The following is a 121,896-nucleotide window of genomic DNA, read 5'->3' on the forward strand; positions in this document are numbered from 1 at the left end:
CCAGATCCGAAGGTGAAAGGCAGCCTGTTCCTAGGGGGACCGTAAAACACGTCCAGGAGAAGATTAATGCGCGCAGCAGAAGGTTGGAGAAATTATTATGCTTTTCAATTCATTTTTTACTTAAAAACGCAATGGAATTCGGTGTGTTTTATTACGGAGGAAGAAATGAAAGATTAAGGGTTTAGGCGGTATTGTACCTCGCTGTAATCGCCTTTGGGCTCAGTTTGGAGTAATCTTGACCACGAGATGAATTCGCCTGTGGCTCGGATTTAACCGCATGTAGAGATATGTTATGAGAATAATGCAAGTGAGCAATATCAAGAACAGAGTTTAGGAGCGAATGAAATGCAAAACTGATTACGGGGGGAAAGAGAGCAGCAGCTTTTCCAGAGAGGATACGAAATTATTTTACGGCGCTCAAACTTTTGCCCTTAATTCCTCAGACAGTTTTTAACTCTGGAGAGGTCGCCTGAGGTTTGCTACTTCCACAGGCTAGTCTTCCCCCTCCAGGACAACCCAGTCATCCCTGGACCTGTCTGGAAAGAAGGTCCAGAGATTGGGAAAAGAAAGACAAACAAATGGTGAAACTCCCCAGGTACAAGGCAACCGAAAATGCCCTTTGCGAAACGTGAGGCGTCAGACCCGCCACTCTTCTCACCGCGAATCACATCCATCCACGCGTTTCAAGAATACTTCCCTTCTGCAGCAGGGATTTTGTGGAAGTGCTTGTAGTTTACCGGACTCGCCAGCTAATACCTTTACAAAAGCGTGATCCTAACTGAAATGCAATGTCCGGGCCAGGAGCGGGGGGGAAATCGTTCTGCTGCTTTCAGAGCCTAACTCGGTTTCCCGCAATTGTTGTGTTAACAAAATTTCCTTCTCTCAAATAGAAGCTGATCCTGAAAAGAGATCCGCAACCCTTGGATGGCTGCTGATTAATTTGGCTTGCTCACAAGTTTTCATGTATGCGAGGCACAGAGGGGGAAATACCATTAACAAATAATGAATAATCAAGATTTCCAAAGCGCCCTCTTTACCACTTGAGCATGAAGAAGGCCAGTATTATACTAATGGACGGGCTGTAATTGCTGCTTTGGGATATTTACACTGCTCAAATGACACTACATATTTCGTGTCAAAAAGTCAATCCCGAAAAGACCGGTTCAAAACAACGTGTGAACCTATGAAGTGTGTGGGATCTGAAGCAGCTAAACCCACCCCACACTAATTCCTTTCTTTCCTCTCAGTTAAGAGGAAATGTGTTTAGATTAAATAAACTGTAAATTGTTCTGGAGGAGCCTCTCCTAGAACAGACACAACGCAGACCCGGCCGGGAGAAGTACACGCTGGAAACGGAAGCGCTCTCCGAGTGGACTAAATCGCCCCTCGCCCCGCCCGGGCGCGGGACACGCTAATCTCATTTTATGTGTGCCCCTGTCGCGCTTGTTCAGACGCAGTGTTTGCAGTTTCTCTGGTGCCCCGCCGCTGGAGGAGTCCCCGGGCTTTCGGCGCGGAGGCAGGAAGCAGCCGGTAAGAAGAGGGCCCCGCCAAGGGGAACCTGATCGGCGCTTAAAAGGCAGCAATTAAAGTCTTAACCGCGATCCATCTGCCGCGGGTCCTGCTCCAGACGCCAGCCCCACCCGGGTAACCCCCACCGCCCGCCCTTTGTCTGCGCCCAAGAGGGAGGAAACGGGAGCAGCGCCCGGTGGGGTATCAGGGGACCCGGGGGGCGCTGCCTGGCACCCCCATGTCTGCGTCGCTCAAACCCGGCTCGCCCAGCCCCCCCGCTCCTTCCTGCCGTTGGCCCATCCCAGGATCCTCAGCCCGGACATCTCCCCACACTTCTGCCCGCACTCACAAGCCTCACCCCCTCCCAGGGTCAGCCCATCGCACCCTCTGGCCTTCTGTCCCCGCCAGGGGGGCCTGATCCCTCGCTGCAGGGGGGTTGTGTGCGCGGGATGGCGCCTGGCTGGGGCCGCGGGAAGGGATCCCGCACTCCGGGGTGCTGGATCAGTCCGGCCCCTGCCCGCCGCATGGTCCCAGGAGAGGCCACACTCCCCCTGGACGTGGGAAGTCAGAGATCCCTCCGGGGCCCGCCTGCGGGACTCGCCACCCACTTCACCTCCAGTCCCCGCCGCGGTTTCCAGAGGAGAGAGGCGCTGGGTACCTGGCTCCGCTGGGAGGAGGGCCGCCCTTCTCAGCCCAGAGAGGCGCGGATCAGCCCTTGTCCAGCTTCTTCTCCAGAGCGCAGGGCTGGGTCGGGGTGGAACGGGGGGCTGTTGCAGGGTCTCCAACAGGGCGTTGCCCGGGCTCTCAGGAGGGCGTGGGGCGACTTTTCCCTGCCACCCTGGCCCCATTTCGGCTCATCCATTGGAGCCCCCCGGAGCTCTCTCCCCAATCAGGTCCAGGGCCCTGATCCATCTCCGCGCAGCTTCCTCGCGCCCGCGGGCCTAGAGGAGGGCGCGCAGCGGTGGGGGAGCCGGCAATGTGGGCGGGCTGTTGGTGCCTCTCAGCTGCCCCCTTTTGCCAACCCAGAGACTAGAGGAAACAACAATCAGGGACACCTCGGCCGCTGGGCCCGGGCTGAGCTTCCCCTTCCCACGTGTGCAAAGCGCCCTGGCGAGCAGCCGGGCCTGGAACCCCTCCGGGGAGCGGGCAACAGGCATTTTCAGGCGGTACAAAAGCGGCGGCTACTCGGCCACAACCAGGCCCCCAAAGGGCCCCAGAAAAAGCCAGGAGCCCCAGAGCCGGGGGAGGGAAGGGGCCTGCCCAGGCGAGCCCCCCCCTACACAGCCATGCCTCTGGCCAGGCGCCCTTGCAGCCTGTTGCTTTGCTCGGACACAGCCGTGTGGGGAACCGCAGGCCCCGCTGCACAGAACAGCAGCCGACGGCCGGGCAGGCTGGAGTAACTCCGCTGCCACTTGCTTTGGCCGTAGGTTAGCTTGGCTACCAAAGGAACAGGTAGGGGAAGCGCGGTAGGGACCCTCTCCCCCAGGCACGCTGACGTGCTCCTGTGCTTTGGCTGTAAACGCGCGGAGCGAGCAGCCCCGCAGCCTCTGGGTAGACAGGGATGCCCTGTGCCGATCGAGTCCCCTCGGGCTGGCCCTGCTCAAGTACCCAGGCAGCGCAGGTCAGGTTTGCTTTGGACAGGCGCTGCCTCCACACTGCGCTTCAACTTGTGGCTCTCGGCGCGGCTTGGCCCCAGTGGCGTCTGGCTTTTGCTGCGTGCGATTGAACTGTGCAGCGAGGGGATCTGGGGCAAATTTCACCCCGCTTGTTGGCTGCCCTTTCCAAAAGACCAACCCCCGCCAGGCCCGAGTGTAAGCCCCCGGCTAGCGCCTGCGAGAAGGGCAGCAGCCCTCGGAGCAGCCAACATCCCCCGCCTCCGCCAGAGCCTGGGCTGGGCTGGGAAGTGGCCAGGAAACACACAGCTTCCCCCAGAGTCGCTTCTCCTGCAGCACTCGGCTCGCCCCTAGCTCGGACTCGGTTTCCTTATTTAGCACTTGGGCAAGGATTTTAGACGCTGTCACTTAGAGCCAAACGAGACAATTGATGTCGGATCGGCTTGGCCCCTAACGCCCGCGAAACAGATTGTGGACAATAAGAAAAGAGAGGCGGGGGGGGGGGGGGTGTTGCGTGAGGGGGAGGGAGGAGACACCTCCCTCTCTGGGAGGGGAGGCTGCGGCTCCAATGAAAAGTAGTCGCTTACTAGGGGAGTGGGTGTGTATGGTGGGGAGGGGGGGAAACTTTTCCTGTTGACTGTTGGAAGCGAATTGAGCAATTATCTAGTTTACCTTCTCCTCTTGGAAGTTAACGATTGGCGAGATCTCGGCGGCGTTATTGACACAACACTTTCTATTGATAGAAATAAGCAGCGATTGTCCTTAAGTCACTGGTGCGCCAAAGTAAGCTGTGATGGGCTGGCACGAGGCCACTGGGCTGGGAAGGCTGGTTCCGCCGGCGGAGGCTCTGATGATGGTGGCGGCCACGGGGCTGGTCTCCCTCCTTGCAGATCAGTGACCAGAAAAAGGGGGAGAGTGGAGAGAGAGAGAGAGAGAGGGGGGAAAAAGAGGCGTCTACCAAAGCGGCTCAGCCCGGCGAACAAATGCAAGCCAGCCATGGACAATAGTAGCCACCACCCTGCAACCAAAATCTTAGCAACTTCGCCAGCCAGAGAGAGCCTGTCTGCTCGAGGCAACATGATCAGCACTTCCAAACCCCTGGCTTTCTCCATTGAGCGCATCATGGCCAGGACTCCAGAGCCCAAGTCCATCCCGGTGCCGCCCTTCCTCCACGGATCCGTGCCCAAAGGGGACCCCAAACACTCTCTGCACCTCAACTCCTCCATCCCCTGCATGATCCCCTTTGTCCCGGTGGCGTACGACCCCCTGCCCAAAGCGGGGGTGGCAGGCTCGGAAGCCAGGAAGGCTCACTTGGACTCCTCCGCCTCCCCCTTCAGCTGCGGCGATCTGTTGAACTGTGCCCTGAGCCTGAAAGGCGATTTCCCCCGCGATGCCCTGCCCCTGCAGCAGTACAAACTGGTGAGACCGCGCGTGGTCAATCACTCGTCTTTCCACGCCATGGGAGCGCTCTGCTACTTGAACCGCGGCGACGGCCCTTGTCACCCGTCCTCCAGCGTCAACATCCACCCGGTGGCTTCGTATTTCCTCAGCTCTCCTTTGCACCCGCAGCCCAAGGCGTACCTGGCGGAGAGAAACAAGCTGGTGCTCCCGGCCGTGGAAAAGTACCCTTCCGGAGTGGCCTTCAAGGACTTGTCGCAGGCTCAGCTCCAGCACTACATGAAAGAAAGTGCCCAAATCCTCTCGGAAAAAATCGCCTTCAAGAGCTCGGAGTTCAGCCGGAGCTCTCCCAGCAGCAAGCCCAAAGTTTTCACGTGTGAAGTTTGTGGAAAGGCAAGTAACTTCACTTTCTTTGCTTGCGTCAAGTTTCTAACCCTTTTTCTGCTCCAGTTTTAGAACTACCCCCCGGGGCTTTATGATTCTAATAGCTTCTTTTTCTTCTGATTTCACTTTCAAGGTATTTAATGCACATTATAATTTAACTCGCCACATGCCAGTCCACACAGGAGCCAGACCCTTTGTTTGCAAAGTTTGTGGCAAGGGCTTCAGACAAGCAAGCACACTCTGCAGGCACAAGATCATACACACCCAGGTGAATCTCTCTCCCTATTGCGCTGTGTATTTCCATCTGCTTTCCATCCGACCGAAAACAGTTAAAACGGGGTCGTTTGGTCGGGAGGCTTTGGCGTTTGTTTTCTAAGCAGACTCTTTTGTCTCTGTGAAGCCACAGATATCCAAGCGCCCTGCCATGCACTCACTTCAATATTTGCTTTTGTTTCCTTCTAGGAAAAGCCTCACAAGTGTAACCAATGTGGCAAAGCGTTTAACCGAAGTTCCACTTTAAACACACACACACGAATCCACGCAGGCTACAAACCTTTTGTTTGTGAATTCTGTGGCAAAGGATTTCATCAAAAAGGTACAAGTCTCAAACTCCTTGTTAGTCTCCTAAGAACCCCACCCGTAGAAGTTTCAGAATCAAAACAATTTGCAGGAGGGCTTGCTTTATTTTTTCAGTAATTTATCTTACTCGTTTTAAACCCTCGGCTAGGTTTTAACCTGGAGATCCGATTTTTATATTGAATACTCGGTAGCTGATTATCCGATTTAAGTTTGCAGAGAAGAGTGAAAATTGAAAAAGAAAGAAAGAAAAGAAAATGGCAAGACGCAGTTTCTAATCTATATGCATTCCCCCACCCCAAATGCAATTTTTATTGGTCACTTTTTTTGCTGAGGTCTAAGAATCTTTGTTTAATATTAATCTTTGGTTCTAATAATTCCCCGACTATCGCGCAGCGTTAAAATGCATATTTCGTGTCTTTTATAACTCCGGTGTTACTCCGCGCATTGCCGTTTGGGTCGGACAGTACATGTCAATGCAGGAATATTGCGTGGATGGTTTGTGTTGTGCGTTAGTTTAAAACGATCAATTGACACTTTCATCCGTAGCTCGGGTTTGGGGGTGGGTGAAAGCTCTTTCCACCCGGTAGCGTCTGTGACCCTTGATTTATTTGTTCCCAGGCAATTACAAAAACCACAAACTGACCCATAGCGGCGAGAAGCAGTTCAAGTGCAATATCTGCAACAAGGCTTTCCACCAGGTTTACAACCTGACCTTCCACATGCACACTCACAACGACAAGAAGCCCTTCACCTGCCCCACCTGCGGCAAGGGGTTCTGCAGGAACTTTGATCTCAAGAAGCACGTCCGGAAGCTTCACGACAGCGCCCTGGGACTGCCGCGGGTCCCCGCCGAGCCGGGTTCAGACCAGGCGCTGCAGCCGCCGGGGCCGCTGCTGCAACAGCCGCACCACCCGTGAGGGAGCTGCAAGCCCGGAGCTCCGACCTTGCTAGCGGGGAAAGCAGCGCGGAGCCCTGCCGCTGCCACGACCCTCCTGCTCCTTTGCATGCACCTGTTAAGCGGTTTTGTGTACTACGCTCTATGGGGCCACTAACAGTGATGGGCTGGTCGCTTTCTTCTTTTGGTTGTTGTTGGGTTGTTTTGTTTTCTTTTAAGACTCGATTTTTTTAACATCTCAGGGGTGGAGATGGTTAAAAAAAGCCAAGCCCCCACGCCAATTTCTGCTGTATTTATTGGGATCTGTATTATCCGAGCCGGGAATGCTGCACCACTTAATTATTTCGATGTGTAGATATCTGTGTGTTGGTTCTGCCCTGTCTTCGATGCCTGCTGGTTGTCCCTTCCCGATATCTCCCTTCCTTCACCCGCTCCCTGAATATCGTATCTCTGTGGCCAGAGCTGATTCACTATGTACGGATTTGAATTTCAGTTTGATTCTTGCACGTGGAAAATGAATTCGTTGACCTGGTGGAAATAAATACTTGGAGCAGATGATTGACTCATCCAGGGCGCATTAGCTATTTAAATTCGTCAGCTACAAGACCAATGATCCTATTAAAGAGCTGTGATCCCACCATACCGATTCCTAATGTATTGATAACGAAAGGCTGGGGGCGGACGACAGATTGTGTGTGCGTGCGTGCGTGTATGTGTGTGTGTTCGTTTTCTCCTTCGAGGAGAGGGAAGATGGATGGAAATCAAAACTGGCTGATGCCAGGTCCTTGAAATGCTCTAATCAGCAGCTCTGCTGTAAGCTTAGGCTCTGGTGTTTTCTAACTGCAAACCTCTCCTGTTTTCTTGCCAAAACACTGAAACAACTGCTAAAGACTTTAATTAAGAGGGGGTAATTAGCTCGGATTTATCAAAGCCGGGTTGTTATACTATTAGCTGCTCAGTAGAAGCTGCCAATCCAGCCTTAAAAACGAAGCACGCTCTAGGCACGGGCTATGCCTAGAAAGAAAGCGGGGAGGGAGAGCGGATGAGCGCGGGAAGGAGATTTTATTTTATGAATTTATTTTAAATCCTTCTGTTCGCAAAACAAAAATTACCCTCCCCGCCCCAGCGGGTGCTGTCCCCAGCCATTAGTACAAGCGGAATCTTGAAGAGGCTTCTTTGCTACTGTTATTTATTCGCCTCCTCCCCCGTGGAGCCAGGAGCCGGCCGCGGTGCGCAGAGCCAGGCTGGCTACCCCGGGTAACCCGCTCCCCGAGAGGCGGAGTTCGGGGCTCTCCTTTGGAGCGCGTGGTTTGGCATGAAATAAACAAACGCGCCGAGAATCTCTCCCCTGGAGGACGAGGGCAGCAAAATGGATGCGGGCGAATCCGAGGAGAGGCGCCAGCTGCGAACCAGCCTCCTGTGTCCTTAGCCGCCTTTCCGCTCTCGTGTTAGAGGTGTTTGAGAGCCGGGCTCCGCTTTTGAACTCGGAGCCGCGCTGTAGTTCAGACAGGGCCCGTCCTCCCTCTCCCGCCAACGGGAGCGGGTCACCAAATGTGTCAGCAGAGAGGAGCGGAGCAGAACTAGTTCCGATGCCCGGCGGGAGAGGAGGTAGGGGCCTAGAGCGCACTGGCTGGGCCCGGGCGGACAGCACGGGCGCTTTGACCATGGCAGCCGGCGCCAGGCAGTGATTCCAGGGATCGTGCGAAATAAATAGATCGCGGGCAAATGATCAGTTCTTGGGACGTTCCCGTAGCTCCGCCACTAACTCCCTGCGTACCCCGCAGGCCCGGGGAGTTCCTACACGTCTCCGAAGTGTGTGGGGAGCAAAGATTTGGATTATTCCGGTTTCTTTTACGAGCTTAGTGGAGCCGATGATTCTTTGCGCGGTAATGCCCAAGGACACATCTCCGGGTCCTGGAGGGCACAGAGAGCCCGGTTCTTTTCCAGGCTGGGGAATACTCCCCTCTCTCCCCTGGCTTCCGGCTGTGTGTGCAGCAGAAGCGAATCGAGCTGGCTGTCGGGACAGGCCTAGGCTAGGAAGTCAGGTTAATGGTCTGGCACTTTGTAAACACTGGTGATGCGCTGCGTAATGTCGGTTTGAGGGGAATCTAGAGTGCAGCTGGATCTGTTTATAACGGACACCCTGGGAATACACTTTAAAGAGCCATGGAAAGGGCTTTAACAGGAAGTGCTCTCCCTTTCACAAACACAAGACTAGCCAGCGGAGCCTTCTTAAGAGATTTTATTTGTAAAATAAGCAGTCACCGAGGGCAAAACAACGCATCTGAAAGGGCCGGTTAAGGTTGCCTGCAGCATCACTTTCCTTCCTCTCCTCTCCTCTCCTCCCCTCCCCCAGATCCATAAGAACACTTGCTGCGGCCGGGCCTGAAATGGGAACACTAGCAAACACAGGGCAATGGCCCAGTTGGACGCCCCCACCCTTCTTTTTATCCAATATAGCCAGAGTCTGGTGGGCTGGCAGAATTGGAGAGAAAGGAGACTGTTTAATCGGACCAGGGTGCTTGTGGTTTTGCAGGCCTGGCCAAAAAGAGAGACTGAAATAAAAACTACAGGCGGGTTTAGTTTGCCCGAACAGTTGTTGAATTACAGCAAAGGTGAGGCCCCTGGGAAAGATGCAGGCACCAGTGTGTTTTCCCCCGGGCGCAATTCCTATGGAAGGCTCCTTTGCTCAGGTCTCCGACCCACGAATCTTAAGACTATGGGGGAGCGTACCCCCATTCAGAGGTGCGGGAACAATGCGGACAGAAGGAGCGCTGAGAGCCACTGAACCAAACTGCAGACCTTGGGTATGATGGAAACCACTTGCGGCATCCCCAGCAGCTCTAGTCCCAGAGCCTCCACCCCAAGTCCCCCTCTCACCAGGAGCCTACTACTGAGCCGCAGGAGAAGAGCCCGGCGCGCAGGCTGGTGTGTGAGTGGAGGGTTTGGCTTCGGCGCCCTCTGTCGGGCCTCGCAATCTTTGCAGGTGAGTTTCCCGGGCCGCGCATTCCTCCCTTGACACATCCGCCCTCAGATTGAACTCTCGCCTCTCGCGGGTGCGTCCCTGCGCCTCCCTTTCCCGGGCAGGCAAAGCGCCCGACGTGCCTGTCATGGAAGCCAACGGGAGCTGGGCGGCAGCGGGAGCGTGGAACGAAGGGAGAGGTCCCGGGCCGCCAGCGAGTAGCAGCATTCAAGTTTCACACCTGTTGCTCCCCTCTCCTTGGTGCACCTGGTGCCTCCTCCCGGTGCCTTCTTATCTAGCCCGCCCCTCTGCAGGCCTGGAAGAAGAAAGGAAGAAGCCCGAGGCGCAGAGAGGCGGCTAAGGCCACAGCCCCGCGTGTGTAGCCCGCGATCGCGGGCGGGCGCAGCTCTTCCTCCGTTTCGGAGCGGCTCAGGGCTAGGGAGAGCTGCTCTGTCTGAGCACAGCTGGCTGGGGAAATGTCGGCGAACTGGTGTGGCTGGGCGTCACCCCAAAGCATTGCCCGCTCTTCGGGTAGATTTCCAAACGGTCTCCTGGACACTAGGGACCAGGAAAAGGGGCAAAATCCACACGCCCTTAGTTCGAGTGACTTTTGGTGGGGGTGGGGAGATGGGTTCATCTCCTGGGCACACGGGGTATGGCTACACATCTACCCCTACACATCTACGTTATTTGGGGATACCAGAGGTATCCAGGAATAGCTCCCCCACGTTTTTACAAGCTCTTATTTTTTGAATGATTGGGCACACACTTTCAGCATCCGGGTAACCCTCATTCTGCGAGGGTTAAGGGATGTCTCGAAATAGCACTTTATTTTGAAATTTGGTGCTATCTATACTGCACCATATTTTGAAATAGCCGATTTTGAAATAAACTTGAAATAAGTATGCAATTTGCCTAGCGCAAGTTGTGTATCTCATTTCGAGTTTAGAGTGCAGTGTAGACATAGCCTCAGAGTCCTATTGGTCCTCAGTCTGACCTGCTGCACGCTTTGTGTGTGCTAAAAATGACCCGAATGGCAAAATGAGAAGCCCATCCAGTGTCAGCGTGGACATTAGGGGAGAGGATCTCCCATCTGTGGGGTCAATACAGCTACCCAGAAGAGGTAGCTAGGGCTGCAAGAAGTCCTCCCTGTACTGTCTACACACCCCCAAGCAATGTACCACCACCATTGCAAAACAAGCAAGCCCAGTCCAACTCCCTTTAGTGCACGTCCACTCAGCAGGGCTAAAGCCAAAACAAGCTATGCAACTTGAGCTATGTCAATTGCGTAGCTTAAGTTGAAATAGCTTATTTCGGCTTTTGGCGCTGTCTACACAGCAGGAAGTCAGAGAAAGAGCACTCTTCCTCCAACTTCCCTTACTCCTCATACAATGAGGGTTACAGGAGTCAGAGTAAGAAATCCTCCAGCTTGACATTATTTTGGCATTATGTCAAAATAACTGCTTGTTGTGTAGATGCAGACTATGTTATTTCAGTTATTCCAAAATAACACTGCTGTGTAGACATGCCTTTAGTTAAAAAGGAAACTATGGAGGAGCTGACTCTCAGCAAGCTGTTGGGAAGTAGCTAAATGACTGACATCCCAGGTACTTGGGCAGTAAGCACCTCTCAGAACATTGCCAGCATCCACCAGATTGCTCCTGGCTGCCAATCCTCTGGAGTTCAGCAGAAGGCCAAACTGCAGGTACCATGTGTGAGGGTAGGGACATCGTGTTCTTAGGCTCTGTGTACTAGGCCATCCAGCAAACCAGTAATGAAACCCTTGCTGGACAGAACAAGCTTGAAATGAAAGATTTAGCATGTTTGTTCCCCCCTGCCAATATCAGGACATGGTACCAGTGATCTTGGCAGTGAACTTTTCAAATGTCCATTGACTGAACTGTGCAGAAGTCATTAGAGACACCAGGTGGGTGAAGTCATATATTTTATGGGATCAACTTCTGTTGGGGAGAGCGACAAATCTTCACTTGAGGGAAAAGTTTGCTGAAGAAGAGCTCTGTAAGTTCCAAAGCTTATCTCTCTCCCCAACAGAAGCTGGTCCAGTACAAGATATTACCTCACCCGATCTGTGTTTCTACTATCCTGGGACCAACAGCTCAACAACTCTGAATACACCATAATTTTCCTTTCACTGTCACTGGACACTGGGGTGACACAGAACAATGTCACAATGATATGAGGTGAATGCAAATCTAGGGAGAATCTATTGCCAGTCTTATTTTGCCAATCCAGTACTCAGGGGCTGTGTCTAGACTGCATTCCTTTTCCATAAAAGGGATGCAAATTAGACACATCGCAATTGCAAATGAAGCGGGGATTTAAATCCCTCCCGCTTCATTTGCATAAACGTGGCTGCTGCTTTTTTCTGGCTCGGAGCTTTGCTGGAAAAAAGCGCCTGTCTAGACTGGGATCTTTCGGAAAATAAAGCCTTTTCTGAAAGATCCCTTGTTCCTCTTAAAATAAGGAATAAGGGATCTTTCTGAAAAGGCTTTATTTTCCGAAAGATCCCCGTCTAGACTGGTGCTTTTTTCCGGCAAAGCTCCACGCCGGAAAAAAGCGGCAGCCACGTTTATGCAAATGAAGCGGGGGGGATTTAAATCCCTGCTTCATTTGCAATTGCGATGTGTCTAATTTGCATCCCTTTTATGGAAAAGTCTAGACACAGCCAGGTTGTATATATACTGCATACTCAAAGTTGCACCAAAACTGATCATCAGAAAGATCTCAACACACAATGAGGCTCTCTGGAGATAAAATCAGTGCTGATATTGTTTCCAGAGGAGCAACCTCTGTTCAGATAGCTATCGGAAAGTACCATTAGCTCCATTTTGCAGATGGGGAATTGAGGCACAGAGCTATTAAATGATTTTGGACCATGATATATAAAAGCTTATCAAGCACATCTAGTGCCATGCTGCTGCAGGCAACCTAATCATATACTCCTATTAATAAATGTATCAAGCTCCATCTTAAAACTAGTTAGTGTGTCCCCACCCAGCTCCTTCTTTGGACTCTGGTGCTTAGAAAACTCCCCCTGCCCCTAGTTTTTGGCCTCATTTTGCCCTGAATCATGTAGGAATGGCCATACTGCATCAAATCAATGGGCCTCCTAATTCAGAGTGCTGTCTTCTTACAATGGCTGCTGCCTGTTGCTAGGGAGGGAATGAACAGTTAGTGCTCCACCCTCTGCCATCCAGTTTCAGCTTCTGGCATTTGGAGGTTTAGGGCTATCAAAAGCCTGGGATTATGACCCTGATCATTTAGGCCAGGAATGGGGAACCTAAGACCTGGGGGCCAGATGTGACTCCAACTTGCCTGGATATGGCCCCTAAGGCTCAGGGATCCCCCTGTATTGGGGAACCCACACTGGTTCTTCTGTCTCCCCCCATTCCACGGAGCTGGAGCATAAAAAACCTACTAGCCTGAGGTCCCCTCCCCAAGGCTTTTGTATGCAAGGAGAATGTGGGACGTGTCTTTCTCCTTCTCAGTTGGGGGCCACAAGAGGGGTGTTTTTGTTGGGTTGTGGTTTTTCTTCTCACTTGTCTGCTGCCCCTGATTGATTTTTCTGGGGGTCAGTGGTCCCTGATCCAAAAAAAGTTTCTCACCCCTGGTTTAAATCCAAACATCCCTTCTGTCCACACAGAACCAGCGTGCCTTGGGCCAGGAACGCTCTCTGGACAGGTCAAAGCCCAAGTTCTGCTGTTTTGTGGATCAAAACAGTTTTGCAGTGCGGATGTGACTCGAGTCAAGTCACTAGACTCAGATCGGGAGAGTCTGCCAACTCTATCCCCAAATCCAGCTCTTCCCAGCCTTTCCATTCCACTACTTCCCACCCACTTCCCAGGAGACAGAAGCAACCTCCTGGTTCAAATGCCTGCACAGCATTTAACCCTTTCTTTTCACATGGACTGGTCAACTAGAAACATGGTCAACCCACATGTGTATTAGCTATGGCCAGCATTAAGGAGAAATCCTGCATCAAGTGCCCTTCTAGCTGGCCAAAGGAACATGGCCTGATTCTAGCAAGCCACTAAGGTGAGGTGAAGAAGATGTTCAACTTTGGCAAGAGCACAAGAAATGATCATGTCCACAGAGCTATAACCAAGTAGCCAATGTCAGTGGAAATCAATTGACACGCAGAACAATATAGAGAGCGAATCAAGCAGCTGAAGACACAGTGCCGCAAAGTCAAGGATGCTAATACGACGTCTGAGAACTCCCCATCTTTTTGCCTCTAGTCTGAGGAATTGAACCAAGTCCTGGGAGCTGCAGGGAGCACTGAGCTAGTACAGGGCATCTGCTGAGTGGGGATGGAACCTATATGATTCTCCAAGTCCAAACACAAGCACCTCCAGTGAACAGCTGGGGGGCTCGTGAACCAGAAGTGACAGATGCTTATAACAACAGGGCTATGCTGTCAAAGCAGCTTCAGCGCATCCTGGGACCAGGCTTAAAGACACTGTTTAGGGAGAGCCTGGGGGAGTAGTTGGCAGCAGAACTGGCATCAGAGTAAGTGCCAAAGCTTGTAAGTTTTAGCTGCTGCATTCGTTATTAATGAACGGGAGGGATTTCTGGCTTATGGCCCTACCAAGTTGTTAATACAAGCTGGAGTTTTAGTGAGCTTCTTTTCAGGGCAAAATCCATATAATTCCCCTCACTTCCTTCTGTGCCTTCTTTCTTCCTGCCAGCCCCATGTGGGGTTCAAAATGGGCAGAGTGAAAAGAGGGAACTGGTTAACAAACAGTTGTTCTGATGTTTTTACCAGTTATTCACGGATTGTTTTAAGTATGGGTTAGGGTGCCACAATTCATAGCCTCATCTGGCCCCTTGCATATAATCCGGCACACCTCATGAGTGTGCCACATATGCACTGCTCTAGGGTCCCGGTGAACAGATTCCCCCCAAACCTGGCTGTTATCTGTCCAAACCCTATGTGGTTCTACTGTTGCCAGGTATATATCTGCTGACTAGCATGCAGAACCTGTGGATAGCAATCTTTCTGGGTCATATATTCATTTTTCCTATTGACTGGCAAAATATTGGGGTGTGGTTGCCATCTGTAACCCCTGCATAGTTTGGAAAACCCACCCATTCCTGCAAGTTTATGGAACTGAGTGTTCTCACTGGAGGTTTGGGGGCAAGCTCCCCACAAAGCTCCATGATGGTCTCTTTCTTCATTGGAAAGTTCTGAAGTCACTGCTAGTCATCCCAGTTTTCAAAATGATGTGTTGGGTCTCCTGCACCAGAAGCCACAGTCTGCCCATGACAATATTAGCATTAACCATATGTGCATAATGGGAGCTGAGTGAACTGTCTATGCCCCATCAAGGTTCACTGTCTTGGTCATAGCACAAAGCTCTGTCCAAAGTTGATCCTGCAGCTCATGTGTTATCCACTCCATCACATAACTAGCTGTACTGAAGTAAGGAGAAGGAGCACAGTCAGATTATCACTCACTTCCAGCATGTCTTCCACATGGTTTGGTGGTGAATAGGAATTGCCATCAACAGCAGGAAGGTGAAGGCAGGGGACAGTGCCAACAACATGCAGCAAAGTGATTCCTAGAGTGTCTCTCTGTGACAAAGAACCCTGGGATGCCACCTCCAAAATGGCTAATGTTGCCAAATGTGTGGCAGATATAGAGAATTGTACTGATGATTTAATATAGCCTCCTATTTTGAAGTTGCTTCTTGGCAGATGTCATTGGCTTTCTGGCTTTAGCAAATACTAGAATCAAAGAAGGAAGCCTTGATGCTAGTAGGGCAAACTTAATATCTGAAAAGATTAATAATGATACTAGATATGTGGGTTAAGGCTTCCTGTTCTGCAGCCCCATCCTTTGGCATTACAAAAGTTATGTCAAACCTAGGGAGTCTAAACTTCACCCACGCATCCCATTTGCTCTGTGCAAACTTGCTCTATGGGCAGAATCCTGTGACATGGATTTCACTAAGGGAAGATGTGCTATGTAAGGAAAAAACACTGTTTAGTCCAATGTTGCAATGGCAGTCACAGCACAATACTTTGTCTTTAACCTTAATAGGATCAGCTATGGAAGATCCTGTTACACACCCAACTGTGAGGGTGAGGCAGCTGATGATGGCAGCCAAAGCAGGCAGACAGTAAAAGCACGGTAATAGAACTTGTAACAGTTGAAGTAAAGCCAAAGGTTAAGAGAAGAGGTGTTTGATTGATTCCCACATGAATGTGCATAGCAGAACTATTTGGAATTGCAGAAAAAAAGGTAAAACAAGCACTAAAATCACGTTTGTGGATTTTTTTCTTGTCAGCCCTAGTGTAGAGCACCCTCCCTGCACAAATGGTACATCTGCTGTGATACCTGTCAGTTGTGGAATGAGTTTGTCCTACATGGCAGAAATACAGCATATTAACACATTTGTTCCAAAAATATTCAGTAACATGTATTCAGTAACACACCACTAAACAGGATCATCTTCAGAACAGAGAGTCCAGCCATTCAGAACTGAGTCTCCATGAAAGCGGTGGGCTGAATCCTCAGCAGTGCCAAACTTAAGTGCATTGCAGCTGAGATAGGGCGGGCAAACATGGGTCAAAGTTTTCTTTGAACCTACAGATAGCCACTGGTCAGATTGACTCTTGATGTAAAGTAGAGTGGCCATAGGGCAGCTCTAACTTAGGCTGGGAAAGGATTGTGTTAAAACTAAGCTATGTTAAGTAGCTTTTATTTACTCCCCTTTTTATATACTTCTCTTGCAGAGGATGATGCCGGGTAAGGCACTAAGCCCTGATCATACCCATTATTTCTAGTGAGCTCCCCAAATAGCCTTGTTTCTCCAGGAACATAAGTAGCAGTTTTCTCATGTCTTATACCCATTTCAGAGGCTTGCATGTACTGGCAACCAATTTTGCCAAATGCATGCCATGCACCAGAGGGGATAACTAGGATGCAAATCACTTTACAGAAGGGGCTACTAAGGCTCAGGAAGGCAAAGTCAGGATAATAATTTTTACTTAACACAAAGTGGTGCTGTTTTAGGCCCTGTATAAACTTAGGTCAGGTCTGCTCCTCAGCCTTGTAGTGGTATAATTACATTGCTCTGGGTGTGAAAAGTCCACATGCACAAGTGATGTTGTTATACTGACCTAAGCCATCCACATAGACAGTGTTATGTCACCGGAAAAGCTTCTCCTGTTGACAGTAGCTACTGCCTCTGGGGGAGGTGGCTTAACTATGCTACTGAGAAAAGCTCTCACTCATCAGTGTCCTAGCATCTTCACTAACATGCTGCAGCACTGTATGTGGAGACAAGCCCATAGAAGTTGGCATGATCTCTGGCCTAAAGATCTTATCAGAGGGAATTATTAGAGCCTAGACCGCCAGTATGGCAAGCTGAAGCTCCTGCAGATAATGTCGGAGCAGGAATCCTGTGTTTGGAAGCTTATGATGCTGCATTAAAACGAAAAAGTTCTGGGCCCTCTGGTTAGAAAAAATAACTGTGCAGGAAGGAGACAGTTGATTACAGGAGCTCTATATTGTGTGATTTGTTTAAAAAGGGAAGTGCATGATTCAACATTAATTTGCATGACTTCATCTGGCTGAGTTCTTGAAACTTCTTAAATGTTTTGGTGTAAGCAGGAAACTAGCATTTCTTTAGTGCATTTTTGAAATATTACTATTGAAAGTAGAAACTCATCATGACACAGGCAAGTGTTTTGACTTGTTGAGCACAAAATCAAAGCAAATAGTATTTCAAGACAGGTGATTATAGGAATTCTATATTTGCTTGTCAGTCTCAGGGTACAGCTACAGTATGGGTTTTTTTTTGAAGAAGGAATGCAAATTGCACTCATATTTGCATATCTTCTTCCATTTTTTTCTGGAAGAGGATTTTCCGATATTTGTCCCATCTACATAGGGCCAAATATCAGAAAAAACCCTCTTTCAGAAGCCCCTTTATTCCTTGTAAAACAAGGTGTACAGGGGCTTCTGAAAGAGGGTTTTTTTCCCAACATTTGGCTCCGTGTAGACGGGCCAAATATTGGATAATCCTCTTCTGGAAAGAAAAGCGGAAGAAGATATGCAAATGTGAGCGCATTTTGCATACCTTCTTCGTAAAAAGCCCTCAGTGTAGCCATACCCTCAAAGGGGTAGCTGTGTTAGTCTGTGACTTTAAAAATTAGTAGCCCTGTAAAACACCTTAGAGATTAACATATATATATATATATATATATATAAAATCATGAGCTTTTGTGGGCAAAACTCACTTCCTCAGATGAGCAGAGACTTTTGCTTGTATTTGTATTTACCTGGATATGTAGATTTGAATAAATAAAATCTCCACATTTGTTCATTCACCCACCTGTTGCAAATTGTTTTAGACTAGGCTTATAAACTCTCTGTGACAGAAATTGTCTCTTTCTAGATCTGTATAGCATCAAGAACAAAGGAGCCCTAATCTGGTTGGGACATTTAAATACTGGTGTAAACATAATAATATTCTAGTAACTCTATCATTACTTTAATTTATTTGAACAGAAATTTTAGCAAGTTTATAAAGACAGCTCTCTTTTTTTACTTAAGTGTAAGCCAACTCCCATTAAAGTCAGTAGAAAAATGTCTATTGACTTGAATAGAAATTGAACTGGACAGTTGAATGAGATGCTTTTGGGGATAGATAATTTATCCTACTTTACAAGACATCTGTGAAAGTGAAATCAGTTTATGGTCTTTTCTATATCAAATGTATATCCTCATCCCATGGTTCTCAGCAGTCTGAAAAAATGTACCCCATCAACTTGGATGATCTTCTGTCCCTTACCTTCTATATCACAAACTTTTACCTTTTCATTATTGTTATAATCTGAATTATACAAGTACTATTTGCTATCTCTTTGCAGTGGTGGAGAACCAATATCCAATAAAAAGAAATTTTATGTATTATTTAAATGTATAGTATTCTGTCACATTTTAAGAAGTTAGCTAATAATAAACAATTGGGGGGTTATTAAAAGGTTGATTTGTAGTGGGAATTTAGCTATTAAATCTTCCCACTGGGGCAAAATGTATATTTTTGAAATGGCATAGTATGCATATTTTGAAAGATTAATATCCTGGTGGAGAAGAGGTTATACCTACTGTACAACCATATGAAGAAGTGGCATTCTAATACATTCTAATTAAGCAAAATTTGAAAATGAGTAAATTGCAGGCAAAATAGTCACAATCAATCTCTAAAATTACAGGTGCTATTTTACATAGGAAAATACTTGGGTTCCTTTTGGAATTTGTTTCTGATTCTGTCTAATATAGCCAATGCTGATACTTTGCAGTTCAACAAGTATTTTGCAGGGTCAGGACATTATTATACTTATGAAAGAACTGAAAATTCTTTGATGCATAGCTATGCAATATAAATGCTCTGTAGATATATATATATATATAATGCAATCAGCCATGTTTGCACAGTGTGATACTTCAGTTAATTGCAACAGCTGTAGTACAGCACTAAGGCAGCAGCTTCTCATTCAGGTCTAAACAAATTAAAGCTAAATTTAAAATGACTCCATCTGAAGAAGCAGAGTGTTGCTTTTATGGGTCATTAGCTATTAGCACTAGTAGCAGTGTAAAAAGGTTGTTAATGAACTTATACTATATCACACAGCCTATTATTCAGTCTGAGAAACAGATTTAAAAAATGAGACTTCATATGTGGTCTGGGAGTTTGATGTTAACTCAAGTGCTTTCATTTTCTTAGATCCTGGAAGAGAAATATATCAGCGTTCCTGTCTGTTAATTTATACAATTCAAGGTTGAGATCAAAGTTCACTTTAGAACTCTGGATGTAACTATGATATGCTGTTTTTTTTCTTTTTTTCTTTTTTTGGTGTTTTCTCACATCAGGATGTGATCTTCTTGAAATCTCTAATCAGAAAACACTTAAGGGTTCAATTTATTCACCTAATAGCCCAGAATGTATTATTATATTGGTTATTTCAGTCTTGAAATCTTCTTCACACCAATGTAGGAAGTTGTTGTCAAGGAGAACAGATGGAATGGAACATTGTGGGTTTTTAAATCCTAATCTGACTACTAATTCCATTTTCTTGTATCTGATCATATTAAAAACAAAAGTGGGTCATAATAAGATACTCTTTAAATTATACTCTTTTAATTAAAAAGGACATACTTCTTGCAATGGATGATGGGAACTATGGCACTGGATTTGGCTGTAATGCTGGCTTACACATGGCAGATCACTCCCTTCATGGAAGAAGTAATCTGAGTTTGTTAGACTTTTACAATGGAATAATACTGATCATGGCTAAGACCTCAGCCTAACACAAAGAAACTTAAGTGCAGAAAACCAGACAAAGGGGAAAATCTTGATTATAAAAGTAATTCATAGATCCTGTTGTCTATGTGAAATCTGATATAGTGAGCAATTATTGTCTGTGTCAGGTACACAGGAGGCAAACAATTCAAATTCCGTGAGAAAACCCAAGGTTAGTAACTTGTTTGCCTTTCTTTCTTCCATTTGCATAAATAGCTGATTCACAAATGCAAAAGGGAAGTTAATATACTATTGATTATTTTTGTTTTGGTAGCCTCCTAAACTCCCAAATGGGCATTGTACAAACTGTTCTGAGTACTATACAAACACACAGAAGGCATATTCTCTGTCCTGAAAAGTCTGTAATGAAAGACTCTGATCCCTCCAGAAAATTCATAGAATCATAGAATATTAGGGTTGGAAGAGCCCTGAGGAGGTCATCTAGTCCAGCCCCCTGCTCAAAGCTGGATCAACCCCAACCAAATCTTTCTTGTCAGGGCTTTGTAAAGCCTGGCCTTCACCACCTCCATAGGTAACCCATTTCAGAGCTTCACCATCCTCCTGAAATAGTTTTTCCTAATATCCAACCTAGATCTTCCCCACTGCAATTTGAAACATTGCTCCATGTTATGTCATCTGGTACCACTGAGAACAGCCTCTTTGGACCCTCTTTCAGGTAGCTGAAGGTGGCTATTAAATCCCCCCACACTCTTCTCTTCTGCAGACTAATAAGACCAATTCCCTCAGCCTCTCTTTTAAGTCATGTGCTCCAACTACCCAATCATTTTTGTTGCCCTCTGCTGGACTCTTTCCAATTTATCCACATCCTGTCTGTAATAAGGGCCCCAAAACTGGATGCAGTACTTCAGATGTGACCTCACTAGTTCTGAATACAGGAGCATAATCACTTCCCTCAATCTGCTGGCAATGCTCTTCTAAGCCCAATATGCTAGTAGCCTTCTTGACAACAAGGTCACATTGTTGACTCATATCCAGTTTCTTATAATCCCAAGGTTCTTTTCTGTGGAATTGCCACTTAGCCAATCAGTCCCCAGTCTGTAGTAGTGCATGGGATTCCTCCACCCAAACTGAACTCTGCACTGGTCCTGGCTGAACCTCACCAGATTTCTTTTGGCCCAATCATCCAATTTTTCTAGGTCACTCTGGACCCTATTCCTATGCTCCACTGTATCTACCTCTCCCACCAGTTTAATGTTATCTGTAAACTTGCTGAGGTTGCAGTCCATCCCCCATTCAGATCATTAATGAAGATATTGAACTCAGCCGGACCCAGGACCAACCCCTATGGCACTCCAGCTTCCAACTAGACATTGAGCCATTGATCACTATGAGTGTGTTTAAACTACACCCCTCTGCCGACAGAGGGATGTAGATTAGGCACTTCAAAAGTGCAAATGAGCCCGGGATTTAAATATCCCGGGCTTCATTTGCATACTCACGTTTGGGCACTGTGCCAAGCATGCGTCCTTTCTAAAGTGAAAGTAAAGTCTAGCTGCGGCTCTACTGACAGTGGGAAGCTTTTTCGGCAGATCCTGTACTCCTTATTGGATGGTGAACGTGCCCCCATGATACAGTGCAATCCATTCCCAGATCTTCTAAGGACAGAGGGAGGTGAGTTCCATAGTGGGATAGCTATCCATGATGCAATGCTCTCTTTGTCAAAGCAAGAGCACTGACAGTGGATTCACGCTACCGACACAAGGAATGTTGTAATGGATGTACAGCATATGGTTACTGATGTAACTTAAGTTGATTTCACTCTGCCTTTGTGCACTTTAGCTTAATACACTTCTACAGAGTAGGAGTAGCTAATGAGCACTATCTATTCTGCCCTCGGTACTTTGAGTTTTTTCCCTGTGCAGGCAGGCACTTAGAGTTAATATACTTATGCTAATTTCTTTTCCTTTTTGTTCTGTATACTTTTTGCTCTGGCATCAAATGATTTGGACCTGGGACAGATTTTCAGGTTCAGAGTTCAAGATTCCATAAATACCCTCAATGGCAAAGAGAAAGTCTAAATGTGGGATTCAATGTGTGACAAAAAGCCAAAGATGAGGGACACAAACATTTATTCATGCAGAAATTCAGAGGTTCATTCCTTTAGGGTGACTCCTTCTATAACTTCAGTGTGATGATTGTTTATTTCTGATGTAAACACTTTTCAATAATAAAATGGGGTGGGAGAATGGACACCAAATGTGTGTGTAACAGAGGTGACTTTGGGACTAACTTGATTGCTTGTGAAATGTAGGCAATTTGAGACGCACGTCCATTTGACATGTCATAACAGCTTTGTGGACAGGCAGAGTTATTATTTAAGGGTGTGTCTAGACTACAGATTTTTGTCGACAAAAGTCCACTTTTGTCGACAAAACTATACCTGCGTCTACAATACCGTTGAGTTCTGTCGACATAACGTCGACAGAACTCAGCAGTTTTGTCGACGCTGGTAAACCTCATTTTACGAGGCATAACGCCTTTTGTCGACAGAGTTCTGTCGACAGAAGGTGTTATTGCATGTAGGATTGTGTCTAGACTACAGGGTTTTGTCGACAAAGCAGCTTGCTTTGTCGACAGAATTGAATGTAGTCTAGACTCTCTATGTCGACAGAAGTTTTGTCGACAGTATCTGTCGACAAAACTTCTGTCAACAAAACCCTGTAGTTTAGACATACCCTTTGGGTGAGGAGGAATGAAATCTATAAAAATAATGTATAATCCCCTATACCTCTTTTCTAGCTTAGTACTACACAGCATAAACAAGACATACCCAAAAGCTGGTTTTCTAAGTTTAGTGACACATGTAGTTTAATTTTTATTTTGAATAAAAAAGCCAGGGCTAAATTACACTGTGGATTAGCCTTACGTACAGGGGAAATCTGGATTCAAATGAGATTAGCTCACACATGACAAATGAGTTTCATTGTCACAGCCTTGCTCCTATGGGACATTTGTTTACAATATAAATCCCATTCAGCTCAGAACCATTGGTAATCTCTGGGCAGAACAACCATGCTGGTGTGTAGGCCAGCGCTGAGCTGTATTGGCAGAGCATGTATGAATGTGGAAACAGGCACCGTGCCAGGCTCAAGCCAGTGTTTTAAGTCCTTTGAGTGGATGTAAAAAGCAACAAGTTAAGGAGGAGCTGGGAGGAAGCTATAATACTCTGAGTTTCCTCGGTCTATGTGGGAAATAGGAGAATGTTTTCACCTCTTAAGTCTTTTTCTCTGGTCAGAGCACAACTGGAGGTTCCTGCTGATGAGTGGTGACAAGAATGGAAGTCTTTGTCTTTATGGGCAGTTTTGTGCATATGACACTAGACTAAGTCTGAGGAAAGGAATTCAATTTCTGGTTCTCCTATAGATTTTTACTATGATCTTGGGCATGTCATATGGGGCAAAACTTTAAAAAAGCGGTCAGCCCCTACCCACTCCCAATCCTCCCCATTCTCAGTGGGATCTTCTGAATGCTGGGCAGAGCCTAACTGGGAGCTGAGCTGTTCTGAAAATGCGGCTCCTTACCTGGAGGAGGAGAAATGGGCTGCTTGCCAGTAGGATGCCTTTAAGAAGGAATCAGCCAGGAATCTTTGAAGAAGCTTTTAAGGAGAAGTCTTATGCACAACGTTAGGCCTCAAAATAAAGGCCAAAACAGTAAAGATGCCAGATTGACTCTTCTCTGGAATGAGCTGTTAACTGGGCCAAAAATTGAACAGAAGTTACCTTTGGAAAGTTGTATTTGAATAAAAAAAGGTTGTTTTATTTAGTTTGAAACCAAGTTCCTTTTTCCTCTGTGGACCTGGGTGGCCAGGTGAGCCAGGAACATCCTTGCCAGGCAAGAGGCTTATTTTGCTTTTCAGCTCCAGATGTCAGAACAACATCATTTACTAAATCTATTTAAGCAATAGTTTCCTATACATATGTCTGCATTTTGGGCTGAAATGTGTAATTTCCAGCTCAAGGAACCATACCTGTGCTAGCTCAGTTGAATTAGCATGGATATGTTTCTTTGAGTTGGAACTTACACTTCCAGTTTGAATTTCAGACACTCCCTTAGTCCCCGATTAAGCAAATGAACATGCATGCATGTTTAAGCAGGGTTTGAATGAATTCTTCCCTGACAGCTATTTGGGAGGAGGAGAGACTTTGGGTGTAACTATGTAAATACAGTTCTGCAGAGTGATCAATTTTGGCTGGTGTTGGGTTACAAATCACCTTAGTACTGAATGCAGAGGTAGTGAAATATGGTCTTATGGGCAATGAGTGGGAAAGGCCCAAAGGGTCACATGATCCTCCTCAAATTCCATGGAGAGAGCACGGGACCAGCAGCCAGTAAAACAAAAGCTGGAAGGAAGAGGTGGGACCAGAGCCTCTCCTCTCCTGGCTATGCTGCATGGCTGCTACACTCTCCCAGTCTCTGGCCACTCTGCCGAAGAGAGGGCACTACCCAGTGCAGTGTAGTGCAACGGGATAGAGTCCCCCCACCAGGTAATGTGCTGAGATGTGGAAAGGAAAAGATAGGATGGGATGGCTTCTTGGGAGGAGATACTTCCCAGTGTGGTGCAGGACAGAGACATTCCCTGTCCCAGATAATGTGGGATGGGAAGGGAAGCGAGGCAGCTGCTCTCTCCCACACACCTCTGGCCGTGCTGCCTGGGATACTGCTTGCTGTCTGTACAGCACAGCAGGACAGAGACTCCCCTCCCACTCACCACCCCAGATAATGTAAGTTGGGGAAGGGACGGGCTGGGGAAAGTGAGGGGGCTCCAGGATGGGGATGGTAGAGTCACATGAGCGTGTCAAGGAGAAGTCACATTGCTCCCTTTGGTTGGTGTTCTCTTTGCTTATGCTTAACCTGTCCCAAATGAGGTGAAAGAACCTCATTAAGCCAGTGGCTCAAATGTCAGAGCCCTGTGAAAGTAAGATAGATGGGGAGGGGTATCCTCTCCAGGAGGCTGAAAACCTTCCCCAGGGTCCTTCCTGTAGTGGTTTAACCTTTTCACCTGCATTGTAAAAACAAAGAGCTAAATATATTTCATTAGGAGCCTCTTTGTTATGTTAAATGCTCAATCACAGCTGAATTCTGTTCTGGTAGGGGTTAAAATCACTGAGAGCTGAAATCACTTGAGATGAGGTAGTATTTCTGTCCATCCTGCAAAGAGTTGAAAATTATGAGATTATCATGAGATGGATGTGCAGAGGTCACAGCAGAGAGGTGCAACAAATGGCCGGAAAGGCAGTGGCAGAGACCCATGATGAGTGGCCAGCAGGGCAGCTGGTGGAGAGATGTAGTTAGAGCAATGAGCAGCCAGCAGGAGTGACTAGTGAGTAGCCAGTGAGGTGGCTGGCAGAAAGGGGTGCTGAGCAAGTGCCCGAGCAGCAGAATAAGTAATGTGTTTCTTTATTCTTCCCCCCTCCACCTAGGGAGGTAAACTCTGCAGACGCACCTCAGAATTCTGTGTCAGAAACTGTGAGTGGGGTGCAAAGAAGGGTCAAGCACATGCAACGGATTTTTGCCCAGTCTGCTTAGGGATGGGTCTTTTTCTCATGGAATATATTAATCAACCATGTCTGTGGTATTTTCCCAAATTAATACTGAGTTACTTTCCTCATTTTATTAAAAGATTATTTTCTACATTCAGACTTTGTGCTTGTGAGTGGGGAAGTATTGCATCTCAGAGGCACCCAGGGGAGGTGTGCAAATTTCCCAGGTTATTGTGTGGGAGCTTGAGGTGGTTCTGTGTTGCATGAATGGAAAGGAAACCCTAGATATTGAACTGGGGCCTGGCTGCAACTGGCTCTGCCTGGTAGCAGGATTACACATGCACATCCACATTATGGACTAAAGGAATTACATTCACAACATTTTACCAAACAGTGTTTTTTTCTTTCAGCTAAATGTTGAGATGTTTGTTTCCTTTAATTTGGAAATGTGGATTCATTTTCATGCCATGCTTCATCTTGAAAATTTAAGGTACAGAGCTAAGCCTCTAGGTATGAGATTTAGAATGGAAATATTTACAGATATTTGACCATACAAATGTTAGTGAGTGTTGCTGTTGAGACTGTGCTTGGCAGATGAGAAGACTTAAGTTTGAGACAAATACACCCCTAAATTGTATGACTACCACCAAAAAAAAAAGTGTGGTCATAAGAACAGAAAATAAAGATTGGGAGAGGCATTTGATAAATAAAGGCTCCTTTAAAGAAATTGGGAATTATGGCAGACATCTTATACACTTGTCTTCATGATAGAAAGGGGTGTAATAAGAAATACGGATAGTCACAGTTGGACAGATAGAAAAATTACAATTTCAGCATGTGACTCACTGTAGCAACTTAGAGGGAGGAGCACAGGTTGCAGGAGGGAAGAGTGTGGAGGAGGCCTCAGAGACTCACAGTGTTTGCACCTAGTTAGAACGCTAGCACAGTTGCAGTATCTTTGCAGATAATTCTCTTTAAAAAGAGCCAATTAAATTTTACAAACTTAGAATCATCTCATTTTGTTACCCAGCATGAGATATTTGAAACATTTTTCAAAAATGTGGTTCAGCTTTCTGAAGGATGAGAAATCTTCAAGCATTATGTTAACTGGCCTTATACAATGTAGAAGGCAAACTGATTTTCACTTCATCAGAGTTTTCATGCTTAGAATACACTGAATATAATTATTAGTGAAACATCCTGAGAAATAAAGATTTATAATAAATAATATGTTTGCTCTACAAACACTGAGTTTAATGGGATTGCTTCAGCAAGAGATAAGGCTACTGAGAGGACAATATACCATTGAATAGTAACTTAAATATTGATCGACAGAAAAGGGCTGATATTTAACCCTTAACTCAGAGGTGGACAATAATTTTTGATGGAGGGGGCACACCAAGATTTTGGTAAGTTGTGAAGGGCTGCATTTTAATATGGAGGGGATATAGGGTCTAGGATGGAGGGTGAGTGTAGAAAGGAGCTTAAGTTAGAGGACTGGGGTACAGGAGAAGGTGTGGTGTCTGATAGGGAGTTTGAGTGAAGGAGGGGGTTGTGATCTGGGGCAGGGGAATGGGGTGAAGAGTCCAAGAAGGGGGTATGGGTACAAGAGAGGATTCTAGCCTGGCGGTGGGATGTAGAAGGGAGTGCAGGGTCTGGGAGAGAGTTGTGACCTGGAGGAGGAGGAGGAGGGCTAGTGAAGAGGATTTGGGTGCTGACTTGGAGCAGGAGGGAGTGGTGGCCTAGGGCAGGGAGTTGGGGGAAGAGGAGGGGTGAGGGAGGTATCAGAGTCAAGCTCTAGCAGAGAGGTGCTTTCCTAGGCACTCCTGGTTGGCATTCCTGCAGGACCCAGTGACAGGCTCCCCACCTGCTGCGGTGCCAGACTGCTCCAAAGGGCTGGCTACTTCATGTGGTTCTTTGCTGGGGATGAGAGGAGGCTTTGCGGGCTGTTCCTGCCCCACCAGCAAAATCTCTCATCTCCAATTGGCCAGAAACCATGCAGAGCAGAGAGCCACAGGGAGCAGCCAGCTCCTTAATGCAATGTTGGCTGTTCTGTGTCTGAGGGTCCTGGCAGGCCTGTCTGCAGGCCCGATCTGGCAGCTTGGTGGGCTGGATTTGGTCCATGGACCCTAACTTGCCTGCCCTTGCCTTATCAGATTGACTGCTATTTTGTCCCCATGTACATGGACATAGTTTATTCTAAAGTCAGTGAGAGTTTCAGCCAGGGTAGTGGGGATAGAATTTATCCTAATATACTGAATCTCTGTTCAATCAACCAATGCAAAAAAAGGGGGTGTCCCATGTACGCAAATGAAACCATATATTTAGTGGGTCATGGCCAAACAGGATAGAGCAAAGCCACTGTGATGGATTAAATTTGATCCTTATAATGAACTCCAAACATTTAAATACAGTGTTTATTTATTCAGCAGTTTGTAATTGCTCAGCAGGAGCCACTGATCTTGATTAACTTTTTCTAACCAGTTCCTCCAAATTATGTTGCTGCTCAGCCATGGTTTTGAGTTGAGATTTAAAAAATAAAATTTGGTGCCATCAAGTGGAAATAGTCTGTACTGCTGAGCTGAAGTGTCAAAGTAACAGGACACAAGCTTTGAGCAAACATATTGGCACTTATAAATGTTGTACTGTGAATATTTTCTTCTCTTGTTGCACACCTCACTCCCCCTTCTGAAAGATACAGAAAAAATCCCAACTGTTCACAGGTTTTACACAAGACAAAATGTTTGGCACCTTTTTCATCTCTTTTTTCATTGGACAAGCACATTCATTGTAAGGAGGAAATCCCTATCCATTGTTTTGTGATTTTCATTATGACAATATTTTCCATAACACTAATCTAATGCTAGATTATGCTTCATTGCAGAACATTGTTCTGTGGTGTTAGTGATTTCTCCACATTTTCAAACACAGTGAGCAATTATTATGAGTTTGGATGATCTAGTTCCAATTTTGCAGAACTGAAAATTATTTTCTTTAGCTTGCCTTATGAAATGCCTGAATAGGCAAAGATACTGTGCGATTAATAGGGTGAACCACGAGGGTTTATTTTACACTCAAATTGCTGATGTATATTCTCCATCTTAACCCTATTTTAACTTAGTGTTTATCTGCAAACTGAGTCTCTGAGCTTTGGGCCCCATGCCTTCAGGGCCCTGCACTTCTTGGTGCCCTCTCTTCCCACTACTCACTCACCGCCCTGACTGGGAGCTGCCCAGGCATGCAGCACAGCAAACCGCAACATGCCGCCGTGGGCCCTGCAAACTCTTTGGCCAGGCTTGTCTCTTATGTCTACACTACAGGATAAAGTTGAGTTAAGATGTGCAACTTCAGCTACATTGCTTGCATAGCTGAAGTTGAAGTAGCTTAACTTGGCTTTTGGCGCTGCCTACACTCAGGAAATTGAAGGGAAAACACTCTTCCTTTAACTCCCTTTTCTCCTCATGAAAGCATGACTACCAGCATTGACTGGAATGCCCCTCTCACTTCAAATTAGCTGTATTAACTAGAGCACTAATTCAACCCTGGCAGATTGACAGCGGCTTCTTCGATCTTCCTCTGTAGTGTAGACATACCCTGAGAGAGTCTGAAAAGTCCTATTAGATCACTTTGCCTACCTCTCTGCCAGTGCAGATTTGTTCCCTATATTACATTGCCTCCTTTTTTTGTTCAATCTATTTTTAAATATCCCAACAGATGGCAATTTCCCCACTTCCCTTGAGAGACAATTTGAGTTGAGGTTGATGTATGAGAGTGAGCAGACAGGTCTCCACTACAAACTAGCAGGTAAGTCCACCACATTACACAGACAGTTCCTGTAACTCCTCTCTTAGGGTACGTCTACACTAGCTCGTTAGTTCGAGCTAGCTAGGGTAATTAGGGCAAGCGGAGTTGCAAATAAAGCCCAGGATTTAAATATCCCGGGCTTCATTTGCATATTCCCAGGCGCCGCCATTTTTAAATCCCCCTTAGTCCGAACTCCGTGCCCATGGGTACACGCAGCATGGAGTAGGTAGTTCGAATTAAAGATCCTAATTCGAACTACCGTTACTCCTTGTGGAATGAGGAGTAACGGTAGTTCGAATTAGGATCTTTAATTCGAACTACCTACTCCATGCTGCGTGTAGCCGCGGGCACAGAGTTCGGACTAAGGGGGATTTAAAAATGGCAGCGCCCGGGAACATGCAAATGAAGCCCGGGATATTTAAATCCTGGGCTTTATTTGCAACTCCGCTTGCCCTAATTACCCTAGCTAGCTCGAACTAACGAGCTAGTGTAGATGTACCCTTAGGCTTAAAGAGGATACCCGGACCAACCGGGGGCCATGAGGGAAACTGTCAGCCCAGCCTTCCATAGTATTTATCTCCACAGAATCCATGTGGCCCTACCAGAATTCTAATGCTATTTCAGCAGAACCTCCACTCTGTGTTGTGGGGTTCAGTTTGTGGTGTAAATTGAAGAAGCCCCAAGGACTGCTCTAATTCATGGTTGCTTTGAATAAAATGAGAATTTTTGTAGCTTCTTATTGGCCAGTATTAAGTTACATTACATTGATTCTAATCAATAAGCATCTCTACCATAAGCATCTCTTACTATTTTATTGGTCATTATATTAGGTTAAGTTGCAGAGTACACAATGGTTTTCTCCATCTTAGGACCCCTTCAAAGCTGGTCACTTCCCTGTGTTTTGTTGAGTGTTGTCAGAACTACAAATTTCACACCCTCCCATAATTAAGAAATTTGGTTAAGTGCCTGGATGACTTTATAAATTACTTAATAACATTTAGTTGTAAACCCCAGGAGATTTTTTTTCTAACATTCTTACTAGATGACACTTCCTTTTAAAAGAAAATTGATAAATATTTTGCTGATTTTAAAAAAATCTGAAAAAAGCCCTGTTCAACTCACTACTACGGTCTGAAGCTCAGGATTGGTATTTCTGGTTTTATTGCCTTCTGTTTTATTGTTTCTTCCCTTCAAGAAGCAAAATCAAGGTAATGGTTTAGTGCTAGTCTTTTGTTGCTATGGAACTGTTCATTATCTTATAACATGTGATGCACAACCCAGGGACACAAAGATTTGATTTCATAAACATAATATGATCTCTTTAATCCTTGGACTGCTACAGGATAATTCATATAGAATTGTAATTTGCAGAAAAATGTTTATTCACAAAATGTCTGTGCTAGATACTTTTAAACACATTTTTTCATTAAAAATATTCTTAAAAATCATATGCATGTGTATGCATTCTATATAAATACATATACCCCGCTTTTGCCTCAATTACAGGAATATTAATATTTTACCAAAATATATAAATCACAAAACATTTTAGGATTCATAGATTTTCTACTGATATGGTCACAGAATTGGAGCTGCTTTGTAATAATTTATGACTGCATATTTTGGCTTGGCTGCTGTGGTGTTTCTTTATTACAGAATTGGTTTAACTCCACAGGACTCTGGAATAACAGGCAGAAAAGAGAAGAATGGTTTGGGCTAAGCCCCTCAGAGGATACTAAATAGTTGTTCCAGAATAATGCCAGAATTATTAGCTTTGATTATTTTCCCTTTTCTCCAACCAACATACAAAACTGGTTGAACTGGGACAGCAAGAGCCTGTGAACACAGAAGGAAAGAAGAACTCTGGCAGCTTATTAAGGGAAAGGCAATGGTTGTTCTGAAGAAACAAACAAATACAGGACCCCAACAGAGGTGTTTAAAGATATTATGCTGTCTTAGGTTATTGTCAGGGATAGGTAAGAACTTCACGTAAGACTGGTGTATGTAGGCAGTTTGGCGTTTAAAAACTTATTTCTCCAAATATTTTGTTCCTACTCTTACAACAAGCAATACCTTTGTTTTAAGAAGGCAGTCTGTCTGATCACTGAATACAGACTCCTGAAGGGAAGAACCCCAGGTACCCAAATGTAGTCAGACCTGCAGCATAAGAACAAAGGTTACACAAGGCACCTGAGAGTGCATCTACACTGCAGAGGAAGATCGAAACTGCTGCTGTCAATCTAGTTAAGACAGCTACTTCGAAGTGAGGGGGGCACTCTGGTCAATGATGGTAATCCTGCTTTCAGGAGCAGTAAGGGAAGTCGAAAGAAGTGTTTTTCCTTCAACTTCCTGCAATGTAGCACCAAAAGCCAAGTTAAGCTACTTCAACTTCAGCTATGCAATTAACATAGATGAAGTTGTGCGTGTTAATTCAATTTTGTCCTGTAGCGTAGACATACCTATAGATCAGGGCCCCATCTAAGAATGGGAGCATTGGGAAATTCCATCCCAGTATAGGTCCAGTCATGAGGTCTGAGACCTGAGGGAGTGCTTTCAGAGCGACCAGAAAGGGCACAGAAATGTGGTTAGCTCTGTAAATATGCAGATACATTTTTAAGATCCTCTCTAAATTTTAAAGAAATAAAAGTAAATTTGAATAGTGATTAAAGTTCAGATTTCTCTGTGTATATCTCACCCACTCTTTACCTCCACAGATAGGCTACGTCTACACTGGCCCCTTTTCCGGAAGGGGCATGTAAATTTCACCAGTCGTCGTAGGGAAATCCGCGGGGGATTTAAATATCCCCCGCGGCATTTAAATAAAAATGTCCACCGCTTTTTTCCGGCTTTTAAAAAAGCCGGAAAAAGAGCGTCTACACTGGCCCCGATCCTCCGGAAAAAGTGCCAAAGTAGGAATAAGACCCTCCGGAAAAGGGCACTTTTTCCGGAGGATCGGGGCCAGTCTAGACGCTCTTTTCCGGCTTTTTTAAAAGCCGGAAAAAAGCGGCGGACATTTTTATTTAAATGCCGCGGGGGATATTTAAATCCCCCGCGGATTTCCCTACGACGACTGGTGAAATTTACATGCCCCTTCCGGAAAAGGGGCCAGTGTAGACATAGCCATAACGTGCATGCATGCTTACAAATGTTTACACACACACACACACACACACACACACACACACACACACACACACACACACACACACACACACACACACACAGAGTTTTCATCTTTTTAATGAAAAGGAGTGTTTGGAAGTATTTAACGTAGCCATTTGGTGAATAAAACTTTTACTTTGGTGTAAAAAAGTCCTTATGCATTTGTCACTTTACTGTAAATGGATCCAAATAACAATGTGATCAGAATTAGGGCTGTCAATTCATATGAGTTAATGCCTGCAATTAATGCAGGGCAGGATTAACGCGTTAAAAAATTAATGCGTTAATTGCAGGTGTTAATGCTGCACTGCCTTTTTGAAGTGCCGCTCCAATGCTTTAATGGGGGCAGTGCAATGAGGAGCCTGGGATCAGCTGGGGACTCCACAGCTGGGATCAGTTGTGTGGGGATCAGCTGTGCGGCAGCTGCCTCTTTGAAATGCCATGTCCTCATGTTTCAAAGGGGCAGTGGAGCCCAGGGTCAGCTGGGGACTCCACAGCTGATCCTGGGCTCTGTGCGGCATTTTCCCAGAACCTGGCATCAGCTGGGGAGTTCCCAGCTGACCCTGGGTTCCAGAGAAGTGCTACATGGAATGCCTTGTGCTGCCCCTTGGAAATGCCACTCTGGTGCTTCAAAGGGGCAGCGCTGCATTGAGCCCGAGGTCAGCTGGGGACTCCAGCTGACTCCGGGCTCTGCCTTGCTCTGCCCCTTGGAAATGCTACAGTGATGTTTCAAAGGGGAGGCGTGTATGATTAATCACGATTAAATTTTTTAATCTCTTGACAGGCCTAATCAGAATACACCTAAACTTTGGGAAACCTGGCTTCAGACCTTATTTTTGTGAGTCTGGCTGGTTTTTACAGTTTGCTTAAATGAATAACTAAGCTGCATTTTTAATCTTTATACACTTTATTTGGTCTTGCATTTTGCTGGACCATCTGGTTTGAAATAGCATAGTTAGTAAGTCTTTTGTGCATGCATAAAAAGATTACATATTATAGCTGATTGGCTCAGAGGTCAATATTAGCTTTACCTAAGCTCAGGCAGCCAATCAGAATGGAAATTAATCAGCATTATTCCAGACGTTGGTATTGTTCACATCTGAAGAAGAAAACAGAAGAAGCTTGCTTATTCACCAAAGGTTATTCAGTCGTATACCATAATATTCTTTTTGTATGTAGTAAGAGAAATTAGGAATGCAAAAGATTTATGAGGTCATCTGTTGCCTGTCCCTTTTTGGAAGGCAAGATTTCTTACTCCAGTTTAATCTAGGGTTCAGTCCACTTTAGAGCTGATCTTCAATGCAAAAATGAAACTGGAAGTAAATACAGATAAGGGTGCCATAGGGAGGAGGGGGAAGATTATGAGGTTCTGTAACCTCCAATGAATTTGAGCCCCTGGATTTCATACATGAGGTCTGCTTAAAACACATGCCCTAGCTTCAGAGGCAGCTCTTAAATGTCACAGAACTGGTGCTGCTGTTTCCATCTTTGCCTTTGGGCCAGGGAGTTTGTTTATAAGGGTATGTCTACACTACCCCGCTAGTTCGAACTAGCGGAGTAATGTAGGCATATCGCACTTGCAAATGAAGCCCGGGATTTGAATTTCCCGGGCTTCATTTGCATAAGTGGGGCGCCGCCATTTTTAAAACCCCGCTGGTTCGAACCCCGTGCAGCGCGGCTACACGGGGCACGAACTAGGTAGTTCGAACTAGGCTTCCTAGTTCGAACTACTGTTACTCCTCATTCCATGCGGGGTTTTAAAAATGGCGGCGCCCCGCTTATGCAAATGAAGCCCGGGAAATTCAAATCCCGGGCTTCAAGTGCGGTATGCCTACATTACCCTCCTAGTTCGAACTAGGAGGGTAGTGTAGACATACCCTAATAGAGGAAGATATGGGGATTAAGATACTTCAATGCCAAGCCTTTTGTTAACTGAACAATTGCTAGATGATCATGAAAACATTGCCAGGTACTCCACTTAATAGACGGGGGGAAAGAGTAGAAATAAATAGGGGCGCATTGCAGGGGTCGGCATTTGGATCAGTGCTGTTCAACTTATTCATAAATGATCTTGAAAAAGGGGTAGAATTTGCAGATGATACAGAATTAATCAAAATAGTTAAGACCAAAGTTTACTGGAAAGAGTTACAAATTGCTCCCACAAAACTGGGTGATTGGGCAATACAAGGGCAGATGTAATTTAGTGTTGATTAATGCACATGGAAAAATATAATCCCAACTATACTTACAAAAATGATGGAATCTAAAATAACTGTTACCACTCAAAAAGAGATCTTGGAATCATTGCAAATAGTTCCCTGAAAACATCTACTCAGTGTGCAGTGGCTGTCTAAAAAGCTAACAGTATATTGAAGATCATTAGCAAAGGAATAAATAAGACAGGAAAAGTCATTTTCATCTTGGAAAAGAAATGACTTACAGGTGGGCTATATGTTAGAGGTTTAGAAAACTATGAATACTGTGGAAAAATAGAATAAGGAACTTTTTGCCAGGAGATAGTGGAAAGGCCCAAAGTCTAACAGGGCTCCAATAAAAATAAAATAAGTTCAAGGAGGATAGGTCCATCAATGGCTACTAGCTAGAATGGGCAGGGATGATGTCCCTAGCTGCTGCTTGCCAGAATTTGGGAATGGGTGACAGGGATTGATAATCTGATGATTGCCTCATCCATTCATGCCTTCTGAAGCATCTGGCATTGGCCACAATTGAAAGACAGGATACTGGGCTAGATGGACCATTGCTTTGACTCAGTATGGCCATTCTTATATAGAGCCCACAAATATATGTCCCTGCTTTAACCCATTAGACCCCACTCCCTTCCTAGAGCTGAGATAGGGAGCCTTGGAATCCTGACAGTCAGTCTCTCTCTCTCCCCCACCCCCACAGAGATAGTAACAAAGTAAGAATATATATTAAAATTGTAAAGTTAAGTGTCCTTTATGTGACTTGCCACAAGATGTCAGAATATGTTAGAATTAGGGCTGAGTGGATCTAATATTTGTTTAATTTTCTTTCTTTTATATAGGAATTAGGTACAGTGCTTCTGTCAGCTAATTGTTAAGTTATCTGCCAAACAACTAGGCTACGTCTAAACTGGCATGATTTTCCGCAAATGCTTTTAACGGAAAAGTTTTTCCGTTAAAAGCATTTGCGGAAAAGAGCGTCTAGATTGGCATGGACGCTTTTCCGCAAAAGCACTTTTTGTGGAAAAGCGTCTGTGCCAATCTAGACGCGGTTTTGCGCAAGAAAGCCCCGATCGTCATTTTCGCCATCGGGGCTTTTTTGCGCAAAACAGTTTTTAGCTGTCTACACTGGCCCTCTTGCGCAAAAACATTTCCGGAAAAGGGCTTTTGCCTGAAAGGGAACATCAAAGCATTTGCGCAAGAAGAACTGATTTCGGACAGTAGAACGTCAGTGCTTTTGCACAAAATCAAGCGGCTAGTGTAAACAGATGGCAAGTTTTTGCACAAAAGCGGCCACTTTTGTGGAAAAACTTGCCAGTCTAGATGCAGCCTAGGGCTTTGTAGCTCCAGGAAAGGGGGGGGGGAAGAGGGATGAGGTTTGAGTCCTCTCTTCTCCCCCTCTTCCCCTCCTCAGAGTTGCTACTTTCTCAGTAACACTGAAGCTGCTCTCCTCAGTCTGCCTCCATCACAGCATGCAAAGGCCCCTTTCCAACATCTGAAATGGTGTCCCTGAATGCTAAATTCTGTGCTGAAGGCCCCCACTAACTAGGTTGTAGTTTTCTTCACAGAAATACATTTTACTTAACCTTTTCCAAATGTAATCCATGCATGGTATAGCTAGCATGTCCCTTTTAAAATCTTGTCCTGAGGGGCAGAGGATGACTTGCTCCTGGAAGAGAAAGCCCTGATTGTTCCAGGGGAGCAGAGGAGAAAGAGAGAGAGAGAGAGAGGAGAGGGAGGGGGGGGGGGGGGGGGGGGGGGGGGGGGGGGGGGGGGGGGGGGGGGGGGGGGGGGGGGGGGGGGGGGGGGGGGGGGGGGGGGGGGGGGGGGGGGGGGGGGGGGGGGGGGGGGGCAGGGTGACTGTCAACTCTGAGTCTAGCTGCATCTCTTGGCCTCTATCCTTTTACATTGTGGTACACGGTGCCCATGTCAGATGTTACCCTGTTCAACCTTATCATCCTGTTATTTGCCTCCATTTTTCTCTCTGTAAATAAAAATTCACTGTATTATTATATTCACTGTATTATTCCTCTCTCTCTCTCTGTGGCTACGTCTACACTGGCCCCTTTTCCGGAAGGGGCATGTAAATTTCACCTATCGTAGTAGGGAAATCCGCGGGGGATTTAAATATCCCCCGCGGCATTTAAATAAAAATGTCCGCCGCTTTTTTCCGGCTTTTAAAAAAGCCGGAAAAGAGCGTCTACACTGGCCCCGATCCTCCGGAAAAAGCGCCCTTTTCCGGAGGCTCTTATTCCTACTTCAAAGTAGGAATAAGAGCCTCCGGAAAAGGGCGCTTTTTCCGGAGGATCGGGGCCAGTGTAGACGCTCTTTTCCGGCTTTTTTAAAAGCCGGAAAAAAGCGGCGGACATTTTTATTTAAATGCCGCGGGGGATATTTAAATCCCCCGCGGATTTCCCTACTACGATAGGTGAAATTTACATGCCCCTTCCGGAAAAGGGGCCAGTGTAGACGTAGCCTGTGGGTTATTTTGGGAGGGGTTGGAACAGTTGCCCCTAGGACAATAGAGAATTTCCCTGCTGCATATGACATTTTTGGCCAGAACCACCTGCAAAGTGGACTGTGTCTTGGCAGGAGGGTGCTATTGTAACTCCAACAAGCGGAACCATACCTGGGACCTCCAGGGGTTAGTGCATGAGCCTCTACTATATGAGCTAAAAGCCAACTGCCTCTCAGCTTAGGCTGTAGAGCAGACTCATTATTCTCTCTGTAAGTATCTCAGTGCCAATAGATGGGAGAGTACACCACCCCCAGGGTACGTCTAGACTGCGGAGTTTTCCCAGAATCCTGGAAAAGCTCTGCTGTATCCAAGGAATGCATCAGCTTTCAGAAAAAAATTTCAGAAAAGCAGAATTTTTTTTCAGTATCCCTGTAAACTTCTTTCTACAAGGAAGAAGGGATGTTCCAAAAGAAGCTTTTTTTTCTGACATTTGGCCCAGTATAGATGGGCCAATTGTCAGAAAAGTCTCTTTCGAAAGAAAAGCAGAAAAAGATATGCAAATTGTGGTTTGCAATTTGTATATCTTTTTCTGCTAGAATTTTGTAGTTTAGACACCCCAGAAGGTGTGTGGGTTACACTATAATTACAAAAAAAATCCCAGAATGTCATATTGTAAACCTCAAAGTCACATTGTGGACACCAATGGCAACCAGTGGCATTTGTGAGTCCCCCAATGATGTATTCAGGGTTAGCATTAGTGAACAAAGAGATAAAGATTTTACTAAGAAGGAAAAATAACTTTTATATATACACAAAATGTAAGTTAAAATAAATTTAATTAAAATTTAATTCTGTTCCAAATTTGTTTCTCTGAACTTGGTTAGTGTGGGACCTATCAACACATGTAATACCCCATTTTCATTTTTGTTTTATAATAATCTTTAAATTACCTATGATTTTGTAGCTTCCAAAAGAATCTGGCTCAAGCAGTCCAGTGTAAGAATAAACAAGAGACTGACAGAAAGATTTGAACTGTAACTGTGGGTTAGACACTGATTTACTGTGTGATTTTTGACAAATCTCAATCTGTCTGGGAATGGGAGACCTGGGATGTATCTCTTGAAGATGATCTATTCTATTCATTTGCTCTGGGGCATCTGGCATTGGTCAATGTCAGAAGACAGGACACTGGGCTAGATGGACCCTTGGTCTGATCCACTATGGCTGTTCTTATGTCTCCATTTTTCCCTTTATAAAATAGAGATAGTGCACTATTCTCACCACACTGTTGTTAGGAAAATAAGTTGTTAGTCAATTACTTCAGTAATTTGAAGTTGGAAAGTGCTAAATAAGAGCAAATAAGCTGCTGTTTTTGTTTTGGTTTCACTATAGGAGATCAGTGACTTCTGACTGAGACATGTGGCAGTTGGCTGAGATAAGGCAGGGAGAACCATTACATATTAAAAGAGCTTCCTATGTAAGGTTGCAGTTTTAATGCCTCTATGGCCTAATTGCTTAATGGACTCTTTAAGCTCTAAATCCTTATTCTTTCAGGGAAAAGCCGAGGTTTTGATTATATTCACACTAAGGATCGATACGTAATAGAAGATTAGTATTGACTTGAGAGCCTTACTAATGTGAATATAGACAAGCCTAATTCTTAGAACTAAGGAAAGATTCTTATTGTATTTATATTTCTCACAGACCCCAGGCTCACCCACTGATCCTTACTTTTTTAAGATGCCAGAGTGTGTAAGTGTTGTAAACCTTGTAAGAAAGATTCTTGTTTATTAAGCATAGATGGTATTCACTTAATAAAGCCTTTTTTGGAACCGCTAAATCTCTTTCTTGTCCTTTAGCCCTGTCAGAATGTTTTGTAACGCCTCAAGCTGATCTTGCATCTGGAGAGTGGTACTGTGTGAGAAAATAGGACAAAAATATTTTCAGAATGGAGGCCTTGAAAACTATTTCATTTTCACAAATGAGGCTAATTTGTATCTATAAGGCACAGCAGTGGCTTGCAATTATCTAAATAATATATTCTTAATAGGAGCCAGTTTGTTAATTGGATTTAATTATTTCATAGGTTGCCATTTTCTATTAAAACAATTTGCATAGCAATTTAAACATATTTTTGAAAGATTTTAGTATTTACGGTACAAATTAAAATTGAAATCCAAACTGATATATTTTTGGAAAAGATGTTGCAAACAACCTAATATGAATTTTTTTTCTGAGCAATGGATGTACATGTTACTACAGCAATATTCAATATATTCAAGTGTGACAAGATCCATTCCAACTCTTAGCTTAGTGGCTATTACTGAAGAGTATTTCTGAGCCATTTCTGTTCTAAAGTTCTGTGGACTTTGATTTCCCCTGTTGGGCAAGACAATGCACTGTAATAGAGATTCCCTACCTGACTAACAATGTGTTCTGTAATGTTCTGTGATGGCTACTATTCTGATGTGAACTCTGTATTCACAGTGGTAGTCAATAGCTGCCACAGGTAGTTGCTTTGAATTAAAATGTCATATTTTTCAATAACCTCATTCCGATTAAAGTCACAAAAGCTTTGTGGAAGCCACTTGATCTTTGCGGAACCAAACCAGAATTAAAACAGAAAATAAAGTCTGCTTGGTAAAGATATTTTGCAGAAAAGTCTTTTCAGGATTCTGATTATTCCATTCATTTGAGACACAGGATGAAATCCTGGTCCTATTAAGGCCAATAGAGTTTTGCCACAGATGTCAATGGGGCAGGACTTCACCTTTGATCTTTTAAGAAGAAAATCTGCTAAGACTACCACTTATTGGGTGCTCAGAGGAGCGAAACATTCATAGAATCATAGAACACTAGAACTGGAAGAGACCTCGAGAGAACATCAAGTCCAGTTCCATGCCCTTACGGCAGGACCCAGTACCATCTAGACCAGGGGTCTCCAAACTTTTCAGCCCAAGGGCCGCATTAACTATCAAACAGCAGTTCGGGGGCCGACTACACACTTGAGGTCAAATAAAAAACAATCAAAACATGGATGTTGTTTTTAATTATTTATTTAATATTATTTTATTCAGTTATTATTTAATAACACATTGATACACTACACATGAACACCTGTATTAGTGTGAATGTGAAATTGTTTCCTGGATGCCAAAATTGTTTCCGTAGACAAAAAGGTCTCCACGGGCCGGATGAGAGGGCCTCGCGGGCCGCATCCGGCCCGCGGGCCGTAGTTTGGAGACCCCTGATCTAGACCATCCCTGATAGATGTCTGACCTGCTCTTAAATATCTCAGAGATGGAGATTCCACAACCTCACTAGGCAATTTATTCCAGTGTTTAACCACTCTGACAGTTAGGAAGTTTTTCCTAATGTTCAACCTAAACCTCCCTTGCTGCAGTTTAAGCTCGTTACTTCTTATCTTATGCTCAGAGTCCAAGGAGAACAATTTTTCTCCCTCCTCCTTTTAGATACCTGAAAACACCCTTTTAGATACCTGAAAACCGCTATCATGTCCCCTCTCAGTCTTCATTTCCAAACTAAACAAGCCCAATTCTTTTAGTCTTCCTTCATAGGTCATGTTCTCTAGACCTTTAATCATTCTTATTGCTCTTCTCTGGACCTTCTCCAATTTCTCCACATCTTTCTTGAAATGTAGTGCTCGGAACTGGACATAATATTCCAATTGAGGCCTAATCAGTACAGGGTAGAGAGGAAGAATGACTTCTCATGTCTTGCTCACAACATTCCTGTCAATACATGCCAGAATCATGTTTGCTTTTTTGCAACAGCATAACACTGTTGGCTCATATTTGCTTGTTGTCCACTATGATCCCTAGATTTCTTTCTGCAGTACTCCTTCCTAGTCAGTCGCTTCCCATTCGGTATGTGTGAAATTGATTGTTCCTTCCTAGGTGGAGTACTTTGCATTTCTCCTTATTCAACTTCATCCTATTTACCTCAGACCATTTCTCCAGTTTGTCTAGATCATTTTGAATTATGACCCTATCCTCCAAAGCAGTTGCAACCCCTCCTAGCTCGGTATCATCTGCAAACTTAATAAGCGTACTCTCTATGCCAGTATCTAAATCATTGATGACGATATTGAACACAACCGGTCACAAAAAAGACCCCTGCAAAACCCCACTTGTTATGCCCTTCTAGCAGGATTGTGACCCATTAATAACTACTCTCCGAGAATGGTTATCTAGCCAGTTATGCACCCACCTTATAGTAGCCCCATCTAAATTGTATTTACCTAGTTTATTGATAAGAAGATCACGCAAGACCAAATCAAATGCCTTACTAAAGTCTAGGTATACCACATCCACCACTTCTCCCTTATCCACAAGACTCGTTATCTTATCAAAGAAAGCTATCTGATTGGTTTGACATGATTTGTTCTTTATAAATTCATGCTGGCTGTTACCTATCACCTTATTATCTTCCAGATGTTTGCAAATGATTTCCTTAATTACTTGCTCCATTATTTTTCCTAGAACTGGAGTTAAACTGACTGGTCTGTAGTTTTCTGCGTTGTTCTTATCTCCCTTTTTATAGATGGGCACTATATTTGACTTTTTCCAGTCTTCTGGAATCTCTCCGGTCTTCTAGGATTTTTCAAAGATGATAGCTAAAGGCTCAGATACCTCCTTAATCGGCTCCTTGAGTATTCTAGGATGCATTTCATCAGGCCCTGGTGATTTGCAGACATCCAACTTTTCTAAGTGATTTTTAACTTGTTCTTTTTTATTTTATCTTATAAACTTACCCTATTCCCAATAGTATTCACTATGTAGGCATTCCTTCATCATCAGACTTTTTGGTGAAGACTGAAACAAAGAAGTCATTAAGCGCATCTGCCATTTCCAAGTTTCCTGTTACAGTTTCTCCCTTCTCACTGAGCAATGGGCCTACTCTGTCCTTGATCTTCCTCTTGCTTCCAATATATTTATAGAAAATCTTCTTGTTTCCCTTTATGTCTCTAGCTAGTTTGAGCTCGTTTTGTGCCTTTGCCTTTCTAATCTTGCCCCTGCATGCCTGTATTGTTTGCTTATATTCATCCTTTGTAATTTGTCTTAGTTTCCACTTTTTATATGACTCCTTTTTGATTTTGAGATCATGACAGATCTCTGGGTTAAGCCAAGGAAGTCTTTTGCCATACTTTCTATCTTTCCTACCCAGCGGAATAGCTTGCTTTTGGGCCCTTGTCTTTTTCTTTTGAAAAACTGCTAACTCTTCAATTGTTTTTTCCTGTAGTCTTACTTCCCATGGGATGTTACCTACCAGCTCTCTGAGCTTACCAAATCCACCTTCCTGAAATCCATTGTCTCTATTTTGCTGTTCTCCCTTCTACCATTCCTTAGAATCATGAACTCTATGATTTCATGATCACTTTCACCTAAGCTGCTTTCCATTTTTAAATTCTCAATCAAATCCTCCCTATTTGTTAATAAAATCTAGAGCAGCTTCCCCCCAGTAGCTTTTTCATCCTTCTGAAATAAAAAAATTACTCCAATGCAGTCCAAGAACTTATTGGATTGTTTGTGTCCCACTTTCCCAACATATGGCTAGATAGTTGAAGTCCCCAATCACCACCAAATCCTGTGCTTTGGATGATTTTGTTAGTTGTTTAAAGAAAGCCTCATCCACCTCTTCTCTCTGGGTAGGTAGTCTGTAGTACACCCTTAGCATACTATCATCTTGTTTTTTAACCCTTTTAGTCTAACCCAGAGACTCTCAACATGTCTGTCTCCTATGTCCATCTCCACCTCAGTCCAAGTGTATACATTTTAAATACATAAGGCAACACCTCCTCCCTTTCCCCCCCACATATCCTTCCTGAGTAAGCTGTACCCTTCTATGCCAATATTCCAATTGTGTGTATTATCCCACTAAGTCTCTGTGATACCAATGATGTCATAGTTGTGTTTATTTATTAGCACTTCAAGTTCTTCCTGCTTATTACCCATACTTCTTGCATTTGTATATAGGCTTTTAAGATATTGATTTGATCTTGCCTCCCAGTTCTGCCTTGTCCCTCCTTTTTCTCTGCTATTATAGCCCACACTCCCTCCCATTTCTGACGCATCTCCCAGGTCTCCATGTTCATCACTTACCTGTGGGCTTTGGTCACCTGCCCCTGTTGTATCTAGTTTAAAGCCCTTTCTCCCTAGGTTAGCCAGTCTGCATCCAAATATGGTCTTCCCCTTCCTTGAAAGGTAACCCCATCCCTGCTTAGCAGTCCTTCTTGGAACAGCATCCTGTGGTTGAGGAAGCCAAAGCCCTCCTGGTGACACCATCTTCGCAGCCAGGCATTCATCTTCAGAATGCACCTGTCTCTGCCTGGGCCCCTACCTTTGACAGGAAGGATGGAAGAGAATACCACCTGCACTCCAAATTCCTTCACCCATGCTCCCAGTGTCCTGTAGTGATTCTTGATCCACTCAATGTCATATTTTGTAGTTTCATTAGTGCCCACATCGATGAGTAGCATGGGGTAGTAGTCAGAGGGCTGGATACTCCTCAACAGTGCTTCTGTAACATCTTGGATACGGGCCTCTGGCAGGCATACCTCCTGAGATGGCATGTCAGAGCGACAGATGGGCGCCTCCATTCCCCTCAGAAGAGAGTCTCTGACCACCATTACCCTACGTTTCCTCCTCGCAGTGGTGGCAGCAGACCCCCCCAGCCTTGGGGGTATGAGGCTTCTCCTCCTCTGCTGTAGGGGAGAAGCATCTTATCTCCTGCATCAGGAAGAGTGTAACGGTTTCCCAGTACCATGGTAGGAGGGTTGGGAGCAGGAGTGGAGCACTCTCTGCTGCCAGAAGTGACCAGCTGCCAGTGTCTCCCAGAGCCATCTCCTCTTCCACCAGTGGTGTGTGAGCAGTATTGTGTAGTGGGACAGCTACCTTAGCTGCCTCCACATTAATACTGTCCAGGAATTGCTCATGGATTCGGATGCTCCTCAGCCTAGCCACCTCCTCCGGTAGCTCTCCCACCTGCTTCCTAAGAGATTCCACCTTTCACATTGTATGGTCCCCTCAGCCTGGATTTCAGTAAGTGGGAATTGCAAGCCACAGTCTCGGCAAAACCACACCATAAGGTAGAAGCATCCACAGTCAGGTGATCTGTCTGGCTACAGGCACAGACGGAGAAGACAGAAGCAGTGCTGGAACAGGTGTGGCGGGTCTTCATGATCATAGTAGGACAACCTTTTAAATTCCCCTGTTTGCTTCGCTCCCCTGATTGCTCTGCTTCTGGTTTTTAAAGCCTGCTCATCTATGTCAGGCCTGCCCCCTTGTTAGCCACACAGGGGAAGGCCGATCAAAGGCAATCAAGGGAATAAAGGATCAAACACTCCCAGATATACAATCCCAACTGCAACAGTATCTGAAACTGAAATCACCTGAAATGAGAATTAAAATTCAAATGGTTGAGCAAACTCACTTACACCAAAACCTAGTACATTCACCTGGCAGCCTGTTCAGTGGCAGAATCTCTCCCTCTCCCTCTTAAACTTGTGGATAAACCTCTGCAACATTTCCATATGACCACGTATCATTCTCATATCACTTTGTATTAAGAGAAACTTTATAAGTCTTTATATAGATAGATCTTGTATAGATCTTTGTTTCTTATAGACCATAGAAACTTTGTATTAAGCCCTTTATGTCAGTGGTCCCCAATCTGTTGCCCGCGGGCACCATGGTGCCCGCTGGGCCATTTCTGTGCGCCCGCCAAGTGATCGGGCCCAGACCCGCCCCCAGGTGCACGGCGCATGGGTGGAGCCAGCCTCTGGGCTCATTGGCGACGCCGGCCCTGGGCGCGCAACACATGGTCAGTGCCGGCCCCGGGCACGCGGTGGTTAGGTGGCCCCACCCCCGGGTGCGCAGCGCGAGGTCTGTGCCGGCCCTGGCCCCAGGCTTTCAGCACATGGGTGGTGCCAGCTCCGGGCACGCAGCATATGGGTGGCCTCGCCCCCGGGCGCGTGCACGGCCCTGCCCCCGGATGACCAGCGTATGAGCAGCCCCGCCCTCGGGCGCCTGGCAGCCCCAAAGGTTGGGGACCACTGCTTTATGTTATAGGCCATAGGAATAGGAAAATGACTTTTTTCTAGGAATAGAATAGATCTCTTCCCTTTCACTGATTGTTCTGTTGAAATGAATGAGGTGTGAATGGAGAAGCCTTGAGAGGTGAGCATCTCCAGCAGCATTTGGAGATGGAGGCTGGAGAGAGGCTGGGGGAGAGAGGCTGGGAGCCAGATCCAAAGGCAACAAGATTTGTGAAGTGAGCTCATTGAAAAGAATATAGGACATACAGACAGCCTTGGGAGTCAAGCAGCAAGTGTCTGCCCTTGGAAGGTCCCTCTTTGAAGCAGCATTAAAAAAGGCGAGGTGGTGACTAACTGGCTGAATGAGGGGGATAAATATGAGGCATCTTGCAGAGGGACCCTGGGTTTTCATCTTGTCAACATGGGATCATCAATCTGGATTGGCAGAAACCTGACTCCACCCCTCCTTCATCTAACTCAACTGGCCAGTGTAGTTAGGGGGAGCAACTATTGGTAACAAGACTGAGTATGCATGTGTATGTGTGAGAGAGTGCTTGAATGTAATGTATCATATGCATAAGATAAAATATTGATTGATCTATGTATGTTCAATAAATGTGGCGTGTTGCCTTATTCCCCTCAAAAAGATCCTGGGTGCTTCTATTAAGCACAACAAACTCCCCTGTCTGCAGCCCCTTGTCTGCTTCGCTCCCCTGGTCGCTCTGTTATTAATATAACAGACCCCAGTGCTGTCCCATTAGTGGGATCAAAAGCAGTCAGTTGGATGAGGACTTACCCTTATGGTTGGGGACATTCATAGAATTATAGAAATACAATGCTGAAAGGTACCTCCAGAGGTTATTTCATCCATGTACTGCCTCTCCCACCAGGTTAAGGAAAGCTAGAACATTTTGACAGGAATTCATCTAACTTGTTCTCCAGTGCTGGGGATTTTACAACCTCCCTTGGTAACCAGTATTTAACTACCCTTGTAGTTAAAAAGCTTTTCCAAATATCCAACCTACATCTCCTTTGGTGCAGATAACACTGACCATTGCTTGCTCTATCTTCTGTGGACATGGAGAGCAGTTGATGATTTTCCTCTTCATTAAAAGTCCTTAACATATTTGAAGACGTAGGGTATTTCTACACTGCAGAGTTTTCAGAAAAACAGCCGTTTTTCCAAAAAAACTTCACTTACATCCACACTGCAATCGCGTTCTTTCAGAAAAAAAAATTGAAAGAACAGAGGGTTTTTTTCAACATTGGTAAACCTCTTTCTATGAAGAAGAAGCCTTTTTTCAAAAGAGCTCTTTCGGAAAAAGGCATGTGTGGACAGGGAAAAGGGAGTTCTTTCGAAAGAGGAAAAAGCATATTTGCTCTGGTGGCCACTCCATCCATAGTAATCACAGCTTAAATGTGAGATAGCATCCAATCAGTCCAATCTTTCGAAAAAGCAAATCACTTTTTCAATGCACTTTTGCTGTATAGGTGCTCTCTTTCAGAAGAAGTTTTTTTGAAAGAAACCTGGAGTCTAGACAAAGCCTTATTGGGTTCTGTGTCTTCTTTTTTCACAACTAAAAATTACCTTTAACCTTTCTTCATAAGCCAGTTTTTAAACCTTTGATCAGCCTTGTTGCTCTCCTCTGGACCCCTTCCAGTTGATCCAGATCTTTCTTAAAGTGTGATGCCCAAAACTAGTCTGAGTAAAACAAAGCACATACCTCCTGTGCCTTAAATATGACACTCCTATTAATACATCCTTGACTGATATGTGCCTTTTTTACAACTGCATCATATGGTTGTTTCATTGATCCACTATAACCTACAGCCCCTTTACAGCCGTACTTCTCTTTAGCGTTATTCCCCATTTTGTAGTTCTGCATTTGATTTTTTTTCTTCCTAAGGGTATGTCTACACTACAAAGTTAATTCGAAATAACAATGGTTATTTTGAATTAACTTTAATAGCATCTACACAGCTAAACCACTATTTTGAAATAAATTCGAAATAGTGGAGCAATTATTTTGAATTTGGTAAACCTCATTCTATGAGGAATAACATCAAATTCGAAATAGCTAATTCAAAGTAAGCGCTGTGTAGACACTTATTTCTAATTAGGGGGCTTCCAGCCCTTCCCAGGGAGCCCTGGTGGCCACTCTGGGTACGACCAGGAAAACTTGTCTGCTCCCCCGAGCCCCGGAGCCCTTAAAGGGGCAGACTGTGGCCACAGTGCCTGTACCAGTTGCAAGCCTGCCAGCACACAGCCAGCAGACCGTGCACCTGACACAGAATGAGCCTGCAACGCACTGCCACCCAGCCCTCCACCACTCCCCAGGACCAGGCTGGCAGCTCTTAGGAGCCTGCCAGGGGCCGCAAAAGGCAGGTACCTTCCTGGTCTAGTGCGGAAATCGTGGACCTCACTGAGGTTTGGGGGAAGACCTCCAATGCCCATGAACTCCGCACTAGGCACAGGAATGCGGCCGTCTACAGGAATGCCAGCCTGGCCACCAGAGGCCACATGCGCAGCCAGGAGCAGGTGCAGAGCAAAATTAAAGAACTGTGGCAAGCCTATGCCAAGGCCTCCCAATCAGGGGCTTACCCAGAGGCCTGCCCGCAGTATGAGGCCCTGGACCGTGTCCTGGTGGGGTCAGGCAGTCTGTGCCCCCTGGTCATCATTGATTCCGGAGCAGAGGGCCCTGCCCCTGACACAGGGGAAGAGGAGGAAGAGGAGGAAGATGGCATCCAGGAGCCTGCAGGGAGCATTCCCTGCACACAGGACCCCCAAGCCAAACTGGAGAGCCCTTCAGTAGCCTCATCTGAGGCCGGGGAGGCCTCCACATGTGAGTGACATCATGGTCCCCTTATGCAGGGTGGGGAAGAGGGGGTGGAGGAGCCCAGGGACCATGTGCATAAGCCTGGATGACTACAGAGCAGGTGGCAACCTGTGCATCTGCCATGCCATCCAGGACATGTGGCCCCAGCTGGGTGCCATGCAGGGCCCTGGCCTGTTCCCCACACACGTCTACGCGTGAAGGCACATGACAGACTCCTGACCCCGGGGAGAGACACTGCACACTGCCCTCCCTGCAGACGCCCCCTCTACACAGAGGCAGGGCACATCTCTCCTTCCCCCCCCACACACCACACTATAGGCAGCATAGGGGCTGGGGTGCAGTCCAAGTGACCAAGGAGCTTGCGAACAGGTGAGTGCTAACAGGGAGTTTAGAGAGGGAGTTTGGAAGGGGATAGGGAAGGGCACGAGGTTCTCTTGCTTTTCTTTTTAAATCCTTTCTCCAGGACAGCAGCGATGGATGGTGATGGGTCTGCTGTTGTTACCTGCACAGCATGTGCCATGTTTGTCTTCCTCCCGGAAGAAAGAACGGATTTCATCTGCACTAAGTGCAAGCTGGTTGCCATTTTGGAAGAAAAACATTAGAGGACTGGAGGCCCAAGTGTCGACCTTACGCTTGATTAGAGAGGATGAAGACTTCCTTGATAGAAGGCAGCGTTTAATCTTGCAAGCACGGCAGGCGGAAGAGCTGGAGAGGGCAGTACGGGACCAAAAAGAGAACTAGCAACATGTAACTTCTAGAAGGGGAAAAAGGCCAGCACGGGAATCCCTCGATGCTATAGAGGTAAGTAATTGCTTTCAGGCTCTATCCACAGGCTCTGCAGTGGTAAATGCTTTGGAAGGGACCTCACACGGAAGAAACCGCAAGGGAACACCATCTACTGGAAGGCATGGGATGCATAGTCCTAGGGATGGGTCTTCCATGACCACCACCCCCAGAAGAGGACGACGGGAGGTGGTGGTCAGGGACTCCCTCCTAAGAGGGACTGAGCCATCCATCTGCCATCCGGACCTGGAATAATGAGAGGTGTACTGCTTACTGGGAGCTTGAATTCAGGATGTGACTGAGAGGCTTACCAAACTGATAAAACCTTTGGATCGCTACCCCTTCCTGCTTCTCCATGTAGGAACTAACGATACTGCCAAGAATGACCTTGAGCAGGTTACTGTGGATTATGTAGCGCTGGAAAGAAGGATCCAAGAATTCTGAGTGCAAGTGGTGTTCTCATCCATCCTCCCTGTTGAAGGGAAAGGACTGGGCAGGGATCGTCGAATTGAGGAAGTAAATGTATGGTTGCAGGTGGTGTTGCAGAGAGGGCTTTGGTTTCTTTGACCATGGGACTCTGTTCCAGGCACAAGGATTGTTAGGAAGAGATGGGATCTACCTAACCAAGAGAGGAAGGAGCATCTTTGCGGGCAGGATTGCAAACCTAGTGAGGAGGGCTTTAAACTAGGTTCATTGAGGGATGGTGACCAAAACCCTGAGGATAGTGGGAAAGTTGGATATCGTGAAGAAATGCAAAGAGGAACAAGCAAGAAAGGAGGACCCCTGATTCAAATGGAGAAGATAGGGCGATCAACTGGTTATCTGAAGTGTTTGTACACTAATGAAAGAAGCCTGGGCAACAAACAGGAAGAACTAGAGGCCCTGGCCCAGTCCAAGAAATATGATTTAATTGGGATAACAAAGAGACTTGGTGGGATGACTCGCATGACTGGAGTGCTGTCATGAAAGGGTATAGACTGTTCAGGAAGAACAGGCAGGGGAGAAAAGGAGGAGGAGTTGCTCTGTACGTAAGAGAGCACTGTTATTGCTCTGAACTCCAGTATATAGAGGGAGAAAAACCTGTTGAGAGTCTATGGGTTAAGTTTAGAGGTGCAAACAACAGCAGTGATGTTGTGGTTGGTATCTACTACAGGCCACCGAATCAGGTGGATGAGGTCGATGAGGCTTTCTTCGGACAACTGAGAGAAGCTTCCAGATTGCAGGCCCTGGTTCTCGTGGGGGACTTTAATCACCCTGACATCTGTTGGGAAACCAATACGGCAGTACACAAGCAATCCAGGAAGATTTTGGAGAATGTTGGGGATAACTTCTTGGTACAAGTGCTGAAGGATCTGACCAGGGGCTGTGTGCAGCTTGACCTTCTGCTCACAAACAGGGAGGAACTAATAGGGGAAGTGGAGGTGGGTGACAACCTGGGAAGCAGTGATCATGAGATGGTAAATTTCAGGATCCTGACCAAAGGAAGAAAAGAGAGTAGTAAAATAAACACCTTGGACTTCAGAAAAGCAGATTTTGACTCCCTCAGATACCAGATGGGTAGAATCCCCTGGGATGCTAACATGAAGGGGAAAGGAGTCCAGGACAGCTGGCAGTATTTTAAAGAAATCTTATTGAAAGCACAGAAAGATACCATCCCGATGTGTAGCAAGAGAGGCAAACATGGTAGGAGACCTGATTGGCTTACGGGGGAAATCCTTGGTGAACTTAAGCACAAAAAGAAAGCTTACAAAAAGTGGAAACTTGGACAAATGACCAGGGAGGAGTTTAAAGGTATAGCTCGAGAATGCCGGGGGGTTATCAGGAAGGTGAAAGTGCAATTGGAATTGTGACTGGCAAAGGATGTAAAGAATAACAAGAAAGGTTTCTATAGGCATGTTAACAAGAAGATGATAAGAGAAGGTGTGGGGCCCCTACTGGATGAAGGAGGTAACCTAGTGACAGATGATGTGGGGAAAGCTGAAGTACTCAATGCTTTCTTTGCTTCTGTATTCACGGACAAGGTCGGCTTCCGGACTAATACGCTAAGTGACGCAAGATGGGATGAAGATGGACAGCCCTTGGTGGGTAAAGAACAGGTTAGGGACTATTTAGAAAAGCTAAATGCACACAAATCCATGTATCCGGACTTAATGCATCCGAGGGTACTGAGGGAGTTGGCAAATGTCATTGAGGAGCCTATGGCCATTATCTTTGAAAAGTCGTGGAGATCGAGAGAGATCCTGGATGACTGGAAAAAGGCAAATGTAGTGCCCATCTTCAAAAAAGGGAAGAAGAATGATCCAGGGAACTATATGCCGGCCAGTCTTACCTCAGTCCCTGGAAAAATCATAGAAGGGATCCTTAAGGAATCCACTTTGAGGCACTTGGATGAGAGGAAAGTGATTAGGAATAGTCAGCATGGATTCACAAAGGGCAAGTTGTGCCTGACCAATCTGATTAGCTTCTATGATGAGGTAACTGACTCTGTGGACATGGGAAAGTCAGTGGATGTGATATATCTTGACTTTAGCAAGGCTTTTGATACAGTCTCCCACAATATTCTTGCCAGCAAATTAAGGGGATGAGGATTGGATAAATGGACGGTAAGATGGATAGAAAGATGGCTAGAAGGCTGGGCCCAATGGGAACTGATCAACGGCTCGATGTCAGGATGGTGGTCGGTTTCTTGCGGAGTGCCCCAAGGTTTGGTTCTAGGACTGATTTTGTTCAATATCTTTATTAATGACCTGAATGAGAGGATGGATTTCACTCTCAGCAAGTTTGCAGATGACACTAAGCCAATGAGGCAGAGCAGTCCATCAAGTGGACTAGCTGATGCAGCTCAGTTGTGCTTTTTAGGCCCTCAAGAGTTGGAGCAGGCATAGGTACTTGCTTCCTCCTGTCCCAGGGGTTCCCTTCTCTCTGCCCCACACCCTGCCCCCACTCAAGCCCTTGCCCCAAATCCCCATCCTTGTCTTGCCTCTTCTCATGCCTGCTCTGTCCCAGGCCCTGCCCTTCCCCCCAAGTCCCTGTCTCTTACTACCTCCTCCTCTCTGGCTGCCCTGTCCCTGCCCTCCCCCTCCTTCCCAGAGCTTCATGGTCCTGTGACATAGCTGATTGTGGTGGACAGGAAGTGTTGGAAGGGATGGAGGGGAATTGATAGGCAGAGTCACCAGTAGGCAGGAAGTGCTGGGGAAGGTGGTGAGAGCTGGCTGTCAAATGAGTGCTGGCTATGCATTGACTATTTTTTTTTCATTGGTGCTTTTGCCCTGGAGCATCCATTCGGTACCTGTGCCCACAGTGCCTTATTCCCAGCAGCAAGTCTCCTCCTCAAGGGCCCAGTTTCTTAGGTTGGTCTCTGTAAAAGCCCACAATAGATCTACGGCATGGAGGTGATTCACCAGTTCCCAGGACTGCTCATCCAAGCCATAGCCCTCCTCGTTCACCAAATATTGGAGATGTCCTCTAGAATCAAGGATCTGCCAGACTATGTTCTCATCACGCCCTTGGATTGTTACAGACTCACAAGGCTAAAGTGACATTCTTGGGGTTTAGATTAAAAAAGGAGGCAGATGTGAAGCTGAGACAAGGCTCAAACAAGGTGAGCAGAAGGAAGCAGCAAATCCATGGGCATGTGACTGAGCAGCTAGCATGTTACAGCTGCTCCTGCGTGTAAGAACAGGCTTGCTCGTGAAACCCTTCTGCCAGGTAGCGCTGGCAAGAGCCGGAGCTGGGTTCAATATCTAGGGGTCCCTTTTCATCCATTTCACACACAACTGGCTCGAGCCCCTACCCAGTAGCCTGGGAAATTCACACACCCCTGGGCGCCTCTGAGAGGCAATGCTTCCCCACTTGCAAGCACAGAGTCTGAGCATAGAAAAGAACATTTAATGAAAGAGAGAGAAAAGTCACATGGCATTAGCTTGGGAAAAATACCATAACCAGAGTTCATAACCAACCCATGAGTAACCATCCCAGCTCAAATGGATTGAGCAATGTCCCTTGCCCCTCAGGCTCACCAGTCCAACAATGTAAGGGTCCCATTCACATACCCAAACTTTCTCTGTACCCCACTTCAAATGCCCCACTTACAGCTCTATCCAGTCAGTGCAGACCAAGATACATTATCCTGATGACTTCCCTCATAGAGCCTGATGTGATGCCACCTGTGTGCTGCCCCTGCTGGCTGGTCGCTCCTGCCAGCCGCTCTGCTGGCTGCCTGCCGCTGCTCCTACCGGCTGGCTAGCTGCCAGCCACTCAGTTGGCCGCAATGGGGCCAGCTCCAGGCCAAACCAGTGACTTCAGCTCTTAGTGATTTCAACTCTTTAGCCACCACCTGGGCTGGCAAAAGATTCCAGCTTGCACTGGAACAGCAAAAAGACTCCTGATGGAGTCTACTTTAGGTCTAGCCTTAGAACAAGGGTGGGGAAGGGGGAGAGGCAGGTTGAACCAGTCTTACAGCTCACAGCTGGCAGGCATGGAGCAGGCTGGCTCAAGCCCTTTCCCCTCAACTCCATTCACTCAACTCTGGAAGGGGGAGGCTTGTTTATCTGAGACCCCCTTACAATGACGGTGTCTCTCCTGCAAGCACTGGTGTCATATTTTACCGTTCCTATATTTAGGGGGAGCATGGTTTGTGACCCCACAACAGCCCACATTAGTTACAATACACCACATTCCAGTCTAACAACTGATCCTCCATCAGCACTGGCTGGATTGGATTTACATAACCACACCTCGGATTTCTTCCCCATCCCGGCATGAGCTGTATTTACATATCAATAGTTAATTATCTTGCACACCCTCAGGGCTGCTCTTTCCTTTTAGCTGGCTGATTGCAAGCAGTAGTTCATTAGAACACTGACGTTCTAATGTGTGAACTCAGTGCTTCTTCTGCAAGAACTATGATGCTCTCGCTCAGGAATAATTCCTCTTGTGCAACTGTTCTTGCGTAAGAGGCCAGTGTAGACAGGCAACATGAATTTCTTGCGCAAGAAAGCCCAATGGCTAAAATGGCCATCAGAGGTTTCTTGCACAAGAGAGCATCTACACTGGCATGGATGCTCTTGCGCAAAAGCACATCTCTTGCGCAAAGGCATATACCAGTGTAGACGCTCTCTTGCGCAAATAGTTTAACACTAGAACTCTTGCGTTAAAGAGTATTTGCGCAAGATCATGCTAATGTAGATATAGCCAAAATGTTGACCAGAACAGGACCCAGGACAGACTTTGAGTACAGTTTTACTACAAACTGTGTACCTAGCTAATAGTGATTTCATCAAGATCACATTTCACAATAGACAGATTCTCATCCGCTTCAGTCAGAAAATAGGTACAACTACACAGCAGCAGGCTCCCTCAAAGCCTGAATTCTGCCTGTGTTTGCTTTGTTTCCCAGGGACCACAACGTCTCTGTATGGAGTGCTGTACAGTTCTCAGAGAGCTAGTGGCTGAGTAATAAAGTAAGTAACATTATCTTTAGGAGATAGCACTTCTGCCCTCCTTATAGCTTCTTGCTGCTACTCCAATTGGTTTCATAATCTAGAATAAACAACATCCGATCTGGTTATAAAAGATCAGTTTGAAAAACCACAGTCATGTAATGATAGACAATTACTCCAGAATCTCCTGAACCTCTTGTCCTAGCTACCGCTCCTGGAATAGCTCAGTACTATAATATAACAGCAGTATCACCATCACTGCCTCTCCATCAAACCCAGAAATGACAAAGGCTGCAAATAATCTCCACAGCCTGGAAACAAGGATTTTTTTATCACTCCAAGACCTCTCAGAGCAGCATGATTCTCTAAAACCCCCTTTACATGTAGGCTGTGTCTAGACTGCATCCCTTTTCCATAAAAGGGATGCAAATTAGACACATTGCAATTGCAAATGAAGCGGGGATTTAAATCCTCTCCGCTTCATTTGCATAAAAATGGCTGCTGCTTTTTTCTGGCTCTGAGCTTTGCCGGAAAAAAGGACCAGTCTAGATGCGGATCTTTTGGAAAACAAAGTCTTTTCCAAAAGATCCCTTATTCCTTATTTTAAGAGGAATAAGGGATCTTTCAGAAAAGGCTTTATTTTCCGAAAGATCCGCATCTAGACTGGTGCTTTTTTCCGGCAAAGCTCCAAGCCGGAAAAAAGTGGCAGACATTTTTATGCAAATTAAGCGGGAGGGATTTAAATCCCCGCTTCATTTGCAATTGCAATGTGGCTAATTTGCATCCCTTTTACGGAAAAGGGATGCAGTCTAGACACAGCCGTAGAGAAGGGGTTGGGCAACATAGAGCTTCTGTTCAGTGAGCACTGCTGAGAAATTGCTGTCCCAGAGAGAAATGATGGGCTAGTGGTAAAGGCTCTGGCCTAGGACTTTGGAAACCAAGTTTTTGTCTTATCACAGGCTTCCTGGGTGAGCTCAGGCAACTCATGTCCCCTCTTTATCTCAATTCCCCTTCTGCAAAATATGGAAAATAGTACTTCACTATCTTCCAGGGATGTTATGAGGATAAATATGTCCCCTCATGGGTGGGATCCTTTTAACATGGGCTCCGTTGGGAACTCGCTACACAATGGTGAGACGTCTCCCAGGCGCAGTGAGCACTGAAACACGTAAGCAGATGGGCTGGCTGGAACAGATGGGTACAGGGTATTGGTGTTTCTAGAGAGAGAAATAGAAAGTAGGCTTGGTTTGGTTTACTTTCTGCAATAAATTCACCAGTAATTGGTTTATTTTCCATTTCATTCTTTGTATAGTGTGACGGGGCCGCCCTGGCACCCCGCACACCAATTGCGCCGGCCCTGGCATTCTGGGAAGAAGCTGCTGTGTTGCTCTGGCCCTGACATTGCTGTGCCTGCTCTGCAGCTGCTCCGGACCAGCAGTGAATGCACAGGCGCCCTGGCACCCGGGGACGCCGGCCTATGCCCACATGCTAAAGAGCAGGAATGGGAAGGGGCCGAGATCGGTGGCACAGCCTTCTCCACATCAGATGTGGCATCGGCAGGATGCTTAAAAGAAGTGCCGCCACCATGAGAAAGAGGTTGCCAGACGTAGCAGATGGAAGCGACCGTGAGGAAAGGAGGAAGGTAGGATGCGGCCCAGGATGCGGCTTTTGGACAGCCCTTGGGTTGATGCATTATGGGTCTTAACCCCACCAACCGGACCAATGAACCTATCCTGATCCTTAAGGCCCTGGGCTGGGGCTTGGAGGGGGGGTGGGCCCCAGCCCCCCTACTGTCCCCAGCTGCTTGCTGGCTGAGAAGGCCTTAGTCATATTGAGACGTAGTGGGAGACCGCCAATAGCCTAGGCCTGTCCGGCGCGTTGGCAGCCTTACAGTCGCTGAGGACACTTGGGGATGCCCGGGAGGGCAGAGGAACGGTGGGTAGAGGAAGGACCTTCCACCCGCATGGTTGCAATAGACAAAGGGTTTCCTAACATACTTGCATTAGTACCATAACCAGGCTTTGTTAGGATACAGCAGACTTGTTTGTCAGCCATGTATCCGCTTACTAGTGCATGTAATACATAAATAATCATTTACTATTAAAAAAGAACAGAAAATTAGGAGCAACTCTTAACATTGTATCACTTTCAGCTTTATAATTGATTAACCTTCTAGGTCAGACACTAATTATGCTTTTTGCAAGAGGAATGTTAATGTTTCAGCTGCATTTTGTACATAGGTAAAATAAGCACAAGAGTTTTGCCTGCACTAACATTTTCATTCTTGCCAAGCTCACTATTCATATCTTATTAGAAGACTTTCTGGCATTGCCTGGGTCTTTCAGGGCAGTGGGCTATGTGTGCAGGAGTCAGGGCAATGTCTTGGGGCTGTGTGGGGCTGAGGGCAGGAGGCCAGGGATGTGGGGGGAGGGATCCAAGAGTGAGGGTTGGGGTGAGGAGGGTCTCTGGGCAGGGGATGGGGAAGCAGGAATCAGGTCAGGGATTGGGAGGAGGGAGAGCTCAGGGGAGTGGGTCTGAAGGTAGAGGGTGGGGGTGGCAGCCAGCTTCTCCCTGGGATTAGCCCAGGGCATCAGGGACTACTATCCCTACCTGCTGGCTTGTCCCCGGGGTGAGGTGCACCCTGACCACCTGCTTCTCCTGCAGCCGGCCAAAGGCAGAGTGGGAGGGGGCAGAGCTGTGCACTCTTCCCACTGGCTTGTCCTGGAGGTCATACCAGGGTGGAGGGGGGCTGGAATGGTGGGGGCAGCACAGATCATCTCCAGTGGTGCTCCCCAGACTTGTGCCAGAGGGTGAGGAGAAGCAACAAAGGCCTTCCCTGATGGCACTCCCCAGGTTCCCCATCCCGTGGGGCTTTCTTCCTTTCTCCCCCTTCCAGTCCTAGGGGGCTCTCTCACATTCCTCCACCCTGGTCAAGTGGGGCTTTCGCCATTCCCCCCTTCCAGGTCTGGGGGGATTTCTCCATTCCCTCACACCTTCTGGTTTGATGGAGCTTTCTCCCTGCCCCACCCAAGTCCAGAGGGGCTTTTTCCATCCCGCCTGCCAGTCTGGCAAAGGTTTCTCCCCCACTTCCAGAGGGACTCCCCCTTGCTCCAGCACTGTGGCCAAAGGCAGGAGGTTGTAGCTGGGGGGAGAAGGGACATTTGCCTGGTCCAATGGCCAGAAAGATGGAGCACCTTGGCCCCAGCTGGCCACTCTCTTGTTAGCTGTCCCCAGTGGTCACTCTGCAGTATAGCTGTTCTCAGTGCTCAATGCCCCAAGTGGTTACTCTGCACCATCGCTGTCCTCCAATTAGCTTCCTCCCTTTCCATGTGATGGAAAACAATCTCATTGCAGGCAGATCCCATTTTCCTGACACAACCAAATCCTGACCTTACTTTAAGTTAGGATAAGAAGAAGCTGTTTACCAAATTTGGTGGTTTTAGTTCTTACAGTTTAGGAGGAGTTCTTGAACAAACACACACACATGCACACTTCTAAGATACACAGATAGGTTATCTGATCAAATAACCTCTAAAAGTCTATTAATAAATATAATTTAGAATCGCTAAGTGAAAGAAAATGTGGCTTGTGTAATTGTTTCAAAATTTACTATTTGTTTCATACTCCCTTGTAATGCAGAATGTAATTGCCCTTAGCCTTAGATTGGTTTGGGAGTGTCACGGGATGGGTAGCCCCCCCTCCCCCTCCTTCCCCGGGAGCCCGGGTGGGGCACTAGGGTTGCCAGATACTTACACAAAAAATCCCGAGCATGGCAGGGAAATAAATGGTTGAGGGGGGATCAAAGTTGTTGAGAAAAGAAAAAAATAAGGTCACTGCACTTTTAAATCTACATGCTTCCCGCTCCCCTCGGCCCCACCAGACGCAGCAGGAGAATAATGTCCCTGCCGCCTTCCGTCCGAGAAAAACTGAAAATACCGGACATTTTACATGTCCAGTATTTTCTGTTTTTTTTTTTACCAGACAGGGGCCACACATACTGACTGTCCGGGCGAAAACCAGACACCTGGCAACACTACGGAGCACCTCACCCCCTAACCTGGTCCTGGCTATAGCCTGTATTGGCTGGCCATTGTGGGTCAATGGCCCAGTCTGTAGTGCCCTCACTCAGTAAGGCCTGGCAGCCTACTCTATAGCAACCCCTGTTAGTGGGGTTGTAAGGCCCAGTGGCTAAGTTTATAGAACCACAGGCAGCAGGGAAGTAAGGCCCAGTGGCCAAGCCTCTATTGTGATAGGTACACACACCCCCGGTCTGGGGGTCAAGAGAGGTGAGAGTAGGGGGTCCAGGCCCTCCCTCTTCACCAGGCCCAAGCCCAGGGCCCTGTCAGTGTTAGACATATCCCACTACAGGCTCAGCAGGGAATCTACCCGAAACACATTGAGAGGCCTCTGGCTCCCCGACCTGGGCTAATTCCTATCCCTGCCGCTGGCTGGCATATTCCCCACCTGCATCCTCCCAGTTAGTAGCTCTCCCAATCATTAGCAAACTGGGCACTCTCCCCTTTCTCCCTCGTTGAGGGGAACACCCAGCAATGTTCCTGTATGAATGGGAGGGGGAGCTTCAGCATCCTCTGCCCTCCATAAAGGGTGCCTGTGAGGTGGGAGGCTCGGAGGTGGTACAGTCCAGAATGTGGGTTGGGAAGGGCACCTCCAGAAAGTCCCTTTTACCTCCATAGTGGGTCTGACTCTTTTCTGTATGGTTTTCTGAGAAGCAATCCCATTTCCAACATCCCACTTTTCTGGCTCAACCAAACCCTGACCTTGCTTTAAGTTATGTTAAGAGGAAGCTGCATACCAAATTTGGTGGACCTAGATCTTACCATTTAGCAGGAGATCTTGGACAAACAGACAGACAGATGCATAGACAGGCAGACAAACTCTCTCGAATATATGATAGATTCCCATAACACACTTTTGTATCCACCACACAAAGCACTTCAACCACTTTAGCTATATCAGCATAAAATATAACTAACAGGAATAGTTACCAGTACAAAAACCACATGAAGTCCATTGCATGATATGTCCCTGGAAGAGTTTATCGCACTCTAATGGTGTACAGAATAGGAATGGTTAATATGCCTTTTATTAGTTTAGGAGCCCTCTAGTGGCTTTACTTGTCTTTTGTTGTTGAAGCCATGAGGCCCCTTAAACTCAGAGTTGCAATGAATGTCATCCTCAGGGTCTGTCTACACTAGAAACTAAAGTCAACTTAGATTAGGTCAATTTACAGTGCAGTGGTGCATGTCCACACTGCCCTCCGCAGGTCAATGGAGCAAGTTCTCACCAGGAGTGCTTCCACCGACTTTGGGGAGGCAGTGTGGGCTCTCAGTTCCACTGGCAGCTCCCTTCCAAAATCCTGGCTGCACTTTAGGCTCCTGGTGGGCTGCTCTTCCCTTTGGCTCCCCATTCCCCACTGGAAAGCAGGGTCGGACTGCCCCAGATTCTTAGCTGCCCTTGTCTACTCCTCGCTGGAGCCATGAAATTGACAAGACAACCAGTGTTTTGGAGGGGGGGGGTTGGAGTGAGGGAAATGGCTCAGGCTTCTCATCTTGGCTTCTAGGTGGAAGTGGGGTTCAGCCAACCAGTCTTTTGACCCCTGTTGGGAGTGGGGTCCGGCTGCCTATGCTTCTCACCCTGACGCCTAGCTGGGAGTGAGGTCCATTTTCACCCTAGCTTCCAGCTAGGAGCTAGGTCCAGCCACCCAGCTCTCCAGGAGAGTGGTGGCTGCTGGCCTCTAGCGACACAGCTTTCTTGTGTATCCCTAACCCTGCCAGGAAATTGACAAGACAGCCAATAGCTCATGCCTATACAGACACTGCACCAACCTAAACTGTGGAGTTATTATGTTGGTATAGATAGAAGGTCACTTACATCAGCAAGTGCAAGGCTGTAGTGAAGACACTGGCATAATTAGGTCAATGCAAGCTGTATTACATTGACCTGTGTAGGATAGACCATGATCAGGCCTTAATTTTTCATTGGGTCTACACTTAGAACACTATAGTGGCAACGCTGCAGCAGGTCAGTGCAGGCACATACTACAATTGAAGGAGTTTCACCTCTCCAAGAGATGGTAGCTAAGTTGATGGACAAATTCTTCAGTTGACATACCACTGACTACACCAGGGTTGGGTGGACATAGCTACATTTTTCCTGGGTGTGACTTTTTCACACCCTAGAGAAGTGGTCCCCAATCTTCTGGGGCTGTGCATGCGCTACGTGCCCGGGGGCTGCACAGTGCATATGCTGCATGCCCAGGGTGGGGGCCGTGAATGTGCTGGGTGCCTGGGGCCTGGAACGCAAGAGTGGCTTGGGTCGGCCCTGGTCACTAGGTGGACACACATAAATACCCTGGCGGGCGCCATGGCACCCGCAGGCGCCACATTGGGGACCACTGCCCTAGAGAGTTGTAGCAATGCCGATGTTGAGTTTTCAGTGCAAATTAGGGATGTTAATGGTTAACCAGTAAAATTCACCCTTATCAGGTGATGCTTACCAGTTATGGGTTAACCGGTGGCCTGGCTGGACTGGAGCCATCCCCCTCACCTGCAACAAGCCCCCAGCCCAGCCAGAGGAGCCCTCGCCAGCTCCTTGGCAGTTCAGCTCAGTTCAGAACCAGACCAGCTCCTTGGCAGTTCTGTGTATATGGGCAGCTAGCCTTCAGCTCCTGCCCTACTGCCCTTCCATCCCCCACAACCCAAGCTCCTGCAGTGCCCATGTGGTGTGGTTGCTGCTCTGCCAGCCCCAATGCTCCAAGCAGTGGGGCTGCAGCTCCACCTGGTGCTCTGGGAAGCATAGTCAGGGAGAAGGGATCAGGGGGGTTGAACAGGTGGTGGAGGGTTCCATAGGGGATCAGAGAATGAGGTGCAGGGTGTTTGGATAAGGAACAGGTATGCCAGGGGTGTGGGTGGAGAATCCTAGGGATGGTCAGTTGTAGGGAGCAGCGGGGAGGATAGGAGGCAGAGGGTCCTGGGAGGTTGTCAGGGGGCGGGGAGCAGGTGGTTGCATGGGGGCTGAGCCATGCCTGGCTGTTTGGGAAGGAACCTCCTTTAGCCTTCCTTACCCAGCCCTCCATACAATTTCCAAACCCAATGTGGCTCTCAGGACAAAAACTTTGCTCACCCCATCACAGAGTCAGAGATTCCATTGCCAGAAAAGCCCATTCTGATAATCTCATCCAACTTTCTGTATAACACAGGCCATTGAACACCACCATATAATTCCCAGAGCTTATCTTTAAAGCAAGATTGGGTGTTCATTTCTTAAAAAATGCCACTGATGGGAAATCCACTACAACCCTTGTTTAATTATTACTTTCTGTCACTATTAACAATGTACACCCTAGGTAGGTCTGTGTATTTGTATGTGGTTAGTAAACACTGATATTTGAATCTAACTTGTGTGTTGTTTCCCCATATTACTAATCTTGTGTAGAGAGTGAAGTGGGTGGGGAAAAGGGCAAATTAGAGAGCTTGGATTTTGGGAGGAGAGGGTAGGAGGTTTTTCAGAGGGTAGCGTTGCCAGATGTCCAGTTTGTGCTGGACAGATTAGTAATTGTGCAGTGACTTTTTTTTCTCGACAAGTTTGGTCCCCAGGTCTTTTTTTTTTTTTAAACTCAGCCATGTTCTGGATTTTTTTGGGAAAGTATCTGGCAGCCCTCTCAGAGGGAGCAGGGGAGGTTGATCGGTTCAGCGGCCTGTCTCTCTTGCCCATCCCCATTACCGTGTAATGTATGTGAAAATACAGTGTTGACACCCATTTTATTCATGTGTCTCTAGTCTTCCAAATCCCCGTTTTCTCTGTCCCAGTGACGCAGATATTCCAGATGCCCCTGAGCCGTTTCTGGGAAAGGGGGCTCGGCTCTCTCCATCCCTCCCCCCCGGGCTATCGGGTTTGGACACGTTCAGCTGATCTCAGCAGCACTGCAGGGTGCTGCCAGCCCTCTGCTTGCGGGGACCTTAGGCTCCTGCGCCACTAGAGCGCCAGGGCCCCTCCCCCGCCCGGAGAGGCTCGCCGGGGATGCGTATGGGAAGGACCATACGTCGCCGATGCCGTCACGCCAGGAGGTCTGATGCGATTGGCGGAAAGGGGAGGTTGTACCCCGGAGTCACGCTCGATTGGCCGCCGGCGGGGGCGGCATCCCCTTGTTTCCCCAAATTCTGTTAATAGCCTGTCTGGGCAGCTGCAGGCTCCTTTGCGCAATCCCAGCGCCGGCGGCTGCGTTCTCCCCGCGCAACCCCCGCTCCGCTGCCAGGTGGGTCCCGCGTGGGCTGGGGGGAGCCGCCGGTGGGAGGCAGATGAGCCCTGGGCAGATCTTCCGGGGACGAGGGGGTGTCCTGCAGCAGGCCTCCCCCGCGGGGCCTAGGCTCTCGGGTGACCCCAGTCCGCGTGGGGCTGCTTTTCCTGGCTCCATCCTGGAGGCTGCTCCCTTCCTCCCCACCCGGGCAGGGGCTTCCCGGCCGGGGCAGTGCAGGACAGCGGCTGGGCCGTGGGAGTCGCCCCTGCGTTCCGTGGCTCTGCAGGATCCTGGGCATCAGCTGCTCGCGCTGGGACTGTCTCTGTCTCAGAGTCGGCGCAACAGCCTGCCCTGCAGCTCCCGCCCGTCCCCTAGGCACTGCTGAGCTCCTGAGGGCAAATGTGCCCCCTTCCTTTTGGCAATACAGTAGCCACGGTCGTCGCTGGCTGTGATTCCCTGCAGCGAGCCTGCTGCTTTTCAGTTAGCGATGTCTTCTCTTTGGGCCGCTAACTGCAAAGGAAACCAGCTTGGATCGCCCCTGTCTTTTAGGAAGGCTCTGTTCGTGACCCCTGGCAAAGGTGTGTGTGAATCTGAAAGTCGCCATTGAAATCCTCCTGGCGGCGAGCGGATAAAAACCTTCCATCTGCTGTTGGTCCAAGTAATAGTTAATAACTGAAGGAGATGGGAGAAAATATTTCTCCCGGCATCTTCACTTTGTACTGAAATGAATTCCCAGTCTAGGTATCTATTCTTAGAAAGTAAGGTGTAGCCGGAAAAAAAAATCACAAATTGCCAGGAGAATTCAGGCAGATATTGATGTATGAGATTAATTTCAAAACTAGATGCTTTAAATAATAATTTAAAAAAGTTAAACTCGTGCTAATGTCAGTTGGTGGCTCTAGCAAAGGCATAACCATATATTCAGCATACCTCAAAGGGTTGCTGTCCATTTAAAAATCATATATTGTAAATATAATAGTATCTGCATTATTTACAGTAATTATAAGTAAGATTAAAAAAAATCCACCTTGCCACTCTTTATATGCCCTGTGTACTTCTTTCTGCAAGAGTAATGAAAATCTGTGAAGTCAGTTTCACTTTAAGACTTACTTTGGAAGTATTTGGATTTCAGAGACTTCTGGGTATGTTTGTTTAAAAGGTTCCATTTTTACTGGAACTGGCAAGTTTCCACAATGTTTGCTTTTGGTCTTGGGTTTTATAAAATCTTGTTTTCAGGTCAAATGTAAGGTGACAGTGTCCCCTTAATAAACCAAATGTCAAAAATAGAAAGCACAGTACATGTATATGCTGACTCTTCTCTCCCCAAACCTACCTAAGCAAGCACACACAACCTTAGCTAGTCAGCTACGCTACTCTTCAGCAGAAAGGAGTGTGTTTACGGGCATTCTGTTCATAGGAGGGTGCTGTGGAAAAATGTAAGTGAGAATTAAAAGATCTAATTACCTTGAATTTCAAAGCAGCTTCCTCTGACATGGTAGAATGCTTTACGATATATTTTTCACAATAGCCCTGATCTTGCAAAGATTAGACATTCCTATCTTGACATTAATGAGCAGTCCCTCTGAATTAAAGGGTCATCATATGCTTAGGTTTTTGCAAAACTGGGGCAAAAGAGCTAGATTTTTCAAAGATGTTTAAATGCAGACAGGCACTTAGATGGATATCCTCAAAGGTATTCAGACATCAGAGGCTAAGTCTACACTGACAGGTCACAGTGCTGTAACTTTCAGGCACAGGGGTGTGAAAAAGCCCACCTCCCTTGACCGCAATGTAGCAAGTTATAGTACCACTGAAGTGCCAATATGAGCCAGGTTCCGTGCTCCCAGCGCTGTTAGCTACTCCTTTTGTGGAGGTGGTTTATGTAGAGCAGTGTTTCCCAATTTTATTTGCCCGAGGAACCCTTTTCAGAATTTCAAGGAACTCCTAGGCTTGTCAAGCACAAAAAAAATAAAATAAAATAAAAAATAAAAGTAGGAGGCGGGGGAGGAGAGAGGGACCCACCAATTCATGAAAATCACATTCCTTCCCCAAGACACCCCTCCCATCTCCCTTCTGTGTGGCCTCATCCACTCTGTTCCCCTCCTCTCCATCACTTGCTATCCCCAGCCCTTATACCTGTCTCAACCTAGTGAGAGTGAGGTGTGGGATGAGAACGAGGAATTTGGATGTGGGAAGGGGTGAGAAGTACAAGCTCTGGGAGGGAATTTGGATGCAGGAGAAGGGGCTGTTGGCTCGGGGAGGGGACTCCAGGCTGGGGAGTGTTGGGCTCAGGTTGAAGGTTGGGGTGCTAAACAAGCCAGGGCTTGTGCATGTGAGGGTGCAGGAGTTTGGGCTGGATATGTGAGGGACTCAGGGCAGGGAGTTTGTGAGTATGATGGGCTCAGGACACAGATTTGTGATGTGTGGATGGTGGAGGAATGTTGTGGCAGAAGACTGAGGATGTGGGGATGCAGGAGTTCGGGGATGTAAGAGGCTCAGGACGGGGTTTCCAGTGTATGATAGGCTTAGATTTGGGGTCAGGTGGTGTAGGAGTGTTATGATGCTGCAGTGAAATGGGGGTTTGGTCCCAATTGGGGGCTTGTTGGCCTGGCTTCATTTTTAGATAAAATACGTCAAACTCAAAAGGTTTTAGCATTGTCTTTATATATGAGAGGGGTGAGGAACCTGTTTTGAGTCAAAGGTCACTGACCCACAGAAAAGTCAGTTGGGGCCACACAAGTGAGATGCAAAAAAAACAAAACAAAAAAAAAGCTCCTCCAAAAACCTCCAAGCCTCACTAATGTGGTCCCAAATGTGCTGGTGGGGGTAGGGGACAGAGTGCGAGAGGGTGCTGCTGGGTGGAAGGATGCTGGCCCAGGTGGCAGGGTGCTGGGGCAAGGTCTGGGACAGGCAGGTGGCAGAGTGCTAGGGTCAGGGACATGGTCCTGCTGGGCACTAGGGTGACTGGCAGGGTGCTGGGACAAGGAACAGGGTGCTGCTGGGTGCTAGCGTGGATGGCAGGGTGCTGGGGCCAGGGCCACGGCTGGGGCCGGGGCGGTGCTGAGTCCTGGGGTGTGAGGCAAGGTGCTAGGGCCAGGGCGGTGCTAGGGTAGATGGCAGGGCTGCAAAGGAGCGGGATAGGGATGGGGTGCAGGATCTGGGAGGGAGCTGGGGGCGGAAGGGGACAAGGTCTGGGTGGTAGGTAAGGTCCTGAAGCAGGCTGGATGTAGGGTGTCTGGCTACGAGGGAGGGTGCGAGGAGCAGACTTAGGTAGGCACCCTCTAGACCTGACTGGTCCCAGATGAGGAATTTTTGGACCAGGGGAGGTCATTTCAGGTATCCTGGTGCCTCCTCCTTCCCCGCTAGGCTTCTTTGCACCTCTATCCCCTGCAACCGAACTAAGCTGCCCACCCCTGCTGGTTCCCTGCACTTCCCCCAAAACCATCCCTCACAATCCAAGGGAGTGCAGCACCAGTTCTCTGCAGCCCCTCACAGCCCAGCTGAGCTACCTGTCTGTTCTGTATGCCCTCCCTCATCCACCTCAGCACAGCTGAGCTTTGCACTGGTTCCCTGCATGTCACCCCCACAGCACAGCTGAGCCCAGTTTCCCTGCACCTTCCACCAAACCATGTAGACATGCTGAGTCAGTGCTGATTTCCTGCCTCTGCCTTCCTCCCTCCCCTTGGCTGTGTCTACACTGACACGATCTTGTGCCAAAGCGGCCGGTCTTGCGCAAAAATTTGCTGCCTGTCTACACTGGCCGTGTGTTCTTGCGCAAGTACACTAATGTTCTCATGTATGAAATCAGGGCTTCTTCCGCAAGAACTATGATGCTCCCACTCAGGAATAAGCCCTTTTGAGCAACTATTCTTGCGCAAGAGGCCAGTGTAGACAGGCAACATGAATTTCTTGAGCAAGAAAGCCCTAAGGCTAAAATGGCCATCAGCACTTTCTTGGGCAAGAGAGTGTCCACACTGCCATAGATGCTCTTGTGCAAAAGCACAGCTCGTACATGGAAGAGTGGATGTGTTCTTGCACAAGAACACTTGCACAAGATTTTCTTGCGCAAGAAACAACCAGTGTAGACATAGCCTAAGAGTTTCCTCACATGAGCAAAATGAATTTTGTGTTGTGCACCAGTATTGAGTTCATGTGGCTTGTTTGGATGTGCCACCCAAGTTATTAATAAATATTTTTAAACCTCTACCTTTTCCCTCTGCTGCCATGTCAGCTCCCCTGGTGCCTGCTGCCCCCCCCCCCACTCCTCACCCTCCTCTGCTGTCCTGACTCCTACTCTTCTCACTGTCCTCAGCCCTCCTGCAACCTGCCCCCCTCCACCAGCCCTTCTCTCCTCCCTGTGTCCACTTATCCAGTAGCCCCGCTCTGATCATGTGAGCTACCCCTCCTCATCCCCTCTCCTAACACCTCCCTCTACAAAACTGCTCTGCGTCTCTCCTCTGATGGTGGTCCCTCCACTGCAGGTGTCTGCCCTTCTGCTTCATCCCCAGAATCCCCTGGCACCTGCACCTCCCCTTAGCCCTGCACCCTCCTGGTGCCTCCCCCTTCCCTCACTGCCTCTGCCCCCTTTGCTCCATTTTTCCCTGATGCCCGCCCCTCACCACCCTCTGCCCCCATTCCCCTCATGCCCCTGTGCCCTCACACATGACTTGCTCCATCACAACCTTCCTCATGCCCACCCCTTCTTTCAAGCCTTCTCCCAGCACCTCCCCTCACCCTTCTAGCCCCCAGTGCCCTTACCCTCTCCCCTCCCAGCATCACCCTGTCCCCCTCCCACTGACACCTCCCCTCCTGCCCTTTTCCTCATTGTCTGTGCTTAGCCCCCTGCCATTTGTCTCTCCTGCACCCCTGTCCCTTTGGTGCCTTCCCCTTCCCCCCGCCTCTGCACAAGCACCTTCCTCTCCCAGCCCTTCCCCTTTCCCTCTGCACAAGCCCCTTCTCTTCTCTTCCCTCTCCTTCTCCCTCTCCCGTACCTTCTGCCTTCCACTTTGTGGGGCCGGAGTCTGTGCTCTGTCCCTGGACTTCGAACCCACAACTCAGCCATGCGGCGCATCACAGCGCCCAGCAAGTTTAAAATCCTGGGCCGTGACGTTACGTCATGTCCGGGCGTCTCTCCACCCGCTGGTTTGAGCGTGCTGCGCAGGGCAGCAGCAGCCAACCAGGGGGAGCTCAGGGAAGGTTGCACACGGCTGGGACGGGACGGGACGGGGGAGAGATGCTCTGGGGCCGGGCTGGGAGGACGCGTGCGGGGGGGTTGGGACCCGCTCCAGCTCCAAATATTGTTGGAGCGTGGGCACCACAAAACTCGCCACCCATGCCTCTGCTGGCTAGCCGGCTCTCTCTCTCTCTTTTTCAGAGGGGACGGGGGAGCGCCGGCTCCTCGCAGAACCCTTTGTTGTGCTCCGCGGAACCCTAGGGTTCCGCAGAGCACCGATTGGGAAACACTGATGTAGAGCACTGAGGGTATGTCTACACTACAAAGTTAGTTCGAACTAACAGATGTTAGTTCGAATTAACTTTGATAGGCGCTACACTAGCGCTCCGCTAGTTCGAACTTAATTCAAACTAGCGGAGCACTTAGTTCGAACTAGGAAAACCTCATTGTACGAGGACTAAGCCTAGTTCGAACTTACTAGTTCGAATTAAGTGGTGTGTAGCCCCTTAATTCGAACTAGTGGGAGGCTAGCCCTTCCCAGCTTTCCCTGGTAGCCACTCTGGCCAACACCAGGGAAACTCTATTGCCCCTCTCCCGGCCCCGGACCCCTTAAAGGGGCACGGGCTGGCTACGGTGCCTGTGCCAGGTGCAAGCCTGCCAGCACCCAGCTAGCAGACCCTGCACCTGGCACGGCTCGAGCCAGTCACCCGATGCCCCCCAGCCCTCCCCCTCTTCCCGGGACCAGGCTGGAGGCTCCCGGGAGCTTGCCCGGGACCGCAAGAGGCGGGCACTCACCTGGTCTAGTGCAGACATCGTGGACCTTGTCCTTGACCTCCGCACTAGGCACAGGAAAGTGGCCGTCTAGGGCAGGAGAGCTGCCAGCCTGGCCACCCAGGAACAGGTGTGCATGAAAATCAAGGTGGTCCACTGAGACCCCCGACCCTGAGCCCTGAGCTTAGAATGGCCGTACTGGGTCAGACCAAAGGTCCATCTAGCCCAGTAGCCTATCTGCTGACAGTGGCCAACCCTAGGGACCCTGGAGGGGATGGTCCGAAGACAGTGACCAAGCCATTTTCTCGTGCCATCCCTCTCCAGCCTTCCACAAACTTTGGGCAGGGACTCCACTCCTACCCCCTGGCTAATACCACTCCATGGACCCAACCTCCATCACTTTATCTCACTTCTCTTTAAACTCTGTTCTAGTTGTAGCCTTCACAGCCTCCTGCAGCAAGGAGTTCCACAGGTTGACTCTTTACTTTGTGAAGAACAACTTTCTGTTATTAGTTTGAAGCCTGCTACCCATTCCTTTCCTTTGGTGTCCTCTAGTCGTTCTATTATGGGAACTAATGAAGAACTTTTCTTTATGCACCCTCTCCACCCCACTCATGCTTTTATAGACCTCTATCCTATCCCCCCTCAGTCTCCTCTTTTCTAAACTGAAAAGTCCCAGTCTCTTTAGCCTCTCTTCATATGGGACCTGTTCCAAACCTCTGATCATTTTAGTTGCCCTCCCCTCTCCCAGCCTCTCTCTTCCCCTATCCCACCTCCTTTTCCCAGTCTCCCCGAGTTTTGTTCAATAAAGAGAGATTCTATTTTTGACCACACGTTTTCTTTATTTTGTACATCAGGAAGGGGAGCTAGGGAAGGTTAAGTGGAAGGAGGTGAGGGAGGAATGGGGTACGAGCCCCCGATGGGGAGGACTGGGCTGGCTCTGTGGGCTTCTGGGGGTGGAAGCTCTCCTGCAGCCCCCCAATTGCCCCCTCTCCCCAGATGGCAGCCTGCAGCAAGTGCAGTTGGTCTGATGGCCTAGTGCTGTGATGTGCCCAGTGTGGGCACTCAGGGCACTCCAAGCCAGGACTGCTTTGCAAGCGGGGCACCCCTGAGAACTGTCTGTCTGGGGTGGGGATCGGGTCCCTTTAAGCACAGCCCTCGGCTAGCCTGAGGCAGCATCTCCACGCTCTAAGTCCTTATCTGATGCCCTGCCGGCACTGCTTCCGGCCATCCTTAACCCCGGTTCAGTGTCCACTTAATGTGGACATGCTAGTTCGAATTAGCAAAACGCTAATTCGAACTAGTTTTTTAGTCTGGATCCGTTAGTTCGAATTGACTAAGTTAGTTCGAATTAGCGCTGTAGTGTAGACATGCCCTGAGAGAGCTTTCTCCCAGCACTTGTGCTGAGGCTATAATTTCAGTTTAAAGTGCTGCTGTGGCTTCCCTTTAAACTTTTAAATGTAGAGTAGACAAAGCCTAAGTAACTTTTGAGGTTCTGGATCCTAGTGGGGTTTTCAAAAGTGCCTAGGCACCCAATTTACATTTAACTAAGAGGTGGGTGCATAGGCATTCTTATGGAAATACCTTTAAAGAACAGGCCCAAAGGCATTTGTCATTGGTCATGTTTCAGCCTTAACTGTACTTTATTGCCATTTTATGGGTTAATCTCTTCCTTATCACTACCCCAAGTGATATGGAAGAGACAGCCTATGGGGTGGTTCATATATCTTTGACTCTTAGTATTTTATATTGGTGACAGTCTAATTGGCATTTCTGTTTAAGCCTCCAGCACAGATTACGTGTACAACAACAGAAATGCAAAACGAATATATCTTGCACATGAGGAAAAACCTTTTGATGCAGCAATACTTGTGGTTTGCCTTTCCTGAAGTAACCCAGATGAAGTGAAGAGAAAACAAGACTTTGTAATGCTCTCATACTGTTGCCGTTGTGATTTTACTGTAGAGAACTAATATTTGGAAATGAAAGTAAATTCAGGTTTCTCTTGCACAAGAAATCTGAGAATCTTGTTTTTAATCAGAAAAGTATGATAGTTATTCATGGTGTTATGATCATTGTAGTGACTGTTTTACAGCAGATTTCTAAAGAGACTGGAACTGTTTCGCACAAACACAATGGCGTCTAAGCACACTTACAAGCCTTTTATCCTTTAACTACTTTGTCTTTGTTGCCATCAGGTATTTATCATGCTCCGAGCATTCAGAGACACAAATGGTAAGTTCAGGATCCACCTTTTAAGGTGCCATTATCATCATAAACCTGTATTGGCAATCAGGAGGGAAGATATTAGTGTTTGGGAAAGAAGAGCACCTCTTGCACCAAAACATGTGAAAGAGCTAACAAATTTGGGATACAAAGTCTTAGTCCAACCATCGAACCGGAGAGCCATCCATGAAAAGGTAAGTTCTGCTGTGATTCCCATTTAGATGAACAAGATTTAACATTGGTTTATTTATGATATTACAGCATTAGGAGTTCTAAAGTAGGGGTAGGCAATAAGCCACCTGCAGGCCAAATGTGGTTCATCAAGGTTAGCGGGGTGGGTTGTGGACTGCAAAGTGCTTTAGTTACCTGTGCGTCTGCAGGTACAGTGGTTTGCAGTTCCTGTTGGCTGCAGTTCACTCTTCCCAGCCAAAGGGAGCTGCAGTAAACAGCGCGGTTTAGGCCACAACTTCCCACAGCTCCCTTTGGCCAAGAACAGCAAACCATGGAGCTGAGGACAGCTGTATCTGTGGACGCTCAGGTAAATAAAACATTTGGCAGCCTATCAAGGACTAACCCTGGCAAACTTTCTGACCCGCAGATGGCTTATTGCCCATTTCTGATCTAAAGGATGTAGATAATAGCAAACATGTTATTAGCTACTGTGTTATGTATTACAATAGGATATTGTTGTTTCTCACTGACAAAAACAATGGGAATCGCTGGCTAGATCTAAAATGCAATATCGCATAGAGGGTTTTTGTTTTTTGTTTTTTGAGGGTGTTTGGGGTTTTTTAGGTCTCTCCTGCCCTTTCCTGGCTTCCTGGCTTCCTGGCTTTATGCTTATCAAGAATTGTCTAAATTCTCAATAATTCTTTTCCTAGGAACGTTGGAGTTTTACCTAATTCACAATGTCCTATATTTGTCTTTTTTTTCCTGCTTAAATTAAGGTAGAATATATCCACTGATGTAGTCCTGACAGAAGAAAGGTGTGCCTTTCCCCCCAAATCCTGTTAGTTCATTTGGGTTACTTTAAAAAGTTTGCAAAGCCCTGTTAATATTTAGAATAGTGATAGAGATGCAGCCATGTTAGTCTGGTGTAGCTGAAATGAATACCCAGAAACCATCTACTTCAAGACACCACTTGTCATCACCTATAGCCCCCAACTTAAACCTGTCCAACGCATTATCAATAAACTACAGCCTATACTGGAACAGGATACTACACTCCGAGAGGCTCTGGGAGACAGACCCATAGGCTCCTATAGTTAACCAGCTAAACTCAGGATGATTCTTACCAACAACCACAGGACATATCACGCTAATGCCAACCCTGGAACTTTCCCTTGCAACAAACCCCGGTGCCAGCTTTGTCCACATATTTACTCTGCTGACACCATTATTGGACCTAACCATGCCAGTTACAAGATCAAGAACACACATTCCTGTTCATCCAGAAATATAATTTATGCCATCATGTGCCCAAAGTGTCCATCTGCTATGTACATTGGACAAATGTCTCAGACACTGCGCCAAAGAATCAATGCACACAAAACAGACATAAGTCTCTCACAGAGAGAAAGCTGTTGCCTGCCATTTCAGCCAGACTGATCATTCCCTTAATGACCTTAAAACATGCATATTGCTTCAAAGAAACTTTAACTCCAGACTTCAACGAGAAGCTTCAGAATTGTCATTCATGCTTAAATTTGACTCTTTATGTATAGGTTTAAACAAAGACTCTAATTATCTCACCCATTACAAAGATAGCTTCCCCAATTATCACCCCCTAATGTCATTAACTCACAGAAACTTATCTTTCCCCCTCACCCCCACTCTGTTCTAAAATTTGATTTGTCAATTTCACATGCGTTCATTTTTTTGATTGTATTACTTTGGTATATATGGTTGTGCCGATTTTCTTCCACATATTGATCTGAGGAAGTGGGTCTGGCCCACGAAAGCTCATCACCTAATAAACCATCGTGTTAGTCTTTAAAGTGCTACATAGTTCTGTCGTTTGTTTCTGTTAATATGTAGGCTGTCATGTTTAAAGCCTTGATAGCTGGCCATATTGTAGCCCTGCTAGCTTGAATCTTAATGAGATGTTTATATTAAGGTAACACAATTGTGAAATGCACTCTTTATGCTTATCAAGTCAGGGTCTGAGAGGGAAGAAATATTTAAAGGTGAAAAAAATCCGCAACTTGCTCTTTAATAATCTTCAAGGATTTTTGCAGAAATCTGATGTTTTAAGTAACAACCAAGTTTACACCAAAAACAACTTACTCTGTTTAAGTTGATTGCTTTTTGTTATGCTAATGTTCAGACTGCTTCTATTGTCATTGAAGTCAATGGGAGTCTGGCCCTCAACTTCAGTGGAAGCAGTGTGACAGTATGGTTGAGGAAGTGAGGCAGAGAGGTGGGAGTAGAAACCCTAGTTTCTGTAATCCATTGTAAGACCATGGACAGGTCACCCAGTTTTTGTGTCTTAGTTTACCCGTCTTAGAATTGGATTAATGATGATTTCCCCATTTTTTTTTAAAAGGAATGAAAACCTCTACTACCTATTTATTATTAGTAATAAAATGGGACAAATTTTGAACCTATGTAATTCCATTGAAATAATTTATAGAGAGTTCGGTAATTATTGCAGAGTATGTGCATGTACCATTTCTAAATAGGGAAAGATGCTGACTTTTTCCCCACCAGCTAAAGAATTAGGGCTTGTTTCACTATGGGCTAAATTGGCACTATTGTGATTGATGCAACGGATATCAAGTTAGTGAATCTGATGAAGATGTGATAAGTCAAAGTGGCAAAGCACTCTCCCATCAACTGAAGTGCTCCAGCTCTCCGAGAGGGAGAAGCTAAGTTGATGGGGAGCATCTCCCACTCCACAGCATGGTGTAGATCAGGGGTGTCCAAACTTTTTTCAAAGAGGGCCAGATTTGAAGAAGTGAACATGCGTGAGGGCCATCCCCGCACTCTCAGCCCCAAGGCGGAGGGCCCACAGTGTTGGAGGCGGGCGGAGAGTGCAGGGCACGCCGGCCTCACGGTGGCCCGGGGGCAGGGCGAACCCGCAGCCGAGTGGGGGAGCGGGGCTGCGGACGTGCCCTAAAGGGCACGCTCTAGGACCGCGGAGGCCATGGGCGGCGGCGACGCGGCCGGAAGCGGCGTGCTGGGCGCGCCAGTTCAAAAGAGCGCCGGGGAGCCAGGAGAGGAGGAGGAAGCGGGGGCCATATTAAATCGGAACACGGGCCGCAGTTGGCCCGCGGGCCGGACTTTGGACATGCCTGGTGTAGATACTACTGTAAATTGATCTAAGGTGCATTGACTCAAGTTATGTAACTTAACTAGCATAATTTAGATTATCTGGTTATTGTAGATCATGCCTCAGTCTAATGTCTCCTCTGTTTTGCCGTCTTCTTCTTCCAAACACCAAAATGTAAATCTGCTAGGGGTGTATAATGTGCCACATTAAAGATTTTAATTTGAAATTGTTTTTGGATTAAAGGAATTACAAGCAATCTGCAAGCTGAAAAATCTCCTTTTGTCAAGTTATAATTCAAATAACCAAATTTGTCTGAAAGTCTCAAACCTGAGCCCTTTTAGGCTACGTCTAGACTGCAGGCTTCTTGAGCAAGAATCTTTTATCAGAAGAGATCTTTCGCAAAAACTTCTTGTGCAAGAGCACATCCACGCTGCAAAAATGCATCCAAAAAGTGATGCGCTTTTGTGAGAGAGCATCCAGACTGCATGGATGCTCTCTCGAAAGTAAGCTCTGATTGCTAGGCACAGAATAGCCACAGGGGCACCTGTGTTTTTTCCTCTTTCCTCTTTTTGCACAAAAAAAACCCCTCTTCCCCGTCCCCACGCACCTTTTTGTAAAAGAGCTCTTTTGCAAAAAGGTGTTCTTCCTCGTATAATGAGGAGTACCTACGCCGAAATACCCCTTATGTTCTTTCAATTTTTTTGTGTACAAAAATGTGCTTGAGGTGTGGATGCTGAGAGTGTGTGTGTGTTTTTTTTTTTTTTCTTTTTTTAATGGCCGTTTTTCTGAAAAAACTTTGTAGTCTAGACATAGCCTTAATGACAAACCTAGTCTGAACTGATTTTTATAGCTGAAGTACAGGAGAAGCAGAATCAACAGAAGCTTAAAAACACACCCTTAATTATTGTGATACAATCGTGATGTTTTAAAATGTGGTTTTTTTAATTGAATTTGTTCTGAGAGGAAATAACTTTCAGATGACCAGTTTACTGATGTGTAACCTTTTTTTGACCTAGTGCAATATATCCTCTCTTCTTGTTTAATACCAGCATTAATTTTAAAATACACATTAATTCTGCTCTGTTGAGATCTTGGATTTGTATATTTCTCAAACTCTTAAATAATTTTGTTAGTATCAGGCCTTAACTTGTTCGTTTTGTGTTTTACTGTTTCTTAAGTTCTTTAAAGCCCTTCTTTGTGTTTTCTCTATTAATATTTAAGAATAAAAGTTGTTTTGAATGCTTTGGTTACAGGAATACATAAAAGCGGGTGGCATTATTCAAGAAGATATTTCAGAAGCATCTCTAATTGTGGGAGTGAAGAGACCACCAGAGGGTAAATTAATTCCCGAGAAGAACTATGCATTCTTCTCCCATACTATTAAAGCCCAAGAGGCAAACATGTCTCTACTGGATGAGGTTCTAAGAAAGGTAAATATAATAGTAAAAAAGTTCAGCTAATGTTAACACAAATTAAAAACAGAATTAAACATACAAGTGCAGTGGAAAGTAACGAAAGTATCCCAAGATATTGAGGCCGCTTTTTGATCCAATAATAGAAATTCTACACTATCTACAGATGTGTTAAGGAATGCATTTAATTTTTAAGCTGTGTATGTGGGTTCTATACACATCTGTAGGTAAGCTATAACATTGTCACTTAACAGTGGGTTAGAATATATTGCTGCATCTCAGCATTTATATTCTAGGCTTCTATTTTGATGTTTATAACTGGGCTTTAAACATTCATTGGAAGCTGAACGTGTCATTATTCCTGTACTTCTTAGGGACTCTATTATCCCTCTTTGCTTGTTGTCTATATGGTGCAGAGTGCTCAGTTTGATAGTCTTGTGTATAATAACACTTATACAGCACTTAAGCAGGCTTTTCTATGCTTCTCTCATGGTTGTAGACTACAGTCCGGTTCTGACCTTTCTTGTGAGAGGAAATTGGGAGGAGAAAAAACATCGAAGTCATTGCAATTGTACTAGTGTGCAAGATTAATATAAGGGCTAAAGAGTCTAGTGTACATTCCTTATGTGTTTTACTGATCCAAAGAGTCCAATTTTGTCTGATGGAACTGCAACATACGGCCTTTTTACCTGATTTATAATAATGGGGAAAATCCTGGCCTCATTTTGCCACTTGTGTCAACGAGGCCAGGATTTCATCCTGTTTATGCAGCATAGTGATTTGGTCAACTACTGTCTTTTAGTGAATATACCCGCACCCGAATATACCCGCGGTTTTTGCAGTTTGAGGAAAACAAATCTTGCATACCCCGGGCATGTCAAACTGTGCAGGGGAGGGGAGGGAGTTTCTATGGGTTGGGGGGTGGGAAATTAGCCACCCTCCGGACAGAGGAGCACTCAACCCGCCTGGTTCCCGCGCAGATGCACAACCTCTGGGCAGGGGAGCACTCGCCCCCCTGGGTCCCATGCGGCCACACAGCCTTCAGGCGGGGGAATGAGAGTGCTCCCCCTCCCCTTCCTGCAGCTGCTCAGGAACTGGGAGATGAGCTGTCCCCTGCCCCTTCCTGTGGCTGCGTAGCCTCTAGTCTCCGTGTAGGGGAGCGCTCATCTCCCGGTTCCTGCGCAGCCACAGGAATGGGCAGGGGGAGCACTCCTGCGCAGGAACCAGAAGATTAGCACTCTCCTGCCCGGAGGCTGGTGGCTGTGCAGCGGGGGAAGGGGCAGGGGAGTGCTCACTACCAGGTGAGTTTAAAAAAAAAAAAAAAAAGTATACTCCGCACCCAAGTATACCCTGTAAAAACAAATATAACCCATGGGTTATAGTCACTAAAATATGGTAGTTGTTCCTGAGAATAAAAGTCCTCTCTCTGCAAAGAGCATGGGCAACAAGTGTCATCAACAAGCCACAGCCTTGATCTTCTATCTCCTTTGTGGAGAGGACACCTCTGCTTCCAGTACCCAAGTAGTTTTTACTCGGGTATCACTTGTTAGACTGCCAGTGAATGTACAATAGCCCATTAGGACTGAGTTACCTTGCCATTTGGTCAGATTAAAGTCTTTGGGTTATAACTTCAGCCTCAGATCCTTGTCCGGGTCAGTCTGTGTAGCTCCGTCACTGAATGGCTGATTACACCAGATGATCTGCCCCTCTGCTTTCTTCAAAGATGGTTGTGTTTTTGTTCCTTTAGTCTGATGACTGCAGTGCTAAAGTTTTATTTTTCAATTAGTTAAGGAGACTGGTTATAAACCAAGCAAACCAAAATCAACCTGTTCTTAAAAAAATGAAACCCCAAAATGCATGGTTGAAAATCATTAGCCATGTGCACCTGGATCTTATGCACAAAACATGACACTAGGTGAATGTAAAAGCAGTTCCCAGAGAAGCAGTACATCATTAAAGCAACTTTTTGGTATTTTCAGGAAATTCGATTGATTGACTACGAGAAAATGGTTGATCACAAAGGAATGCGAGTGGTAGCCTTTGGACAGTGGGCCGGTGTAGCAGGTATAGTGCATAAAGCAATAAGCAGGCCTAGAGCTAATAACTGTCCACCAATATTTACACCTTTTTGGTTTACGTGAACTTCATGGGAATCCAGTACTGTGGTGCTTTTTGTAGTGGCTGTACAGATCCAGATAGCCACAGACTAGATAAAGGTTAATTCTTAGCACCCAGTATAGTCAGTGTGCTGAGGATTCTTTCTAACTCTCTTATTATTTATTCCTATAAAATCCCATCTCTCTATACCAAACCAGTATTTATCTTAGTAGGAGAGTAGATACTCAACTCAATGGAGGCAGAACCAGTGACTCTGGGCCAACAGATTGTGTGTTGTAGAAAAAAATGTCTGTCATCATCCTCATGAACCAAAATGTGCAATGGTGCTACAACACACATGCCCTCTCTTCTTGTGCCTTAGTCCTGATAGTTTGTACTAAAGTACTTATTGTCTTTCCACTGTCTCTCTAAAAAGGTCACTCATTTTCAATAGAATTTAGTGGTGTGGGCTTATCTCATTCCTTCCCACCAACCCCCAATATCAGCATGTTTGAGGGAGCCAAATGAGGGCTGAGATCTAAGTGAGCTACTGGACTGGTTGTCTCTTGAGTCCAGGAAGATCTCTGGGTATCAGTCATTGTAGATCCTGATGCATCCTTCTATTAAATGTGTATTTCTGAAATAGGAATGATCAATATTTTACACGGAATGGGATTACGGTTTTTGGCCCTAGGACATCACACTCCTTTCATGGTAAGATTTTTCTATAATATTACTTGGAGGTTTTAGTTTAAAAAAAAAATGGCATTGGCTCTGGACAGACATACTGATGAGAATCCTTGCCGTTTGGTTTTAGCACATTGGCATGGCCCACAACTACAGGAACAGCAGCCAGGCTGTGCAGGCAGTGCGAGATGCTGGTTATGAAATCTCTCTGGGTTTGATGCCAAAGTCGATTGGACCCTTAACGTTTGTGTTTACAGGCACTGGTAATGTTTCTAAGGTAAGATGCCCTCCCACTACTGGTGCAATAGTCAGTCATTTTTTTAGTCATTCAAGTTGCAGTAGGGGAGATCTAGGGCTGGATATTAGGAAAAAACTATTTCCCTAGCAGGGTGGTGAAGCACTGGAATGGGTTACCTAGGGAGGTGGTAGAATCTCCATCCTTGAAGGTTTTTAGGTCCCAGCTTGACAAAGCCCTGTCTGGGATGATTTTGTTGGGGTTGGTCCTGATTTGGGCTGGGGGTTGGACTCAATGACCTCCTGAAGTCTCTTGCAGCCTTATGATTCTATGATTTTATATATATTTTTAACCAGAGTTCTATTTCTGCATCACATACATATCAGACTGTACATAATTTAAAGTTGGAGTTAATTTGCATTTTACTCTTGGACTTCTAGGTTTTTTGCCATGATATAGTAGGAATCCTAGTTACACCAGTTTTATGCCTGTAGAGCCTGGTCTATACTAGAGCAGGCAGGTTGGCTTAAGGCCGTGGTCACCAACAGGTCTATCATGATTGACTGGTCGATCAAGAGGCTTTGACCAGTTGATCGCGAGGCGTCCTGTCCTCCCCGCCCCCATTTCCCTCCCACCTCCGAAGAAGCCCCACTACCTACCTCCAGTGAAAGTGGAGGTAGTGTCGGTTTCCCGGGGATGGACAGAAGTCCCGCAGCTTAGCACCACTTCTGGCGATTCAGGAAGTGTGCTAGCTGCTCTGCCGGGTGTACTGTGGAAGGAAGCATTGGTTCCCTGCATCGCACAGGAGGGGTGAGTCAGCCCCGGGGGAGGCGCGCGCGGGGCAGGTCAGCCCCGGGGCAGGTGCGCGCACCCGGGGCTTCCCTGCTCGGGGGGGAGGGGTTCGGCCCCAGGGCAGGCACACATGGGGCTTCCATGCGCCGGGGCAGAGGGGTTGGCGCCGTGGCAAGCGCACATGGGGCTTCCCTGCGCTGGGGGGGTTCAGCCTCCTGGGTTGGCGTGTGCGTGCGGGGCTTCCCTGCGCGGGGGTGGGGAGGGTCGACTTTGGGGCAGGCACGCGCTGGTTTCCCTCGGGGGGGAATCCTGGGAGGAGGCAGATGCAGGGGACTCTCTGCTCCCCGGCAGCCTACTCCCCAGCCACAGAACGCTGTTCCCACTCCCTTGTCCCCAGCTACAGAACGCTGTCCTTATTCCCAACCCCACTCCCCGAACTCTGTCTCCTCTGGCACCCTGTCCCCACCTGCAGAAACCTGTCCCTACTGGCACTCTGTCCCCTGCTGCAGAACCCTGTCCTCTGCCCTCCCAGCACCCTGTTTCCTCTCCCCTGCCCCCAGCCACAGAACTCTGTCCCCACAAAATGTATAATTATAAATGCTTCATTTTAGATTTAAATAGCATGAATAAAAACCAGACCATTTATTTCATAACTATAAACATGTGATTTTAATTTTATATATCGCATAATTTAAAAATAAACTGTTTATCAGAGTGTGTAAGTAAGGGCTGGGGATAGAAAGTGAAGGACAGGAGGAGAATAGAGAGGGTGGGGCTTCAAGGAAGGGGCGGGGCGGTAGATCTTCACCTGTTCTGAGATTTAAAAAGTGATCTTGGTTGTAAAAAGGTTGGAGACCACGGGCTTAAGGTATGCAACTCCAGCTATGCAAAATGTGTAGCTGGAGTTGGCTTACCTTAAGCCAAGCTATGACAGAGTCTATGCAGGAAGAGGCCAATGAGAGCGAACACTCCCGTTGGCTTTCCTTACTCCTCACAGAAAGAGGAATACCAGACTCGGAGGGGGGGGGGGGGGGCTGACCTCAGAATTCAATCTACGGGGATCCTTAAAGACGTGATAATTAAAGGGTGATGTGGAGAAATATGCAGATGTTGTACAAGTATAAGACTTGGAACCACAGACATGAATTTACTGTGATGGGATGTCTTTCAAGGGCAGCAGGGTTATAATACTAATGAGCTTCCAGAAAGAAATGCTACAGAAGTGTCATTTAGGAATTGAAAAGCACAAACAATGAACAGGAGAGGTGATCTTTTGGCTGTGGATCAATCATGACATCAATAATGTGGTAAGAAGCTGCTTTTCATGCTTCAAGTACAAGCCACACAAACAGGTGGAGACCTCACTCAGTTCTATAAAGGCCTTATGAGAATGAGGGCACTGGTTTATTTACCTGGCAAGCATAGATTTAATAGTCACAGTTTATTCTCTGTATCCAGAACTTTGCACACTGCACAGTACTAATAGTAAGTCAGCAATAGCTGGCATAACTGGAATCTTGTCCTGACATGGAATTCCAGATGAAGTCTTTTAACAATAATGGCCTGTAATTTTCCAATGTAGACTTCAGGCCATTTGCCATAGACGGAGGGTAAGTTAGACTTGATTTTTTTGTGATGAAAGTCTAATCAAATAGACTTGTGGAAAGGTCTGTATGGAAAGTAAAGAATCTTAGGAAAGACTTTAGGCAGTGGGGGTGATTTGCATAAAGCTTCATTGGCTTAACGAAGTACATCTGTATTAACTTTAATCTGGCTAGCAAAGATAACATTAGTAGTGTAGAGGTGGTGGCACAGACTTCAGTGTGGGCTACAAGGCAGAATGAGAACAACTGCACTTCAGAATAACACTTGAGTTTTGCAAAGTGATTGGCTTACCTGCTGATGACTTGCAACTCAAGCTTCTGCATTTCCACTGCTTTACTAGCTCAGCCATGAGGGCTAAAATGACAGTTGAGAAGTATAGAGTAGAAACTTGAATTCTGAATCACACTCTGCATCAAAATGTTCTTGTTCTTTTCTCTCTGCCCCAGACAAATTTCACGGTAGTGGACTACATTAAATTGGGTGGTTTTGTTTTAGCTCGCTAAGCTAGAATGAACACTTTCCCATTTCTACAGTGGCCCAGACTTCAGGCAGCTATTCATTTCAGTTGGGTTATTGGCACATGTGGATTAGCATCTTTTTCTATATAGAAGGAATAACCTGAGAGGACTGGCAAGACCTGTCAAAAATGAGCCCTTATGAATATCCTGTGAATGGAAAAATTAACTATTTTCTTTCTGCAGTTCTCAGTATCTTATACTCTTTGCTGATGTCCCCATAATTCTGGGTCATATTTTTATCTGTAGGGTGCCCAAGAAGTGTTCAATGAACTCCCTTATGAGTTTGTGGAGCCACATGAACTGAGGGAGGTTTCTAAATCTGGAGGTAACTCTGTGGCACAAGTATGATAAGCTTTAAAATCTCTTTGACCAATGGTATTGCTTTTTAAAAAACTGATTTTTATCTTCTTTGTTGCAGACCTTAGGAAAGTATATGGGACAGTGTTAAGTCGTCATCATCATCTTGTAAGGAAAAGTGATGGGGTATATGATCCGGAGGAATATGACAAACATCCAGAACTATACACATCTCGTTTTAATACCAATGTGAGCGTTGCTGCTGTTCTCTCAGAACAAGGTTCTCCAAATACAGTCAATAGCAAATATTGTCCACGTTCTCTATAGTTTGGGTATCATTTATCTAAAAGGCTACATCCCCTGCAAGTGTCCTTGATTATCAGTGACAACCATATGTGACTTTCTTTGCAGATTGCACCATATACTACATGTTTGATTAATGGAATATACTGGGAACAACATACCCCTCGCTTGTTAAATCGATACGATGCAAAAAAGTTGCTGGCTCCAGTTAAACCTTCTGCTGCTGCAACTGAGGGTTGCCCAGAATTGCCATACAAGTAAGGCATCTTCATTTGGTAATAATAATTATTCTCTAGTGTTCAACCTGAGCAGTATGCTGAAAACACTGATCCAATGGTATATAAAAAACATTTACAGCATACGAGAGAAATGGGAGCAGAACACCTGTCACATATGCTTTTCCATTTCATTTTTGTTTCCTTTGGAATTTGTATGTCATTCATTAGTTGATAAATCTGATTTATGAGTAATAAAAAGTTTACCCTTCACATGCTTCTCTTCTTGGGGAAAGAATGAGAGAACAAATGTTGTTCTAATGTAACTGATGTTGTGTGTGCAGGTTTAATAAGTCATGATGTCAAAATACTTTGGATGAGTTAGTTAAATCCACAACAAATGCTTAGTAGAGCAGTATACAGGAAAGGAAACACATATTGCAAGTCTCAGGGTACGTCTAGACTACATGCCTCTGTCGCCAGAGGCATGTAGATTAGGCTACCAGACATAGTAAAATGAAACGGCGATTTCAATAATCGCCGCTTCATTTAAATTTACATGGCTGCCGCGCTGAGCCGACAAACAGCTGATCAGCTGTTTGTCGGCTCAGCGCGATAGTCTGGATGCGCGGGTGTCGACATCATAGGTATTTGTCGACCACCCAGGTAAGCCTCCTGGGATGAGGTTTACCTGAGTAGTCGACAAATACCTATGATGTCGACACCCGCGCGTCCAGACTATCGCGCTGAGCCGACAAACAGCTGATCAGCTGTTTGTCGGCTCAGCGCGGCAGCCATGTAAATTTAAATGAAGCGGCGATTATTGAAATCGCCGTTTCATTTTACTATGTCTGGTAGCCTAATCTACATGCCTCTGGCGACAGAGGCATGTAGTCTAGACGTATCCTCAGACTGAAGTGTGGCTGCCTATCAGAGTTCACCTATTACTAACTCCTAAAACTCATCTTCTATACTGTTCAGAACAAAGAAAAATCTTTTTTCATAATTGATCTTATTAATGAATCAATAAACCAACAATATTTGCAACTAACTTATCATTACTAGGACAATCTGTATCCACAACGAGCTCTTAAGGCTTAAACATTAATATTCTGCTGATAAATTGATGTATAGAACACATCTGGTGTACCACATTGTCCATTTGTCAATTACTGAGCATTTTAAGGCCTCCTTTATCAATGACACCATTTTGTCCATTATAATATACATCTATAATAGCAGGAATCTCATTATATATAATGTGTGTGCTCTCACAGATAGGACAAAGAAAATAACTGTTGGCCATGGTCTGCATTTCATGGTGTCTGATTTATGTAATTGATAAGCTAAAGATATTTGTTCAACTGTCCACTAATTATATTGATTAAAAAAGAGAGACTGTCATTGCAATTCCTCATGTGATAAAAGCATCTTTCAATAGATTATAAATTAGGGTACGTCTAAACTACATGCCTCTGTCGTCAGAGGCATGTAGATTTGTTGTTTTGGCAAAGGCAAATGAAGCCGCGATTTAAATGATCGCGGCTTCATTTACGTTTACATGGCTGCCGCGCTGAGCCTACAAACAGCTGATCAGCTGTTTGTCCGCTCAGCGCGCTAGTCTGGACGCTCCCCTGCCGACATCAAAGCCCTTTGTCGGCAGCCCCGGTAAACCTCGTCCCACGAGGAATAATGGGACTGCCGACAAAGGGCTTTGATGTCGGCAGGGGAGTGTCCAGACTAGTGCGCTGAGCAGACACACAGCTGATCAGCTGTGTGTCGGCTCAGCGCGGCAGCCATGTAAATGTAAATGAAGCCGCGATCATTTAAATCGCGGCTTCATTTGCCTTTGCCTATGTGTCTAATCTACATGCCTCTGATGACAGAGGCATGTAGTCTAGACACAGCCTTACAGAGAACATATGCCCAGTTTCTGTTAGCAGTGCTTTCTCTCTGGACATGGAATGGCCATGGTGGTTCAGATCAATAGTACACTTAGCCCAGTATCCTATCCTCTGACAAGGGCAATTGCCAAATGCTTTAAAGAAAATGAACAGAACAGGACAATTGATGGAGTGATCCTTTCCCTTCCCTGTTGTCCACTCCCAGCTTCTAGCAGTTAGAGGTTTAGGACATCCAGAGTGTGGGGTTACATCCGTGATCATTTTGACTAATAGCCATTCATGGACCTATCTTCCATGAACTCAGCTAATTCTTTGTTTGAACCCCATTAGTTTTGGCCTTCAACTCCTATGCATTGTATTAAGTAGTACTTTCTTTTACTTATTTTAAACCTGCTGTTTATTAATTTCATTAGGTGACCCCTCGTTCTTGTTTTTAAGTGAGGGAGTAAATAGTATTTGTGATTACTGTTCTCTACACCATTGATGATTATATAGACCTCTATCACAACCCCCCATAATAGTCTTTTCTAAAATGAACAGTTGGTTTTTTAATCTCTCCTTGTATGGAAGCTGTTTCATGCCCCTAATAAATTTTGTTGCCATTTTAATTATTGCTGTGTATTGTGTGGATGTTTTCAGAGAACTGTTTACAATGACTCCAAAACTTTTTTTGTGTGAAAACTAATTTAGATCCATTTATTTTGGATTTATTGTTGGGATTGTTTGTTTGCCAATGTACATTATTTTGTATTTATCAACATTTGATTTTGTTTGCCATTTTGGCTAATCAGCCCAGTCTATGAGATCTATTTGTAACTCTTAGTTAAGACCAAAGCAGACTGCCATCTGAGTAATTTTGTGTTGACAATAAATTTTGTACCCAACTGTTCATCTCCTTTCCCAGAGACTTTATGAATGTATTGAACCATAAAGGTCCCAGTACAGTATCCTTAGAGCACCTTGTTATTGACCTCCTTTTTATTGTGAAAACTGACCATTTATTTCTACCCTTCATTTCTAATCTTTTTATCCAGTTACTGAGTCATGATTGGACTTTCCTTCTTATCCCATTATCATTTAGTTAGCTTAAGAGCCTTTTGTGAGGGACCTCTTCAAAGGCTTTCTGAAGATGCAAGTACATTATATCCAGTGAACTACCCCACATGCTTGTTGAGCTACTCCATACTTTCTAGTAGATTGGTGAGGCATGATTTCCATGTAGAAAGCCATTTTCACTATTCCCCTATATTGTATTTATTTTTGTCTAAGGGTATGTCTACACTTGCACCCTAGTTTGAACTAGGGATGCAAATGCAGGCATTTGAAATAGTCAATGAAGCGGGGATTTAAATATCCCGTGCTTCATTAGCATGATCTCGCCGGCGTGTTACTCCGAATGCCAGCTGTTTCGAAACACGCTGGCGAGATCATGCTAATGAAGTGCGGGATATTTAAATCCCCGCTTCATTGACTATTTTGAATGCCTGCATTTGCATCCCTAGTTCAAACTAGGGTGCAAGTGTAGACATACCCTAAGTCTGGTTGAAACTGTTGTAAAGAACAATCGTCTGATCTCTTGTAACTATTCTTGGATAGATTTTATTAATTGTTTTTATTTAATTAATTTAGACTTGTGGCAATATGTGACATTTCAGCAGACACTGGAGGATCCATAGAGTTTATGACAGAGTGTACAACAATTGACAGTCCATTTTGTATGTATGATGCTGACCAGCATATTATTCATGACAGGTGGGAGAACCTTTACTTTGTATTAAATTTTGTGTTTCAATATCCTATTCCACTCAAACTACGGTATGAAGAGTCATGCTACAAAGAAAATGTGATGTGGAATTACAATGTTATTTCTTTCAGTGTGGAAGGCTTTGGGATTCTGATGTGTTCCATTGACAACTTACCAGCACAGCTTCCAATAGAAGCCACAGAGTATTTTGGAGACATGCTATTCCCTTATGTTGAAGAGATGGTAAGGCCTTCTGTAGTCAGTGACAGAACGAAGGTTTGAACTTAAACCTTAGTTGTATTTTGTGGCTTTTCTGGTCTGCTGTCGAACATAACAAAATCTGTCTGGAAAATGACTGCTCCAGTGTCTGAGGTAAATTTTCAAAGGCACTGTCGTCCCATTTTACAAAAGTGACATTGGCATGTAAGAGCCAAAATCTTACTGAAAATCAATGGGAATGAAACTATGTTGTGAGTCAGACGAATTCCAGGTTTCAAAGGTCATTTAATGTGCAATTCCTATATTTTAATATAACTTAAAACTTGGACAGTTTCTTTTTTAATGAAGTACATTTTTCCAAAGAGGATTTATCTTTTGAAAGTTCTCTGAAAATTGTGGAAAATAAAATGCTCTGAAATCCTTCATCTCCACAGCTGTTATCTGATGGCTCACAGCCTCTTGAAAGCCAGAATTATTCACCTGTTGTGCGAGATGTAAGTATTTTAAGCTCTTTCCCTTCCTCTTCTCACCTGGATACCTAAAGTTCAGACATAGGAAAAGTAATTTTATGTTTCATGTACTTTGTAGGCAGTGATTGCGTCCAATGGTTCATTGACTGATAAGTATAAATATATCCAGAAATTGAGGGAGAGCAGGTAATGTATAGCGTGGTTTAAGTTTCTCATTGTTTTGAGTCTGTGAGTCAGGTGTTTAAATGATCATGCTTGCCCTCTACCTTCCTTCTTGCATTTATTTAAATGTTGGAGGAATTCAGATGTGTTAATTTATGTGGTTAAATTTTATCCTGGGTTGAATCTCCCAGGGTTTCCCAACCTATGGGTCAGGACCCAAATATGGGTCGCCATTACATTTCAAAAGGGACACAAGAGCCACCTGGGGAGACATCTGAAGGAGCCATTCACACAATTTTTTTGAATTGCCTTGGGTCATCAAGACTTCCTGACTTGTCAGAATGGGTCCCCATCTGGAAAAGGTTGGGAACCAACCCCATTAGCATACACTACTAATGCTGAGCCTGAGGGAAAAATCAGAGGTAACAAGTATGTGCCATGTAAGTAATCAGGATTTCTTGGAAAGAAATGAATTGCATGGTAACATTATTATTCCCTCCTTGCATCTTCAAAACATGCAGGGCTTATTGAAGGATGGCTGGGCTCCGACCACCTGTAATGTAATTTTACTAAAACTGGACGTTTGCACTATAGATTCTTGCCCTGAGGAAGAGTTATTGATTGGGTGTATTCAGGATTCTGCATAAAGGCTTCTGATTTCCATTAAACTTTACTACACCCATCACTTAAGGTATCATTCTATCCTTGTCCATGTCTAGTTTATCTTGCAATGGTAAAAATAAATGGAGCAGATGGGGTTAGCTTCATTCACTTAGGCAATGTCTAGACTACAACCCATTTTTGGTAAGGGATGTAAATTAGGCATGTTGATATTGCAAATGAAGCTGTGATTTAAATATCCCATGCTTCATTTGCATAATGGCAACTGCCACTTTTTTCAAAATGGTTTCTTTTCCCCAAAAAAGTCCCTAACAAAAATGGCAGTTTTGATGGGAATCTTTTGAAAATAAACCCTTTTTCGAAAGATCCTGTAAACCTTATTTTTGAGGAGTACAGGAGCTTTCGAAAAAAGGTTTTATTTTCAAAAGATTCCCGTCTAAGCTGCCATTTTTTTCCAAAGCCCTGTTTTGGGAAAAAAAAAGCAGCAGCCGTGTGACGGGGCAGAAACGCCCTGCACTCTAGCCCCGCCGATTGCCACTTGTCTGGCAGCACCGGGGAATATCGGCGGTGCGGCAGCTGCATGTCCCTGCACACGCCCAGGGAGCCAGAGCACCGCAGAGGAGGGGCGATGTTGGGTTGCGGCATACTCCATCAACTTGGAAGGGAGGCCGGAAGAAGGGGGGGGGCACCCGAGAGCAGGAAGCTGTCTGAGGGATTTAAACCCATGGCGGTGTGACGGGAGGGGGAAGCGAAGGAGGAAGAGACTCCTGAACAGGACCCATGGCGGATGGGACCCAAGGCAAGGAGGTGAGGAAAGGTGTTGGCCGTGATGCCAGCTGTGGAGAGAGGAAGTAGGCCAGGGTGGGTAGAGGGAGCCCGTGGACTGGCGCGTTACGGTGGGATGCCCTGCCAGCCGGACCGGACTGCAGAGGAGTCTGCGTTCTTAGAGCCCTGGGCTAGGGCCCATAAGAGGGGCCGGGCCTGGACCCCTCTCTCCCTGCGATGCAGGCGAGGTGAACGGCAGGCGGTGCAGGTAATGCCGGGGCAAGCGAGGGCCTGAAGGCCCAAAACTAAATCAAATTTGGACGCAAGAGGACGTCGGGTGTGGTGAGGGGAACACGGAGGCGTGAACTGGGGCGGACAACTGGAGGGATACCCGTTTGTGCATGTTTACAAGCTGCCATTATGCAAATGAAGGGTGGGATGTTTAAATCCCTGCTTTATTTGCAATATCGACATGCCTAATTTACATCCCTTTACCGAAAAAGGGATGTAGTCTAGATGTTTTATTTTATTTTTATGTTTTTTACAGAGTAGCCTTGTTTTGGCAGTGATTAACTTGGTCTTTTTGGTTTTTTGATTGGTTATACATGGAACACATGTAATTTTAAAAGAAAAAGTAAATGTGCTTAAATCCATTAGATACATTGCTTTTACATTTCCATTAATGTAATATGTCAATTTCCTTGTTTATTTAACATCAGAAATTTTAAAACATCATAGTGCAGGTAATTAATGAAGAATCCCTTTGAGGACAGTAAAAAAAAAATCTGCTTAAAATGAAGAATAGTTATTTGCGGGGTTTTTTTCCTGCTCCCTTTTTCTTTCTAGTGGAGCAAGTCATTTGCTTCTTGAAAACTCAGAGTTCAGAGTTTTTGGTGTATGCTATTATGGTGGACAACCTTACCTGGTTGTCTTCATTAACAACCCTTCTTAATTTTGGCATCCTTCTTAACTCACATTCCACCATGCAATAGGTTCTGTAAGAAGCTGAAAACAACTTTGGAAAAGGGTCAATTCTGAGTAGACTTTCGGTTTTTCTGTAGAACAGCATATTGCATTCCTCGCCTCCCACATGTAATTCATTTAGTTAAAAGGAAGAGTAGTACTTGCTAATGCCAGAGCCTTTTCTTTGATGCCTTCCCTTTTTATTTCTTTGGAACTAATGCAAATGAACCTACTGGCTAACCCATCTCCATAATCTCTTCACCATGCATAGTTTGTGCTGGTTATATGTTGCTTTGGCACAACTGCAAATGATGTATGTCTTTGGACAGTTAGGTATTATTGTTCTAGTGCTGTACAAAGATGAATTAACATGGGTGTTTGTGGCGGACAATAGTTCATATGTTCTTTTTTGGACTATAAAAACTTTGTTGCAATTATTGATGTACCAAAAATGTCTCTTAGCAATTTGTAACAGACAAGAACTAGTCCAGGCAGGGATCAGCCAATCCCAGTGTGGTTAAACTGTCCACTGGACAATTAGAATTAGCGCTCTGTGTTTTAGAAGTTTGATAAAAGCCATCTCTTTGGCAAAGAGTCTTTCCTCTGTTCCAGCATTGGTGGTGCACTCTATTTTACCCCTCTTTGCATGTCTGTCTGTCGCTATGTACTCGTCTGGTTATAAGCATGAAATGTGTGCGGTAGTCTTGAGTATGACAGTAAGGGTACGTCTACACTACATGCCTCTGTCGGCAGAGGCATGTAGATTTGTTTATTCAGCAAAGGTAAATGAAGCCGCGATTTAAATGATCGCGGCTTCATTTACATTTACATGGCTGCCCCACTGAGCCGACAAACAGCTGATCATCTGTTTGTCGGCTTGCCGCTAGTCTGGACGTTCCCCCTGTCGACATCAAAGCCCTTTGTCAGCAGCCCTGGTAAACGTCATTCCACAAGGAATAACGGGGCTGCCGACAAAGGGCTTTGATGTCGACAGGGGGAACGTCCAGACTAGCAGCGAGCCGACAAACAGCTGATCAGCTGTTTGTTGGCTCAGCGCGGCAGCCATGTAAATGTAAATGAAGCCGCGATCATTTAAATCGCGGCTTCATTTACCTTTGCCTACAACCCTAATCTACATGCCTCTGCCGACAGAGGCATGTAGTGTAGACACAGCCTAGTATCCTAGGACAGGAAGATCCTACATCAGAGCTGATGGTGGGGCTGTTGGAGAAAAGAGTTTTTGTCCTACCAAACCAAAAGATCTACAGTGTGATATGTAGTGGTGTTAGAGGTTAATGAAGTAATGTTGGCACTGTTGTATACATGGTCCCAGATTTGACAAACATTCTATTAAGCTATTGGTCTACGTAGGTTCCCATGGTGTCCTGAAGTGATTCTGGTATAGTCTGTCCAAAGATGGCCTCTCACAACCGCATCCTATTCCTTCGAGGTCACATGATGAAGGGTGTTAGGCACAGTCTGGAACCTTGAAACATTAATCCAAGATGATACAATTGGCTCATTAGTCCTAAAGTGCCCTAGTTGTTTGTCTTTGAACTAGAGTAAATGACTTCTCTTTAACTTGAAGTTTTCAAATCAAGAGTAACTCAGGCAGAAGTTGTGGGGCTATTGCAGAACTGGAGGGTGAGGGTCTGTGACTTGCAATGTGCAAGCATATGTATTGGATGATCATGAGGATCCTTGCTGGCCTTAAAGTGGTTTTTTTTGCATCTCTGAGTTGGGCCCTGTGAAATTCACAGTCCGTTTTGGTCAATAGGATTTGTTCAAACTGTAAATTTCATGATTTTAGCCATTTACATCTAAAATTTCACAGTGTTGTAATTCTAGGGGCCTGACCCGAAAAGGAGTTGTGGAGAAGTCACAAGGTTATTGTATGGGAGGGAGGTGGTTGCAGTACTGCTAACTTTACCTCTGTTCTGCTGATGCTGGTGTTGGCTTTACAGCTAGGCAGCTGGAGAGCAGCAGCTGCTGGTTAGGAGCCCAGCTCTGAAGGCTGCCACCAGCACAGAAGTAAGGATGATATGGCATGGGTATTAGCAGCCTTATTTCTGTGCTGCTGCCTGCAGCACTGAGTCCTCAATCAGCAACAGCCACTCTCTGGCTACCCAGCTCTGAAGGCAGTACAGAAGAGCGTGGCAATACAGGCAGTCCCCAGGTTACATGGATCTGACTTGCATCGGATCCCTACTTACAAATGGGGTGAGGCAACTAGCTGCTTCCCCCCAGCAGGCCAGGGAGACGCGAAGCTAGCGCTCCCCCCCCCTCCCCCCAGCAGACCAGGGAGACGCGGAGCAGCCTTTCTCAGCAGACACCTCAGCTTGAGAATAAGGGTATGTCTACACCACCCTCCTAGTTCGAACTAGGAGGGTAATGTAGGCATACCATACTTGCAAATGAAGCCCGGGATTTGAATTTCCCGGGCTTCATTTGCATAAGCCGGGCGCCGCCATTTTTAAATCCCAGCTCGTTCAAACCCCATGCCGCGTGTAGCCGCGTGGCACGGGGTTCGAACGAGCTGGGATTTAAAAATGGCGACGCCCGGCTTATGCAAATGAAGCCCGGGAAATTCAAATCCTGGGCTTCATTTGCAGGTGCGGTATGCCTACATTACCCTCCTAATTCGAACTAGGAGGGTAGTGTAGTCATACCCTAAAGGACTAAGGGAAGTGAGGTGTGGGAGAATAAAACTGAGCTCTGGAGAAATGTTTGGCTAGAGTTTCCCCTACAAGATGTACCAGTTCCGACTTGCATACAAATTCAACTTAAGAACAAACCTACAGTCCCTATCTTGTACGTAACCCGGGGACTGCCTGTACTGTCATCCTTGTAAAATAACCATGGCAATGCTCATCAGGACCCCCAATTTGAGAAATACTGGTCTCCCCTGTGAAATCTGTGTACAGGTTGAACTTCTCTAGTTTGGTAACATCCATTATTTTAGTTAGTTGGATGTCTACTTATCCTGGGTGTGGCCAAGTTTTCCATGGTCTCTCAGTTTACAGCCACTAGTCCTGGCTTTCAGTGTTCTTTGCTGTTAATGAGGTTTATTTTACCCCATATGTCTTCTAGCATCCCAGTAAGCAATGGAAGTTTTGGGAATGCTGCTAGACAATATTGACAGTATTTGTCATGATCTGGCAAATTCTTTGGTTCGGCACCAGTCAGGTCTTGGGGGTGCTGGACTAGAGAGGTTCAACTTGTAGTATAGGGTAAAAGTGCGTGTGCGTGCGTGTGCACACATGCTCATACCCCTCCTTCCCCGCCCCCCCCAATTTTTTTGTGGTGTAATGCATTTTTCATGTCTGTGAATTTGCTAGGGCCCTATCTATGAGGTTGGACTAATTTGGCTGTTGAGGAAAATGCAGTGACTTCTGAGGAAGAATGAGAAGTCACATCTGCAGTAACTGCTGGAGGAGCAATGAAACAGGGATCAAGTGGTGTGACTTTTCTGAGGTTGGATTTAGATATTTTAGTCCACTTTCCCTGCAGTAGGAGTCATTCAATATAAATTCTGAAAAAGCTTCGGGTAATGACATAATCAGGTCCCAGAACTTAAACTTTTTCCTGAAATGAGCCCTTCATTTGTAAAGTTACTCAAATGTACTGATTTGACATTAACATCATCAGTTTGCTTATCCTGTATGTTTTTAATTTGACTATAACCTTTCTAGGGAATATTCACAGTCACTGATGAAGGATAAGAAGAGGGTCTTGTTACTTGGATCTGGCTATGTTTCTGGCCCTGTGATAGAATATCTCATGAGAGATCCTAGTGTGGAAATCACAGCAGGTATGTAAGGTCCTGCTTGCTTTCAAATATTAAAGCAGCGTATTAAGGTGAATGTATGTATGCAGTGTATAGAAACAATTCTTCATTTTGTGCCAGCATGGTGACAGACTACAAACTTTATTTAAAAGCATAGGAAGTAAGCTGTGGGAATACTGAAGATATATTTTATATTTTCAACTATTGGGCACTTTGCTCAAAACATTATTCTGAGGCTTTTAAGACCACTTTAAGGGACACCAACTTTAAAAATCACATATCCATCTGAAATTTTTTTTGCTTATTTCTTATTGTAAATAGCATCTAGAAAGAGACAGTAGACAATATTTTTTCCTGTCTTTTTGGCCTGTTTGCTTCCTGCATCTGACAGTACTCTGTGCACAGTTTCATTCTTTCCTAAACAGCTTCATTTTCTGTCTTACAAAAGCATGATGATAGCACTTTATAAACCTCTGCCACAGAGAAGCACATGTAAGAGAAGGGGAAAAAGTTCATTCAAGGAAGTGTTTAATTAACGACGATAGCAAATTTGAAACCAAATAGGCAGCATGCACAGACATGAAGGAATGTGGAAGTGTGGTCAGAGGTATTTTCTGTCAGACATGTCCAAAATAACAAACATCACTCATGATCTTTCTTTGCCTACCTTGTTTGTCTCCCTTGGTGGGTGGTGGAGGTGTTTGAACTAGTCACATGTGAAGAACCCAGCTGAGTTGGAGATTCTGGTTATATCTGCACTACATCCCTCTTTCGAAAGAGGGATGTAAATTAGACAGATCGAAATTGCAAATGAAGCTGGGATTTGAATTTCCCGTGCTTCATTTGCATAATGGTGGCCCCGTGTGCTTTCAAATACGGGTATTTCAAAAGTGAAAGCACCATCTAGATGCAGTTCTTTAAAAACAAACAAAAAAAAACCAACCCTTTTTTTTTTTTTTGAAAGATCCTGTATTCCTCAAAAAATGAGGTTTACAGGATCTTTTGGAAAAGGGTTTTTTCCTAAAGAACCATGCTTAGATGGCAGATGACAATCCTTGCTTCCAGTTTAAATCAACCACAGAGAAAGTGTCGAAGGTGAATTGGATGCAGGGTGAGGTGAACCCTAAAATTTGGACCCAAGGCACTCCAATGCTAACTGGCCCAGCACATAAATTCATTACCAATTTGTATGGTTCAAGTGGGTAGAGTGTAATGGCTGAGCCTATAGGAATTGCCAGGCTATTACCAGATGTTTGTCTCTGACCCACAGAGGACTTCCCAGAGTAGGCTAACTCTGGTAACCCTTGGAAGGACACTGATGCAATCCTCCCCTCAAAGGATTGACAAACAAGCAGTTATTCTTTGAAAACACAGTCTTGTTTATTGAAAAGAACTAGGCAGATGCAGCATATTTAACAAAATAGAAAAGAAAGCCTTGTAGTGTGTAATATTGTACTTAGAGAATGTAGGTAGTCTAGATTCTAGTAGAATAGATACTAGTAATATAGTCACTGCAATATTCCCATATTGGTATAGTCACTGCAATATTCCCATATTGGTACACACTGACTCTCAAAGATCTAACACGGGGTTTGTTACATTGTAACATACACGTTCTTCCTGTATATGTACAAAACAGTACAGTATTATAGTAACACAGCACTATAGAAGAAATAGGAGAAATTTCCTATATTGTTACAATAAGCTACTTAAGATACACTCAGAAGCACTTCTCAGTATGCTGTTACAGTATAACATTGAATCACAATGATAGAACATGCAGAATTCTATATATAATAATAGAAATGCATCACACTATCCAATCTTAAAACACCTGTTTTTTAAGGCTGACATTTTCTGAGTGTTGGACAGCCAATGCGTGGGGTGGATCACACTCAATCACAGACATCAGTCTTTATTAGCAGACACACTCAAGTAGTCTTTAAGATAGAAAGGAAATCAGACTTACATTCCTTCAATAATCCCTTTCTTGTCTCAGGTATTCTGCTCTGTTTTTGTTCCATTTTTGCTCCAGTCTTTTCTCCTCTCTTGTTGCTGCTTCTGCCTGGTTGCCTTTTCTGCTGCTCTTTATCTTCTCCTGGTCTTTTGCACTCTCACCCATCCACACACCTCAGCTTTTCAAAACCCCTATTTATTCAGTTTCTGGCCTCCTCTGATTGGTTGATCTCACAGGCTTTGATTAGCATAGTCTCTTCTGCTCCTCCTGTGAGGGTGGCAATTGTCCCACCAATCAGCTTCATCTGTCATACAGGCTGCTGCTCTTCTTACCCCTACCTTCAGGTATTCTGGAATGAGCCAGGTCATAAATTATTGAACTTCTGTTTCACCCCCATCTCTTATCTGCTATTGGTCTGTTCAGTCTGTCCTCCATCTTCAGTATCTTCTAATAGAGACTCAGTGTTCACCATTTGGGATTTTTAGCTCTAAATTTATCATTTATTTATAGCTTATCTGAAACATCTGTCCTAAAACTAACAACTATTCTTTGCAAACTTAAGCACTCTGATGCTTTTGCTTCCTTTGTAATGCTAATTGGGAGAAGTCAATTGTTCAGTGTTTCTCATTGCCCCTCCCACCCCAGTATCTCTATCCAGGGTGCTGTAATATAGACAGGATCTTAAGGCAGTTAAAAGAAATCTCTAGTAACACAGTGTCTAGTTCTAATTCACATAGCAGGTCTACAGCAGAATCAGGAATAGAACTTGTGTCTCCTGACTGCCAGTCCAATATTCTTGCCCCTAAATTGTTCTACTTTGCTTTTCCTTTATGTTATCAGTTTTATACAGCAAACTGTTTGGTGCAAGGACCTATTATTTTATTCATTGTGAAAGGATGGTACATACGGTATAATGCAGTATGATTAACGAAAACTAAAAAACTCTACCTGTTCAAATTCCTGATTTGTCCAGTATGCTTAGCTCTATACCTACAAATAAATATATTTTTAAAATAAGTTACAGATTTTCTTATCCGTCAGATGGTGACTACAATGGTTTTTCCTGCAAGCTGATGAAATCATGAATGCGTAAAGCACTGTAGCAATTGCAGCACAGGATCCCATCAATTGTTGAGTAGAAACTGAACTCTGAACCCTCAAAGACCTAACATTGAACTTGTTACAATGTAAAATGGCATTTCAGTTTACTTTTCAGGCCTATGAACCTGTCAGTGGCCATAGGATTACTCATATGCAGGGCTTGCCAAGTGGCGGTGAGCCCTGCTCACCAGCCATGTGGAAGCACACGCTGTGCATGCACAGACCGCGCTGCGCATGTGCTGAGCACTCTGAGGCCACACTGGGCTAAAATCTACTCACCACGGGCAAGTAGATTGCCTGATTTGTCGAGCCTTGCTCATATGGGTACAGGTTGTGTATTTGGTCCCTGTATCAGAGATTGAGACTAGTTGTGTACTAACTTGACAAGAAGATAGCAAATAGCTCTCCAGGTTTGCATAGTTCTAGGTGCTGTATGTGAGACTGTTGGCTGTGGCAGAGCAGAATGCTTCATCCATTCAGATCCTCTTCTTTCAGGCTTTTCTGTGTTTGATCCTCTTGACTTTTTCCCCAACAGATTCTACACTAACTCTTTCTCTCAGAACAGGTACTGTTTGTCTGCATGAGTTCATGGCTGGTTGTAGCATAGCTAGCTGCTGGCATATTTTCTGGCAATACCCTATAATTGTATTCCTCCCAGCTCATGTCCTATTGCTTTGTGTTGGGATTAATAATCCAGAGAAAAAAAAAATGTACTTTTTGGGATTCCTTCAGTGTTTCTCTTATGAATTGTGACCAAGATTTTTCTCATTCCTGAATATCTACGTTGTATTTCTCCCTCCTCACATGGTTTCCCCCAGCATTCTGTGTGTAAACATCTAAAGTATTTTTATCTAATGGATTATCTTTCCTATTTAATTCCAGCACCTATCCCTTAATGATGAAGGGAATCGGATCTGTCCCTGCCACAGCCCCCAGCTGCTGACTCTGCCAGCTGTGGGTGGGGGATGTGGAGGGAACTACCTCCAGCCCCTGCCAGGCTGCCTGCTGGTTGCTAGCCTCGCTGTTGCTGCCCTGGCTGGACTGTCTATCTGGCTGCAGCAGCCTGCACTATTGCAGGCTGTTGGGAGCTGAGTCTGGCCCTGGTTAGGCTTCCAGGGGCTTCTGAGCACTTAGGCTCTGGTTCCAGCTCTGTGGCAGCTTGCAGGCTCTGGCCGCTCTTCTGTGAGTTGCCTGAGGCAATGGCCCCTGCGCTGCCCCGGGCTGTTGACAGGTCAATCCTGTACTGCTGGGGGAAGCCCTGACCTGGTCCCATTGCTGCAGGCTGTCGGGGACTGTTGCAGGCTCCAGCCACACAGCTGTGGGCTGCTGGTGGCTGCTTCCAGCCCCATCCCTTGCCCCTTTCTACTGCTTCAGACTGTCCCCTCCCAGATTTCCCTCCTGTCACTAGGCTATCAGGGTTCTCTGATCAAGGAACATTTGTGGACCTGCTGGACCACAGATGTTGCTGGACCAGAGAATTCCAGTTATGGGAGTTGCAACCTATAAAATATATTTTGTGGGTGTGTTTGAACATCTGATACATTGAGGTTCCACCCTCTTCATGGGGACCATATCTTAATCTCCCATCTACTCTGTCCTCCATCGGTCCTCTGTGAGGGACTATACAGACATCTTACGGCATACTTGAAGTTGGCTTTCTGTCTACACTAACTACAACTGTTTTGTGTTGTAACCTGTTTGTCAATCTTGTCTGATCCAGGTATGAAAAAAAATGAATTTTGTCCACACAATAGCGGCCCCCCCCTTTTTCTTTTAACAGCACAGCCATCCTTTTGTGTCCTGCATTTATCACAGATGCCAATAATGTTTGGATCCTTGGTAAATATGGGCAGAGGACAGAGTGCCTGGAAGATGCATGAGGCAGTGCAGTCTGGGATATCCTGCTGCACAAAGTTGGGGGGAAAGGAGGGCTGGCCAAACCACGGTTGCAGGCAGTTTAATATGCAGTGTCAAGATTGTGTGCTGAATAGCTGACCATAAGATAGATTTGTGCTAGTCTAGGCTGTTGGTGAGAGCAAAATGCTGTTAACAGCTGCAGTTATTAACTGTGTTTTGTGTGATTGGAATTTACAGTGTCCCTGACTGAGCAGACACACAAGGAGGCATGCTTTGGGGTATGGCAGAAGGGTACCAGTTTTTACTTCACATGGAGCACTTCATTATTGACCAATGTTGGTGCTCCATGTCAGTGCCGGGAGGGTCCTTCAGTCTTTCCTGATTCCTACACTAACCTGCTTGATGATACTCTAGAGGTGAAATAGACACTTAGGAAGAGAAGGAGGTCAAATAAATTAAAATACAGAACAGCAAGGAATAAAACAGTTTTCAAAAATGTGGTTCATTTCCTCTTCTCATTCTGCAGTTTCTCTTAGTTACCTGGAGAAACAGAGTACTCCTGTACTATGGGTCCCTTAGTCCAGGGGTGGGGAACCTTTTTTGGGTCAATGACCACTGATCCACAGAAAAATCAGTCAGGGGGAAGGGAGCCACACAAGTGAGAAGGAACAAATAAATAAAACAAGCCAAACAAAAAATCTCACTGATATGGCCCCTGACTGAGAAGCAGAAAAAGACACTCCCTTCGCACTCCAGCCCCAGAGCCTAGGAAGGCTTAGGCTAGTAGATTTTTGTGGGCCACCTAGGCTCTGGGACGAGGCCAAAATGAGGGGTTCAGGCTGTGGAAGGGGCTGCTGGGAAGTAGGCTGGGAATGGGAGGGCCTGGGTGGGGTGGTAGGGTGCAGGAGCAGGCTGGTGGTGGGCAGGAGGTGGGATGCAGGAAGAGGTGTGGGAAGGACTGGGTGGGAGGGGGTGCTTACCTGCACAGCTCCCAGGGATACACATGGCTTCGTGCGCTCACCCCCCCCCCCCCCCCCAGCTCCTATTGGCAATGATTCTGGCCAGTGAGATGAGCGGGAGAAAGCCTCCAGGTGAGTGCTTTACCAGCCGGGAGGGAGGGGGAGCAATAGTGCATGGAGCTGTTTCCTGCTTCCACCAGGCAGAGTCCATAGACTGGCTCCAGCCTTGGCTTGTCTGGCTCTGGTATGTGAGATTCTGGGTTCTCTCCCTGCCCCCTCCCCCAATCCCTCCAGCAATGAGCTGGTGCTGGTGCTCCAGCCATGCTGGGGTGGGGGAGGGGGCAAGGTTGGAGCAGCAGCATGGGCTCCTGGATGCTGATGGGGATAAAGGAATTGAGCTTCTCAGGCCAGAGCCAGGCAAGCTTTGGGCTGGATACAGCCTATAGGCTGGAGGTTCCCTACCCCTGACTCTGACTTTGTCACAGTTGCTGTAGCTTGACATGGCCAACTGTTAGAAAGCTGGCTCTCCACGTTCCTCCCCACCCCCTTCAGACTTGAGACACATCTGCTTAGCCTTCAAGTGCACTCCTTTTCATTCTTTCTACTTCCTGCTTGCTTGGGAAAGAAAGAGATGATGTGGAGTGTAGCTGGTGTTTGCGAAGAAACACACACAAGTGCCAGTGAAGGGTGTTTGATGCATGGTGATTAGGTTGTTTTGCCAATCTGAAATGGGGTAGAGGTTGTAGTTGGCGTTTTACCTTGATATTTTGGTGAGGAGGGGTTGAGGAGGAAGTGGGAATTCAATTTCACTGTGTAACGGTTGACACTGATGCTTTTTAAACAGCATCCATCATGAAGGAGCAACTTGGCCAGCTGACTAAGAAATACAGCAGAATTATTCCTGTTCACGTGGACCTCATTCAGCATGAGGAGAAGCTGTCCTCCTTGGTGAGGAGACACGACCTTGTGATCAGGTCAGATTTCTGATTAGGACAAGAAGGGCTCAAATCTGAAATTTTCTGAGGCTTCTTCTAAGGCTGCCACAAATGTACTGGGAATCATGGGGCATGTAACTCCTCCCTTTTATTGGTAAAGAGGTATCATAATGTGTGGGGCAAGATTTTTCAAATGGCTTTTAAATTAGCCTCTTTGTGAGCGTGTGGCTTTAATTGCACAAATATTTGTGCCTATTTGAGGGACAGACTTCACATACACAAAGCCACATCCTGTATGTACAAGTTACATAGCTCAGAGATATGTAACAGACTTTAGTGCTTGTTAAATTGGATGCACGTATACAGGGCCCAAATTCTGAAAATATGGCCATTACTGCTGATCAGTTAAAGAATAAAGGTTCTCTTTCTGAGTGTTAAAGCCCACATTTAAGTAGAGAAGGAAAATCTCCTTTTCAGGTAGCCTCTACCTTCTGGAGATGGTTAAGCAAAACTTTAAATGAACACTGTTTTGGAAGAAGATTTCTACTTTGAATCTGTTTAACATTATACTCATATAGAATATGGTACCGAGAAATGAATGCCCGGTTCTATTTTCACAAAGATGACTCTGAAAACTGGGGCCTGCAAGGGGTTGAGAGAATTTGAACTCGCTGCCCTGCATTTCATGCAGTCACTTGCAGCAGAGCAAAGTGCATGTAAACCAGTGCTGTTCTGTGAAGTAGGACATCACATCTACTTCATCCTTGTAAAAACTGCATTGAGATCAGTGACAGAGGCTCCATGTGTTAATGATGCAAATACATGTTTTGCAAAATTATCTTCCAATGAAAACACCAGCAGCTAGTTAGATCTGACATACAATTTTTCTTTTGTTTGTAGTTTGTTGCCTTATTCAGCACATCCTTTAGTTGCCAAGAAATGCATTGACAGCAAAGTAAACTTAGTGACAGCCAGCTACCTAACACCAGCTATGAAAGAACTTGAAAAAAGGTAGGTCAAATGGATCAGTAGCGAGATAAGACTTCTTTCTCAGGTACCTACATGGCCCTATTATTGTACTATTCAAATGCTTCCCAACAGTCAATGTATTTATGCTTTGTATGTCCTGACTCACTATTATCTATAGATGGAACTGAACCAAAGAAGCAAAGGTCAAGATCCTCAGATATGCAGGCCCATTAAAAGATGGGGTGGGGAGTGCAAGTCTGTAGCCTATTTCCCAGGCTTAGAACAGAATCTGTACTAGCACTATTAGTTTGTCCATGGCTGAAAATGGATGGTGTGGGGCTACCGCTTCAGGAATATAATTCCATATTCTGACAATATTGTGTCTATTATTATTTTAGTGTGGAAGCTGCTGGTATTACGGTTATCAGTGAAGTAGGTTTGGATCCTGGTCTCGATCATATGTTGGCAATGGAGTGTATTGATAAAGCAAAAGAAGTAGGCGCTACGGTAAGTTATGTTAACAAAAAGGAATAACAAATCTTTACTACTGTTTAGTAACTTATGGTCTCTGGAGGTCCTCAATCAATGGTGCTCAAAGCGTGGATTGTGTGGTGATGCTAAATGCCAGTATCAAGTGCAGTGGCACTCCCCTTGCAATGTGTCTGCACAAAGAGTTAAACTGAATTGCGTCATTAGTTTTAGAATAGCTTTGCAGCTGTTCATTTAATGAAAGGTATAATGCTACTGAGCAAATTTACATTTCAAAATGAATGAATTGGACTACGTGTGACTTACTTATGTTGCCTCGGGCAAATAGCCGTTAACATTGTGCCATATACCGTAAGTTCTTGAGGAGCTACAGCTTTCAGTTTGGAAGGGACTTGGCTCAGAGGGAAGCATGTGGGCCACTTGTTTTTGGAGGAGGTATTTTTCTGAACTGCTGCCATTAGGGTTACTAGAGAATCTTGCTATTCTACTTTTAAAAATTAGTCAGTTTTCTGAACAGAGGCGCCATAAATGACCTGGAAAACGCTCTGGCTTCCTTAGTGCTGAAGCCAGAGGTTGGTGAAATTCACAGCTGTTACTTTAAATTGGAGACTTAGGAGGACTGAGTCTGGGATTCCTGGGCAGTCTGCCAATTCCAGTCCTTCTTGCTGGCTGGAGAAGTCCTTGCTGAAAGAAGCAAGATGCTCCCTCTCCTCAGGCAGAGCGTGCTGTCTCTCTGTTGTCCCAGCATTCTGCCCAGGGTGGGAGACTAAGCTTGGTAGCCTAGATAGTCATCTTTAGCCCACCTGCTCCAACAGTCACAAGTACCATTTTATAATACAATTGTCGGGGGAGGGAGGTTATTGTGTAGATTGGCTAAACTCAGTTGGCTGCAAGGATGTGGCCCAATTTTTTTTTCCTTACGTGTAATACTTGTGAAATGTGCAAGATTGACAGTGTTGCCAACTGAATTCCTCTACCACTTCCTATAGGCCTTCTAAATAAAGGTGGTCCAAGTGGTCTAAGGGCATGTCTACACAGCATTGTTATTTCAGAATGTCAGTTATTCTGAAATAACAGTGTGCATCCACACAGCAAGTCTGTTATTTCAAAATAAATTTGAAATACTCTGACTTCTGTAAACCTCATTGTATGGGGAGTAAGGAAAGTCAGTGGCAGAGTGCTCTATTTCGAAATAAATGCTGCGTAGACGTGCCAAAAGATGAAATAAGCTATTTCCATTTAATTGACGTAGCTCAAGTTGCATAGCTTATTTTCAGTTTAGCCCTGCTGCGTATATGTGCCCTTACAGCCTTGCTCATCTACCTCAACCTTTCCACAGATGGGGAAGTTAGCAAAGGGTGATTAGTTACAAGTCCAAATCAGTTTTTGGCTTGTATGCTCAGATTTACCAGCAGGATGCCCAATTGACGGTCTCAATATGATTTCTGTTGCTAAATCAACAAATCATGTTGGAGTTTTGCTAAATAACTGATGGATGCTATTGTCCCATTGATTCGAGTGGTGCTGCACAGGAATGAACTTGCCCTATTGTGCATTGGATTGTTCATCTGTGATCTCTTCCAGATGGATTCTCAGTTGATATAAATTGACAATTCAAGCAGTTGGAGTAATGGTCATTAATACCAGCTGTGGTTTTGCCCCAACCCACCCAGAGATGAAAGTGCAGTGAATAAACTCATTCTGTGGCCTCTTGCATGTGAAAATAATAAATATTTTTAGCACTGTTGGCAGAAAATAGACTGCTTGTTTTTTCTGCCTAATTCAGGCCTTCTAGGGAACAACAGGGAAAGAGATTCACTAAATACAGATAACTGAATATTGCAGGGAAATCCATGGATAATGTTTCCTGTGGCTAGCTGGAGGATGATGCTATGGATCTTTAAGCTATTTTTTCTTTTTGATCATATGCACCTTGTAGATATGACTTTTTTTTTAATATTCGCAGGTCCTATCATATACTTCCTTCTGTGGTGGTCTGCCAGCTCCTGAATATTCTGATAATCCTTTGCGATACAAGTTCAGCTGGAGTCCACAGGGTGTTCTGTTGAATACCATTCAGGCTGCCACATATTTAAAGAATGGTGAGGTAAAGTAACTCTCAGACTTCCATTCAAACAAAAGCAGAGAAGATCGTGTTAACACCAAAGAACTGGGATTTGTTGACTGGTTATGCCATAATGCAACATCTTAGAGTAGTTAACAGTTCACAATCATGCTGGAAGAGCATAACAAGTGGGGTTCTGCAGGGATCTGTTTTGGGACTGGCTCTATTCAATATCTTCATCAGTGATTTAGATGATGAATAGAGAGTATGATGATTAAGTTTGCAGATGATGCCAAACTGGGAGTGGTTGCAAGTGCTTTGGAGGATAGGGTCATAATTCAAAATTATCTGGACAATCTAGATAAATGGCCTGAGGTAAATAGGATGAAGTGTAATAAGGGCAAATGCTAAGTACTCCACTTTGGCCTAGAAAACATGAGCTATGAGGGAAGACTGAAAGAACTGGACTTGCTTAGTTTAGGAAAGGGAAGACTGAGAAGGGGATATGATAGCAGTTTTCAAGTATCTAAAAGGGGAGAGAGAAAAATTGTTCTCCTAGGCCTCTGATAGGACAAGAAGCAAAGGCTTAAACTGCAGCAAGGGAGGTTTAGGTTGGACATTAGGAAACACTTCCTTATTGTCAGGGTGGTTAAATACTGGAATAAATTGCCTAGGGAGGTTGTGGAATCTCCACTACTGGAGATATTTAAGAACAGGTTGAATAGACATTGATCAAGGATGAGATGGTGTTTGGTCCTGCCGTGAGGGCAGGGACTGGACTTGATGATATCTCAAGATCCCTTCCAGTTCTAGTGTGTAATTTTTTTTAAACCACTGACAGATGCATAAACTGAGTTTAAGCATACAAGTAATAGGTGACAGTGTGACAATTACTTAACGTGACATGCCTTCTTGTTTCTACCAAGCTCTGATTAGCAGAGGTCTGAGGGCAGTGAGGAGGGATGGGCTTGTGATTAAAACACTAGATTAGGATGGAGATCAGGGGTCAGATCCCAATCCTGCCCTGTGTGTTTTATATCACTTGATCTCCTTGTGCCCATTTCCTATCTTTGTAAAACAGGGATGAAGAGGCTTTCTCCAATTTTTGTGTCTTTCATCTGTTTAGTTTGTGACTTCTTTGAGAGCAGGGGACTGCCTCTTACTCTGTTTGTACAGTGCCTAGAATAATCTCTGATCTCCTTTGGGCTGGGGGTGCCTGGATGGTCCCATATTACTTTTTAGCATTGGTATTAATAGCTAATGCTGTGTGGTGTTGAACTGGGGAGGGTCACCATCACATTGGGTATTACACAAAGCTTGTCTGCTCTTTTTATAGTAAAAGGCAAAAGTCCATATCAGGACACGGTCGAATTAAGATACACAACTTCAGCTATGTTAAAAGATGAAGTACCTTAACTCGACTTTTGGCGCTTTCCATGCTGCAGGAAGTCAAAGGGAGAACATTCTCCCTTTGATTTCCCTTACTGCTTGTGGAAGCAGGACTACTGGCATCGACCAGAGTGTCCCTATCAGTTTGAATTAGCGGCTCTAGAGAAGATCCACTAATTCAAACCCTAGAAGATAGACAGCAGCAGCGTTGATCTTCTCTGTCATGTAGATTTACTATTGGGGTAAATTAGGGCTAAATAACAGCACAGCACTGAGAGCCGGGACTAGTGGCTGTAAACAAACTTCATGAGACCACAGGAAACTTGGCCACATTCATGAGAAGTGAAAATCTGGCTAACTAAAATCATGCTGGACTAGAGAGGCTCAGCCTCTACTAGCTCAGTTAATATTTCTGTGATTATTTCTTAGACAGGAGAAAACTTAGCAAGATGCTGTGATTTTTTTTTTTTTTTTTTTTTTGTCCAAGGCCACTCGGCAATAGTGTCATTGCCAGATTTAAAAATCTGAGTGTCCAGCAAGTCTGTGCTTGTACTTCTGACTCACTTCACCTTGCTCAAATAAACTCCTGATGGGTGCATGAAGCGTCTAGCAATTCAGTCTATGTAAGCATCCTCAGGCCTCTTGGACGTCCAAAGAGGCTTTCTCGTGATGTTCAGTATTCCAGATACAGTAAACTTCCGATAATCCGGCACCTTTAGGACCCAGGGGGTGCCGGATTATCAGATATGCCGGACTATCAGAAGGGGGGGCTATGAGGAGTCTGGAGTGGGGTGGGAGGGTATGCCACCCCAGATCCCTAATAGGCCCCCTTTACAATAGTCAGGCTCTGCCCCAGGTGTCCCTGATTCAGCCGCTGCTGGTCAGTTTCAGCAGCAGCTGAATCGGGGATGTGTGCAATAGAGCAGCTGGGGTCCTGCCGGGTTGGTCCCGCAGCGCCGAGGGGCGGCGCTACAAGACCAACCCGGCAGCACCCCAGCTGCTCTTCCCCAGGCGTCTGGATTCAGCCTGCTGGTGAAACTGACGCTGCTGGTCAGTTTCAGCAGCGGCTGAATCCTGATGCCTGGGGCAAAGCAGCTGGGGTGCTGCCGGGTTGGTCCCGCAGCCCCGAGGGGCAGCGCTACCAGACCAACCCGGCAGCACTGTAGCTGCTCTGCTCCCAGCTTCCCCAATTCAGCTGCTGGTCAGTTTCAGTAGCAGCTGAATGGGGGAAGCCTGTCCGGCTTCCCCAGCACTTCCGGGTTCCTGATGGTGCTGGACCATCAGGAGTCCCGGAGCATTGGATGCCGGACTAATGGAGTTTTACTGTACTATGCAAAATGAAAGAGTTAGGGAGCATGAATTGTGAACTAGATTTTTTTGTGTATGGGAAATTAATTTGTCCAAATTTCATATGAAGTTCAAGGGGGGTAGATGGAGAAATGTTTCTTATTTCATTCTGTGCTGGTTCACCCATTGCTAGTTGAAGTTAGATCCTAAATGTTAAGGATTTGTTATAAGAGACTCCGCGGGTCTCTTAGTAAATGCAGAAATTTTCCTCCCTGCCATCCAAATACCTATTTCTCTTTGACTGTTCTGTGGGCTTTCCTCCACATTTGTTTTAAGCAACGCCTACAATGTGCGCCTATGGCATGGCTGCAGTCTTTGTGGCTACAGATGGCCTTTGAGAAGGAAACACCACCCCCTTGCTCAGAAGCCACAAAAGGAATTGGTATCAATGCAGCATAGCAGAACTGTGCTTCAGCTGCTTAAAGAACACACGGTTCAAGGTTTTCAATAGCACTGATAATAGAGCTAGTCATCCCGTTCTTTTATTCCTCCTTAACAATGTGTTCTTTGCATTTGCTTGCTTTTTAGTGGCAGCCGAAGATGATCATAGGTGTGGATTCTGTATCCAGTGCATATGATAGAATAATTACTGTCATCTTAAAACAAACCAATCTGTTCCCTCCCCACCCCCTAAAAACCTTACATTTTCAAAAGGCAAGCAAGTCTAGAGCCAGAATTTGTATATATGTTACTGAAAATCAGTGAAGTTACTCCAGATTCTCACCAGTGTGAGGTCAAAATTAGGTAGGGATGTTAAATCTCAGTTAATTGAACAGACTAGTAACCTCATGAATTCTTATCAGTTACTATAGTCCTGGGGGCAGGGCTGGCAGCCAGTGTGCTCCAGCCCCACTCCTGAGGAGCCCCCTGCCACTCCATGCTACTGCCTCTGTATCAGGCAGCAGTGCAGGGTGCCAAGCGGGAGCTGGTCCACGAGGGGAGCCAGTTTAAAAACCAGCACCCCTTGCAGACTGGCTGCCAAGCACCCCATGCTGCTGCCTCTGATACAGGGGTGGCAACAATCACTGTCTGGGGCAGGGTGTATGTGTCTGAGCTCCTGGACCCTGTGTGAGCTGAAACTGATCTGGGCTGCTTGCCTGCCTGGCTCCTAATACACTTTAAACACAGAGCCACAGCAGGGGTAGGTCCCAGACCCATCAGGAGCCAGGACTAAGCCAGGCTGTTGGCCAGCCTACTAAAAAATTTACTGGCGTAGCAGAGGGGGTAAAGGTGTGTAGTCATTAGCATTAACCTATATGCTTTTGCTTATTGGTTAAGCGACTACACTATTACATCACTAGAATTAGGTCCCTTCTTACTCTGCACAAAGCATAGCACTAACCTGCACTAGGCATTGAAAATAGAAATGTTCTTTTGAATTAGCAACCTAAAATATAGTGCACTTACCTGGCTATTGGTTGTTTTTTGTTTTGTTTGTTTTTTTACAATCCTTAGATTATTAATATTCCAGCTGGAGGAGCTTTGCTTGATTCTGTTGCTGTCATGGATTTTTTCCCAGGATTAAATTTGGAAGGTTTTCCCAACAGGGACAGTACAAAATATGCAGAACCCTATGATATTCAGTCAGCTCATACCTTAATAAGAGGCACCTTAAGGTATAAGGTAAGTTCCTAGATATTTACTAGGCTTTTTAAAAATTAAAATCTTTTTTCAAATTAGACAAGTTTTTAGTACTGTGAATTGAAGGGATGCTGTCAATCACATTTTTAATGGTAATAGCAGTTAAAGTTACAAGTAATACCTATGATTTCTATAGCCAAAAGACACCAACAAATGTTTTTGCTTTATTTTGTGAATATGACCACACTTAGCTGTGTCCAAAAAAGGAAAAATATTTCCCCCTGTTTCCCTACAGTATCCCTTAGAATACCTTCTACTTCTATGCTGTTTTCAGCTCTGATATTTCTGGAGGGAGAGATATGTGTTTGTACCCTTGGCATTCTGAGCTCACATCTGATGTTACCATCAATGCATGTACTGATGGTAAAACATGGGGGGGTGGGGAGGAAGGAGGGAGGTGTGAGTGAGATCAGAATCAGGATGTTTGTCTTTAATTGAGCTATTGGCCAGCTGAACAATTCTAAACTATAGTTTTAGTAACAAGGTTTCCTTTGGAAAGGTGCTAGTCAGCTGAGCCATTAGATATGTTGAACCACTGCTCCTCACTGTGGAAAGATTAGCTATTTCTTCTGCAGTTAAAGAGCATATTGAAAGGAGTGAGGCAATGGAGAAGGCAGTGAGGTTACCCTCCCTTTGGCATTATGTCTAACTGTTGCAGTCTCCCCACCTGCATATTAACCAGGGCTTTGTTTGTCCTTTGACTGCAGAGGGAAGTATGTCAGTATTCACCTGAGTATCAACTTACACACTACAGCATTTATAGCCACCTTTGTTTTATTTTAGGGATATTCGAAAGCTGTGCAAGGCTTTGTAAAATTAGGGTTAATAAACTCAGATCCGTATCCTTTGCTTAGCTCAACAGCACCACCTATCACCTGGGTAAGTCTATAGGACTTTATTTGGCTTTCTGATTTCCTTCATTCTGTTCATCTTTTTTTTTTTTCTTTATCAGGTTTGGTATTTGCTTTCCTTGGGAAGCCTGTGTTCTTCTGGCCATCTGTTGCTCATAATTCAGCTCCCAAAAGCCATAATTCATGCTTCGCATGCATTTTATTTCCTCAGAGCCAGGTTGTCCACATGAACACAGGAAAACTTTCATTCTGTATACCCTTGTGCCTATTTTTAATTTCCTCGATGGATATTTTCAGGTCCTACCCTCCTCTTTCTGCTGTCTCCCTTTCTACCAGTTTTGAAAATTATTCACTTGTTCCTAAGTTCAAATATTGCTTTTCTCCTAGGCATTTCTTCTGATATTTGTCTTCTGCAAAGTGCTACCGAAGTATCACGTTCTGCTGGTGTAAATCACTATAGCTCCGTTGAGGCCATACTGTAGTTAAGGGTCTACAGTGCATTTTTCCTTTGTTCAGGGCTGCCAGTGAATGCTACCAAGAAGGGTAGGGTCAGCTGGGGTGTGGGAGGTAAGACAGATACAGTTTGAGGCTTGATCTCTGAGAGCATGTCTACACTGCAGTTAGAAGGCTGGGGCTTGCCTGTGCCAGGTGACTGAGCTGTTTGAATGCAGTGTAGACATTTGGGCTTGGTCCGCAGCCTAGACTTTTTAGGACCATGTGAGGTGAGAGGGTCCTAGAGCTCAGGGTGTATCCCAAGCCAAAGTTTCCATGTTGCAATTAAACTGTCCTTTGTCTGAGTCCCATTGATTCAAGGCCAGCCACAGGCGGCTTATTGCAATATAAACACTCAAGAAGCTCAAATACCAGCCTGACTGAAAAAATTCTGTGTGTGTGTGTGTGTGTGTGTGTGTGTGTGTGTGTGTGTGTGTGTGTGTGTGTGTGTGTGTGTCCCCCCACAACTTCTGCATCTGGGACTTTAAGAAACACCAACGGTCATAGGAAAATAGGCATTTTATCCATGTCTATTGATGAGCGCACAGCTGTCCTCTCCTATGAGTCCTTAAGAATTTTTCATGATTTCATTTCTCTTGCACAGTCTCCCCAGTCACAGTGTAAGGCTTTCTGTACCTGCCAGATGACACTTGCTTTTTATATTCAATCCTGTTGTACAGCTTCCCCCTACTATAGTTTTGGAAGAATATGGAACAAGCAATAAGCAGCATCACTGCAAAATGGAACCGGTCCTTCAGATGCCCATAAAAGTTATGAGAGGGGATTTTGGGGTAAAAGTTTGAGGAAAGGACTAAAATCAGGGTTGTTGGACAGAATGGTGGCAGCCTGCCTTTTCCTTCCTTTTGTAAATGGAACTGTCTGACCTTTGGGTGCCTGATGCATCATTTTGGTCTTCTGATACCCTGTCCGCCAACAGGTGGCCTTGCTCACCTGGCCACTCTGTTTTCCTCCCTTCTTCAAAATGGGATTTCCCACAGCTCTCTGTCAACTGCGTTAAGATGCCCCACCGAAAGCGGCTCCTCTGACAGTTGGTCTGTGGTGTTTTGCCACTTGTTCAGCATAAAGCAATTCTGGCTTTGGCATTGCCCTCCCTGCTCTCTTTTGCTTGTACACGTTCCCGTGCTTCACTTCCATTGCTGAGGAAGGGGGCCTGGTCAAAAAGCAAGGGTGAGCTAGGTAGTGCAGAAAGGGTGCTGGTGTGAGAGACTGTCTAGGTGTGTGTCCACATGCCTAGCCTGTCTTCCCCTACCTCTGCCTGCTGTCTTGCAGCATGGAGGAGTAGGGGCAATTAGCTGTCACTGCACTTAAAAATGTTGGTCTACCCTTGCTTCCCTGGAATCACAGACCCTCCTCTCTTTTCTCCCTCCCACCCCAGAAATGTTCCTGTCTGCCATGAGCTGCACTTTTCAATGAGCTAGTTTCCTAAAATTTCATCCTGAGGGTATGAGACTAAGTCCCAGGCCTGCAGATGGTAACTTGTCATTTGCATTTTTTTTGTCACTAGAAAAAGCTGATGTGTAAGCTGGTTGGACTCCAACCTTCTGCCAAATTGGATGTTCTTAAAGAAGCAATCTATAGCAAACTGGGAAAGGATGACAGCCAGCTGGAAGCAGTGGAATGGTAGGAGACTCGGGTGACTTTTTTTTTTTTTTTTTTTTTTTTTTTTAAATAAGGGAGCCTTTCCAGAATCCAAGTACTTGGCCTCAGGTTTTTTAAAAAGTCTGTAACTTTGAAAACAACTAACACAGTTGACCCTCTGAGACTCATTATATTATAGTAATAAAGGCCTTAATCTGAGCTGTTAACATTTCCAATTTAATTTTGAACAGGTTTATTTTTTTAAAAGAAAAAAATAAAATTTAGTTTGTTTTTAAATCACTTTTTATCCACCCTGTTGTACTTTCAAGAACATAGAGACAGGTCAAAATTCCACATGATGTCCTATTGCTCCTCTCCCAAAATGGCACATTAAGGTCCTGGCCCACATGTTTGTGGACTGTAGAATGTCACTTTCAGAGAAAAGCAATGATCTCCTTCTGTCTTTCACCAGGTTAGGGCTGCTTGAAGATGAGCCGGTTCCTATAGCCGACTCCATTGTCAGCGCGCTGGCAATGCACATGGAGCTGAAGCTGACCTTTGGTACGTGGGCCTGCTTTAATTCACATTTTAACGGAGGTCTTGCCTATGTACGCTCAAGAAAATTAATCTGAATGAAGAAAAGTTGTGAATTTTAAGTGTATTTGTTAAATCACAGAAAACTCTTTGTGGATGCTCTTAGGCCTGGTCTTCACTAGGATATTGGATTGATTTAAAAAATCCACACCCCTTGAGTGAGGCAATTAAGCCAACCTAACCACTAGGGTACACAGTGCTAGGTTGGCAAGAGAAATCTCTAACCACCTACCAGCTACCACCTCTCATCTATGCCAAAGGGAGAACCCCTCCCTTCCACGTAGGTAGCACTTGAACTGAAGTGTTATAGCACTACAGCTGGGCTGCTGTAGTGTTTAAAATGGAGACATGCCTTTACTCAAAATTAAACTGAATTAAGGATACTTAATTCGCTAGGGCCTGGCCTACACTAAAGGAGATAGTTGACTTAAGATACGCAACTCCAGCTACCTTAATTATGTAGCTGGAGTCGACATATATTAAATTGTGTTTTCAAGCTGTCTGCATAACGGGAGGTTGATGGGAGCATTGCTCCCATTGCCTTCCCTTACTCCTTGTGAGGAGCAAGACTCCAGCACCTACGGAGGAGCCTTCTCAGTTCAAATACAGGGGTCTTCACTAGACCTGCTAATTTGAACCCCAGAAGATGGACTGCAGCAGTGTCGATCTTTCACTTAGTGTAGATGTGGCTTAAGTGAATTAAGCTAAACCAAAGTAAGGTCACTGTAATTCTGAATAAGAGCATCCACACAATAAACTCACTCCTTTAATTCAGATTAATTTTCCCAAGTGTCTCTATGTAGACAAGTCCTGAAACATGCTGTTTATTTCAATCTACTGAAGGAAGCAGAACGACAAGGAAGTGAGGTTGCTAATGAAGAGCATAAATCAATGTTGTATGATCCTCAATAACTTCTGTTCAGTCTTCTCTTCCTTGGATGGCACAGATGAGCAGTAAGGGAACCGAAATCATCTCAATGATTGACTTCTCCATGCTGCTGAGGTCGCATGCTGGGAAGAAATGCTGTGGGACTGCTACTCTGAGGGGATGGCCTTTAGCGTAGTGACTGGAGACAGGATTCCTTGTGGTATATGGCTGTCTCTTCCATGGTAGTCATGTAGGCCCCACTCCACAAAGACTTTAGCTTCCAATTTCAGGCTGAGATCCCCCAGGCCCCTGCTTGGCTGTTGTTTAATTTTGTAGATGCCTAAAATCGCAAGGTACCACATTTTAGCTGTGAAAGTCTCCTAGGTGCCTAAATTTCTGCTTCCTTTCTGTGGATGTTCTCATCTCCCCCTTCTGCCTTTTTCCTACCCTCCCCCCATGGCTGTGTCAGTGCTTGCCATTCATAGCACTTTATCCCAGACTCAGCATTGTTTGGTACGTGTTTCAAGCATGTCTGTTCTCAGTTTCCAACCCAGAGGGGTAGCTCCCCTGCCAGAACCTAGCAGAAATCAGGGAAAGGGACCCAAACTGCCCGAAGGGGGATGACAGAGAGGGGTTTAAAACCCCCATAGGGACAAAATACCCCAAATCCTGGTTCACCTGATGGAAGGGCACCTCTAGAAAATGTAAAGCCCTTCTATATTAGGGTATGTCTACACTACCACCCTAGTTCAAACTAGGGTGGTAATGTAGGCAACCAGAGTTGCAAATGAAGCCCGGGATTTGAATTTTCCGGGCTTCATTTGCATCTTGCCGGGCGCCGCCATTTTTAAATGTCTGCTAGTGCGGACTCCGTGCCGCACAGCTACACGAGGAGTAACGGTAGTTCGGAATAGGAAGCCTAGTCCGAACTACCTAGTCTGTGCTGCGTGTAGCCACACGGCACGGAGTCCGCACTAGCGGACATTTAAAAATGGCGGCGCCCGGCAAGATGCAAATGAAGCCCAGGAAATTCAAATCCCGGGCTTCATTTGCAACTCCGGTTGCCTACATTACCACCCTAGTTTGAACTAGGGTGGTAGTGTAGACATACCCTTAGTTCCTACTACTCAAGGCATGTTTCCCAAAAATATAACCCCTACCCCACAACAGAAGCAGATGTCCATTGATCAGTCTCAGATTTTTGCCAATTTTAGAGTTCAAATTTATTATGCATGGGTGCAGCTTAGTTTCTGGGCCACAGTGTTCTCCTTTGCAGGCTCATGCCCTGTTGTGTCAACTAAACTCGAAATGGTTCAAGGTTCAATTTTTTTGGTTGCAGCCGTTTCCCCCCCACTTATCCCTGAATAACTTCAATATTCAACCCCACTGCCAGGGGCAGGGAGTGCCATGTTCCATGTTCTAAATCCCAGATGACTGAGATCAGTTTGGTGGATCAGAACCATGGTTTGAGCCTGAGGTAAACAAACAAAAAACTGGAAGAATTTCAGAATGCCCCAGTTTGGCCAGCTAACCCTATCCAGCACCTCCATGAGGCACAGGAGTTTCAGAACAACCTGAGTAAGCATGAGGATTTTAAAGCACTTACACTAGGGGTATGTCTAGACTACATGCCTCTGTTGTTAGAGACATGTAAATTAGACTACCTGACATAGTCAGCGAATCCAGGATTTAAATATCCCCGGCTTCATTAAAATAAAAATGGCCACCGCGCTGTGCCGGCTCAGCTGATCGTCGGCACAGCACGCGAGTCAAGACGTGGATCAGTCGACAAGGGAAGCCTTTGTTGACCGCTCCCTTATGCTTCGTGAAATGTGGCAGCCATTGTTATTTTAATGAAGCACAGCAACAGGTCCAGAGAACCCCAAATCATGCAGGATCAAGCCCTGCATGAAGACTAATCACAGTATCCATTCGATGTCCGTTTTATGGACTGTTAGACAGACACAGGTGAAATAATCCAAAGTGTGAAAATTAATAATTTTGCCATAAGAAGATACATGTTTAGAACAAGAACTAACTACATCAGTGGGGCCTACAGCCACCGCGGGCCCTGCAGCAGGGTGGGTGGAGCTGCCTCCGTGTCCTCAGGAAGGGACGGGGTCGAGGGTGGAAGGGTCAGGGCCGAAGGCAGTTGGCCCTTAGTGCATGTAGACCTCAGCAACCGCCCCCCTACCCCCGCCCTCGGCTGCATGGAACAGTGCTCCAGCAATTCAAAGGGACTTGGGGCTCTAGCCACTGCCACAGCAGCAGCGGCAGTTGTCAGGAGCTCCTTTGAACCTCCGGACCTCGAGGCAATTGCCCCCTCAGTCTCCTGTTCCTTGTTGGCAAACTGGAGCTAAATTATGAAGAGGTGAGCTGCTCAGATGGCCATATTAGTGCAGAACCTTTGTGGGTCAATAGTCTACTTCTCCAAAAGTCTCCTGACTGGGCTTATGTAACCAAGTTCAGCGTGCCCTGGGTATCTTTGCCACTGATGTAACTAACTTTGGCTGCATCTACACAGCGGTATCCCGAAATAGCTATTCTGCGTCTAAGAGCAAGCCCGTTATATCGAAATATAACGGGCTCACAGTTTCGATATCCCTGTAAACCTGAGTGTGCAAGGCAAAAGGAACGTTTTGGAATAGCGTCTTATTTCGAAATAACGTCAAAATAAGCTACACAATTTACGCAGTATAAATTGCATAGCTAATTTTGAAGTAAGGGCGGTGTGCAGATGCATCCTTTGTTAACACAGCTGTTCAATTCATATCTTGGGACAGATTCTGATTTTGTGTGGTGATGTGACTAAAGAAAGTTTCCAATGAAATCTTAGTAAGTTCAGTAGGATCTATGCTCCAAATCTCCATAGTACAGAAATGTTATCTTTGTTCATCTTTTATATGAAGCTTTCCGGGTGAGACAGTTGCACCTAAACTAGTCACCTGTCAGTGCTATCAGAAAATAAAGAAGAATACACACACATTTCGTTTAGTAGCAGGCTAAATTGCTTACAATCTTCTCACTGTGTACAGTGCCTAGCACAATCTGTCCCTGCCTTACTGTAATACAAATAAGTAATTTAGGTTTGTCTGTCTCTATAGGTGCTGGAGAACGAGATATGGTCATTATGAGAAATGAAATAGGTATCAAGCACCCATCTGGCCATTTGGAAGATAAATTCATCAGTCTGGTTGTGTATGGGGATGACAAAGGATATTCTGCAATGGCTAAAACTGTTGGTTACCCCACAGCTATTGCTGCTAGAATGGTTCTAGAGGGTAAGTACCTATTCATCCTGCACTATGAATGTACATCTAGTCCAGCACTTTTAGGACCTGACCGGTGTTGAACCAGAGAATTTGCCAGATCACATAGCGGTCAATATGGTCTAGCAGGATTACCAACACTTCCACTGCTTACAGGGCTCTCAGAAGACGTTTAGGGTACGTCTACACTACAGAGAAGATTGCTGCTGCTGCTGTTGATCTTTCAAGGTTTGAATGATCGGGTCTAGTTAAGACCACTAATTTGAATTGAGAGGGGCACTCCGATCAATGCCAGTAGTGCTACTTCCACAAGGAGTAAGGGAAGTTGAAGGAGGAGTGTTCTCCCTTCGACTACCTGCAGCATAGACAGTGCCAAAAGCTGAGTTGCAGTAGCTTAACTTCAGCTACACAATTAATGTAGCTGAAGTTGCATATCTTAATTCAACTTTGTCCTGTAGTGTAGACATACCCTTAGGGGTAAATTAGGAATAAACAACAGCACTAAACAGCAAGAGCTAGAACTGCTGACCGTAAATAAGTTTATGGGACCATGAGAAACTTGACCATACCCATGATAAGTGGACGTCTCTTATTGGCTCCATTCAGAATGTGCACAGCAATACATAGTACAGGTTCCTTTTTCAGTATCTCTTGATATAAAGATTGACTTGGCTTTCCTCTCTGGGAAGCATCAATACTTAACAAGTTGATAAATCTTCATATGCAGGGCTCGACAAATAATACAATCTATTCGCCACGGGTGAGTATATTGTAACCTGGAAGAGCCGGGTTCAGGCGATCTGCGCACGCGCAGAACGATATACGCGTGCACAGATCGCTGGACAGTGCGGCTGGTGAGCGGGGCTTGCCATGGTTCGGGGAGCCCTGTTCATATGTACTGCAGCAAAAATTAGGTATGTGCCCAATGGTCTAAATATCATGTAATTTCATTTTTTGTATCTTTCAGGTGAAATTGATGTCAAAGGCATGGTAATTCCATTGACAAAGAATATCTACGCACCAATACTTGAACGCATTAGAGCAGAAGGCATTGTATATAGCACCCAAAGCATTATCAAACAATAACTGAAAACAGAACGAGCCCACTTTGGGGTGGTTTTCTTTTTTTTAAGTCTCTCATTTTGGCTTCCAATTTTATGTGCACTAATTTTGGACCCACTAATAAGTGTGCCTATAATCTGAGGCACAAATGATGCTCTTTTATAAACTATTTACCTGCCTCTTTGTGGACCCAATGAGTATTTTGATGTATTAATAGAATTGCTTTTTTCCCCCTTCAGAGCTGAGGGGGCTGTTTATCTTGGTCAAGGCCAATTAATTTATTAAACAAGTCATGTCATAAAGTGCCCAAAGCCTTTTGCCATTAGTATACCATGCAATGCATTATTATACAGAATAATGAATGATGTATTGGTAATTTTGCTAATAAAGAAGATGTCTAAGAAAACCATATATTTTGTTAAAACCTGACAATGTTAGTGGCAGAAGCATGGAACCTGTAGGGAAAAATCTTGTGACTAGGTCTGCAAAACGATTTGGAGCCATAACTGCCACTTTAGGTGCCTAAATCCAAAATTTAGATCCTCAGAGTCCCACACCTCCTGCCACCTAACTCTCTAGGGATGTGTCTACCCAGCAGAGCTTAACTTGAAATAAGCTAAACAAATTGAGCTATGTCAATTGCTTAGCTTATTTCGAAATTGAAATTGAGAGTGTCTACACAGCACGTATTTTGAAATCAAGCACTCTTCCTCTGACTTCCCTTACTACTCATACAATAAGGGTTACAGGAGTCGGAGTAAGAAGTCCTCCATCTTGACAGTATTTTGACATTATTTCGCAATAACTGCCTGCTATGTAGACACGGACTAAGTTGAAATAACACTAGTTATTTTGAAATAATGTTGCTGTGTAGAAGTACCCTCTGTGCCAAGAATTTCAAGGATTCTGTGGATGAAGTTTTCATGGTGCCTAGAAATGTGTCAGTGAGCATGCAAACAGCTGCCTTAGTCCAGGTGTCCAGTGCCTAGCTCATGGTTAAACTTCAGGCAAGATAATCCCTCCACATGTTTCACCTCCAGTGCCCAATATGGGAGCGGTTCTCAGAAGCACGTTCTCTTTAAACTAATGGATATTAGTTTATATTCAGTAGAACAGCTTCAACAGGATCAGGGGCATGCATAAGGATTGGTGGAGGAGGGGAAAGCAAGGACACAGGTGCCCCGATCCTTGATGGGGGCACAGAACTCCTTCAGCCCCAGTACCACTGTGGGGGTGAGAGCACAGGCCTGCTGGAGCCCAGGTGTGGAGGGGGAGAGGAAAAAGGTGAGCTCCTGGCAGAGCAGTTGGTGGGAGAAGGAGGGGGAAGAGAGAGGGAAAAGGGAGCTGCTGCTGGAATGGGCAGGGAAGGGAAGAGTTGAGGTCCTTTTGGTGGTGGGGAATGGAATCTGTGCATGCATGCCACCCCATCCCCAAAGGGTCAAAGTTAAATTTTTGCCCATACCCCTGAACTGAAGAGTGAGAGCAAACGTCATAGCTCAGTGGTTAAGCCACTCTCCTGGGAATAGGAAGACTAAAGTTTAAGGTCTTCCTACTCTTCTCAAGTGATGCTTTTCTTTCTTTTTGTTTTCCTTTTTTCCCTGCTTATAGCAAGAAAGAGCTCAGATCTCTATTACTTGAGGAAAGGGATCATGCCTGTGAATTCCAAGTGGAGAGAGGTACCTAGAGTTAGCCACCGAATTCCCTTTGAGTGGGAGGCTTTGAGCTTCATGCCCTCGTTATCATTTCCAATTGGCTAGCTTACATGACTCAGCAGTAGGCATGTTGGCTTTTGTGCATTCTCTCCCCAAGCGTTGTACAGGGAGGGTACGTCTAAACTACACTCCGCTGTCGGCAGAGGGATGTAAATTAGATGTATCAAAAGTGCAAATGAAGCCAGGATTTAAATATCCCGTGCTTCATTTGCATAATGGTATCCGCTGCTTTTTTTCCAAAATGGGGCTTTTTGAAAAAAAAACCTGATAGTTTAGATGGGACATTTTCGACACAAATGCTCCATTTCAAAAGATCCTGTACTCCTGAGTACAAGATCTTTCAAAATGGGTCATTTCTGTCAAAAATGCCCCGTCTAAGCTGCCGTGTTTTTGTGTTTTTTTTTTTTTTTTTTTTTTTTTTTTTTTAAAAGCCCCATTTTGGGGAAAAAAGCGGAGGCTGCCATTATGCAAATGAATTGTGGGATATTTAAAACCCAGATTCATTTGCACTTTCAATACGTCTAATTTACATCCCAGATATGACAGAGGAGTATAGTTTAGACACACCCGGAGTTATGTGCTCCTGCTTAGCTATGGGATACACTAGATAGCAGATGCTTAATATTTAAGTCTCCTTGTGGACCTAGTCATTATGAGCATATTAACATGATGGAAGTAATTCTGGTCTGTGTGTCAACCAGTAATTAGCTTTAAAATTGTTTTGGTCGAAGTCATTGACAAATGTATACCAGTCATTACCAGAAGCAGAACTAAACACTGAATTATGGATCTTGTTACCACAAAAATACTGATCATGTAAAATTAACATTTTTGTACTTCTCAGGCTAATATAAAAAGTCATAGTTTCAGAAACTCTCATTTGCTAGTGCATTAAATCATGCAAAATCTTGAAATGGGTGTCTTGCAGGCTTTAAATATAAGATCTTCATTTTCATATCTGCCAGGTCTGTGGCTCTTGGAAATCAGAATAAAATATACAAGTTAATTGAGAGGTGCTTAAAAAAAAATACCAAGCCCCATGTTTATAGTTTCTGAATGCAAGCTTATTATACATTAGTTTAATAACTATAGCATTTTTTCCAGTTAAAGGGCATGCAATGGAAATAAAAACTACTCTATACGTGAGGTAGCAAGGGCATTTCGGATGGAAATATAATGCTGTTAAAATGTCATTTGGAAAAGCTGCCAAGGATATTTTCACTGTTTTGAATTACTCTCTCCACTTTACATTATTGTGCTAAGCCAAGTTATTACAACCACAAATGACAAAGACTGTGGTGTGTAAAACCTCAAAATTATTATAGGCAGAGAATTATAAATCCAGAATGCATTAATGTTTTTATACTGGTTTGAGAGTGTCTCCTTCCTCTCTACATTGTCATAGAACACACTGTGAAAACATTCATCCAGTGTTAGTCAGTTAGGACTTCCAGGGTGCATCTACACTGAACCATAGCTGAAATAAGATACGCAATTTGCGAAGCTCAAATTGCATATCTTATTTCAATCTTATTTTGAAATAGCTTATTTCGTAATTTGGTGCTGTCTGCACAGTGCCAAATCTTTAAATAACCCACTATTCCAAAATGTCCCTTACTCCTTGTGGAATGAGATTTACAGGGATGTCAGAATAGCGAGCCCATTATATTTTGAAATAATGGGCTTGCTGTGAAGACATGGGATAGCTATTTCAGTTTACTTTGTTACCCTGAAATAGCATTTCAATGTATTTATAGCCTCACAGACTAGTGTCTTGGTTGTAAAGCTGTCCTTCTCTTTTGCAATCATCAATTTGGGAGTCTGCCTGCATTCCTCCTCAGTCCCCTGCTCCTCCTGTGCCTTCTCCTTAGTTCATTACATCAGAGCCCAGAGAGGTTTGGAAGTGAGGCAGCTTGTCCGATAGTAGGTATCAGCTGCAAGAATAGATGAAAATCACAATTAGGAGTAAAAAAACTATTTTCACGGGAGTTAGATGTTCTGAGTGTGATTTTTATTTAATGATATGGTGGTTGCCACGAAGCTGCTGATGGAAGGCGGTAGAGGAAGGAAGCAGAAAGTAAGGGATGGTAGAAAAAGTCCCAGGGTTAACCAGAGAGGGATTCAGTAGTGGAACTGCTTCCTGAGCCCCCAACTCTTGATTCTCTTAGTCTGCCATGTCTGTTTTGAAGATCAGGATAAAGAGGAGACAGCCTGACCCCGGTAAAGTCCTTTTCCATTGACTTCAATAGGACTGGTATTTCACACAAGCACTTTGTGTAGAACCCTCCACCTACTAAGCTGTGCATTTATTTATCCCATGACAAAGCAAGTGCACTAATAAAATTGGCTTTGATTTTTTTTAAATAAACTGATTTCAGAGCAGGAAGGGCACTCTGGTGTCTCCTTCAAGAACTACCTCTACCTCTGAAGGGATACTAGGGGTGTTAAATATTGGTTAGCTGAGTAACTGAGTAACCGCATGAATTCTTATCTGTTACTCAACTATTCTATAGTCCCCAGAGGTGGGGCTGGTAGTCAGTGCACTCCAGCCCCACTCTCGAGGAGCCCCCTGCTACTCCACGCTACTGCCTCTGTATCAGGCAGCAGTGCAGGGTGCCAGGCAGCAGCTGGTCCATGAGGGAAGCCAGTTTTAAAAAACAGCTCCCCTCACTGACTGGCTGCCTGTCACCCTGTGCTGCTGCCTCTGATACAAGGGTGGCAGCGGCCGCTGTCTGGGGGTGGGTGAGGTCTGTGCTCCTGAACTCGGCGTGAACCAGAATTGAGCCAGGCTGCTTGCCTGCCCAGCTCCTACTACACTTTAAATGCAGAGCTGCACCAGGAGTAGGTTCCAGACCAATTGCAAGCCAGGATTAAAACAGGCTGCTGGCCAGCCTGCTTCAAAATTTATTGCAGGGGTGGGGAGGGAAATGCATGTAGTCTATAGCATTAACCTATAAGCTTTTGCTTATTGGTTAATTGACAACACTATTACATCCCTAAGGGATATGAGAGAATGTAATACTATGTCCTAGCACCTGGGCTATATCTATTCTGCTAGGCTATTTTTGAAACCAAAAAGCGACTGAAACTTTCTTTCTGAAGACTATAGACTTGTCTTTAAAGTAGTAGAGAGCACTGACCATTGTATCAGCTGCTGCATGGTGCTTAAAGGGACAGCATCCTCGATTTAACAAATCCCTTTAGTAGTTTGTTTAAATTTTTAAATATACTTTTGAGGAGGGAATATAGCTTTTTGTTTGTTTGTTTGTTTGTTAAATGTGGGAACTTCTGATGTATAGAAAAATAACCCAACATGGATTTTCTACATGTGGAGATGTCATGGGCTTCTGCTGTGATGCCTTCTGTACACAATAAATATTTTTTGAAAGTGAGTTTATACTTGCTGCCTTCTTTTATGCAAAAATCAATGACAAAAGGGTAGTCGCTGCAGAAAAGAATCTCCATGAATACAGGTTGGTACCCAGAAGTTATTGCCAAAACAGGGCTAGGATTTCACCTTGGAGTCTTGTTTGAAGTCAATGGCACGACTCCCATTTGACTTTAGTGGAGCCAGGGTTCCCCCCAGGGCGTCAGTAGGACGCTGCATGGGTACAGGAGTCTGCCTATATGTAAACATTGTGAGACATCAAGGTCCTTCTCAAGATGCAGAATTACTCAACCACACAAACATTTAGAAATGCAGAACATGCACCGTTAGGTTGCACTTTCCACTGCACACCCCCTCCAATGAAAACTATTTTGTAGAGCTGGTAGTATGTTCTGGGAACTATCCCCTTTCCTTAACAATACTTCCCATTCCTCCCTCTTCCACTCCCCCCCCCCCCCCCACTTTCCAGAGCTGCTGTTAGTTTCACACTTCCATAAATGCTAACTGCTCGCTAAGATAGGGGAGTAGCAGCAGAGGGTAGATGCTGCCTCATTCTGATGACCTGATGCCTTCTCCCCATGTACTAAACTGTACTGCTATAGTTAGTTGTTCAGCCCTTTCTCCCTGCCCAGTGGCTGAAGTTACACTTAGGTAGCTTACTTTTGTGAAGGAAGGGGCAGGAGGATAAAGGATACAGCTGTGAAGCACCGTCAAACTGGTTCCACAGTAGAACTGTTTGGCTATGTCTACACTGGCTCATGGAATATCGCCGAGCCTCATTTGCAGAAAGCCCTCTTGCACAATGCAGTTATTCCTGAAAATAATCAGCATAGCGCCATTGTGCCATTGTGCAAGAGGGTTTTTCTTGTACAAGAAGGGGCAGTGTAGACAGCTCCTTCTGGCGCAAGAGCCTCTTCCGCAAAATGGCGGCTCATTAG

The 121,896-nt window shown here is 45.4% G+C and overlaps 2 protein-coding genes across 3 annotated transcripts in view; both read left to right on the top strand.

The window, feature by feature from the left end:
• Positions 1 to 6,944, top strand: part of FEZF1 (FEZ family zinc finger 1) — a 7,276-nt gene extending 332 nt beyond the window's left edge. Inside the window, exons 1-6 of the mRNA XM_075928811.2 lie at positions 1 to 82; positions 891 to 1,530; positions 3,866 to 4,913; positions 5,038 to 5,172; positions 5,367 to 5,499; positions 6,102 to 6,944. The exon at positions 1 to 82 is cut by the window's left edge and continues 332 nt beyond it. Coding sequence (XP_075784926.1) covers positions 4,119 to 4,913; positions 5,038 to 5,172; positions 5,367 to 5,499; positions 6,102 to 6,400 — 1,362 coding nt within the window. The 5' untranslated portion in view covers positions 1 to 82; positions 891 to 1,530; positions 3,866 to 4,118 and the 3' untranslated portion in view covers positions 6,401 to 6,944. The remainder of the gene's footprint in view (positions 83 to 890; positions 1,531 to 3,865; positions 4,914 to 5,037; positions 5,173 to 5,366; positions 5,500 to 6,101) is intronic.
• Positions 6,945 to 62,043: 55,099 nt separating this feature from the next.
• Positions 62,044 to 120,962, top strand: AASS (aminoadipate-semialdehyde synthase). Of its 2 annotated transcripts, XM_075928816.2 has the most exons (25): positions 62,044 to 62,195; positions 70,320 to 70,541; positions 74,872 to 75,048; positions 77,010 to 77,094; positions 77,774 to 77,841; positions 77,945 to 78,091; positions 81,211 to 81,289; positions 81,383 to 81,510; positions 81,673 to 81,821; positions 85,313 to 85,435; positions 85,559 to 85,670; positions 86,081 to 86,140; positions 86,235 to 86,302; positions 92,320 to 92,438; positions 96,008 to 96,037; positions 99,133 to 99,262; positions 100,124 to 100,234; positions 100,591 to 100,699; positions 102,648 to 102,788; positions 106,938 to 107,105; positions 107,907 to 108,002; positions 109,992 to 110,107; positions 110,538 to 110,626; positions 114,632 to 114,808; positions 115,764 to 120,962. In XM_075928816.2, the coding sequence occupies exons 2-25, from the start codon at positions 70,329 to 70,331 to the stop codon at positions 115,880 to 115,882; spliced, it is 2,814 nt and encodes a 937-aa protein (XP_075784931.2). In that variant the 5' UTR covers positions 62,044 to 62,195; positions 70,320 to 70,328; the 3' UTR covers positions 115,883 to 120,962. The 2 variants fall into 2 exon arrangements, with proteins under 2 accessions (XP_075784931.2, XP_006122637.4); XM_006122575.5 differs by lacking the exon at positions 96,008 to 96,037.
• The last annotated feature ends 934 nt before the right edge of the window (positions 120,963 to 121,896 follow it).

The sequence above is a fragment of the Pelodiscus sinensis genome, chromosome 1 (genome assembly GCF_052426305.1).
Source record: "Pelodiscus sinensis isolate ZL-2025 chromosome 1, ASM5242630v1, whole genome shotgun sequence".
Classification (NCBI taxonomy): domain Eukaryota; kingdom Metazoa; phylum Chordata; order Testudines; family Trionychidae; genus Pelodiscus; species Pelodiscus sinensis.

Excerpts from the sequence above, each read along its gene's own strand:
- AASS (XM_075928816.2), top strand. The coding sequence starts at position 70,329 with ATGCTCCGAGCATTCAGAGACACAAATGGTAAGTTCAGGATCCACCTT. Across the intron at positions 102,789-106,937 it reads CATATTTAAAGAATGGTGAG|ATTATTAATATTCCAGCTGG; the intron begins GTAAAGTAACTC and ends TACAATCCTTAG. Across the intron at positions 110,108-110,537 it reads CAGCTGGAAGCAGTGGAATG|GTTAGGGCTGCTTGAAGATG; the intron begins GTAGGAGACTCG and ends GTCTTTCACCAG.